The 119,622-nt window shown below is 48.7% G+C and overlaps 3 protein-coding genes across 3 annotated transcripts; 2 read left to right on the top strand and 1 right to left on the bottom strand.

Moving 5' to 3' along the window:
• The first annotated feature begins 3,068 nt into the window (after window positions 1–3,068).
• Window positions 3,069–68,199, top strand: LAMC1 (laminin subunit gamma 1). Its single transcript, XM_058030030.1, has 28 exons — window positions 3,069–3,459; window positions 46,531–46,835; window positions 48,795–48,925; window positions 50,317–50,483; window positions 51,386–51,574; window positions 53,506–53,623; window positions 53,715–53,813; window positions 53,919–54,055; window positions 54,900–55,022; window positions 55,110–55,299; window positions 55,494–55,606; window positions 56,930–57,151; window positions 57,240–57,428; window positions 58,749–58,994; window positions 59,263–59,416; window positions 59,850–59,992; window positions 60,690–60,868; window positions 61,023–61,179; window positions 63,442–63,647; window positions 64,037–64,116; window positions 64,455–64,592; window positions 64,781–64,925; window positions 65,266–65,415; window positions 65,805–65,919; window positions 66,251–66,450; window positions 66,660–66,818; window positions 67,305–67,404; window positions 67,759–68,199. Exons 1-28 carry the CDS (start codon window positions 3,069–3,071, stop codon window positions 68,013–68,015), a joined length of 4,803 nt encoding a protein of 1,600 aa, XP_057886013.1. The 3' UTR covers window positions 68,016–68,199.
• A 7,784-nt stretch (window positions 68,200–75,983) lies between these two features.
• Window positions 75,984–90,798, top strand: LAMC2 (laminin subunit gamma 2). Its single transcript, XM_058030389.1, has 23 exons — window positions 75,984–76,062; window positions 79,851–80,039; window positions 80,225–80,354; window positions 81,224–81,322; window positions 81,779–81,915; window positions 82,355–82,477; window positions 82,588–82,777; window positions 83,129–83,241; window positions 83,511–83,729; window positions 84,512–84,691; window positions 85,149–85,382; window positions 85,593–85,729; window positions 86,012–86,162; window positions 86,284–86,489; window positions 86,759–86,838; window positions 87,194–87,328; window positions 88,078–88,222; window positions 88,434–88,583; window positions 89,049–89,163; window positions 89,251–89,450; window positions 89,994–90,152; window positions 90,240–90,339; window positions 90,548–90,798. Exons 1-23 carry the CDS (start codon window positions 75,984–75,986, stop codon window positions 90,796–90,798), a joined length of 3,522 nt encoding a protein of 1,173 aa, XP_057886372.1.
• A 1,740-nt stretch (window positions 90,799–92,538) lies between these two features.
• Window positions 92,539–116,106, bottom strand: NMNAT2 (nicotinamide nucleotide adenylyltransferase 2). The gene is made up of 11 exons (XM_058030510.1): window positions 115,948–116,106; window positions 101,546–101,634; window positions 100,772–100,839; window positions 100,040–100,118; window positions 98,893–99,022; window positions 98,187–98,267; window positions 98,031–98,075; window positions 97,145–97,221; window positions 95,779–95,880; window positions 95,480–95,547; window positions 92,539–95,357 (listed from the first exon to the last, which is right to left on the bottom strand). Exons 1-11 carry the CDS (start codon window positions 116,030–116,032, stop codon window positions 95,255–95,257), a joined length of 927 nt encoding a protein of 308 aa, XP_057886493.1. The 5' UTR covers window positions 116,033–116,106; the 3' UTR covers window positions 92,539–95,254.
• Between the last annotated feature and the right edge of the window lie 3,516 nt (window positions 116,107–119,622).

Here is a 119,622-nt window from a genome sequence, read left to right as displayed (position 1 = left end):
GTCAAAAAAGAACTGAAGTAAGAACATACCCATTTAGACAGCTAACTTACAATTAACTTACAGTCAATATGTGTGTCTGATCTCAGCACAGGCATGAACCTTATCCACAAATACTCTTATTTTACAGCTGCTTAACTGTAGGTTCCATCCTATCAAATAGGATGTCACTTCCTTCCAGGCCACTTCTGCCACACAGAATGACTCATTCTGCATCAGGGGTGTTGCCAGCTGTAACAATTTATTTACCAATGTGTTTTTAATATTATTCACCCTGTAAGCATTGCAAAGTCGCAAAGTCACAGAAGTTCTCTAGGTTCTATGCTTTTAAGGCACAGTTATTTTACACAGGGATGCTTTTTTTCTGTGTTGGGAAGAAATGGGTTAAAGGGAATATGTTGCAATGCTTTGATAGATTATTTCAGGAGGTTAAAAATGAAAAGGAAAGCACAAATCATGTCTTCACAGGGATATGAGATTTAATTCTGGTTTCAGTTGAATGAATGTAGGTTTACTGAATGAAATATAACTGCATCACTTGATCGACTTAAGGTGAAATTACATTAAGAGTACAAACTGGATTTTGATGGCAAATAGTAAATATCAGCAAATACCTCTTTGTCAGGATTTGTTACAATCAGTACCATTAAAATGTCAAGGAGGACTTTAAATAAATTGTGGTGCATTGTCTTACACAGGTACTTTAAAATGTTGGAAAGTGAATAGTTAAAAAACCCAAGTTATTTGGTTTAGGTGCTAAGACTGACTATCTCTAAACCCAAGAATGTTGTGTGAAGCAGAATTTTTTCCATTACCCATGGGAACATTCTGCATATGGACAGATGATCTCATTGCATCGCTGATAGGGATTTGTGGCAACACCCTTTGATCCTGCTTATGGTCCCTGCCCCCCTCTAACCTCTATCCTAATCCTTCCCTTCTTCACATCGTGTTTCCATGTGCTTTCCTTGTTGCCCATCCTGCTGTGTCCACTCTCAGCTCCAGGCACCAGCCAGGCTGCTGCTGAACCTGAGGAGCTCCATCAGCATGTTGTTTTCAGAGCTTCTGCCCTCATGGCATCAGCTCAGCACTGCTTTCACAACAGAGGGCTTGTTTTCAGAAAAGGAGGAAAAGTGGGGGAAGCAGCGGAAATCCAACTTTCCACTGGAGATGTGTCATCCCAGCCTGAACAATAGCGAGGCAGCGGTGACTCTGTGCTGCTCTGTGTCCCTTCTGCTGCCCCTTGGGGTGCTGGGGGAACCCTCAGCACAGACATTGTCACCGTGGCTCTGTGGAGAGGCAGAAAGAGGAATCACCCCACTGATGTGCAAGAACAGCCACACATGTAAAAACAGCTCCCAGCAGCAGGACAATTTCCAGGCGTGCTGACCAGTATGTGCTGTGCAGACCTTGTGAACAGTCCAGCTCGGGCTCTTCATGCAAGAACTTCTGTAGGATACATGTGTTTACTTTAAAACAACAATGTGCATTTTTTCCCGGAACAGACTGTATTTTTTCAGTTCTTTCAGCCACAGGCTACATTCAGGCTTTCTCGGGATATAACCAAGTTTACAAGGCCTTTCCTTGACTCCCCTATCAATTTTTTCTCAAGGAGTAGTTTCCTGTTTACCGAGAAGGCTTCTGGAGGCACTTTCTCCTGTAAAAGCAGTTTTATAGATTCACAGAATGCCTTGGGTTGGAAAAGACCTTTTAAGGGTCATCAAGCCTAACTTCCTGCCGTGGGCAGAGACATTTTGGCTTTACAGGATTTCTGGATTTTACACAATCTTTACACAATTCATTAACCTGAAAAGTTGTGGGGAGATCTTAGGATAGCTAAAAACCATAATGCAGTGTATGGCCAGGTCTGGCAGAGCTGATGCATCTAAGCAGCAGAGAGATCTGGGTTATGGTAGGGAAATAACCAAAAGTTCATTAAAAATTACAGTAGCTGAGGTGTGTCCCCTGAGATCTGCTTAGAATCATGTCCTTGGATGGCACAAACCATCCAGGTTTGGCGTTGCTTAGTTGGCAACCCACAACCTCTTTTCTTGCATTTCTCAAGAGACTTTTTATTTTCCCTATGAAAAGCATTTAAATGAAAAAAGGACCTGATGGTGGTGTTTGACAGCTGGCTGAACATGAGACAGTGTGTGCCTGGGTGGACGCCTGGAATCAGAAACAGTGAGACCGGCAGAAGCAGGGAAGTGATTCCTCCCCTACACCAGGCACTGCTGAGGTACCCTGAGAGCTGTGTCCCTTTTAGCCCCCTCAATTCAGGAAGGCCATGGAGGGGCTGGAGCACGCCCAGGGAAGGGAACAGAGCTGGGGAAGGGTCTGGAGCACCAGGAGGGGCTGAGGGAGCTGGGAAGGGGCTCAGCCTGGAGCAAAGGAGGCTCAGGGGGACCTTGTGGCTCTGCACAGCTCCTGACAGGAGGGGACAGCCAGGGGGGTTGGCGTCTTATCCCAGTAAACAAGTGACAGGATAGAGGACATAGTCCTAAGCCAAGCAGGGGAGTTTGAGGTTGAACATTAGGAAGAATTTCTTCATAGAAGGGGTGTTAGACAGTGGAAGGGGCTGCTGAGTCCCCATCCCTGGAGGTGTCCAAGAAACGACTGGACGTGGCATTCAGGGCTCTGATCTGGTTGGCAAGGCAGGGATCGCGGAAAGGTTGCACTCGACGATCCTGGAGGTCTTTTCCAACCTGAGTGATTCGGTGATTGTGTAAAGGGCGCAGTTTTGGGGCTGTGCCGGTGCGGGTGCGCTGGCAGGCCCGGCGCTCTGCCGCGGTCACTCACTCGGCGCTGCAGTGAGGGCGAGGGCAAGAGCTGCCCATGCTGTGGGAGCGGGCCCACCGCCGCCATCGCCGCTTTAAGCCGGCGCATTCCGCGAGGCGGGGGCAGCTCCAGCCCGGCTACGCTGCGGGACTCCGCTCCCGGCCTGCTCCGCGCCCGCCCCGCCTCGCCTCGCCTCGCCCCGCCGGGCCTCGCCCGTCTCAGCCCGCGGCCGGCGCGGAGCGGTGGCACCCGGCGAGCGAGCGAGCCTCCTCCGTGCCCCCCGCAGCCCCGCCATGGGGGGCGGCGGCGAGCGCTGGGCGCTGTGCCTGTGGCTGCTGTGGCTGTGGGCGCCCGCGCGGTGCGGCGCTGCCATGGACGAGTGCGCGGAGGAGCGGAGCGGGCGGGCGCAGCGCTGCATGCCCGAGTTCGTGAACGCGGCGTTCAACGCCACGGTGCTGGCCACGCACACGTGCGGGACGCCGGCCGAGGAGTACTGCGTGCAGACCGGGGTCACCGGCGTCACCCAGTCCTGCCACCTCTGCGACGCCGCCCAGCCGCACCTGAGCCATGGCGCCGCCTTCCTCACCGACTACAACAGCCCGGCCGACGCGACCTGGTGGCAGAGCCGCACCATGCTGGCCGGCGTGCAGCACCCCACCGCCGTCAACCTCACCCTGCACCTCGGTAAGGGCGGCAGCGGGCACGGGGCGAGGCACCGGGGCAGAGTTAGCCTGGGCTCCGGCTCAGGCTGGGCTGAGCTGCTGGAGGGTAGCGCTGCGAAGGAGAGCCGGGACTCCTGGAGGACAAGGAGGTGTCCACGAGCGTGCCCGGTGCGCGGTGGTGTCCCCGGGTGTGTTAGGACCAGCACAGTCAGCTCTTCCAGGGCTAATCCTGCCCCTGTCCTCAGGCCTAGGGAGGCACATCGGGAATGCTGTGTCCAGGTCTGGGCTCCTTAGGACCTGGAGCAGGTCTAGCAGAGGTTGTGGAGATGATGGAGAGATTCGAGCATCTCCCTCACGAGATGGGAGTGTTCAGCTTAGAGAGGAGATGGCTGAGAGGAGCCCTGTCTGTCCCTGTCTGCAGGGAGGGCTGAGGCTGGATGCAGCATACTGCTCCCTGGGTCCCAGCAATGGGACAAGAGACCATGGGCAGGAATGGATGCCCAAGAAGTTCCACCATGATGGAGAGGTTCTTTCCTGTGCAGTGACCAAGCACTGGAACAGAGACCAGAGAGGCTGTGGAGTCTCTCACTGAGGATATTCCAGACCTGTCAGGACACAATCCTGTGCCATGTGCTCTGGAATGTCCCACCTTGAGCAGAAAGGCAGGACCCAGTGACCCACTCTGGTCCCTTCTAACCTGCCCCATTCTGTTATTCTGTGCTGAAAGGTCACCTGTACAATGGGCATTGCTGGGGCCATGCCTGGGTGAGTGCCAATAACCAGGCCCTGGGTGGTCCAGTGTGCAGGGGCTGTCATTGAGTCCCTGCTCTGGAGGTCCTCAGCCATGCTCACCAGGTCTAAATCAATGTTGCCTGCACCCCATGGCTGTGGTGGGATCCCCAGCCAGGGGTCTGGCCCTGTGCTGGTTCTTCATTCCCTCAGCTGATAGATTACTCACATCTGCTCAACAGTGCTTGGTAAACTTGATTTTTGTCATTCTCCAGTGAATATTGCAGGGGTTGCTCCACTGCAGTCTGCATTGGAGGTGCTGTTGGTTTGTGAGAGGAGAGGCCTCCCTGCCAGAGGCAGCTGGTGGAGCAGGTTGCAGTGATCGTGTCCCACCCCATGCACCAGGGATCATTGAGCCATTTAGGTTGGAAAAAGAGTAGAAAGAAATTGTTCCCTGTGAGGGAGGTGAGGTGCTGTGGATGCCCCATCCCTGGTAGTATCCTAGGCCAGGTTGGACGGGCCTTGGAGCAACATGGTCTAGTGCAAGGTGTTCCTGCCCATGGCAGGGAGTGGAATGGGATGAGCCTGAAGTCCCTTCCAACTCAAGCCATTCTATGGTTCTGTGCAAAGACCTTTAAGATCGAGTCCAGCTGGTAACCCAATACAGCTGAGCTCAGGACTGGATTATGGAGTTTTCCAGGCAACAAGCTTTGGATGCAGGTGGGAGATGTTGGTTTGGAAAGTGGCAGGCACTGTGGGGAATCACGTGTGCCGGGGCACATCTGCCGTGTATCCTCTTTCCCCCTGGGGCAGCATTGTCCTGTAATTGCTGGGTGGGTTAGGCGTGTCTGCAGCCAGCATTGCTGCTGAACTGTAACAGCCAGTCAAAAAAGGAACGTGAATTTCCTGATTGGTTGTCACTTCCAGAGGTTTCTTTGGGATAAAGTGTTTTAGCCTTCACTTTGGTTTGTGGACAAGCTTTTCTTTTCTGTTCATTCAGTTATTCAAGCTGTCATGACATGGAGGAAGGGTAATCATTTAAGAACTGGAAGACAAGACAGCTGAGAGAAGGGTGAAACCACAACTTATATCCTCCTGTCATTAAATCAAATAAATATTAAAGAAAGCCCCACTGCAGCCATTCACAGCTTCCAATCAAGAGCAGATGTTGAGCATTAAGTTTAGTATTAATAACAGTCTAATTCAGGGGAAAAATGGTGTTAGGGCTTGGAGAGATGGATCTTGTGAGAGCTCTCACCTGCATTGGTGAGATGGAGTTGATGGCACGGAGTCCTGTGCTGGGGTCACCTGATGAGCACATCCATGTGCCCCAGAAGTGTTTCCTTCTGTTTGGAGCTTCAACATAAATATAACACATAAGCATATCTAATAGTCCCTCTGTTTTCTTTTCTTTGCACATTAGGATTTTTTTTTTCAAAAGTCCTGGAAAGCAAAGATTTGATCTCAACTTCTTTTTTTAATAACAGTCATTGTAATTCTCATTATCAAGGCAAGACTCACACACCCATCTGTATTACTGCTGTGCTTGGTTTTGTGTACCCATGTGTATATGGGTGTTCTTTGAGAAACAGTACTGGGAGCATTGTGCTGTGTCCTGAGCTTTGAAGAAATGCACACATTTTGCTGAAAACATCTGCATCTTCAAAATACTGTAGCACTGCAGCACTTTCACTTGTGTTCCAGGTTTGTTTGCAGGCTCTTGGAGCTTTGGGAATTTGCTTTGCCATGTTTTTTGAGTAGAGTACAACTTTAAAGCAGAAGTGCCTGACCGACTTTGATGTATTTGAGTGGTTTTTTTGGCCTGATTTTTCCTAGTTAGGTTTTTGAGAGGGATATTTTTAGTATAAAGCCTTTTAAGAATCAGAAGCTTGTTGTGGCCATGGTGGTGGTGAAGTTGGTTTTAAGATGACAACAGCAAAGCATTTATCTCTCTACACATGTGCTGTGTGACTCTCTGCATTGCTGAGTTCGTGGCAGGTTGAAGAGCTGCTGAGTACTAACAGCTCCTTTTTAGCCTGAAATGCCCCAAACTTCTCTGCAGCATTGCTCTTCCCTACTTTTCTGAGGTATTAAAACCACCTTTGTTTGAGTGAGCTGCTGGGTGCTGCTTTTGGGTCCTGTGTGCCCGCAGGCACTGTGGTCTGTGGGACACTTAATTATTGACATCACTAAGAGGCAAGGAGCTTGACGAGTATTTATGCACTGGGTAGGACATAAAGGCATTCTGAGGCACAAAGCCCTTTCATGCATTTAGTTCTGCCTGGTCTTTGAGGATTAAGCTCTGTGCTCAGACCCATATCCTTATTTGATGCTGCAATTGCCTTCATTTCTGAAAGTGTTGGTGTCCTGAATGGTTAATGCTGTTTTGCACCAGGTCAGGACCAGCTGCCTTGACTCTGGGTTTTATGTACATGCTGCCCTGTGCTGAGTTTTTTGGCAGTTTGAGATGTCTTGATTAACATCCAGCAATGTTCAGTCCATGTAGAGCAGCATTAACATTTCACAGGGGCCTGCAAGAGGTCAGTAAGAACTGCCGGTCTGTTGCCAACATGTGAATGTGGATTTCTTTGAATCTCCTTACAATGTGCAGTTCAAAGCAAGTTTAAAAACCTTTAGTTTTGGGACTAGGTGCCAGCACAAACCCTGCTACAGGAAAACACAGCACAGATCACTACTACTGAGTTAAAGGCTCAGATCCTGGCAGTGTTTGGAGATGACATCTGTGCCCAGAAGTTAGGGTGCTCCCTGGGGAGAGAAGAATCGGGGTAATTACCACTCCTGCACCAGGAACATTAGAGTTACACAGGCTATTTCTCTTTGTATGAGAGGGTATTAAGACTCCCTAAGTAAGGGTGGGTAAAAGGCCTGGAGACACAAATTTGCAGCTGTAAGTCAGGAGAAGGGGGAGCTGAACCTGTTCATAGGGTGGTGTCTGGATAATCAGGTTAGTGAGTGAGAGGAGGGGAGAGCATTGCTGTGTCCTTTCTTCCACATTTCTTAAAAGTATCCCTTGGCTTTCCCATTTTCCATTTCCTCAGAATTTATTACTTATTTAGACGTGACCCAGCCAGTCTTTTTTTTTTTTTTTTTTTCTTACTGCTCTCCTACTATGTTTCCATATACTCCCAAAAAAAGGCACTTTGAGGCAGTGGTGCCAGCTTTGAAGTAGAAGATGGAAGCCAAGGCCTTACAGTGCGTTGTCTGCTTTGTTTTTGGAGCCAGGGTGTCACGTTATTTTTACTGTCTGTGCTGTTTGCTTGTCCTGGGAGCCTGGGATAGCTCTGGCATCTCCCCAGTGCTTTGTGTGCATACACTTGAGCACAGCATTGCTGTAGACCCCTGGCACACAGAAGCAATGCTGTGCTGTTGGAGATGCTCCCTTGAACACTGGAAGAAGGGGAAAAGAGACAAGCATGGAGGTACATGGAGTATTTTTGGTTCTAGGTGCTCTTGCTGGGGCAAAGGTTTGTGTTTTTTCAGAGCAGATTCTCACTCTTTCCTTCTGCAGCTCTAATTTCTGTGTGCTTTCTGTTGTTTCTACACTTTTTAAAATCCACTTCTACATGTACCTTTGTGTTCCCAACCAGCTCTGCTAGAGCCACCTCTCATTTTTCCCCACCACTTTTACTTTCTGGACACTCTCACACCTTGGTTTCAGCTGTTGTGATTTGTGACTATCCCAGGGTTTTGTTCCTCGGATAAAGAGGAAGCCTCCTCAGCATGCTGGTGGCTGTTCCATGGTGGGGTGGCTCCATCTCCACTGAGAGCAGCCATGCTTTTATCAGCTGTGAGCTCAGAGCAGTCCCGTTCCTGGGGCAGGTGCCTGTGCTCTGCATCTCAGCAGGGATGGCGTCCAGATGTGCCTGACTGATGATGCTGGTGGCCTAACTATGGATTCAGGGCTATCTGGAAGGCAGACAAGATCAATTCCTTCCTCTTCTGTCATTGCCTCAGAAGACAAGACAGTGTTTGGTGCTGGAAGCAGCCCTCTGGTAGGCTGCCTGTCAGGAAGAAAGATGAATTTTCTGGTTGCCTTGGTTATAAACATGTCAGCTCCTGAAATCCTTACTATAGACTAGCCTGGAAACTCATGTCACCGAGTTGGATGGTGTCTTGTATACATAAAGAAAAACTTGTGAAAGCTGTTGGTTGCTGAAGAAAGGAATTACCCACGTCCTTCCCCTCCCCCTTTCCCACACGCTCAGTCCTTTATTTGGCTCTGAGGGAGCTTGGTTATATATACACTTTGCCGGCAAAGCTTGGTTTGAGGCATGACTGCCATTTGAAGGCATTTACAAGGAAACCCAGGCGAGTTGCCAGTTCTTGTGCTCAGCCCTGGCTTCATTTGCCCGTTGTTTTTAGCAGACCAGAGGTTTTTCTGAGTACAGAAAACCAGTGTGTTTTATTTTTTTCCAGAAGAGAGAGCTATAAAATGTGACTTAAATCAAGTAGATAGTTTATAGCATTGGGATGCAGTTGCTGTGTTTTACTCAGTGCAGTGATGCCCTCAGTTTGCCAGTTATCCCATTAAAGCTTTATGAGGCTGCGGTTTGCTGCTTTCCTTAGGGAACCACGGTGGTAAAACCAAGCGCAAGCACGCAGGGTGTAGGTATGCAGGTGAAGCTGTGCCTAGTGTAGCTGCAGTTTAAAGACTCGCTGGTAATTGAGGCGCTGGGAGGGCATTTCCAGCTCCAGGGCCGGTGTTCAGGGCGTGTCAGGAGCCCGGGCTTTGCCGTGGTATTTGTGGAGCCCTCGGGGAGACGCTATTTTAGTTGGTCTGGCAAAGGCTTGATTTACATTTTGCAGGTTTCAACACGAGTGCCGAAGAGATCGGGGCTTTTAGTGGCCAGCAGTTATTCAGTGCAGTTATATAAAGGTATCACTTCCTGCATTCACCTCAAATTCCCAAGTTTTTCTCCTGCTCTGTCTCGGGATGCTGATGCTGCTGCCTGATGGAACCTTTGGGTTCCATCCTGTGGGAATGCTGTACCTGGCAGAACGCTTACTTTGGGGGATGGAGAGAGCTGGAGCTGTGTGGTATTTTGCTGCAAAACCAGCTGCTATATGTGGTGCTTGCCCTGAGTTGGTAGAAGAAATAGTCACAGGTTTTCACACACTCAGACAGACCCTTTTGTAGGTTTAAACCTTTGAAACAGTTTGCTACTCAGAATTGTTAGCGTGCTGAAAAGCTTCTGGCTTATTAGGTACCATTTCTCTTGTAGCCTGAGGCCTTGGGAGGCTCTTGTGGCCTCTCTGAGTCTGCAAGTGAAAATCCCAGGCTGCCTCTTCCCATGGAAATGAAAACCAGGATTGCTCTGCGAACAACACTTGGAGAAAAGTATTGGAATATGAATCCCAATATTACCAGTTAGATTGTGCCTGGGCCAGTCTGACCCTCGCTGCTGGGCCAAAGGCAGCAACTGTGGTGTAATCACCCCAGAGATACCTTGGCTTGCTGGTGGTTGCAGCTGGGCACTGAACAAGTCCAGGCTTGTTAGGAACCCCGTTTACCTCAGGAGGAGAGCTTCAGGCGATGGTGAAGAGAAAAAGAGATGGATTCTGCTGGAGGGTTTAAATCCAGAGGTTTATTCCATGGTTACAGAGGTCTGAATGTAGGCAACTGCTCCAACAGAATCCCGGCCGCATGGCTCGATTCACCTTTTAAGCTCAGGGACAGGGGAAGGGACAGGTGAGCACCAACCAGGGGGAAGGGACAGGGTCTCAAGGGACAAGGGACACCCAGACAGGCCAATGACCCCCAGGCCTGAGGGGCATCCTTTGAACTTGACCAACCACACGAGGCCTTGCTGGAATGTTAAGCCTGATGGACAGAACTCACTCAGCAAGGGGCGAGGGGGAAGGGAGAGGGGGGTATTGGCACACCTGGGGAAGGGACCCGGAAGCTTAAGACACACCACAACAGAAAAGAATTTCCAGTGTGGATGGATGGGATGGGAAACTTGGATCTTGGGTTCACCGTGAGAGGGAAGGCTGTGAGCATTATGCTTACCACCTTTGTCTGGCTAAGACCTCCTGCTTGTGTCCTGGGGCCCTAATTCAGTGCTCACCCCCACTGGTGGGGCCATGCTGAGTGAATTTACCCTCTGGCTGCATGCTCTTCCCTGGGCTAACTGGGGTATGGGATCTGGCATGTTAAACATCATAAAAGTCACCATCTCTGGTCCGTAACAACCTTTGGAAGCTCACCCTGGCTGCTGCCCCCCATATGAGCTCTGGCATGCAAAGAACCATTCTAGCCTGCTATTACATGTCTCCTAACCATGAGATCTTGCTTATTGGTGGCTACCACGGTGTGTTTTGAGCAGAAAATAACATGAGTTTCATAGTTTTCCAATAATTTGCACAAATCTTGCTGGGTCTGCTGTCCCACCACACAGAAAGGATTATGTTTTCCCCCTCCCAGCTAGCCCTGTGTGTCTCAAATCAAGCTTTACAGCCCTTAAGTCAGGGATCAGTGTGGCTGCTTGTGTTGAGGACACCACTAGCTGTGTTTGAAACTCTTTGTGCGATTAGGGTAATCTCTTAGCCATTTCCAGAGGGTGTACTGGGGATTGCTCTCACTGTCCACAGCATTCATGAGTAACTTTGGGTTTTTAGCAGCGTGCTGGTGATGTTGGTTGTCACATCAGCATTGATGAGAGCTTCCCAACAGCTGCTAACAAACCATGAGATCAGGGAGCTGCTGCTAGCAGGCATGTGCAGGTGCCAAACAGGACCAGGAATACTGAGAGGAGAAGCTGCCTTTTGTAGCTTGCCAGACCAAAGGTGCAAGCTGCTGGTAGCCTTGGTGGGCTTTTAGGTACTTTTGAGGTAAAACATAATTTCTAGGAATTGTTCTCATGTAGAAGCTTGGAAAATGGTGAAAACTCATCAGCTGTAACAGGATCTGAAATAGCAAGGTAATTTTATTTAAATTTAAAGAAAGCCTCAGTCTTTTTTTCTACAAACACAACCCTATCCGAGAGCTCTTCCACCAAAAAACCCAAATTCCCACCAACTATCTCATATATTATTCAGTGGTCTTCAGCATTCTGTTTGAAACTGGGTGGCAAAGCACTTTTTGTTTCCATGCTTCTACTTGTTTTAGATATTCCAGTGTGATAGTCATCAAAGAGCTGTTTCCAGTGGTAATCATGCCTGCAGTTCTGACACAACACAGCTGTGTTCAGCAATGGAGAATCTCAAAATTTCCTCATTTAGAAATATTATCCAAAAACTATTATTGGACTTTTTTCTTCTTCTTTGGCGGGTAAACTAGTACCATCTTGTACATGGGAGGAACATTTCCAGGGAGCTTGAGGCCTTATTTGAACAGTTGTTTGGGGGTTTGGTGTTTTTGTGGGGGAAGGGGAAGACTTTTAAGATGTTTGTAGAGATGATATATTGAGAACTTGAAAAGAGCCAGGGTTTGTGGGTTCTTGGCTCAGCTTTCTGCAGTGTTCTCATTTCTGGTACAGACTTTGGTGTGCTTGGGGAACTGTTTGTCTGGCTTGGCTTTGCAGTGGGTCCTGTGTTTTACAGGAGAACAGGGTAAATGGCCATTTCATCCTTGGGGGCTTGGGGTGCTCCTGTGGGAAGGCCAGGGTGCAGAACCAGGGTTAAATGGCTTCAGGAGTGGCACCTGGCCTGACCTCACCTTCCATTGCTCTTAACTCTCTGTAATGGGAAGATCACCTCTTAAAAGAACATCCCTAACCCCCTTAAACCTATCAAATATTAGAACCTTCTTGGTGACAGAGATTGTTCAGCACATCTGTGCTCGAGTGGGCAGTGGCTGGCTGGACATGGTAGCCCTTGATTTCCCAGTGAGTTGCCTGAAATGCTCATTCCTTTTGGTGCTCCAAGGCTGAGGGAGTGCTGAGGAGTTTGGGCTTGGCACCAGCCCAATTCTAAGCACTCTGCTTTCTTCTTACAAGTTTGTTTTTTTTTTTTTTCAAAGTCTGCTTTATAGCTCAACCTACTTGGCATCAAAAAAGACCTTGTTCCTAGCACAGTGAGCAGCTGCTGGCCCAGCATGCTGTACTTGGTCCAGTTTGGTTTATTGTAGTGGGGGGAAAATATCAGAGGTTTTCCACAGGTTGTTTTTTAATTTTTAAAAATGTTTCCTTTCCCTGTATACTTTGTTTAAGGAAGGGGAATCTTTCTTATCTTTGAATTAAAAGATAATGTGTCTTGGAGACCTTTTAAGGAAATGGTTGCATTGAACCTCCTCAAGAGGGATAAAGGCACTGTTGGTGCCTCCACAACCTTGTAAATACAGTATAAGTCATGTACTTTGAAAGTACATGTATCTCCTATTGAGATTAGTGGAATGAAAAATCAGTCCCTTCTGGAAAAAGTCCCATTAAAATGCTTCTTGATGTCAGTTTTGTGTGGGACTGTTTGACTGGGAGAAAAGAAAATGTTCTTGTCCTGGGTCAGCTCTGATTGCAGTGATTATTTATAGTCCTTTCATCTGCAGTGCTTTGCATGCTCCCATCTGCTGGGATATTGCAATGGGATTTTCTTCCCAGCAGCTTGCAGGGCTGGTCCCTGGGGAGCAGCCCTGGTCAGGCTGCCCTTGCTTCTCAGCTTCTGCAAAAACGTGGGTTATTTATGAGGATGCAGCGTGTCTCCCTCTGTCCTGCTCCCGCCTGTGGCTGTCAGGGTGCTGGGCTTGGCCCACAGCCTCCTTTTACTGGGTGGCAGCAGCTGATGCTCCCCTTCAGCTGCTGCTTCCTCTGCCTTTGCTGGCTGCCTGCTGTGGCCCCATGGCTCGTGCTATCCTCCCTGGAGATACACAGGACAAGGGATTTATCAACACTGAATCTACTTGATGAACTTGTTAAGAAGCTGTTGATGTGGTTGCTCAAAGCTTGCAGATCTCTTTACTGTCCCCTTTCTCCCTTTTTTCTCCTTCTTGAAGCTCCTTGTGGTCTTCCTGGGTTTCCCCTGCTCCCCACTCCTGTTTTCCTGGTGCTGGCATGTCCCTGGGCTGTGCAGATTAGAAAGGTAACCCCCTTCCTGGGATGAGGTTTTTTAGCTGAGATCTCCCACAGTTGTAGTCCTGGCAGTAGCCTTGGCCTGCCTGGAGCATTGGTGCAGCCCTTGTATGCTCACTGCTTTATGCATGTGCACAGACAAGGTGCTGGTGGTTTCATTTTGGTCCAATGGCCTGAGAAATACAGTGCAAGTTCAAAATTTATAAATGCTCAGTACTCCGAAGTTTCTCATCTTGCACGTGTTAGGGACTGGGCAGGGATGGGAGCCCCTCATCAAAGGGCAGTTACAAATTTTCCTCAATTGAAGCCATTTTTTTTTTGTCATAAAACCAAATGTTTGTGTCTGGTGCTTCCCAGCAGGGTTGTGAAGAAGTTACTGAAAGTAACTTTGGAGTAAAGAGAGTTGGGGCTGCAGGGGTGGGGCAGCTGCTGCAGAGCCAGTGCCACTGCCACAGCAAAATGTGAGCTCTGAATAAAGCCACAACCCACTATCATTGTGCAATGTCTGCTTAATGAAATCTAGTTTTTAGCCCACTTGCCCTCCCTGCCTTGTTCTTCTGGGGAGGGTTGCTGGGCACTGGGATGGCTCTTGGTGCCCTCCATCCGTGCTCAGCAGGCACGAGTTTACTGCTCAAATCAGGGGCATTGCACGAGTCACTGCCCTTCTGCTTTCTAAGCAGAGTGACTCTGCACACATCCCTGTGTGCTGCCCCTTTCTCACACCCTCCCTCCCCAGGGCCAGCCCACGTTGCAGGGGGTGAGCAGGGATGGTCCTGGGACACCTAAACCCTTGTGGAACAAAGTACAGATTATTTTGGAAGTAATGATACAGAGATGAGCTTCTCCAAAAGCTTTGTAGCACTTTCAGGAAGTAAGGGCCTTTTATACTGTTAGCAACTTCAGATGTATTTTCTCTGCGACATATTTCCTTGTAGCCCTATTTTCCTATACTTCTGTTCCTTCTAGGATGTAGGAGCTGTGTCAGGAGAAGCCACAGCTTTTTTGGGAGATGCTGGAAAGGCTGTGAATCATGAACTTGGGGCACTCCTTTGCACCCCACATTGGTTCTCCCAGTTCTCTGGCAGACTGCCACCAGTTTATGAGCACAGAGCACACAATTTCATAAAAAGATAATCCAAGAGGCACTCTTAGAAGATCTTTAATTTGATATCCAGTTATACATTTAGAGCTCTCTAGGAAAATGCATTTTTCTGTGGCTCTGAAAGTACAAGGGTAGCCCTGGGAAAGAATATCACAAGATTGCCAAAGATTGTTTGTTGCCTTTCTGTTCTTTGATTTTCTTCAAATTAAAGCAAAAACATGGCAGTAACATGGTTTTTTGATGGTAAGTCATGTTTTGCTCATGATTCATAGCCCCATGGTGTTGAAAATTGCTTGGAGCAGCTATGGTGCAGCTGTGGCATTGACAGCTCATGAACACCACGGTCACCAGCTGGGTACAGGCCTTGTAAAAACTCTTGTGTCAGGGAAGGCACTGGGCTAGTTATGTGCTGCATTTGAAGCAGTTGGCTCTGGTTTTGTTGTAGTTACTCAGCAAATTAATGGTTAATTTATCAAGGATTTGGATTTGCAGTTAGAGCAGCGCTGTGGTCTGGCTCTGATCTCTGCCTGGACAGTGACACTAACGATTGTGTGGAAAAGGTTGAAAATGTTCGTAGGAATCTCAGTTCTTCCTGTTGTGAAACCTTGTACTGAATATGTCTCCTCATTAATTTGTCTGTGAATCTATCACTTTCTTCACATCAGCCATTCAGTCTGTTTTGTAACTTCAGGGCTGTGCTGTGTTCTTTTGTGAGCTGCGTGTTAGAACATTAACATGCTGCTCTGCTGGGTGGGAGGGACCCTGTCTTGCAGCCTTTCTGTCCTACAAATCCTGACTTTCTTTATTGCTATTACCCAGAAAATGTCAAAGTTGACTTGAAAGCAGTGGGAGGGAATGAAGTGTTTTGAAAAAGGTTGATGCCATGGATGAGAGCAGTATTGAATGCTGGGGTACAGAGATGGGCTGTGGGAAGAGAGGTGGTTCAGCCAAAGGGACAGAATTTGGAATTGTTAATCTGCTTCATTAGAGCTGTGTACCGGAAAGTTTGAGCTGTGCTTTGAAATTCACAGCAGTGCTGGCAGCCCCTGGCTGTTTGTCCTTCCTGCAAACAAACACACAGCTGCTGGGACCTGGCATCCCCGGGGCTCAGCACCCCACTGTGGCCTTGGGCCCTGCAGAAAGCTGCCCTTGGCTTCTGGGAAACCACAGGAGACATCCAGGAAAGGAGGTGGTGTTGCCATTGGAGCCATGAGGACATGAAAGCAGGAAGGGTTTGATTCACATCTCTGCTCTGCGTGTGTGATTGCGTCACACGGTGAAATGTTCTCTGCTGAACCCCTCTGAGGGGTGACATGGGTGCTGGCTTGCTTAAATAATTTGCTGGTGAGAGTCTGAGCTGTTGTTGTGGTTTGACACTGGCCAAAAGCCAGACACTCACGAAAATCATTCACTTCTTTCCCTCTGCTTTAGCTGAGCAGGGGAGAGGGGAAAAAAACCTGAAAGGCTAAGTGGTAAGGATTAGGAGAAAAACACTTCCACGACAAAACAGGTTCAAACTTAAACAGTGTAAAGAAAATCTGTTATTAACAGAATTAAAAATGGGTAATGAAAGCTAAAATAAACTTTTAGAACACCTTTTTCCCCTTCCAGCCCCTCCTTCCTTCCCACCGACTGCACAGGGGAAGAAAACATGGGGTCTTTGATCAGTTTGTCACTTTTAAAAATCTTTCTTCAGTTCACTTAGGGAGAGGAGTGTCTTTTGCTATGCTATGGGGCCCTTTCCATGGGAGAGGAGTTTCCTGTGGACTTCTCCAACATGGTTCTAATTTTCATGAGTAGCAGTCCTGCCTGACCTGGTGTAATGGGAGTCCCTTCCATGGACAAAAGGTCTTCCCAAACTATGTGGCATGGGTCCTTCTAGTTCATGGTGTAGTCTGTTAAGGATGAGCTGTTCTAGTTTGGAAGCCAGGGTCCTCTATCTCTGGAAGCAAAGGCCTTTCTCTCTCTGTTTGGGTTTCTAGAGCTTTATAGCATCCACTTGCTCTAGCCATGAGCACCTTTTCTCATGGGCTCCAGGTTTATCTCTGCATCCCCCCATACACTTCACCAAGTACATGGAGACAGTTGTATTCTAGTCCTCACCATGGCTTGCAGAAAAGTCTCAGCTCTGATGTTCGGAGCACCTCCTCCCCTTCTTTCCTTTCACTGATCTGAGTGTTGCCATGTTGTTCTCATGTGTCTTCACCTTTTCCTTGTCTCTGTTTCAGGAAAATATTGTTGTTCGTAGGTTTGTGTGTTCTCAGACTCAATCAGTTGAAAAGTTCTTACAGGGTTCTGTGGTGCTGAAAGGTTGTCTGGTCTCCTTATCGGGGAATTGCTCACTGTGGTCCCCACCGCGGTGCTGGCACCATTCAGCTCCTCTCTTCATGCCACCTCTGCCCTTCTGCTCTCAGCATGGATGGCTAAAAGCAGCTAAACAGGCCAAGTTCTCTGTGAGCTGTGCTGAGATGGCAGCAGCTGTGTGGCCCTGGCTCTGTGGCCCCGGCTGTGTGGCTGCTCCTGGTGCTGGGAGGGCCTGGACCCCACCACCCTCAGAAAAAGAAGAAAAAAACTGCATGTGTTATTTTTCCTTCTTAAATACATCATCACAGAGGCATTGCCACCTTCTCTAACTGGGCCAGCAACGTGTCCATCGTCAGAGCCTTCAGAGATTGACTCTGCTGGACACAGTAGAAGCTTCAAGCAGCTTCTCTCTCAGAAGCCACCTCTGTAGCTTCTCTCACCCACCAAAAAAACCCCCCAGACATACAGATAGAAATTCACATTTCTAACTAACAGAAATGTGAATGGAGAAATTGAGTGTGTGCTCCTGTAACAGTCTCTGGTCTTGCTTTGTTCAGGTACCTGTGCTCAAGGGAAGCTTATTTTAAAGCATACAGCTGAAATCTATCAACCTCTGGTTTTCTCCTGCTGATGTCTTAAAGCTGACTTTCAGCAGAGGTAGCCCTCCAGAAATGGCAATGGATTGCAAAAGGTTTTGGCTGGATAGTAGGCATGGAGCCTGTTAAGGGTGTTGTGTGTTCCTCATCCAGTTAGCTGATGTTTGGCTACCCTTGGGAAAGAAGTGGCAGTTGCTTCAGTGGTACTACAGGGTGTCTTGTCAGGTGTAAAATAAGAATAGCCTCAATAACAAATAATAAAAAAGCAGTGGTGGCTTTCCACTTGTCCTGCTTCCTGAGGTAGATGCTGAAGTCACTTTATTCTTGCATCTGCTTGCAGAGAAGAAAGAGCCTTTAGGCCAAGTGACCATGACTTGCAGAGTGGAACATCATGTGCTTTTTATCATAGAGGTAATGGTTAATTAATTAAGTTCTAGTAGCCGAGGTTTGCTTTGAAGTGTAAACAAGCATTAGTAGTTGAAAGTGTGTGTAACTCCTTGGTCTGTGTGCTTTTTTTGCATCCTTTAGAAAGGCATGTTTAAAGATTCTGAAGGGGAAGATTCATATCTGCATTGGAAAAGATTACCAGTCATTCTGAATCAGTAATTAAAAAAGGATTAATAAATAATTGGTAAGGAATTCCTGAAACATCTTCATTTACTGTGCCTAAAGAACACATGCCACACTGTTTTTTGAGGTATCTTATCAAGGTAAAACAATCAAATCATCATTAAACTTCCTTTCAGTACTTAATGGGAACTAATAAGAAAGGTGGGGACAGACCTTTTAAGAGTGATAGGAAAAAGGGTGGTGTTTTTAAACTAAGGCAGGGTTGATTCATTTAGATACAAGGAAGAAATGAGGGGGGTAAAACAGTGGAACTGGTTACCCAGAGAGGAGGTGGATGGAAACATTCAAGGCTGGGTTGGGTGGGGATCTGAGCCACCTGCTCTAGTTGCAGATGTCTCTTCTTTTTCCGGGGGATTGGACTGGGTGGCCTTTAAAGATTTCTTTCAACCCGAACCATTCTGTAATTCTCCAGAGTGAAGTATAAGCCATGAGGATGAGCTGGGTTTTCTGTCAGGAGCTGCTCCAAGGCTTGCTGTGTAACTCTGTACTGTATTGTCAGGCCATTTTTGTCCTGCGCATCTGCTGCTTCCCCTCTCTCTTCTTCCACCAGCACCCAAGGCTTTCATGCTGACAGTCATGCTTTGTGTTCAGTTGCTGTGACAACAGAGTGCAAGGCAGCAGCATTTTGTGTGTGAATTGTGCAGTGTCCTTGCAGAATAGCTGTCCTGGGGCTCAATGGAGTGCTGGAAGTCTGGGCAGCAAGGAATGAAGGTGTGACTTCACAGCCTCTCAGGGTACACTGCTGTCTCTCAGCCCTGCCCACTTAGTGCAGCTGGGGGCAAGGAACCACTCAGCCCTTGGCTGGTAGGATCAGCTTGCTTGGTTAAGTGCCAGCAGTTAATTTGATGGAAAGATAACCTTTTGGTGGCCTTGAGGTGTGCCTGTGGCCAGGTAAGTGCTGGCTGGTGGGAAAGAGGCACCAGGGTGCACAGCCCAGGGACGGGGGACGTACTTAGACGGGTCACAGACAACTTTGAAAACATCCTAAAACTTTTTTTAGAACTTGTGTGATAAGAATTGAGGAAGAAATTCCTCCCTGTGAGGGTGGGGAGGCCCTGGCACAGGGTGCCCTGAGCAGCTGTGGCTGCCCCTGGATCCCTGGCAGTGCCCAAGGCCAGGTTGGATGAGTCTTGGAGGAGCACAGTCTAGTGGAAATTGTCCTTGCCATGGCAGGGGGTGGAATGAGCCTTAAGGCCCCTTCCAGCTCAAACGGTTCTGGGATCCTCTGATGCTAAGAAAAACTCAAAAGTGTGGACTTTGGATTATGAGAAGCTACTGTGAGCTTTCAAAACTCAGACTTCTATAAAAGGAATTTGAGATTTTGACTTTTATGTCTTGCACATGGGAGCAGCTCATTAGGTAAAGCAAGAAATGAGAAAAGGTTGAAAGACATCACAAAACATTTCTGGGGGAGGGCTTTCTTAGAAAAGACATTCATGTCTGTATTTAAGTTAAAAAGCTGAATTCTTGTTGTTTTACTTCATGCAAAACCTCTTTATTTGGAGATTGAGCTATCCTAGCTTGTTTTAGCTGACTTTGCATAAGGAATAATAATGAATTATTTTTTTAAAAATAATAGCCACTAAGTGGGCCAGGTGATATTTATGCATGTGCTTGACTAGCCTAGAAGCAGATTCAAGGGCAGCAGATGGATCTACACTAAAAAAATAACTTGATAGATGGTCCACTTGTTTGTCTTCTTAAAACTTTTCATCACTGTTAAAAAAATAATGTTAAAGTAAAAATTTCCCATAAATGATGTTGAAGATGGGTCTAGTGGATTCCAGTGCAATTAGAATTATAGGCTTATTCATTTTAGAATTAATAGCACTACAATAACTTGCTTTTCAGTTGGTGAGTTCACAGTTTTCATGGTGATGGATAAGATGAAGTTCATGAAGGAGTTTTGCACCTCTGATATTCATTGCATATCTAAGAGTTAAACATAAGGAGAGAGGGAGGCTGAAATGATTTGGTTAATTACTAAAACAGCTCTTGCTCTTGCATCAGCATTTCTTTCTTTTCATCTCTCAGGAAGCTTTTCAACAAAAGTTGGCATATGTGCCTCCCAGGAGGAGGTTTTCTTGCAAGTCACCTGCCACCTGTACAGAGCTGCTCTTCAGAGACAGCCAATGAATGGTGATAAATCTTTGCAGTTTATAGTAATAAAAATGGTCATGCCTTCTGGTTTTGGGGACAAAAACAAAAGGTGTTCTTTGATCCTGCAAATGAATTGTATTTATTGGTCCTAGAGAGAGGATTGAGGGTTTTTTTGCAACTTTCACCTACTTGCTTAATCTTCTGGGTGCCTGGAGGAATGGAAAACAAGTTTAGCATACCTGAGGGCTTTTCTTTCTGAGGTCTCCCTTTAGTTCTGTCCTGCCCACACAGAGCTGAAGATGAGCAAGAAAACCCCCAGAGCAATGCATTTTTGCATGGGTATGCAGCAGTTCCTGCCCAGTCAGCTCTTGCTGGAAAGATCCAACCCATCTGCTGACCTGGAGCTGCCTCTGATGTGCTGGGAAGAGGTGCTGAGATCCCAGTGGGGTGTTCAGGTTCTGGGGTGCTTGTGTAGGGTGTGCACCAATGACATTTTTGGTTTAATTCTGGTTGGAAGCAGAGCATGAGGACAGATGCTGTTCCATCAGATCAGGGGAAGCTCCTTTGCAAGGCCAGGCACAGCACTGTAATGCAACTTCATCTTTCCCTCTCACTTACATTTGGGGGAAAGGTGGTGAAGAGTCAGCTCCCTCCTCCCCAGACAATGCTTGAGAGCTGTCCCCGGTGGGCTTGGTTTCAAAAGCAGTGTCAAGTCCTTGGAAGATGTAAGCTGCAGAGTCTTGTTGGGGCTTTTGGAGTGCTGAGCCTTTTCTTCCTGCTGGGAGAGACTGAAAAACCTTTGTATCTTCTTATTTTTGATACTAAATGCATCCTCACCTCCAAAGGCAATGAGTGTGTGACTGCTCTGGAGCAGGGTGCCTCCAGCTCCAGCACAAGCTGAATCTTGCCAGCAAGGCAAGCAAGGGCTTGTTAGCTAAAGATAGCGTGCACACATGTGCACAGGCCGGGGGGAGAGAGCTCTGCAAGCACTCTGATTTACAGGCATCCTAGACATCCTCAGCAAAATTAAAGGAACCAGATGCATCCAATAAATAATGAGCCATTTAAGGTTGGCTTTATCCCTTACAGCAGCTATTTTCAATGGCAGCCATACCAGGTGACCCTGCATCACATGAGCATACAGGGCACTGACCTTTGCATCAGACTCATCTCCCATGCGCCCCCAGGAGACCAGGCACAGGTTTTTGGCATCTCTCCTGTCTTTGAGGTCACTATATGTTTGTAATTCAGTAATCCCTGCAAATCATTTGGGCTGCCTTCAGTTGTGGCTTGTGCTGATGTGATTTGGGCTGGCCCTGAAGAAAGTTCTGTTCAACTCTCATTTAGTTATACTTCCTTTAGATTTATTAAATAGCTGTCTTTTGTGTGGATGGAAAATGTTAAAAATAGAGCACTCCAGCCAGGCGGGGCTATTGTGTTGGTGCTGACAGGTTCACTGAAAACTGAAGCATGTCTTGTATTTTAAGAAGCACCAGGTTTTGGAAGGAGTTCTACTAGCTGATGTCCTCTTGACCCCATACTAAGGAGCTGCTTTTCTGAGCTAAGAAGAGACTGTCTCTTGGATAAATTGGGATTTAGTGTGTTACTATTCACTAGGTCGTGTGATTGTTTTAAGCAATTGACTGAGCTTGGGATTTCTGAAGAATTGGGGTTTTTCTTGTCGATTGCTGTGCAGGCATATATTAGGGAACAAGGCACAAGTGATGGTACCGAGGAAAAAATGACAGTGTAGTGATCTGTACCATACAGAAAAATAAGTTTTTGCAATTTTCCTTTCCCAAGTAGTTAACTGCTGTAAAAACCAAATTCTTTGTTTTCAGGACCCCTAACTTTGCTGAGCTTGCCCCAGACTAAAGCCATGGCTTTCAAATGAGAAGGTAAAGGCAGGCAAGACCTTTATTTTGTGGGATTCTTTTACTATGAAAGTATGTGTGTCCCCAAACATAAACCTGAGCCACAAGTATCTCTGGCCATCGTGGTTGCAGAGACAAGATTCCAGATGTAAATAGTGCAGGGAATGATGGGGAGCGATTTCCTGATTCTCCCAGCTCAAGCTGTTTGCTTTACAACAGCTGTCAGCTGCTAATATCTGCATTTTGTCATTGTGGAGATCTCAGCAGTGACCACACAGCTTTTATTGCTCTGTGTCTGGTGGTATGAGCAGACACACAGGCTGATGTCAGGCCTGTGTGGGCACTTGGCAGGTATTGTCCTGTATCCGTCTGTCTGTCTCTTGTGAAAGTCACCTGTAACTTGTGTGGAATTGCAGTTCTGTGGGAAACTGGGATATGGAATAAACAAAAGGGAAAGGTAACAAGCTGTGGGGTTGTGCTTTTTTTGTTTTTCTTTTTTGTTAGCCTTCCTAAAATGGCAGGAATAAGGGGAGGTTTTCTGAAGTTCAGGTTTTGGCAACTTAGTCATGACTCCCTTCTGCCTTCCACTGCACTGCACAGATGTCCTTTTTGCCTTCTTGTCCAATGAGAATTCCCTCCGATTTAGTAGGATCATCTAACCTTGATAAAAAGAACTGGATTACTTCCTATTGCTTACTGGTTGTGCCTTTGTTCCAAAAGTGCTGAAGTTTATTGCTTTGTTGGCTGTGGCTGGTGTGTGGCAGTGCTGAGGCTGGAGCTGGTGGGCAGCACTGCTCCCTGACTCCACATGGAGCACAGCTAAATGTGTTCAGAGTGAGTGCATACATGTACTTTCCATCTGCAGAAGTTAATTGTAAAATGATTTTAATGTATCTGGAGATTTTTAGTTGAAGAGCATTCAACTTTCTTTAAAAAAACAGTGGGGACTACAGGTTTTTTATGAGAAAATGCGGTTAATGCTGAGGCTTTTTTGGGAGTTCAAGTGAGTAGCATGCTTCTGTAAGCCTTTTTTTAAAGCTTCTATTTATCCTTGTGGTCATAAGTTATGAAATAGTCACTGCCATAGGTCATAGTATTTCTGTGCTAAATTTGGGTGTATAACTGGCAGCTTGCATTTTCCCTGGGAACTTTGCTGTCAGGTTGGTACAGCAAGCTTTAGCTCCTTTGCTGTTGAGGGGAAAGAGATTCTTCATTCCATTCCTTTTTAATATTTTTCTTTTTTGCATCCAGTGCATTTCTATTCACTCTCTTTTCCATAGCTGTGGAAGACACTGCGACTCAGAGTGGTGGAGCTGTTGCAGCCACTTGGTTTTAGTGTTTGTCTTGCCTCTTGTGTCCAAGATTACCTTTCTTCTTTGTGGTTCCTCACTTTGTTTTGCCAAACCCCTGTATTTCAGAGCTGCTTCTTGCTTGTGGCTTTGTACCAGCTTGGGAATCTCCACATAATTGTTCTTTGCTTTTAGTGTGTGATAGAAGCAGAACTGTGCCAGGAGGTGAAAGTGTAGAAAGCAATGAAAATCTGTGAAAGAGATCCAGGGGTTTTCCGTGATTCTTTCCAGCTTTTTGCATATGATTATTTTTCATTTAAAAACCAGCAAATAGCACTATTTTATTTTTTCCCCTCTGATATTATAACTAGTCAAATTTTTATTAAAAGAAATAAAACTAAGAAATGCAGACCCAGAGATCAGTGGTCTTCACCTGGCTCTAAGTGCCTGGACTTGAACAGCCATGGCAAATGATGTGGTTTCCCTTGCAAAAGTGCAGTAAAAAGCCAAGCTGCTCTTCATGCCTTCCTCTTTTGTTTACTGGTGATTTTCCCAAAATTAAATGCTGCTGACGAAAGGGATTGCTCAACACATGGGAGTAGTTGTCCCTCTGGGTCTGTGGATGATCTGCCCTTCTGTCAGAGGCAGTGCAGGACACTCCATGGCCAGGGCTTGGCTGGGTTACAGTTTCCAGCTGGGGCATGTTGGAGGTGACATGTGGTCCAAGTAAAAGGGACTGGGGATGCTCAAGCAAGAAATCTTTCCAAGGTACTGCTCTGGTGAAAAGAGTAGAAATGGTACTGGGCCAGCTTGAAACCTCAAGGCCAGGTCCATGCTGCAGGTAGGTGGTGGGTGGAAAGCCACCATGTCTGGCTTGGTGCCCAGAGTGCGTGGTGTTGGAAATTCAGGTGTGCTGCAAAAAGTCCTTTATGTGTTCTACTTATTGCTGGGCTTTCCAGAGGTGTCATCATTTGGGCTGCTGCCAGCACCAGGTGGACACGTGAACAAAAGAACATTCAATCCCCCCAGACTAGGTTCACTTTATCCATAGTAGCCTAAGTGCTGTCACTTTTTGCTGGAATACTGGAATACCCCTTGCCAGGCTCACCATGGCCCTCAGAGGCTTGCAGGGTATGTTCCAAGGGTCTGTTGTCCAGCCCAGCTGCCCTCTGGTACTCCAGCACACTGCTGGAAGCTAAGAGGCTTTCCCTGAGGATTTCTTAAGCACATAGGCATTAAAATTCTCTCCAAAAACACAGGGAAATAATTAGGGGTAAAACCCTAGGAAAGGAACCTGGCTGATCCTATTGTTTCTGGGATCTGCAGCTTTCCTGTTTACTCAGCCGGGCTTTGAAATTTTTGTCCTGCTGCTTAGAAGTAAAGTGCAACCCAAACCAGTGTTTAGTTCCTTCTATTTTTCTTTGTATTCTAGGGACAGCACAGCCCCTGAAAGGAGGCTTTGCAGAGCTAGAAATTTCCAGGTACTGGTTGTTACTGTGCTTTTCTGCTGGAGACTTGCTGCCTTTGAGGTGAATTAAAATGTTTAAAAATTTCAATTATATAAAGTCTTCTATGTGTATGTATTGGGAATTGACATACATCTTCATTGCCTGACCCTGCTCTAAAAAAGTTCAGTGGGTGATGGAGAAGTAGAAGATCCATTGGACAAGACTGAACGTTCTTTAGTGCTGTGTGGTAACTGACCATCCAAATGGCCTTTGCCCCTCCCATCCACTTGGTCTGTGTGGGTGAGGAGAAGGTTCTGATTTTTGGGGATCTGGGAGTGGCAGGCAGCTCTGAAGTTGAGGGTTTTGTCAGCAAGCCGAGATTGCTGGGGGCTCTCAGCTAGATGCTTCCTTCCTAACCTCTTCAGCAGAGCACTCTCAACTAAATGAAGTTTTGCCAAAATAAGCATTCCTGCTTAATAGCAGTATAGCACCAGGAATGGCTCTGACTTTAAAGCCTTAGGAAGAGGAGTTGTCTGGACATTGTAACAGGATAACATTTTTATGTACTTATTTTTTAAAGCAGAAGCCTGGATTGCAGAGACAGATTTCAAGTTCTTGATCTGAAATGAACTGGTAGGGAAAATGCCAAATTATTTTTCTGGAGTAAGAAATGCTTTGTACCTCTACCCAGCCTACTCATGGGATGATGCCCCTGGAAGGAGCAAGGTGCTGATCTACAACTGTGATAACTGATTACAGCTTTGTTCCTGAAAAATGTCAGGGACATTCTGTTTCTGTCCCAGAAAAAGAACAGAAACAAACTTCAAAACCGTGGAGGTTGCTATGAAACAAAGTGTCTTCCCCTTGGCTCTATTAATAAAGCCTTTAAATATACTCAAAGCTGAATTCCCTTGCCATTGCTGGTGAGGTGCAGTGTCATGTATGACTGGGTAGGTATGCATCTTCTCTTATCACCAAACATGTCTTGGTTGTGGATTCACTGAACTACTTCAGGCAGAATTAGGGTCCTGTGTGCTGCCTGTCCTGTGCTACTGGGTACAGAGGAGGGTGGCTTTCTGTTCCTATTTTGTGCAGGTGGAGAAAAATAATTTTGATATTTTAATACTTGAAAATTTTTTGAAAATATACTTATTTTAGAAAATATAGCTGTCCAGCAGATAACACTTCTGGTTATGTTTTTTTCTCTCTGGCTTTCACAGTTTCCTTAAAAGGGTTTGTGATTTCTTAGTGACTTACCTTTGGAAAGCTTGATGCAGTTTGTAGGAGGGACCATGTTACCCCAGACACTGCCCTGTGTGTTCCTGCAAGACCCAAGGATGCAGCCCTGCCTTTGAGTCTGCTGCTTGCAGACTTCCAGCAGGGGCAGGTTTGGGTTTGTAGGGCAGAGATGAGCTGAGGGTCCTGGAGCCAGCTCAGAGGATGCAGCATCTGTTTCCATCTGCAGTGCTCAGCAGCAGTCCTGTTCATTTTGGATAATTCTGTGTAAAAATCAGACCTGAACAATCTATTCTATGCAGGACAATAGCCCTAATGAGGAAACCTGTCTGTGTGCTGCCAGGGTGCTGTGGAGCCCTGTGTACCCAGGTGTTTGTCCCCAGCATGGAGGGCTGTGGCAGTGGAGCACGTTGCCCTGCAGCTGCAACGTGCTCTGGCTGTGTTTCTGGGCTGGATGCCCTCCCAGGACGGGTGTCCACGTGGAGCCTAGGATTAGATTTTGGTCAGTGAATCCTGAGGCCCCTTCAGCTGACTTAGTGTGGTTGCTCTCCAGTCTCCTGGCTGCCTTAGCTTGGGTGCTACTGATTGTCCCTGGAGATCAGCCATGTATATTCTCAGTCTGTCTGTCTGTCTGTCTGTCTGCAGCCTGGACCTTAATCCCTTTCTGCTTCTGTTCATAGTAGAGGTGAGTCTAGAAGGGACCACAGACCCTTCTGGACTTCTAATCCAGACTTCTGCTTGGAGCAGGATCAATGTTGAATTCAGGCCAGGTTACCAGATTTGTCCAGTCTCACTTTGGAAACTTCCAAGTTCTCCTCCTGTCATTTGTTCATGAAGTGATACAGTAACTCACATTGGTGTTGATGCCAAGGACATCTCCCCGTGTAGTTGTGCCTCTTTGGATTTGCACAATTTCTTGGTCATGACAATCGTGATTTTCCAGGTAGCAGTCACAAAGCAGACTGCTGAGCCCTTGCTTGTTAAGCATCAATTACCAGATGACTTTTCAGATGCGGTTGGTTTGGGGGCTTACATCTGTGTAACATGGAGATACTGCCTTAAGAAAAAACACTAAAGTGACTGGAAAGAAGGAAAAGGAGAAATTGAATTGGTGACCTCCCTGCTGGGTCACTTATTTCTGTAGCTGACTGCTTGGGAACATGTCATTCAGTGCATGTGCTGGGCCAGGGTTGAGGGATGTCTTGTTGCCCCTCCTGGTCCCCTTGGTGGGATGTGCTTGCTCTGAAGATCTCTGGACTTGATGCTTTCCTACTTGGAGACTTTCTTGCCAATTTATATTTTCTGCAGAGCTTCATGCATTCTTTCAAGGAACAAACACCTAACTGGTAAGTTTACAAGAAATGAGAAATGTTCTTCTCTTTAGGTGTTCCCTGAACCTCAGTTGCAGTAACTGTAGCAGTAAATGAAAGGTGTGAGTTGTCCTGGTCTCTCCAAAGGGGTATTAAACATCGGAAGACAGCAGTGGTGTTTGGGCCCTGGAGCTAGGGAGTGCTGCTGACAATCCAGAGACTAACATGCAAGGTGAGTGTTGCACAACTGGGTGTTAGGAAAGAGTAGATGGAGCTGACCCTTCTCATAGGTGAGTGTGGTGGAGCAGCTGTTGAATCCTGTTACTGGAGCTTGGAGAGGACCTGAGCTGTTCTGAGGTACCTGAAAAGCCTTAATTCTGAAACTTTCTTTAAAGCTTTGAAGTTTTAAAATGTTTGAAAGTAAAAAGATGTGGCTAGAAAAACCTGGAATGAGATTTCCCCTTCAGGCAGTTTAGAACCCCTCTCCACATCACATCTTCTGGGACTGATTTCTGCTACTGTCATTAGCATGCTGATCTCTGAATTGGAGTTTTTCTACTGTTCTGGAAAGCAGAAACTGAAGTAGAAGTAACAGCTCAAGAAAAGTAGGAGGTGTGTATGGAGTGTTGGCTGAACAAGCCTGTACTTTGTGTGTGTTTGAAGGTGAGGGTGATGCAGAAGGCACCTCTCCTCTCCTCATTGCTGGAGCCTGCTTCAAAGAGCTCCCCCAAGCTGGAAGAGGAACAGATGGTGCTCATTTCTGAATTTACAGTGTTTCCTCCTCTGTCCCCACCCCATGCAGACATATGAAATTACTCACCTTATTAATTCCAGAGACTTTAGTAAACAGAATGTGTAAATGCATACAAACATCTACTTGATCTGCTCTGGTTTGCATGTCTAGGAGCAGTGCTTTACAAAACTTTGCTCCCAACCTTGGGCAGAGGAGGAGGAGTGGGAGAAGGAGCTCAGGCATGCTTCTCTTGTCTTTGCTCAAGTCCACCTCTAAAGCAGCCCCCTGAGCTGGTCTGGTATGGCAGCCCTTTACCCAGGGCAGGGTCACCCCAGCTGTTTCAGCTGGGCTGGGGGGCTTAAAGCCCATCTGCCCTTTTGAACCTTGGAATAAAAATGGTCTGTTGTGATGGAGTGGAAATGAACCTTGGTCATAGTTTCATCTGCCTTCTTAGCATCCTCAGGATGGATCACTGTGTGCTAGTCTCCCTTTCCAGGTCACCATCCTTGTTTTTGCTGATATTGTGGTTGCAGCTGGTGAAGTTGAGCTCCTGAAGAGTGGATGGCATCAGTTAGATGTGTTTGTCACCACAAGTCAGGCTTGACTTGGTGTAGAGCAAGTGATGCAAAAGCTGTTTTCTGCCCTTTGTTCCTGAGCCTCAGGTGGTAAATTCTGCCAGATGCTACCAAGGGAGGGCAGTCACTTTCCTAATGAGCTTAACAGGGTTTGGGCACACTTATCCATCCTGGGACAGCCGTAGTGGCACCTCAAATTGTTGTTCCAGTGTTCTTAAGGATTTTTAAAATGAAAGGGTAAAAAAGGCCAGTTCCTTCCTAATCCTTCTCTGCAGGTAGGAGGGTATTTGGGTGAGGAGCAGGTTCTCTAGGAGAGAGAAGGAACAGACTCATGGCCAAGTTGTGCTGGGAGTATGGTAAGGGCAGATCAGTGCAGTGATGCTTCGAAACCTTAACTTGCGCCCTTTCAGTGAAATTGAAAAAACAGTAAATTGTCTAAGGTGTGTTCTGGGATTAAAAAAAATCATGAGATTAATTGCTAGAGCATGGGGTAGGCTTGGAAAGCTTTTACACTCCAGGTTTTGCTTGTGGTGAGGAGGGAAAAACTGGTGCAGTCACTCATTAGAGGTTAGAAATAGGTTTCTCAAGAACCTCTGTTGGCATCTGTGGTTTTTAATCTCTTTAGAAGGTGAAGAGGTAATATTTTCAGATAATAGAGCTACTGAAGTTACTGCTAATGAAGTTGGTTACTTGGTTTTTGAGAAGCATAAAAGGCTAGAGCAAAATCAGATTGTTCAGTAGCACCTCAGCAGATAAAAGTACCCCATGGATGTGTTTTGTATGCTGTACTGGAAAGGAAACATTGGAGTTCTTCACTTCTATTGATGAGATCTGAATATACTCTGGGAGAAACACATGCATTATTTGGTGTAACTCCAAGGGTAAGTGGGCTTAATGGTGTCTCATCTCTAATTTTTGTAATTTCCAAGTGATAGTGGGATTGTCCATACACAGTACCACTGTGGCTGCTCCACAAGCTTTGTGTGGCATCTGTAACTCTAAAGAGCTCTCTGCTGGTTGGATTTGGTGATTGACTTTAAGAAGGTTTTTGGGGAAGCAAGGGGGTTGACAGTATGGATTAAACTTAAAGAAGTTGAAGAAAGGGGGGGAAACCTAGAGCGATGGGAAGACCTGAGATGGAAAAGTTGATATAGGAAAGTGGCATCTTGGATGTTTTTGGGAATACCACAGTGATGTGGTATTGCTATCTGTGAGTGGAGTCTCACTTCTGGGGTTATGGGGCTCTGGTAGCATTTGGCAGAGTACCTGGTGCAGAATACCTTATTGCCCATGGACCACTGCTGTAGGTCATTTAAACTCTGCTGACTTCACTTGGAATATCAGTTAAAGCTCTCTGGACTGATTATTTCTGAGACTCTATGTGCCTATATAGTCTCAAAACTCCTTCCTACCTTTTTCTGGAATTGGGATGGAGTGGATGGTGACTTGCTGAAAGGAGCAAAACATCTTAAAACACGGAAGTGCTCCAACTGTGAAGCCAGCAGCATGATGCTGTGATTTGCTGGATAATGCCCTGATGTTAAACATAAAATGCTTGAATGAATATGAAGTCTTCTGCTGGTGTTTTTTGGGAGTAAAAAAGTGACCACCACTACCCCCTATAAACACTTCTCAAAGGAGATGGTCGTGTGGTCAAAGAGAGAAATTTCTCTTGGCTGCCACTCCTTGTGGGGAATGTGCAAGTCTGGAGCACACTCTGACTGCAGCCCTGGCTGTTTTTCTGTCCCTGATCCGTAGCTGGAATTGGCTTCAGCTCCCTGCATGTTTGGTAAGGGCCTGCAAGCTGCAGCAAGAGGAAAAGGGAAGAAGCAAATGCTTCTCTTGTGCAGAAGAGGGATGGGGCATGTCCTTTAGGGTGGCACTCTTTCATTATTCTCCAGATTTGAAGGACAAGTGATTTCTCTGTTGCTCATGGCCCTTGGCAGTTGCCCTGTGAAATGTGGTCCTGCTGTCAGGATGGGCTCTGGACCCTTGGCTGGGAGTTCTGGACCTTGTGCTCAGGGGGGTGGGGTGAGCTGAGCCTTTGGAGCTGACACGTGGGAGCGGAGATGCTGGAGTTGCTCTACGTGCTGTTCTGCAGCTTGTGGCCCGTGGGGCTGCTGGGAGGAGGAGAGACTTCCCACTGCAGCTGCAAGTTTAAGGGGTAAACAGGAGGAAAACCAAGAATGTTAGTACAGTTTGTGCTGGATTGGGCTGTCCAGACTGTGAGTGATCAAAAGGGAGCAGATGTGGTGTGTCTGAGTGGATTTGGAAGCCCTGGTTGTGGAGCACGGCCCTTCTTGGGCTTGCAGACTCAGCTGGATGCAGGACATTAGGCTTCTGCCTCTGAATCACACTGCAAACCCGAATTGTGGTCATTTCTTCTTAATTTTTTAGTAGTTTCCCTTGGGGAGAATGGTGACTGTCTTGAAGAGTGGTGGTGATTTGTCTGAGCAGACCAAAGATTAAACCAGCTCTTGCCTGCAAGTTCTGTATAAAGCTTTTGCTGGTTTATAATTTCCTTTTACATAGGTTTGAAGGTACTTTTTCCCCCTCCTGAATGATGTTTCATTTGAGTACACTTGTAAGATCTGTGGCTAGTGGCGGATATTAGGCTTGAGGGATTATCCAAAGAGCTGTTGGAGCACTTCATTGTTAGACTCAGAAGTGGGAACTGGGAGAATTAGTGGCTTATAAAAGGATTTAATAGCAGTGTGAGAAAAGGGGGAATTGTGAGTTTCCTTTCTGTGCTGGCACTCAGCATCCACCCAGTCCTGGAGAACAAGCTCAGAGATCTCAGAACCAGGACTTAATGATATTTTTTTTAGTTTAATGCTACTTTAAATACTATGTAGAAACTATCCTGTGCAAATAGAATTGGCACAGCTCCATGTTTGTTTGCTATAGAGATAGAAATATTTAGGAAAACTTTGCCTAGCAAATCCACCTTTTTCAGTTGTAAAAGTGTCTGTGTCAGAGGGACCTTGGAAGCTCAGTGTGTTTTGGAGAGAAGGAGTTGAATCTTGAGAAGAACTGATTAAAAAACCCAACAATTACAATTATTTTCTGAATTGCACTGTGATATATGACTGCAGCTAGACAGCACAGCGATTTTCCTCTGCATCCTCATGCTCACAGATTTATCTGTTGAAGTTCATCTTACTTCCAGAGCTTATTGGTGTTTCCATGAAAAGGCTGGGAACAGCCTGGCTGTGTTTTCTCAGGAGCTGTGGGAGACTGAGCTGGGGGAGCATAGATTACTCTTCAACCAGCAAGTCTGGAGGAGGATATGCTCATGTTGGGCAATGTGGTTTAAATTTGCAAGCTGTTACTATCTAGTCACTTGGTTAATGAAGCAGTGAATAATTTGTGTACTTAATGTTCCTGAGAGACTGAAATGTACTTAAGAAGCTAATCTGTCCAGCTGCTTTGTCTTTTTGCCACAGAACTTAGCATAAAAAGTAAACAGACCTGGTTAGGTGACCAGCTCAGTAATACCTGAGGAAATGAAGCAGTGTGTGATTAGCATAGTGATTTATTTCCTTATCAGTGACCTTGACACGGATGAAAAATATTTTGTGTACAAATTTTTAGCTGCACTCTCTCAGACTTGCATATGTTTTGGTTTTTTATGCTTTTTTCCCCCACTCATATTTACTTACCTTCAGTACTTAGGGTTCTAGATCATTTCCACTCTTGGAGCTGAAGTGAGAGGTAGGAGGTTAAGCATGAATGCATCCTAAAACTCCCTGAAGGTCTCTTCCCATGTTTTCCAGAGTCAGCTCTGCTTAATCTAGCAGTATTTTACCAGAGTGATACTGCTCTGTGAAGTATATGGAAGGCTCTTCCCATATCCTCAGCAAAATCAACTATTCCGTGAAAATCCCCCCTGCTAAATGGCCAACACTGTCAACTTCTTGTCCCTCATTTCCACTGTCATCACTGTCCTTCAGAAATCAGCAGTGCAGATCTGGATCTCTTTATACACTTGTTAAAAGAAATGTTAATTGCTTGGTTTTCATGGACTGAAAATTTACTTTTTACTGCTATCCTTAGATTGCCAAAAAGTAATTGCGTTAAAAGTTCAAATAGTTTCTTGTAAAAGTAAAACAATGTGATCTGGAAGTGATTAAATCGTTGCTGGTATTGATATAAGGCTTTCTTCTTGTAATTTGTGTTAAATCTAGTATATCTAATCACGGGTTCAGAGCTTCCTTTATCTTTTAACAGCAGTGCTTTTCTTTGCATTGGCTTGTATAGGGAGACCTGAAATTAAACTAGACTGTACTTGAGTCTTTTTGTTTGTATTAGGAAAATTCAGCAAGTATTGGGTAGAACTATGTGCTGGTAGTAAAAATGTTGAATGAGCTTAAAAATTACTTCTTTTTCCTGACTTGTAAAAGAAAATAGAATATTTATTTCATACAAAGGCTTTTTGAGGTAAAATACTATGGTTTTGTTTTGGGGTTTTTTTTGTAGTAGTAGTACAAATAATCTACAGATCTACAGCAAATATAGGGTCATCACACCTTGGTGGAGGGAAATCTGAGCATGCAACTTGTCCACACATTTGAATACTTGAAGCTTCTTTTTTGGAAACTGCTAACAAGTCCATTCAGTAAAACTTCTCTCCAAGCCTTTGGAGGAGTTAGACATCCAAGAAGGTTATCAGTGTCCATTTAGTCATGCAGAGGGAGGCAGCTCTATCTGATATTGCTGCATAACTTTGTGTGCTGAAGCTTTTTTCCTGACAGTGCCTCTGAGAGGTTTATGGAGTTATTTGCAGTGACTCAGGCAGGCATGGCTGTTAGCTGACTCTTTGCAAGCAGCTGTGTTCCTCCTCCTGGAATGCACTGCCCTATGGAAGTAACACTCACCTAAGAATTTGGTCTGTGCCCTGTCATGTCTTGCATAGTTTCTGAACCCTTTGCTCTTCTGCTTCAATGGGTAGAAGGAAGAAGCTCTCCACAATCACGACAGTTATTTTTTAGTGTTAGGGAAAAATTCAGCCAAAGAGGGAGCTGGCATTCAAGCATCATCTCTCACAACTTCTGGCTTCTGCAGTCAGATGTGACTTTGAAGATATCCTTGTTGTGGAGTTGAGAAGATGCAAGACTTGACTCCTAAAACTCAACAAGGAAGCTGACACATAGAAAGGCCTGTGTTCCTTTGCTCTGCTCCCAGGACTCCTTCTCACCCCACTTCTCCTGTTTTACCAAAACTGGGAATTCAGTGTTATTTTGGGTGAGTGGCTGCAAATGTCTCACTTTACCCACTTGGATCTTGGCAGTCATTAGTATTTCTTCTGCTTGTTTTGTGTCCATCTGCTGCCTTGCGTTTAAGGAATCCTTCATAAGATTTTAATCTCTAGCAAGTCTTCTCTTCAAACTGAAGTAGAGCAAGGTTTTTCATGTTTAATTTAGTGTGGAGTTCTATAAGGAGGAGTTGGAGGGTAGAAGGAAGAGTCAGTGTTGCATGTGTTTATAGTGAACCTTTCACCACTGCTCCACTGCATCTGCAGCATTGCCTTTACATGGACAGACCCTGGGTTTGACTCATTTTCTCTGTTCAGAGGCTCTTACATCTGATGAATCTTCTGTTTTGGCTCTAAATTGTATGTCATTGAAGTAGAGACCCAACATGAAATGCATTGTGCCAAAAGAAGAAAGCTGTCTACCATGGCTGATGTATGCTGCTCTTAAGGGTTTAAAATTAGCTTTTAGGGTTTTTTGCCTATGAGTGAAAATTTTGCCTTATTAATTGCTTTAAGGATAAGGACTGATATTCAGTTGAAATCAGAAGTCTACTGGGAAGTGGTAAACTTTAAGAATAACTACCTGATCAGACCACCAAGGAAGCAAACTGCTAGAATTTGTAGTGTTTGATGCATTTTGGATTTTCCTCCATTTCTATTGCACTGTTGTACAGATCTTTTTTTGAAGCGATGCTGTGAAGATTAACATTTGGGGTTGTGTGGTGGTAGCTTTCTGTGAGTCCTGAGTGAAGTACCTGTCTAGGCAGCTGTAGAGAAGCAGAGACATGGAATACTGTGCAGCCTTGGAAGTCTGAGCTTTTGGAGAAGCCAAACCCTCACTGCTGAGCCTCAGCAGTAGATTGAGGAGTGTGATGCTCATCATCTTTCTTGGGGTATCTGTAGATTGAAGGACCACAAGTAGGCTGGTTTGTTTTAGTTTTATCACTAAATTTAAGAATTAAGTGAAAACAAAGCCTTGAGAGCACTCTATTTTTGAGACTTCACAAAGGCAGGGGCTTTACAGATGGGCCTATGTGGCTGTTTCTTTTCCCAAAAAATACTATCAAAAGTGTCAGCATGTAAACTAAGGACCCTGAAAGGAGAGGGAAGAAGAATTCTTTTGACCCCAATTTTGTGGGCTTCTACTGATGGGCAACAAATTACTTGAAGTTTTAATGCATGGTATTTTACATTACTAACTGAGTTATGAGAGCTGTCATCTAACTTCATAAAAAGCTTTTTAATTACCTAGGGATTCAGCATTTTTAAAATGAATGTACTTAGCAGTACTAATAAGAAAATTAATTTTAAAGTTCCTCTCCGGAGAAAAATATCTTTTTCTCTGCTAGAGTTCCTTTAGGCTTCACAGCAGTGTAATGTGCCTGAAGAAAATCTCATCACTCAGCATTCAGTGCAGATGGTTAAACTCACTTTCTGAGCAATGACCCTGTTTTGGGCAGTGCTGTTACCTCAGGAAATCCCTGCTTGCTGTTCTGCTTGAAGAACCTGTGCAGGGCTGGGATGAGTGTGGTGTGGTCCAACAGGCTGTGGCACGTGAATCTAACATAGGGCTCAGGGATGTGGAGTTTGTCATCTCGTGTGCACAATGGTCCTTGGTGTTTGTTGGGAGAACAATCTGGGCATGGAATGCATTTCTCTGCACAGCTCCCACCAGGCTGCTCAGCCTCTTGAGAGCACAGCTGCCTCACTGCTCTGCTGCTAACAAGGTGAATTAATTGCACATCTGGAATTCCCAGGGTTGCATTGCATTCCTGCCACTGGGAGCCAGGCACTATCATTTAGCTTCCTACCACTGTATGGCCCAAGTTTCAGCACCGCCACGTAAGCTCAGAAAATTAGAAGGTCCTGCAGAAGCTCTTTTAAATGCATTAAAATACATTTTCTTGTATCTGTCAGGAAGCTCATTTGATGTTATACTGTTATACTGTCTCAGCAGTATCCCAGTGGGTGTTTGGTCCCACTTCAGCAACTCTGTTGGTATCTTCTCAATCCTTCCTTTACAAAGCAGCAAAAGTCTGTAAATCTCCCTCATACAAAACAGTAAGGAAAGACTGTTCATGTACCCATTATTTTCCTTTTTCAGTTTTCTCTGTTCCTGGATGGTCAGTCTTTAGCTTGTGGAAGGAATTTTGATCTATAGGTGGCTTTCCAAATCAAGGTCTGGTGTGGATACATTGAGGTGTTTTGGAGCCTGATGTGAAGCAGATCTTCTAATCTGTCAATTAAATCAAGAGCTGCAGATTTTGCAACTGAACCTATCAAGAAGTCTGGACTTAGCATTACCAGCAGGGAATCATCCAATTTTATTCTCTTTGTTCATGGTACATGTTCAAAATACTCTTACAGAATGGCTTCTGTCCCTTCATGTTAAGCCATGCTACCTTCTCAAGCACTTGTGTTTTTTGGCTAAAATCTTTTCTCAGAAATAGCCACTGCATTAAGTAGTACTTTGTCCTTCATGTGTCTCCAGATGGGATGTGTGGGTGAACATGAACTCACACACTTGTGTGCTTAACAGTGACTTCCACAAGCACTGGCAGTGTGTACAGATTATTCTCCAGAGGCAAAGTTGAAGGCATGTTCTGGCTGTTACATGGGAATCAGGATCTGGAGTGCAGCTCCTTCTCTGCTTCAGTAAAAATTTGGAAGAGCTTTGCTTCCAAATTCCCCAAACAAATTTGAAACATAACTCAGTGGCAAGCTTTGTTTTGACCTCTCTCCAGCAATGGTTTTGTCAAGTCTGTTTATCCCAATTTCTTCCCCAGCTTAATAGGCTGAGAAAGTAAAGCCATTGTGTGGGTGGTTGAAAATGGGCTCTATGGATATTGCTGCAATTTGTGTTTCATAAATAATGGTAGCTTGTGCATAAGCCTGTAATTGACTGGAAATGCATTAGAAGTTAGCATCAAGGCAGGTCAACTGCTGCTTAAAATCCATTGCTGGATTCTCTTGGGAGGAGGGGAAGATGGAGAGGCAGGAGATACACAAACTGTGCAGTGTTAAACAGCACATTTCAAATGTGATCAAAGTTAGTTTTCATAAATGTTTACTGAAGAGGGCAAAACTTAAATACTTGAAAAAAGAAAGCTGTTGATTCTGCATCAGGCCAGGCGATGGATGCTCACAGCAACAGTCTTATTCCCAAATAACAGTGCTGTTAATTATGGCCTGTGTCTGAAAAAAATCTGGGGCTGGTGAGTGGGAGTTGGAAAGGCTGAAGGGAGAGTAAAACATCAAAATTCCAAAGAATTCAGCGTTCTGTGTGAAGAACATTTCTGGCCTCTCCATGGCTGTACAGCCAGCAGTGCATGAGTCAGTCTGCAGGGTCATGTTACTCCCAGAGCTGCTCAACTTGCTGCTGCTTAGAGCACTCATTGTATGTAGACATATCACTTAATTTGTTCTTAATTAAGCTCAACAATACGAGCTGTGTGTTTTTGATATCTAATTCAGATAGGAGCAAAGCCAGGTGTTAGAGCTGTTGCAGGCTGTGAGCACTTGTGGGTCAGGGGTGAGTGGGTAAAGTGCTGCCTTTTGACAGGGGAAAAGGCTTCAAAATGTTATTTAGTAGAAATTAGTGGCTGATTGTCATAAGTGATGGAGCCATTGAACTGGGTGGAGCAGCTGTGCTCCAGTGGAGCTGGTGTGCCCACCTTCAGGAGTGCTGGGCCTGGAGCAGGGGGCATCTCGCCTATATGGGCACCATACAGAATGATTTTCATGCTGCCTTTGGTCAGGACACCTTTGGCTCTCATCATCTGGGTTTGTTGGACTTTTGGAACTGAAGCATCACATGCTTTGACTTTAGATGTGCTGGTTGAAAGAGTGGGGGAGGACATTGAGCTGCAGAAGGGTGAGGCTCCTGGGAGGGCATGCAGAAGGGAAACAGGCCTCAGGAAAACCTGCCATTCCTGCACTAACAACATTCACAACATGCTTTTTATTTCTTTTTTTTTTCCCTCAGAGGTCAGTAAACTCCAGTTGTCCTTTAAAGAAATGGTTTCACAATTCCCACCAGACTATCTGATGCTACATTTCTTGCAAGGTACTGCACTGCAGTCCAGTAGACTCTTTACAGGAAATCATGTTTTTGCCAGTTGGCCAAGTACCATATTTAAAGAAGCTATGAACTCAGTTTTCTTTAGCTGTTTAAACTTTTGGAGTTTGAAAGTAGTTTTTAGTCTCTTTCTTCTCAGCCATTCTTCCACCCCCACGTCTCTACCTGTGGAAAAGTACAGTTGGAGCTGAGCATCAGGAATACTCCCTCCAACACCTCCTACTGTCATATTAAAATTTCTGAGGGGAAATTATCAAAATGGGATTTGCTTTTTAAGTTGAAGACTATGAGAATGACTTGAAAGTGGGTAAGACTTGTTGCTTTCTTGTGATTCCTGTGGAGATGTGGTCTTGCACAAGAAACATTCATGAGAGATGCCTTTCTGTGTTGCTGAGGATCAAGGATGGAAAGTGTCCAATTCGATGGAAAGGTTTTGGTGCATCTTCTCTGGCCTGCTGCCACCAGCTGTGATCTTCCTGTGGCTGTGGTGCTGGTGGTTGTTTGCTTCAGATTTTACTGGATGGTACTTGTATCTCCACCATGAGACAAACTCTAGAAAATGTAACCTTGCTTGGTCACCAGGGTCCCACAGTGACTTGGAATGGGTGGGAATTGTCAGTTTTCAAGGGTTGTTATTACTGCAGGCACTGTTGGTGTTGTCATTGGACTGTCAGTAATGAAAGGAAGGTAATAACTGCATTCTTCTGCCAGGAATAAAAGCAGAAGACAAGTTTTGCATACATAAATTTTTCTGAATTTTTTTTTTTTTTGCCTCTTGGGTAAAACTCCAAGTTTTGTGAGTGTAAACTCCCACTTTCCTGTGTTCCTTCAGTTGTGGGAGTGACCTGTTTTCACCTATACCAGTTGTGTATGGGTTGTGGAGGAGCTTCTGGACATTTGATACAAGAAATGAGCTTTCCAAGGATCCCAACCCACAGTAACACCAATCCAGCTTATTTGGGTGCTGATACTGATGGCAGGAGGTAGCTTTGCAGTCCTGATATGTGAATGAGATGGAGCCCTCCCCAAAATGGCCCATGATATCCTTGATCATCTGTGATCTGCTGTGCTTGCCAAGCATAAAGGGCCTTTTAAAATGAGCTTTTATCACTTGTGCTGAAAAAGGACTTTGAGGCTTCCTGTGCAGCCAGAATTTTTGTGTTGGACATGGGATCTTCCCAGTCCCCTGTGAATAAACACAGCTGGCTGTTTTGGGAAATGGACTTAACATCTTTGCATCAAAGCTGTACAAATAAGGCATCAAGCTGTACTGAATTAATGGATAAGGTTTTCTGAGTTTTTCACTGACTTAAAAGTGATCAAGGAAAAAAATGCCTTTTTAGCAAGGCTACCTTCAGCCCAGAGCCGGGGGAAATGAGCCTCCCCCCTTTGGATACATGACTAAAACAAGCAGCCTCGATGGCCTATCAATGTTGGATTATCATGCAATAATTTACTGGGCAGCCTTTTGCTGTCCAGAGCCGCCCACGCACGGGAGTCAATGGTGCCTTTGTTTGGGAGTGCTGGAAGAATGCATGATCTAATGGGGTGGTGGGAGTTCGCCTTCGTTCCAGCATGCTCCAGCCTGTGCTCATTCCCCCAGTGTCCCAAACACATTTCCTTCCTCTGTCCCCTTCTTAGAATGGGCTCCCAGAAAAAACAATCCATGTTTGTGTCTCTGTCAGGCTTTTTTAAAACCCCAGCACCCGTCTGTGGTGGAGCTCCACATGCCAGAATCTCTGGTTTGGTGGGGCATGGTTTAAGAAAAGACTTTAAATCCTTCAGGCCTTTCTTGTTCGTGATATAGGCACATAAATCTTGAGGCTCTTCAGGTGAGGACAAGAAAATAAACCTCAGATTTATTCTTACTAGTTTGTGTTCTGTAAAGGCCACAGCTTGGAATGTGAGACCTGTTGTCTGTGCTTCTGCGTGGAGTTATTTTCTCTAGTGGAATTCCTCAGAAAGTGGAAATTCTTTACTTTCCTTTTTCAGATGCTGGATATTCCATTTGCTTGGGCAATACCAGTGCTCTTATCTTCCTCTACAAACTTTCTCAGAAAGCTGGGATGTAGTTGTAAAGGACATTTGCTCTAGAACTTAAAAAAAGTCTTGATTTTGGTCATAAAAGCAGTTTTTTCATGTACATGTGATGCAAGTGATATAATTTAACACTCATGTGTCTTGCAGATGTTGTTTAATGAAAGTACTTTATTCTGAAGGAACAAGTGTCTCCAGGTGTTTCTCACTCTCCTCCCCTCCTTATAAACTCTGTCCTGCTCTTGTTATCCATCTGCATGCTGAAAACTCCTATCCCATTCCCATTAGATGGGATAACTCATTCTCCTTAAATGTTGCCCCCGTGATCCAGGAGGGAAGGCTCTGGCAGGGTTTCCAGCATGAGAGGCTGAACAAAATACTGCAGTAGCTGAGAACTTGGAGTGGCCAGTTGGCTCAGGATGCAGTGACTGGTCTTGAAGAAGACCTTGTAAACTTGCTGGCCCCTGTCTGCTGACATCCAGGTTTCTGTCCCTTGCTAGGAACACACTGGTTGTGTGAGGTTCTGGGAGCTGTGTGTCTGGAAGAATCTGAGCCAGTCTGTTTTGCTCATGGCTGGTCCAGCATTGTGCTGGGTGCTGGGAGAGCTGATGGTTCCAGAAGGGCAGAGTTGAGGCAGGAATAAGGGTGAATGGCATGGAGCACATTTTGGTCTAGTAGCAGGGAAATTTGGCATGTCTTCCTGGGAATGATGGGGAAACAGGTCAGAAGAAAAAAGCAAAGTGAAATGCCAGTTATATTTGATTACTCTCTGTCCTTCACTGCAAAATAGAAATGAAATCCAGTCAAAAAACACTTAAGTAGGCTTTATTTGTTACTGGATTTGTTTTCAATTCTTTAACCTTTACTGAGCCATAGGTTGTCAGCAAGTACTTGTGTGAGAAAAGCTGCCTTGAAAGAGGAGCCAACCAAAAGGGAAACAGTGAAGTTTAACCATTTCATTACTGCCCAGTGGATTTTGTGGAAAAGAAATCTTCAAAGGTTTGGTTCTTTGCCCCATGCAGTCTTCTCAGGTGGATTATTTTTTCCCTCAGCAAAACTCAGTAGCTGTATGCAGGAGAGGTAGCATCGATTCTTTCCATGTGCCAGTCCCATGTGCAGGGCATTCAAGTGAACAGGCAGAGTGTCCTCTGGGCTTATCTCACCCAGGCATCTGCTCACAATTCAACACTTGTAGTCACCGTGCCAGCTGGCAGGGCAGTTTTCCTGATGTAAATTATCCATCCGTTCTGAGGGGCCTGAATACAAGGAGGTCTTTTGTGTGTGGAATGAATTCCTAACTTCAGGGAAAAGGGAGGAGTTTCTGAAGATCTAAATGGCATGGGCTTATATGGTTTTAGCATGGCACATTTCCTGGTGGACCTTGGGATACTGAATTTGGCAGTGACCCAGTGGAGGGAGGGCTGTAATTGCTGATGACAGCTGGGCAAGCCCAGTAGTGTGAGCAAGTTCTTTGGGGCAGTATCCCCTGAATGAAACAATGCTGAACATTTTCTGCTCCCTCTCCAGGCACAGGAGTTGCTCATTCCTTTGAATCTGTAATTGAAATATTGTCTTGAAGATTTGTATGTGTGTCTGCTTACAGTAGAGAAAAAGATAAAAGGTTTTCTTCATCATCCAGAATTGTCAGAGGGAGCTGGTTATCGTGTCATCTTGTCATTTGCTGGTGAACAGCTCCATGCCTCAGAAAAGATGCAGTTTTTAAATGTGTGGCTCATGATTTTGAGCTGTGTATGCTTTAAAACACACAGCAGGTTGCACTTGGGAAGTGCTAAGCTCATGGTCACTGATTCCAGCATCTGGAGTTCGTCCTGCAAAACGGATCTGTCACTTCTCAATACACACAGCAAAATACTACCTGACAGTTGGCACTGTCAGACAGTTCTAAGCCAAACTGAGCTCCAAGTCAGTACTGGCTTCTAGGAAGAGGAGAACAATGTCTTTTTGTCTTCTAAATGTAATGTTTAAAACTGCCTTTCACCTGGTTATTTCTGTCACCATTTCTTAGTGTAATAGCTGTATACGTTTATTCAGCCCAGCAAGACATGAAAGCAACCTGGGCTGCTTATCTGTGCTAGAAAAAGTCTCTGCTGCCTCAAAGAACTGCCAGGCTGTTAAACACAGTATTTATGTTCAGTGTGAACAGTGGGGAAGCACATTTCCACACTGTGTCAGCTGGGCTTGGGTAAACTCCTTTGTTCCAGCAGTATTTACCCAGCAAGGCACTGCACAGCCTCTCTCTGTGCATTAACTGCATTCCTCTGTAATGCCATTAACTGCACTGCTCAAGGAGTTAGGCTGCCAGCTGCCATAAATGTCTTTCTCACATGGGTTGCTCACTTGGGAGGGGTTTGAATGCATTTTCTTGGCCTGCCATGTAAAACTGGAGATGAAAAAGGGAGGGTCATTGCCATTTAGCAGAAGGGGTTCCCAGGGATAATGTTTTCATGCTGCCCAGAGCACAGTTGGCATGTGCTGTGCCTTTAGCTGAGCTGGGGCTTTCACAAGGAGCAGTAGGAGACCTTGTCAGGAAACAGGGATCAGAATTCAGTTATAGTGGAGAGTGAAAAAAGTAGTTATTTTCTGGGGCAAGCAGCCTGTGACCCTGCCTTTCATCTAGAGCAGAAAGTTGTGTGTGTGAGTGAAAGCACATGCTCAGCCCCCTCATCATTCCCAGGATTCTTTTGAAGCATTTCCTCCCCATCTTGATGAAGCCTGAGCACAGGGGTTTTGCTTCACACCAGAGGAATGCAGTACTAGTAGAAGACTAACTACCCCAATTCAAAAAAGCTGGGTATTCCTGACAATTCAGCTGACACTATTTAATGAAGTTGTTGTCTCTGGCTTATTTTTTATCCCCTCTTGACTTAAGGGAATGGCTGCTCTAGCTTGATGTTTTCCTGTTTTCACTTGTCATTAAAGTTGCCCAAAAAAATCGCACCAGGGCTGACGTTCAGCATTAGATTTTGCTTTATCTTACCATGTGAGCTCTCTCATTGAGCTGATGACACTTTTACTAGTTTAAAACTATGATAGTAGTTGTGTTTTTTAGTTGCTCTCCATCCAAGATGCAGGTGAAGTTGTGGGATAGGCTGCCAAGTTGCAGGTCAGCATACTGGGGTATGCCTGCAGGAGGAGTATTTGCTTCCTGGGCCCCTTGCCTTTTACCTGGAAAAGGTGTGAAGTGTATCCTTGGTTTGTGTGCCATGGACCTGAAAAAGATGTTTGTGTTTTCCAGCCTATTGTCTTGTGTCTGTCTCAAGTTCCTGCATGTGCACTTTGTTCCTACCTCAAGCATATTTTGCCTTCAGTGAGGAACTCCCTTTGAGAAGAGCCCATGTAGTAAGGGAAACAGGAAGGCTGGGAGGGTCTGCTCTGTACACAGGATGCCTGCTTCTTACCTTTATTGCAATCATGAGAAAAACACTCCAAATACACAGGAACAGGATTCATCTCTTGTGTTGGGCAGGAAGGCGAGGGAATGCCTAAGCTAAGTTAGTGCTGATCCTTTGGAAGAAAGCAGTTTGGCATCAATGGTGGTGCTTGCTTCTCACTTGTCTTCTGTATGTAAGAAGATCTCATTAAATAATCAACCCCAAACCAACAGTGAGCTGCTACTGTGCAGGGGACACGACTGTGAATGTCTGGCTCCAGTCTTGTGCTTAGGTCATCCATAATACATGATCCGTGCACACGTGATATAAATAGGAAAGGGATTTTGTAGGAAGTATCAGGGGGCTTGTATCTGTATAATGTCCCAGCTGTCCTGCATGTCACACACAGACAATACTATTGGGTAGTTTAAACACCAGCTTGGTCTTCTTCTATTCTTGGGTGTCATGGTTTGACACTGGCCAAATGCCAGATATCCACAAAGTTCCCTTTTGTTAGAGCTGAGCAGAGGAGAGGGGAAAAAAATTTAACAAAGGGCTCATGAGTTGAGATCAGGACTGGGAGAAAATCACTTTAAAGGCAATAGTTACAAAAAAGTTATAAAGTAAATTTATTGTTAACAGAGTGAGAGGAGGATGACCTGAAAGCAAAGAAGCCTTTAAAGCACCTGTTTTCCCCCAGCTCCTCCCTCTTTCCCACTGACAGTGCAGGAAGACAGGGCATGGGTGTTTTAGTCAGTTCATTATTTGAGATATTTTTCTGCTCTCAGGGAGAGGAGTCTTTTCTTTGCTATGCCATGGGGTCCCTCCCATGGGCAAATAGTTGTCCCAAAACTGTTATGGCATGGGTCGTTTGTCCACAGGGTACAGCCTTTTAAGGGTAGGCTGCTCTAGTTTGGAATCAAGGGCTTTTTCTCTCTATTTCTGGAAGCAAGGGCCCTCTCTTTCTCTAGTCTGGTCTCCCACTGGACTACAGCTTTCCCTGCTATCCACCTGCTCCTCTTTACCCATGGGCTGCAAGTGGATCTCTGCATCCCCTGTGGACTTCATACATTCCAAGGGGACAGTTTGTTTCACCATGGTCCTCACCACAGCCTGCAGAGGAATCTCAGCTCTGATGCTTGAAGCACCTTCTCTTTCTTTTCCACCGACCTTGGTGCCTCCATGTTGTTTTCCCTCACATGTCCTCACTTCTTCCTCTTCTCTGACTAGAAGAAAAACTTTTGCTTGTAGGTATTGTTGCCAACAAGTTCCACTGATTCAAAGGTTTTTGTGAGATCCTGCAGTGCTGAGAGGTTGATCTTGCCTAGATTCCATGCCAGGGAGTCGCTTGCCGTGTTTTCGCTGCTGACCATGCGGCCCCATTGCCATTGCAGGCAGCGATGGCCGCTGTGGCACTGGTGCTGTTTGGTGCCTCTCTTCATGAGGGGCACCAGGAGGAGAAGCTGCCAGCCCTGCCCCTGTGCCTGCAGCACACTGGCCGGGGTGGCCGGGCAGGCAGGGCTCGTGTGGCTGCCCTGAGATGGCGTTGGCCGTGGTGCATTGCCACACGCCGTGACAGGGCTGGCCCTGCAAAAACAAACTGTGCACGTGCTGTTTGATTTTCTTCTTAAATATGTCATCACAGAGGCTTTACCAACCTCTCTGTTTGGGCCAGCAGCATGTCCATCTCCAGAGCCATCAGAGATTAGCTCTTTGTTGGAAATAGTGGAAGCTTCTAGCAGCTTCTCACCCCTGTGGGCCCCCTGCTATGAAAAACCAGGCTGTCCCAAACTAACACATTGGGGGACGTAATTTTTCAAGTGCTGTATATCTTGATTTTTACTTTATTTTTTTCAGGTGTGTTGGTTTCTGGATCCTTTGCTGTGCTTCTCCTGCTACTTTGGCTCCTCCCTGGTGCCATGCAGGCTTTGGGTGTGACATGCCTAATGCAGGCTGGCCCCTGGCCTAATCACTGGGGGCTGCTCCGTGGTTCGTGACCTAATTCATGGCTGCTGGGTTGTGCGTGTGTTCTTTGAGGACACTCTGTTCTTGGTCCATGGTGCCTCTGGTCTGCTCTCACGTGTGAAGGAGGTGAACACTTGAGCAAGTGCCAAGCCTCATGTTAAAATTTAACATGGTACAGTTCATTCATTTTACAAGTTGAGGTTAAATATGTGTGACTTTTGCAGGTTGAAAAAACCAGTTTCTCAATCAGCTGAAACTCTTCTAGTAGCTTTTTTTTATGATCAGCGAAAGAACTGGTGATGGCTGCAAGTTCTGCTTAGAGCACTGTTTTTCTTGGAAGTGGTGGGAGCATAAAAGAGCATGGCAGGGACTAAACACCCAAGGTTTTATTCCAAACAAACTCAACGTTGTTTTAGCAAGCCCCCTACATGCTCCAGGATGTCCTGATTGTACACAGTCTGCTTGCTGAAGTGGAGCAAGAACAGCTGGTACACAGCTGTGTGCCTCCTCCTGGGAACCCCTGGCCAGCCCCTTGGCCAGTGTGGATAGCAGATGAAGGTGGCTGAAGAGTGTTGTGGTCCTTTTCTCCTCATGGGTTCTCTCAGAGATGTGACTCCCCTGGGCACTTGGTTTATGTGCATGGGGGTAGGTGCTCAAGTCACTGGAGAAGAGTAATGAGGGAGGATGATGTGCTGATGCCACAGACCAGTTAGGAGGGGAACAGAGGGCAAGGAGGTGGCTTTTCTTTCATTCTTCTAGGAGATGGAGAACATAGGTAGCTTAGAAATCATTGCACTCTGATCTTAAAAATACCTTGGTGATTTCAGTCAAACGATGTGGGAAACTTAAACCTCATTTTGTTTTTCCCAGGGAATGAATAGAAGAGGGCTGTAGTCGGTAGGTTCAATGCTGGAGGAAAAGCTTTGTGAGCTGTAAAAAGATACTGAAATATTGTCTATTTAGGGAGGAAGCAGAGGTACAAACCAGGCTCTACAGTGTGACTTACCCCTCTCTGGTTGATACTGTTTCTCCCATGCATTTATTTGGGAGAAATATAATCAAATGTCATTATTAGCTTGGGCCTGGCCTTAAATACACACAAACTCCTCATGGGTCTGATGTAGTCTGTCATCTGTTAGGGAAGTATGTGGAAGAGAATTGCAGCTTCTGAAATGTGTTTGGCTGCACAGAAGCTTGTAGGTCTCTTTATTTATCTGTTCAGCCTGCCCTCAACTTCTGCTTTCAGTTCCTTCACCTTGTCTTTGCTTGGAGATACCATACCGGACTGGAGGAGATACTTGTGGTGTTGCTGGACACGTTCATCCTTCTGCATCATGCTGGGAGAGAAATGCAGTGCAGCTCTTTGCATTCTCTCCCAGTTCTGAGTCTTTCTCACAGGTGTCTCCTGTCCCCCCCAGGAAAAGCCTTTGACATCACGTACGTGCGCCTCAAGTTCCACACCAGCCGTCCCGAGAGCTTTGCCATCTACAAGCGCACGAGGGAGGACGGCCCCTGGGTGCCCTACCAGTACTACAGCGGCTCCTGCGAGAGCACCTACCGCAAAGTCAACCGCGGCTTCATCCGCACCGGCGAGGACGAGCAGCAGGCGCTCTGCACCGACGAGTTCAGCGACATCTCCCCCCTCACCGGGGGCAACGTGGCCTTCTCCACGCTGGAGGGGCGCCCCAGTGCCTACAACTTTGACAACAGCCCTGTGCTGCAGGTAGGTCAGCGGGACTGCCTCAGGCAGGTGGGCTGAGTTGAGCATTCCTGTTGAGTCGCTGTTCATGGTGGGTTTGTGCTGCTGGGCTGCACTGCCCCCCTCACTCATAGTGAAAGGGCCTTGCACAGCTGAGTTGGGGTGGATAATCCACAGAGATGCTTTTGAAGGAAAAGTTGAGTTCTTGAGTTTATTGATAGGAAGATTATGGAACATAAAAGCAAACCTGGTGGCATTAAGGGTTTGCATTAAGGATTTGTCGTAGGGATGATGGATGTCTTCAGATCTCTGCCAAGTTAGAAAGCAGCTGTGGACATTCTGCTGTTATTTCACATGCAAGGACACAGGCAAGGTAAAGTCTCAGTCCAGTTAATATTTGAAGCAACTGCATGTGTATTTCAAGCAGAAAACAGTAAGAACTATAAGATTCTTCTAAATACATAAAGCATTACAGGAATCCCTACCCTGTTCTCTTACATGCGTGTTAAAGCAGAGAAGTTTGATTTTATCCTTGGTATTTTTCTCTTACAGGTGGCTTGGCAAGGGGTTTTTGGCAGGGGTTTTTTGTTGTTGAGCATTCTTGAATGTTTTGGATTTTTTTACATTCACAGGAATGCTTGGGCAGTGGTCAGGAGCATACAGTTTATCTGATTTACTTGCCAGTTTCTGTGTTCTCCTTGATGACTTCTCCAGTTTTTATTGCAACAAGGAGCTAAAGCTGTGGGGTTTGCCTCACTGGGGCTCATTGTCTTCCTTTCAGAGCTGTAATTACCATCACTTCCCTTTGCTCTTAGAGTTGCAGGAGTAGTCTGAGACAGGCACCCAGCAGGCTCAGGGCTTGCCTGTTTCCAGTTCCCAGGCAGGAGAGCAGAACCTGGTGGGGTTGATTCTGCAGACTAAAGTGAAATGAAAAAATAAGATTAATGGGAAAGGACAAAGAGCTTCTGAAGTGGAAAAGAACCAGTTTGGCCACCTCATTGATGTAGCCAGCCCTTGCAGAAAACCATGTCTTATCGTTAAGGTGAACAAGGAGATTGCAAGTTAGCAATTGTATAATTTTCTGATAAGCTTCTCTATGTAAGGAATAGAGATCTGACCACCAGTTTCCTAAAATACATACCAGCTCCTGGTGTTGCTTTTTAGAACTGAAATAAATGTGTATATTGTGATTGGTATTTCCATGTGTTTACATCAGTGTTTGTAATTCAGTAAATAAACACGGTGTTACTGGCTGAGCAGTGACTCAGATGCTGCACAGTTGTACATACAGGGATGTTTCTTTGTGTTCTTTTTTATTGTGTTTGAAGGAAAACAGCTTTGTAAAGGGTATAATAAAAACGAGGAGGTGCCAATGTCAGTGACTGGTAGAATGTGATATGAAATTTGGCAACAGGCTGTGTGTGCTGGCTGCTGCTGCACGAGGGCAGGGCAGTGTGTTACAGACACCATATAAATATTATGAAAAACTCTTGTGTTGCAAGTTAGATCTGTCTGTTTTTCTTCCTCAGCCTCCCCCAGCCTCACTCATTTGTCTGTCTGTATCTTTTAGTCTGGTTCAATATGCCTGCAGACAAATATACCCTAAAGCTTTTCCCATTTGTGCTGCATAGCTTTGCAGGAAAACTACAGCCAGACAGATACATGCAATTAGCAAGCTGGCATAATTGCCTGCCCTGCACTTTGTGCTGGAGAGGTTACTCAGTGCTTCCAGCTGAAAGCACTCAGGAAGAGGCATTGAAAGGGTCTCCAGAGAGGAGAAAGGGTCAGGAAAACCCATTTGAACCAAGAGGATGTGGCAAAAGGCTTCTGGGACAGGAACATGTGTGCTCCCAAGGTGCAGAGGGGAAAACAATGAGGAAGGACCCAGCTGCTGAGGAGGGACTTCGTTAACAGAACTGCTAATGACTGGTACTCTCTCAAGGGAAAGGGTGTTTCATCTGATGGGATTTCTCTCTGCTCTAGGAATGGGTGACAGCTACAGATATTAGAGTGACCCTCAACCGTCTGAACACATTTGGAGATGAAGTTTTCAATGACCCAAAAGTTCTCAAGTCTTACTACTATGCAATTTCTGATTTTGCTGTGGGTGGTAGGTGAGTAGACAATAAAACTCTAAAGTTTACTAAAGTTTTTGGTTAGTTTTACTAGATTGCTTTGAAGATACTGATTGTATTCACATCATACCAATAGGCTCTGGTCTTTACTCACTATCCTAAATCAAAATGCATTAGAATGAATTTTACATAATTTGCAAATATTATATATAAGCTTTTGTGGCATAACTTCAGGGCTGGCAGAGATATTTTTTTCCCTAAGTAGATTAAATATTAAGTGATTTGAGAGGGTAAATGGTAAAAAGAGTTAACTGAAATGAAAAACAAAAGAGGAAAATCTTTTCTGCTCTGTGGTTTGTGTGGTTTTTAATGTGTTTTTCAATTATTCTCTCCTGTGTCTGTACTCTTGAATAACAGTAAGTAGAAAATCTCAGTGTCTCTACTTCACATACATTGAAAGAAGCTATCTCCTTTGGAGGTCTGGAACACAGTAAAACATGGTTGTGGTTTTCCTTTCCTTTTGCTAATGTCTGTTATAGAATGTTTTAACCTTAAGTAGTTGATGATAAAATGTTTTACTAAACAGAGATGAGACCACTGCAGGGTTTTGACCTGCTTGCATATGGCAGTCCTGAGAGTGGGATTTGGCCACATGGAGATTTGTATTGGCTGCACCACCAGTCTGCAGGTCCTTGGGCTTCTGTATTAGTTCCCTTTGTGCTATTTAATTTCCTTCTGATACGCAATAGCCCACACTCTGTGAACATACCATGTTCTGGGCTCTCACAAAAGAGAAGTTGTGGAAAATTTACTAACATTAAGCCAGCTAAACCTTTGCTTCTCCTACTCAGGTTAGTCTGAAGACTGCAAAGGAGTTAGTTAACTTTCTTGCCTTTCTAAATGCCTACCTCGAGCAGGCTGCACCTCTTTGTTTATAGAATGGTTTGGAAGGGACCTTCAGAGATCATCTAACCCCCATTGTGGGCAGGGACACTTTCCACTAGCCCAGGTTGCTCCAAGCCCGTCCAACCTGCCCTTGGGCACTTCCAGGAACAAAGCAGCTGCAGCTTCTCTGGGCAACCTGTGCCAGGGCCTCCCCACCCTCATTGATTCCTTATGTCCAATCAAAATTAAAATTTTGAGATGTTTACAATTACTGCCCGTTGTCCCAGCTCTACATGCCCTGATAAAAAGTTTCTTTGTTTTGTAAACCCCTTTTAGATATTAGAAGGCCTCCCTAAGATATCCATGAAGCTCCCTCTTCTCCAGGCAGAATGACAGCAATTTTGTTCTCGATTTTGTTGTCATAATTTACCTTCAAATTTCTCTCATCTCAGATTTTGAGATCTGGGCCCTGTTTTTTGCTGTTGCTTTGCGAGTGACCTGGAGCCCTGGAGTTTTAATACCTGTTTTTACCTCACCTCAACCAGGTGCAAGTGCAACGGGCATGCCAGTGAGTGTGTAAAGAATGAGCTTGGCAAGCTGGTCTGCAACTGCAAGCACAACACCTTTGGGGTGGACTGTGAGAAGTGCCTTCCTTTCTTCAACGACCGCCCGTGGAGGAGAGCGACGGCCGAGAGCGCCAACGAGTGCCTGCGTACGTGAGCTGTCAGGGACAGCCTGGCTGGGGCAGGGCCCTGCCTCTGCTGCCAGCCACAAGCTGGCCCTGCCTGCTTCCAGCTTCAGTCACAGCCAGCATTAAGCACAGTTCATGGGGCTCTTGGTCATTCTACTCCTGTCCTGTGAGAGCTTTCTGGTAGATCCCTAGGAATGGGCATCTCCTTTCTGCAGAAGGATGGGAAACACCCGTCTGTCCTAAAGAAATGTACAGGCTTGTACTTCATGAGGCCCATGGGAAAAAAATCTGTTTACTATGCTGGAGCATAATTGCCCTTTCAAAAGCTCCTCATTTAGCATCAGCTGATTTTTGTGTTTGGGTTATTGGCTTTTACAGTTACTTGTTGATTATTTAACCTAATTTCCAGACCGCAGATGCAGGTCTCTGTCACAGAACACCAATTTGCTTGCTGTTTTGTTCCAGACTACAGCTCCTGGTAGTTTACTTTATGGGGAAGCTTTTTCAGACAGAAAAGTTTTCTTCCTGTCTGACCTCTGTGTGTCTAGATAGGTCCCAGCTGTCAGTGGCTTCCCTCAATGGGCTGGTGAAGTTGGGATATTCCGCTGTCTAGGGATTTGCAATACGGGGGAGAAGCTCTCATTACAGCGTGGAGCAGCCTCATGTTACCTTTTCATGCTTGTTTGCATGACAGAGATCGGTGCTGCTGTGTGGGAGGACAACATTTTGGCTGCACACCGCAGCCTGATGTTGAAAGAAGTGGGGTAGCAATTGCTGGTTTTGTTTTGGGCATTGATGAGCATGGTGCCATCTTGGTCTCGGAGTGGTAAAAAGCTCCTTCCCCAGCTCGCCCAGAGCTGAGCTGAGGGTGGGATGTGTGCTGTGGGGACAGGCTGGTCACTGACAGTGCCGTGTCTTTGCAGCGTGCGAGTGCAGCGGGCGCTCCCAGGAGTGCTACTTCGACCCCGAGCTGTACCGCGCCACGGGCCACGGCGGGCACTGCACCAACTGCGCCGGCAACACCGACGGGCCCCGCTGCGAGCGCTGCCGCCACGGCTTCTACCGCCTGGCCAGTGAGCAGGGCTGCCTGCCCTGCAGCTGCAACCCCGTCGGTGAGTGACTGCTGCTGGCACACTGACGGCACAGAACCCACCTCTGCTCTCCCTCATGCTGCTCATTGGGGGCTTGTTTGGATTGCTTGTCTTTTTTCCCATGTAGGAAATGTTTATTGGGTTGTATTTTGGTTTAAGTTGTCCTTGGATCTAAATGGAGTTAGGGTGGCAAGGGCAGATGGGTCACCTCTGCAGCACTTACTCCTTTGAATGTATTCTGAAATAGATTTTTTTTTTTCCCCACTGTGTATGTGTTACCCTGGATGCTCCCAGTACTAAAGAACTCATTTAAATTCTTAATAACCAAGATGATGTGAGTGGGTATTTCTGGAAGTTGTTCATGCTGAGAAATTGTAGTGAACTTTAGCTGCTGCATCAGTTTCTCCTACCAAGTATCCAAGCACTATAAATACAAACCAGTGAAACATTAAACACAAAAGAGGGTGGGGTGAGATAAAACAAATTAAACTCAAAATGTGTAGTTAAACTCCTTTAAAATAAATGGGGATGGGGGTAACTGTGGCAGGAGACTATATCTTTTGTTGTGTAGGGAGCCACTTAAACTGTAAGGAGTGATCCCATAACTACACCAAACCCACAGCAAGTAAGGTGGAAGGAGGGAAAAGGGTAGCAAATAGTAAGATATGATGTGAGGTTTCAAAAGAGAAGCTGACATAAGTCATTGCTTGCAGCATGCCCTAAAAGCAGCCAGGGAGAGATCTGCCAGGGTACATCTCCCATCTAATTTTGTCAAGGAGTCATTCACTTGTGAAATTTTTGACCAATAAAGGCCTTTTCTTCTTCTGACAGCTTTCCTGGGTCCTTGTGTTAGACCTTATTTTAAGAGGAGTGTGGGTTGGTGTGAGCAGAGATGGTTGAAAAGATGGAGGGAGGTGACTTCTCAGGTCTTTAAGGACAACTTTCAAAGGCCTTTATAACTTAGCCATTAGCTTGTATGCCATGACTCACTGACACCCAGAGTCTATTTCAATCTCCTGGATATGTTTGGATTGGTATTTTTTATCAAGTACTGTTTCTTCCTAAATAATCCTAAGTGGGACTGCAAAGGGGATTTGAACTTTGGCTGTATATGGTAAAGGTTTTGTGAGTTCGTCTGTCCCGTCCAGCCTAATCATCTTATAACTCTTCACTTTGCTGTAATCTTCTGGTGTGGATTGAAGTGGAAACAAGCAACTATTTCTGTATATTAAAATATTTTTCTCCTGCTAGTTAACTCTTACAGTGCTGACAGCTCCGAGGCTGGCAGCTACATGGATGCTTGGGAGAAAGCATTTTGTCCACTGTGGATTAAGGAAACCTGCTGCTGCTTTTTGTGCAAGACCACTTGAATAGAGCAGTACTGAGGAAGGCATACTTGCAAAAATTAGGGTTTTGCTCATGAGTTTACTAGGATTCATAGTGGCACATGCAGCCTTGTTCCAAAGAGGTAGTTTAGTCTTTAAATACAGCTTAAGAATCAAGGAAGGAAATTGGAGTGTGAAAGGGGGAGGTCAGGGTAAGGGGAGATGCTGATTACAGGGAGCACAAGGGATTCAGGGAATAAAATCTTGGAAATTACATATTGCAGAGTAAAACAGATGTGGAATTGGAGGCATGCAAATGTAGCACTGAGAATGAAGCAGGAGAGGGCAATTTGGAGTTAAAATTATATTTTATATATAAAGAGGTTAGTTGTTAGGAAAAAAAGGCTGAATATCATTTGGGAAGACTAGATACCAGCTCAACTGTCTAGAGCTGCCAGAGGAAAATCCCTGGGAGCTAGAGGCAGTCTTTAGGTAAGCTGTCACTCATCAGCTTGAGGCTGTGCTTCGCTCTTTCTTCTTCCTTGTTTCTTGGCCATTGTCTGAAGTGTGAGTAGCTGATGGAGCTGGGTATGTGTGCTGAGGTGGCTGTCCCTGCTGTCCCCACAGGCTCCCTCAGCACACAGTGTGACAGCTATGGCCAGTGCAGCTGCAAGCCCGGAGTGATGGGGGACAAGTGTGACCGGTGCCAGCCAGGGTTCCACTCTCTCTCCGAAGCTGGCTGCAGGTAAGGAGGATTGCAGCTCTCTAGAGGAAAACATGGCTTTTTTTAAAGCTTTCTCTATGTGCCTCTTACTGAGCTCTCCTGACACCCCCAGGCCCTGTTCTTGCAATGCTGCTGGCAGCACAGGGGAGTGCAATGTTGAGACAGGGCGGTGTGCGTGCAAGGACAATGTGGAAGGGTTCCACTGTGAGAGGTGAGTTTTTCTTCCCATGGCTTTGTTTCAAGAATGAAAAACATTTGAGCAAGGACCTGGGGTTAAGCATCAGGGAAATTAATTCTCTTTCCTTCACATCTTCAGATGCAAACCTGGATTTTTCCATCTGGAGTCCTCCAATCCAAGAGGCTGTACCCCCTGCTTCTGTTTTGGACACTCTTCAGTCTGCACCAGTGCTGTGGGCTACAGTATCTATAGCATCACCTCCAACTTCGAGTTTGGTAAAACTGAGCTTTCCTTTGTATCTCAGGTTGGGCTGTAGACTCAAGTCAGAAGCTATTAAAAAGCCCCTACTCCTTCCTTTCTGTGCAAGACCACAAACCTTGGGCAGGCAGGGCTAGGATCCCTCTTTTGGAAGTGCTGAGGTTTCCATGTCTGCAGCTTGTTTGTTCAGATGGGGAGGCATGAATTCACAGCTCTGGCCTCGGGCACACAGTTATTGTACACCATGCAGGTGCGAGTGGGAATTGCAAATAGAAACCTTTTCTGTCCTGAGAGGTGTGCTGAGAAAGCAGAGTTTCCTCAGTTCTAGAACCAAGTCAGGACTTTCTGATTGAGAGGATCAAAATCACTTCAGATTTGGGGTTTACATGGCTCTGAATAAAATGCAGTTGTGTTTCCTATGAGTGTAAGCCCAGGAAAAATCTGTTTCTTTCATGCAGTCAGTTTCATGTGAACGCGTGTTTTTATTCTGCATAGTCTGAAAATAACATCTTTTTAATTAAAATTCCACTGGAGAACAGTTCATACAAAGGCTGTAGCTCTCAACAAATTGTAGTGGCCTGCAGGTTTTTCTATCTCTGCTTATGCTCTTTAGAAAAGAAGGTTTTGGACTAGTAGTCATCAGAGAGTTCAGAGTTCAGAGGTTTCAAGTCAGCACTTGAGTCAGGGGCTTAAATTGGAGAAGTGGTGTTTACTATCTGGGTTCTTCTGCACAGCTGCTTTCTGCAGCCTGTCAGTGCCCACACACATTAGATTAGCTAAGACACGAACAGTGTGATGCAAGAAGTGTGTGCAAATCTCCATCTTCCAAGGGTATTAATTCTTGCCTGTCTGATTGTTCAGGAGAGGATGAGTGGCGTGCTGAGCAGCGAGATGGCTCAGAGGTCCTGCTGCAGTGGAGTGCTGAGACGCAGGATATCTCCGTTATCTCTGACACCTACTTCCCCATGTACTTCGTTGCACCACGTAGGTCATTCCAAAAGCGTGGCTTTCTGTGCTGCTTGTGCCCTTTGTGTTCTGTCCCCTAACTGTAAGGATTTCTTCTCCTTTCAGGCAAGTTCTTGGGCAACCAGGTTTTGAGTTATGGGCAAAACCTGACCTTCTCCTTCCGTGTGGACAGGCGGGACACGCGCCTCTCTGCAGAGGACCTGGTGCTGGAAGGGGCTGGGCTGAGAGTGTCTGTGCCTCTCATTGCCCAGGGCAACTCCTACCCCAGTGAGAATGTGCAGACCTACACCTTCAGGTACAGTGGGAGCAGCTGTCACCTAGCCTGGGCTGTCTTTGGCCTCTGAGCTCTTGAGGAAGCGGAGATCATTGGATTTGAACTTATGTGGGTGATGTTGCAATAGCACAGCCCTGTTGCAAAGGGAGCTTTTGAGAGGGTGCAGCTGTTAGCAGCTGCAAACTGTGCTGATCATGCTTGGCTCTTCTCCCCAGGCTCCATGAGGCTGCAGATTACCCATGGAGGCCTGCTCTTACAGCATTTGAATTCCAAAAGCTTCTCCACAACTTGACTTCCATCAAGATCCGTGGGACGTACAGTGAGAGAAGTAAGTCACTGAACAGAACATCACATAAGAGGGGGTAAACTGGTTTGTTTGGGTTGCTTCATTGTAGGGCCCAGCCATAAGCAGCTGTGGCAGCTTATTTGGCAAAGCTTGTGCCAATGGCTTTTCACCTGGCTTTCCTGTGTAGCATCTTCTCCCAGGCCTCCTGAAGAGGATATGGGAAAGAAAAGTGTTGTCTTTGAATGTTTGTTGTCTTTGAAGTGTTCGTCTTTGAATGAAAGCTGAACACTTAGCAACTGCTGATTCCTTGCTCTGGACATGGGAATTTTTCTTTGTTGAGTAGCCACTATCCTCCATTTGGTAAAAATACATAGTACAGAGTACTGAAGGAGGATGTAGGAAGTTTACAGCACTTGGCTTTAAGTTTGGCTACACTGAAAATGGTTACATCTCTTTCTGAGTCTTGCCTTTACATGACAAATAGGAAGGACAAGGTCTAAAGTGCTGCCTGTGCAGAACCTGAGTGAAAGTTTCTCATAATGAAGATTTATAAAAATTGGCATGAATTAGAAGCAAAATAGGTCCTTAGTTAATGCTGTGTGATGAAGAATTTTTGCAGAAAGATGCAAAGGATGAATTTGCATTTGGGAAAGGTGGGAAAACTGCAAGTGTTTCCGAGGGGTGGCCCAGAATGAGGAATGTGGGGCTGTGAAATGGAGGGGTAGAAAGGTGTGGAGCAAACCATCTGTGAGTGCTGTAGCCACTGCTAGTATGTAGGAACTGGGGCTCTGCTCAGTGCACTGGAACTGCTGCAGTGGTACAGACACAGTGATACAAGTTTAAAGTCAGCTTTAAACTTGTATCACAAAACAGTGAACTCTGTTTTGCTCCAGAGAAGGGGCTGGGAGTAGAGGAGGGAAGTGCTGAGATGCCAGAGGAAGGAATGGCTTGAGAGAAATAGTTGGCGAGTTTGTCCCGAGGCGTGGTTTGCAGACAGTGTATTACAATTGTTAGAGACATGGTCTGTTCTGGCTTGAAAGCCAGGAATGGTTTTGGTATTTGATTTGGAAATGGAAACCATACACATGTAAAATATAACTTAATTTTAATTGACTGTACTTGCTGTTCTCAGATTCTCCTCTGTATTGTCATTCTCAGCTTTCCTACCCTGCATGTTCCCTTGGTGAGCTCCAGTGCATCTTTGCTCATCTCTCTAAACCTTCCTGGAGGGTTTTGCATAGGATTCATTTTTCCAACTGCAAACACCCTGCTGTCTGCCCCTCATACCCCTCGTTCAGCTGTGTTTGGAGAAGAGGTGATGATAGCCTTTGTGGTTACAGAGGGTTTTCCCTTGGTGCTTTCTAGGTGCCGGTCACCTGGATGATGTCACCATCACAAGTGCTCGCCCTGGACCCGGTGTGCCTGTGGCCTGGGTGGAGAGCTGCTCGTGCCCAGTGGGATATGAGGGGCAGTTCTGTGAGCGCTGCACCTCCGGGTACCGCCGAGAGAGCCCCGGCCTGGGGCCCTACAGCCCCTGCGTGCCCTGCACGTGCAACGGGCACAGCGAGACCTGCGACCCCGAGACGGGTGAGAGACAAACGGGGAGCAGCAGGAGCGTGCTGCTTCTTCTCTGGGTTGGACAGTGAAGCAAAACTCACGTCCCTCTCTGTTGCAGGTATGTGCAATTGCAGGGATAACACGGCAGGAACTCACTGTGAGAAGTGCAGTGATGGGTACTACGGCGATGCCACGGCTGGCACAGCCTCGGACTGCCAGCCCTGCCCGTGCCCTGGCACCTCGAGCTGTGCCATCGTGCCCCGCACCAAGGAGGTGGTGTGCACCAGCTGCCAGGCTGGCACTACAGGTGTGTTCCTACACAAAACATCTTTCTCTACATCCATATGCTTGTGGAAATGTCTCCTGCTAGTTCTTGTTCTCTGATCCACAGTGAAAGCTGCTGCATCTTCTGGTTCAAATCCTTCTCCCTTCCTCAGCCCTATTTTCTATCCTGTGTGAGGCTTGGGGTTTCACAAGTTTTTCATGCCTGTTTCTTGAGAACAAAAGGTTTGATCTGCAAAGTCTGAGCATTTCTGTGCTGTATTTGAGAGACATGCAGCCTTCCAGTAGAGCTCTGATGATGGCATGGTGTTGGGCAGAAAATAGATTTAAAAGAGCCAGGAAGGCAGGTCAGACTGAAATAAAATTAGAAGGTGCAGTTTGCCAGCAAATGAGGCTCTACAGGATGCTTCCTAGGAAGAGCAGAAAGGCTACAGTGACTCACGAATTGCTGTCCAAAAAAATAGAAGATCAAATTAGTGCTCAGCAATTTTAAGGAGAAATATGTGAACAGATACTGATCTTTTTTTCTTAGCAATAAGCTGTGAAGTCCAAGCATGTAACTGAGTTGTTAAGCAGAATTTTTTGTTCTGCCTGGAAGCAGCAAGGAAGCCATAGGATGATTGGCAGCCTTCATGCTTCTCTGCTGATTTCATGCTTGGCATGGCAGAGTCCAAAGTACAGAATACCTGTACATTCCTGAGTGCTTAGGAAAGCCTCTGACCAAGCACATAAGCAGCTCATGGGGGTTCCTGTGGGTGCTACTGAATTGTGAACCAAAGCAGGGCCCTTCAGCTCAGGTGTCTGTAGCAGCTGATCTTTCTTGTAGCTATGTGATTGCAGAGGAGTTTCTCCTGTCTCATGCCACCTTTTTAGGATGTGCGGGAAAAGGGGGTTTGTTTGTGCAAGAGCTGCCTAAGAAGGGGAACTCATAACTGGCTGGGGAGGTCAGATCTGCAGTAAGTGTAGGCAGCTGCTGAATTGGATGCTTCAGTGGCTGCCTGTGGAGGTTTGGCAGGTCTCATTGGCAGAGGAGCTTCCTGGAGCAGTGATGCCCCATGGAACTCTACCTCTTGGGATTCTTAAATTAACAACAAATTGCAGCAAATTGGTTTGGCTTAAAGGGATAAGAGGGGAAGGAAGAATGGAAATAATTCATAATGCAAAGTTCCACCAAAAAATCAGCTTAAAGTTAGAGATGGGGAGGGATTTGTGTCTGGCGCCAGCAGAGGGATGAAAGGGAAGAAGCTGAAGAGTTTACTTTTCAGAAGGGAGGGCAGAGGGGATCCATGTGAGATGGCAGCACAGGGCTTTCTGCTGCAGCACCCGTGTCTGTGTTGTGTCCCAGGCAAGAGGTGTGAGCTGTGTGATGACGCCTATTTCGGAGACCCGCTGGGCAGGAATGGTGCGGTGAGGCCGTGCCGCCTGTGCCAGTGCAACAACAACATCGACCCCAACGCCGTGGGCAACTGCGACCGCCAGACCGGAGAGTGCCTCAAGTGCATCTACAACACCGCTGGCTTCTACTGCGACCGCTGCAAGGACGGCTTCTTTGGGAACCCCCTGGCCTCTGACCCCTCGGACAAGTGCAGAGGTGAGACTTGCTTCTGGTTGCATTTAAAAATGGTTCTGTCCCCAGGAGCTGCTGTCCGGCTGTCACTTGTGCCCGTCAGCAGCAATGTGTGGCTTTACCCTGATTCGGTGGTTTGAGCTTGCTAAAAGCCTTATCTTTGTGGGCACTTAGTGTGATGCAGGGGCTGGGTGGCCATGTGGTTTGGATTGAGGCCCATTACGGTAAGTACCAACACCACAAGGGATTTCTAACTTGGTGCATGTTTCTCCATACCTTTTTATTTTTGCAGCTTGTCACTGCAATCCCTACGGCACAGTGAATCAGCAGACGATCTGCAATCAAGTGACTGGGCAGTGTGAGTGCTTGTCTCACGTCACTGGGAGAGACTGCAGTGCCTGTGAGCCTGGATTCTTCAACCTCCAGAGTGGACGTGGCTGTGAGAGGTGAGGTTTGGCTTGGCTTGTGTCACAGACCCTGGTTTTGGAGGATCTGTGCTTACATTGTGCAGGAATGTGATGTTTGTCACAAGTAACAGGTGTTCCTCTGCTGCTGTGGATGGGGAAGAGCAGCGGTCAAGGAGCAGCTACTAAGGCTGTACAAAAAGCCTGACTTATAAATAGCCTTATAAAGAGCTCTAAATCAGGGTTTTAAATAGAAAACTGCCACATGACTTCGTGATTGTAGTAGGGGCTCTTGGGCTCTTTTTTTAGTGCAGGCAGCAATGACCTTGCATGGTTCAAAAACTCAGTGCCTTGCCTGCTGCATCTTCACAGCAAGAAAAGTGGCTTTTGGCAAATGCAACTGTTGAGCTGTGCTCTTCAGAGAGGCCCCACTTGTCCCTTCTGTGTCACATCTGACGTGTTCTGCCTCCCCCAGGTGCAACTGCCACGCGCTGGGCTCCACCAGCGGGCAGTGTGACATCCGGACGGGGCAGTGCGAGTGCCAGCCAGGCGTCACCGGCCAGCACTGTGACACGTGTGAGCCCAACCACTTCGGCTTTGGCTCTGAAGGCTGCAAACGTAAGTCTGAGGGGCTACAGTAAGGCAGGTGGGAAGGATGTTGCACACCCAGCCCTGCCTTTGCTTTCCTTCTGCCTCTGGGAAGGTATTTTGTCACCTTGCTCCTCATCACAGCAGAAGCTGGCACTTTTATGTCCACGTTGTGTGTGACGTAATTTGATTTCTGTACTACAGCTTATCCCCTTCTTCTTTTGTTACCTTTTTCTTGTCCAACTTTCTAGATATCCAAATTAGTAGCTATCTACTTCTCCTTAGTGTAAATATATTCTCTGCATCTTGGCCTCCAACAGCCCTGTTTCCTGATGTGTCCCTGCACAGTTACACTGCAGGTGGCCTCAGTATCCAGGTTCTGTCTGGAGGAGCAGCTGATCATGTAAAAATGATTGCAAAGCAGGTTGATCCAAACTTTCCTTATTAATATCCCTGCCTGTGAAGAGCAGGAAAGCTAACTGCAGTTGGTTACAATGCAATATGGTAGAATGATGCTTTGTGGGAGAGATAATGGCAGCACTGAACACACACAGTGAATGATGGATTGTGAATAGAAGCACTGTGATCAGGAGGGAGGTCCAACTGTGAGTTTGTGCCCCAAAGCTCTTGCAGATGTTTTAGGATATTAAGCATATCCTCTTGTCCTGTGAGTTTTAGGGTATTTGTGCCTGTTCTGCAGTCTGACTGGGGTTTTCCTCCCCTGCAGCCTGTGACTGTGATCCCGAGGGCTCGCGGTCGCTGCAGTGCCGGGAGAACGGACACTGTGAGTGCAAGGAGGGCTTCGTGGGGAGCCGCTGCAACCAGTGCGAGGAGAACTACTTCTACAACCGCTCCTGGCCTGGCTGCCAGGAGTGCCCAGCCTGCTACAGACTAGTGAAAGACAAGGTGAGGCCACAGACACTGCTCTTGGTACCACTGGAGATGGTGGCACGTGTCCACTTGTGCAGCATTGCAGCCCGTGACTGTTGGTGGTTGCTGACAGCAGAGAGGCTCAAGGTGCTTTGCTGTGTCAGAGCTGTGCTCTGTCCCTCTCATGCAGGTGGCAGAGCAACGTCAAAGGCTGCAGGAGTTGGAAAATCTTATAGCAAATCTGGGTAGCAGAGAAGAAGCTGTAACTGATGAAGCCTTCGAAGAGCGGTTGAAGCAGGCAGAAAGAGAGGTTACAGAGCTGCTCCATGAAGCACAAAAGAGCAAAGGTGAGTTGACCTGATCAGACATGGACCAACTAAATGAGTTCTTTGCCTCATGTTTCTGTTCCCTTTGGAGACAGCATGTTATATTTCAAGCCAGTTCTCTGCTCCAGGATTGACAGCAATTTCAGGCAGCACTGAATGTTATCCTAACAACAGTGGCTGTGCTTTTATCCATGCTGTTCTACCAGTGGTCTTTGTTGTACATGGAAGTAAAGATCTGCCTCTAGGTCTGCATGGATGGAAGTCTTCTCTCGATGCAAAGGAGGGTTTTATTTGTTACACGAGCAGAAAACTTTCCAGTACACTTATTATGTTTTAAATTTGCTCAGACATCTTGGGATCAAGTAGTTCTTGTTGATCTGATCATCAGTGATCAGAATGAAGGCTTCAAAATCCTGATGGCAAACTTAATTATCCCACCATCAAGTGTAGAATATTCTGAAGAATGTTGTTTTTCCTGTTAAACTCTGTTTCAAATTGATTCTTGTGTTGTCACCACTACCACAGGATGTTTGTCATGTCTGTGACAGTGGTTTGTCCTTAGGGTCTCTTTAATGTATAAGATGATGTGTGTTTTGGAAAAGAGAAGCCTGAAGAAGACTATTGACTTTGCAGTAAAAGATGTTCCCCTGGGAGCTGGTTCAGTGATTTCAGACCATTTTGGGAAAATTTGTCCCCTTTGTGTGAAGCTGGGAAAAAGCTAACACACATCTAATGCTGGCATTTGCTTGGGAAGATTCCTGCCAGTGAGAATGGTTGCTTAAGATTTTGTTAGCTTTAGCTGAGGTAGATTTTTACTGCCTAGATAATAGTCCTACATATGGGGGTAGCAGGGTGGGGATTGCAGAAAGATGAGGGAATGGATTTGGTTTTGTGGTGGAATTTTGATCTCTGTCTTAGAATCATAGAATCATTTATTTGGAAATACCCTCAAGATCAAGTCCAACTGTTCCCTGCCCCCCAGCACTGCCAAGGTCACCATTAACCCATGTTCCCAAGTGCCACATCCACCCAGCTTTAGGATCCCTCCAGGGACAGTGATTCAGCATTTCCCTAGACAGCCCTTTAAGTGAAGAAAATTTTCCCACTATCCAACCAAAACCTCCCCAGGCACAGCTTGAAGCTGTTTCCTCTCATCCTGTCTCTGTTCCTTGGGAGCAGAGCCCAACACCCTGGGTGCACCCTCCTGTCAGGGAGTTGTGGATAGACAGAAGGTTCCCCCTGAGCCTCCTTTTCTCCAGGCTCAACCCCTCCCAGCTCCTTCAGCTGCTCTTCATGAGACTGGTGCTCTAAACTCTTCCCCAGCTCCAGGCTCTTCTCTTACTAAGAGGGCAAGGTAAATGCAACAAAAACTACCCTGGCAAAAATCTGTGCACACCTGAAGAAGTTTTTTCTGTTTTTCTGTGGTAGTATGTTTTTGAAGTGTGTGAAATGTTCATGTTCAATACTTAAGATGTGCTGCAAGGTCAAGGTATTTGATCAATCTTAATTTTGGAGTTCTGTGGGCTTTGGCTTGCAGTTTAATCATTGGTAACACTCTCAACTTTTCAAAAGTTACTGCCATGATTGTAAGGCACATACCTGTGCTGTGATGCCTCCATTATTAAGATGCTGTTGTGGGGAGTTACATGATGGTCCAAAAATTTGGTGAAGTGTGGGTGCCTTATAAATCCTACATATGTGAAAACCAAGGCTCACAGCTTTTGCCAGCCCTTTGGTTTAGGAGAGTTTGGAGTGGGTTTGCTATTTTACACAGCTCCTGGCTGCTCCATATGGAGCTCCTTAGGTCTTTCCTTGGAGTAGCCATTATTGCCCTGAGTGTGGAAAAATGTATGTCTGCACTATTCATCCACCTCTGCTCAATTTCTAGGAGATAAGCTAAAGGGAATTTGCCAAACAGACATTTCATACCTATTGAGGAGCAGCTCTGTTGTAATTTTAAGTCAATGAGAGAGGTAAAACATGAGAGGTAAACATGAGAGGTAAAACGTGATTCTGAACACAAAATCTCCCATCAGAGTCAGTTCCAACAACCAGCAGGATTGTCTTATTAACAGTTAATGGCTTTTCATTTCTCCTGTTTGGTGCACATTCTGATCATGACTTTGATCTCAAGCTAAGTGACTTGTGAAATGGCTTTGCCTGGTTCCCTTCCAGTAGGGGATTAACCTACCAATGTGGTGCCTGCTGAGGTAAGCTGCTGCTCCAGCTTCTCTTCCTGCTCTAATTAATTTTGCTTCCTCTCTTTTTTGTCCTGTGTTGCAGACGTAGACCAGGGCCTCATGGATCGTCTCAAAGACATCAACAGCACCTTAGTGAGTCAGCTGAACAGGCTGAGGAACATCCAGGGCACAGTGCAGGACACGGAGAGCCTGGCGGAGCAGGCGCGGGTGCGGGTGGAGGACACTGAGGACCTGATCAGCATGGCTTCTGATATGCTGGAGAGGGCCAAGATGGCAGCTGACAACGTGGTGAGTGTGTGCTGGGATCCCACACGGCTGGGGAGGCTGAGGGCCTTTCCTTCTGGGCCTCCAGTGTGTTTCTCCACTTGCTCTCTCCCTCAAACAGCAAATTTGCATCAAGATCATGGGAAATCAGTGAAGGGAGTTCACCACTGTCAGTCACAGATAGTATCTTAGCCCAAACCAACATAAAAGTCTTAAGTAAATATTAGCAGTATTGTTTTTCAAGTGGTAACCAGTGATGGAAACTGCATGGAGTTGAGAAAAACATATAGAGAAGTAGGTTAGATACATCTCTAAGCATTTAGATCATGACAATAAATATTTAAAGCAAATACAAATAAAATATGAAAAAAGAGCTTTAAGGGTTTTTTTTTTCCTTTCTTTTTCTCTTCCAGTCCATTACACCTCCAGAGCAAAGTGGGGACCCCAACAACATGACTCACTTGGCAGAAGAGGCCCGAAAGCTGGCAGAAAGGTAGGCTGTGGCAAGACACACTCATCGTGGTCTGTGTCAGGGTTCTGCTCTTCTCTGCAAGGGGGAAGCAGAATTTCATTTGCTGGCTGGGAAACACACACCCTTTGCTGCTTAAGGGACTGGTGCTGTGGGATGGTGGCTGTGTAGCTCTGAGGGCAAACATTACTCATGTGGATGACAGACATGGCAACCATCTTCCATTACTAATGTTTCAGCATCTCTCATATGTAGATCTGGGAGAAGGAAAGAACGAAAAGTAAGAGAGAATATAATCAAGAACTGAGGATAAAAACTATTGGCTGACAAATCTAATGGCATTATTTTTCTTTTGTCATCAGGCACAAAAAGGAAGCTGATGAGATTGTTCGCACAGCCAAGGCTGCAAATGACACTTCCACGGAAGCGTATCAAGTGCTGCTGAAAACCCTGGCTGGAGAAAACCAAACTGCAATTGATATTGATGAGCTCAACCAGAAGTGAGTCAGTAACAGAAAATTGTTTTTATTTCCTGACTTTAGAGCAGTGCTTAAAACTTAAGGCAACCCTCTGTATGCTTTGGATTTTGTGGGAGGTGATTTTTGATTTCTTAGCCTCTCCACTCTCTTCCTAAGTTCAGTTCTACAGAATGTACTGTTTCATAACTGGATCCTTTGGCATTTTTTAGGTACAATCAAGCAAGGAATATTTCTCGAGACCTAGAGAAACAGGCCACCAAGGTGCTTGCAGAGGCAGAGGAAGCTGGAAACAGAGCCCTGCAGATATATGCTAACCTCACCAGCCTGCCTACTGTGGATTCCACAGGGCTAGAGGTATGTGTGGGCACCATCATGTGCACTATTTTTGAGGATTGCTAGGTTGCTGGCATGCCTTACATGTGCTCTGCTAATGTTCTCTGCACAAGAATGCTCTGTGGACAACGCTTCTTGTCCATCTAAGCATAATCGAGCTTTTATGCAATTGCAACATTTATGCAGGAGATGTAAATGCAGAAAACCACCTACATAAACCTCACCTCCCCCAGTTTCTGAAAGACAGAAATCTGAGATGTTTGCCAGACGTCTTGGCTTGAATGTAGAAGTGGAAAAATTTACCACCTGTTCAGGAATTCTTTAACATTCAGGAATCTCTGTGTGTGATTTCCACCTGCAGAATAGAGCAAATAAGATCAAGAAGGAAGCAGAGGAACTGGATCAACTAATTGCCAGGAAGCTAAAGGATTATGAGGACTTGAGAGAAGATATGAAAGGAAAGGAACTTGAAGTAAAGAACCTCTTGGAGAAAGGGAAGACAGAGCAGCAGGTCAGTTCCACTTTGTGCAGGCTTTTGTTCCTGGAAAAAAAAAAAAACAACAAGGAAGACAAGTAACTGGCCAGATGCAAATTACTTCATCTTAGTGTTATTTACTGATTATAAGAATGCTGAAAAATGGCTCCAAAAAGGAGATGCAGAAAGAGGTTAAAAGCAATGGCTTTGAGGCTGTGTGGGAAAATTGGAGATATTTGCCAGATGTGGTGTCAGCTTTGTATTCAGAGCAGTATTCCCAAAGTACATCCACTCATCTGATCTCAGAGGAAGCACTGCTGTTCTGGATGGTGTTGTTGTTTGGGGCTTAACAGTGCTTTTTGATACACTTGCACAATTATCCTTCAGAAAGTGGGAATGCATTGGTACATGTCCTGTCTCCTCAGACTGCAGACCAGCTCCTGGCTCGAGCAGATGCAGCGAAAGCCCTGGCTGAGGAAGCTGCTCGGAAGAGCAGTGGCACACTACAGGAGGCCAATACCATTCTCAGGAATCTGAAAGGTAAAGAGGAAACACTTGGAATGAATCCTTCAATTCCAGTGTGACAAGTCACTTGGCAGTAGGATATTCTGGTTAAAGAGGCCCTGCTATTGCCCTTATCTGAGTGTAGGGTGTGTTCTTTTGGCTTGTTTTTCTTTAAAGAAAAAGTATAAGCCTTTTCAGCCTTTTAACTTCCTTATTTAGCATCAGAAGATGTGCAGTAGGGAGAGCTGACCCCAGTTTGCTCTTCATCCCTCCAGTGTGAGGGCAGCAAAGCCTTGGGTAGCTTGGTCAGAGGAGCATCCCAAGGCTCTCCTGGAGCACGTGCTAAGGATCTGCTTTGCCCCCTTAGACTTTGACAAGCGGGTGAACGATAACAAGACGGCGGCCGAGGAGGCGCTGAAGAAGATCCCTGCCATCAGCCAGACCATTGCAGAGGCCAACAACAAGACTCAGCAGGCAGAGCTGGCACTGGGCAACGCTGCTGCTGATGCCCGTGAGGCCAAGGCCAGAGCAGATGATGCTGAGAAGATTGCCAGCTCTGTTCAGAAGGTGGGTGTGCTGAGATCCTGCTGGGGGATTGCAGGAGCTCCTGTTACAGTGTTTCCTGGTGAGCCCCGTGTGCTCCCTGCTCTATTCCCCACTGCCCATGCAAAATAAGGCAAGATAGGAAGTCAGTGCATTTTGATGAGAAGGATTGAAGGAAGTTCTGCCCCTGAATTCACCTCTTTTTTCCATCCTCTCCCACCTGTTGGCTGTAGAGTGCTGCTACTACCAGAGCCGAAGCCGACAAGACCTTTGCTGATGTGACAGGACTGGCCAGGGAGGTGGATGACATGATGAAGCAGCTGCAGGATGCAGAGAAGGAGCTGAAGAGGAAGCAGGCTGATGCTGAGCAGGATATGAGGATGGCAAATGAGGTGAGTACTGCTGGCAGGTGACAGCAGGGGCCAGGAGCTGCCTTCTCCCTGCTGTCCTGGCAATGGCGCCTTTCCTCCTGCTCTCCTCGTGCAAAGACAGAGCTGGGTCTAGGCAGTATTCTGGCTCTTCCAAGTTTTAAGTGGGACTGAAAAGGAGACAAGTTCTGGTGCATTAGCATAGGTTCCCTGCTGGAATTTGAGAGCTGCTTTTCCTTTTATTATAGCTAAAACCTGACTGTATAGCCCTGTTGATTCCATCCTGCCCTTTACTGCAAAATCCTCCTCAGGGATCCCCATCCTGAAATACTCAGAAAACTGATTACTTGAAGGTTGTCAGTCTTCTCCCCAGCCCTGTGATAAAGATCTTTGTGCAGGATTGTTATCCTGGAGTGAGAAGGCAGTGATGTGCTAACTGCAGAGGAGAGGCAACAATTTTGTAATCCCTAAACCTTATTTGTGCTTTCATTTTTTTTTAATATCCTACAGGCCTCACAGGCTGCCCAGGAGGCAGAAGACAATGCAAGAAAAGCAAAGAACTCTGTGAACAGCCTGCTCACTGTCATTAATGACCTGTTGGATCAGCTAGGTACGACTATGTTCAGTGTTCTCTATGCTTTTCCTGATGTGTGCTGGGTTTCCTGCCAGTTTTGTTTGAGGAACCAGATGGATCTTTTGATCTCTTGAAATGGGGTTTGTGTGTATTTGGCAAGGACTTTGGGATTTTTCTTTCCCAAGTAGCCTCAGAGCTTGTTTGGCAATGCTCTGTGTTGGTTTTCAGCAAACTGAAGGCTTCTTGAGGCAGTGGAGATGTCACCCATGTGGTTGGTCCAGTTTCAGAGGCTGGAGATGCCCTGCTGGAGATCTGTGGGCTCAGCTGTGTGAGCCCCCAGGGTGCCATAGAGGTTTTAATGCACTTCACTGTTTGCTTCTGGCTTTTCAGGGCAACTGGAGACAGTGGACTTGAACAAACTGAATGAAATTGAAGGTACCTTGAACAGTGCCAAAGACCAGATGAAAGACAGTGACCTGGACCAGAAAGTGTCTTTCCTTGAGAGAGAAGCCAAGAAGCAAGATGATGCCATACAGGCCTACAACAGGGACATTGAAGAGATCCTGAAGGACATTAACAACCTGGAAGACATCAGGAAGACTTTGCCATCTGGTTGTTTCAACACCCCGTCCATTGAGAAGCCCTAAGGGTGTGCTGGGGGTGGGGGGAATCGCCCTGGTGAGTGGTGGTTCAGCCATGGAGTGCCTTAACACACATTGCCTTCTCCAAATCCCCAACTCTGCTGCTCGCAGCCACTGTTTCCTTTCAAATCAGGATAAGTTTAAAGTTTTGGGGTTTTTTTGTTGGGTTTTTTTTTTAATGTTTTGTTTTGTTTGGTGGGTTTTTTTTTTTTTTTTTGTGGATTTTTTTTGTTTGTTTGTTTCTTTGGGTTTTTTTTTTTTTTTTTTTTGAGAAGCAAATTAAATATCCGTCTTTGGGCATCAAAGGGGTTTTTTTATATAGATTGTTTTCCTGAGCACTCCACCTTTGCCCCTTCCTCAGACACAGTTTCCTTTTGATTAGTGCAAGGATGAGAGATGCTCTGGACTCTTTATACTGTGGTTCAGAAATAACCATGTGAGCTGTATACAGCAAGGCAAAACTAACACAACTTTCTCTCCTGTCTTCTCCCTTTGTAAAATCCTCAGTCCTGGAGCTCTTTATCCCTATGAAGGAAGGGGATGGCTACCAAAGTATTACTGTAATGGCCAGTATAGCTGCACTCAATTCAGATCCTTCTTCCCAACTTCTAACCCTGTGAATTTATTTTTTTCATCATTAGGTAGTGGCCAATCCAACAGTGTTGGTAGCCTTTGGCAAAATAGCTGAAGCCTCTTTCTGAAATGCTTTCTGTGAGGATGCATTGCTACGAGAGAAAGGCAGCCTCTGATTAGGGCTCTTTGGGAAGATGGGATACTGGTGGAGTGGTGGATCTTGCCAGCCCCACTTCTGTTCTGTGGAGCAGTTTTGGGTCTGGTCTGAAAGCTGCTACCTGCTGGCTAGTCCAGACTGCCAGAGTGTGGAAGCCGTGAGCTGCATTCCCATCTGTTGCTACTGAATTTCCAGAGGATCTGTTTTTCTGGGCTGGGAATGTCAGACTGACAGATGAGTTTGTTGAAGCAGGGCAAGTCTTGCTGAAGAGGAGAGCTGCCTTCCAGAGAGTTCTGGCAGCTGCACTGGCCTCCATGCTGAATGTCTTTGGGTGGGGAAGGAAGGAGGCACATGAATGGAAATGGAAAGGTCCTGTTTTCTCCCCATCTTTTTCCTGAAGGAGGACAGTGGGATTTTTCTCTCTCCTGCCATTGCTCTGGCCTTTTGCCTGTTTCAAAGCTGGGAGGAAGAGCTGGAATTTCCTGGTGCCCTCCTTTCTTTTTGCCTCCCAGTCTTGCAGTCACCATAAAGCTGCCACAGCACAGGGACCTCAGGCCAGGCTCAGGTGGCAGTTCTGCCTTTTCCACCACTCCAGGGCTTCCCTGCAGGCTCCCAGCCCAGGCAGTGCTGCTGCTGGCTGGGAGCAGCAGGGAGCCCCCTGCTCCCTGACAAGAGCATCCTCTGCAGCTTCCTCCTTGCCTCCAGCCTGGCATCCCTCCCCCTTTCCCTGAGATCCAGTATATATCTATCCTTAAACACTATGCAACTTTGTACGTTTGCGTAGCGGGGAAGAAATTATTATCTGACACACACTGGTGCTATTAATTATTTCAAATTTATGTTTTTTGTGTGAATGTGATTTTTTTTTTCCATTTTTTTTATCATGATTATGGTGTGAGGAAGTCTCTCGTGTGTGTGTATGTGTGTGTAAATATACTCAGCCAGATTTCCAGAGTGGCACAGCCTGGCCTCCTCTACGTGCTTTCCCCTGTAGCCATTGGGGCAGGTGCACCATGTATTGCTTCTCTCTGTATCATTCCCTTAAAACTTGGGCTTTCTCCTGGCTGGGCTCCTGCTTGCTTCCCTCTGTTGTATCCCCAGCACCCATCCATAACCACTTTGCTTGTTGGGTGGATGCTTCCAGCCCAGTCTCCAAGGCCAGCCCTGCTCCCCACGGTGCCTGCAGCACCCAGTTTGTGTCCCCTGTGCCCTGGGATGCTGTGCCAGCAGTGGAGCAGGGGCTGTGGCTTTGCAGCTGGGCTGGGAGCAGCTGTAGCTCTGTTGGGAGACCAGAACAGCGCTGAGGTGGTCAGAGAGCTGCATTTGGGGACATCTTGGTGCCACTGTGCAAGGCAGGAGGCTCGGTGCAGACAGTGCTGCTGTTCCCAGCAAGCTCTGCATGGCTCTTGTATCCCTACCCTTCATGACTGTGGGATTTCCCTCCTGCCTGGAAACACCTCTGGAGGAGAGCTCCCTGTGCCTGCACACACAGGGACCTTGGGTCACTCTGGGAAGATAGCTGTGACCACATCACCTCTGCCAAGGCTGTGAGAAGAGCAGATGTGTGCATGCCCTGGCTGACGTCAGGCCTAAGGTTTCCTGCTCTCTTGTGTTGTTGTTTTTTTTTTTTTTTCTTAAACTGTTTTTAACAGAATTTTATTTTTAAATAAAAAAAATCTTTATAAGCAATCTGTTAATCAGTACTGCATTACAGCCATTATTCATTGTATAAGTCCAGTTATTTCTTTACGTAATGTGATGATGTGACAGCTGCTGGTGGAGTGCTGGGTGTCATGGGTGACATGTGACATCCCTTCATCACCTTATTCCTGACTGTGGCCCCCTCAGTATGTGCCTTCACTCCAGCTTTTTTTTGCCTTAATCTGTGGTCTTGCTGTCTGGGGCGGTGAACAAAATGCAACACTTGCAGTTTTTATGTATAAAACAGTATTTCTTATTTATAATAAAGTCTGAATATTTGTAACCCCTTACACCTGGGAATTCTGTTGAGTATTACTTTATTTTTCGTGGTAGGATATTGAAGGTGATGTGTCTTGGTTGCAAGATTCACCTCTTGCTCCTTAGCCTGGTTTGGTGTGGGAAAAAGGGAAAAGAAACTTGGAAATGCATGTGGTGGGACACAGATGACAAGCATGATGGTTTTTCCTTGTATCCACTGCTCCACTGCCATGGCTGTGATGGATGTTAAGCTGCTGGTTTTCCAGGGCTTAAAAACAAACTGTGTTGTTGGTGCTGATGCTGTTGGAGTGGCACTGTCTTCCTGGAAAGCCCTGAGGAACTGGGGGAGTTTATTTATCCTGTAAGGAAAAATCTTTTACTAAACAGGTAGAAAAGGATAAGGCTCCTGGGAAAAGAAAAAACAAAACAAAACTGAATGAAGAAGCTGAAATTACTGGGAACTGCCACAAATCTGGGTGCTCTGTGTTGTTCCTGGGTCCTTTCTCCCAGAGCCTGGCCTGAATGAAGTAAATTTTTAAGGACAGATTGCAGTGATAAGAGATAGGCTGTTTTCTGCATTCACACTTGTCTTTCAGCTCCAGCTGGATTTCTGTTGTTTTTCAGCAGAAGAAAACACACAGGGTCTCATTAACTTGCATCAGACCTAATCCCATCTCAGCTGGTAAATTCTTTTCTTTTTTTTTTTGCATGTAAGTTGTGTACTTTCAACCTTTCATTCTTCAGTTGTCACTAATGAATTTGTTTTCTAAAATATGTAATTTTTTTTTTCTTGCCAATGTTTTTGTGAAGCAAATCCCAGCTGGTGAAATCTGGCTGAGGTTTCAGCTGGATTGTGGGGAGCAGACAATGGGTGGTGGGACAGTTGTGACCTTGCATGGGCTATAGCTTGACATGGAGCCTCTTACCATTTTCAGGTGAAAATGCTTAGATTAGGAAGCAAGTCTGTGTCCTTTATTTTATCTTTAGGATTTTTATTTCCAGAAGATAAAGATTTATTTTTTTTAAGATATTTTTTGTGGGCATTGTGCAAATGTGTCTCAGGGGTGATGTTGAGCATGAGCCTCACATTCATGTGGTTTTCAGAGGTACTGCTGGAGGACAGTGGAGGATGACAAGGTAAGAGTACCCTGAGTAGCTGCTCAGAAATCTCTTACAGGGAGGAGCAGACCCAGCTCCAAGGCACCACGATAATGGCTTACAGGTTGCCAAACTGTTCTACCAATATTTTGAAGCCCAAGTAGAGATGCCCTCCTTGGATACTCTGCTCAGTGTAGCCAGTGCCTGACCAAGGCGGGTGAGGCGGCACCTTGCTGAGCAGTGACCAAGCCATGCCCTGGTAGCCTTTATTCTCCTTCAGTTCCCTGGGTTTCTTCTCACTGCCCAGGTTCAAGCTCCATCCTCTCTCACATGCTCTCTGGAGAAGCAGGAGGGCCTGGTGAGAAGATGGCAGTGGGGAGGGCTTGGACAGACCTCATCTGGGTTCCCTCTCATTTTGGGGAGGACAAGATATTGTTACAGGTTATAAAGTGCTGGGAATAACTGCCTTGAGGGAGATGTCTCTGGTGTGTTTGCATGGATCTGAGGAAGTGGAGGAGGTCATGCAGCTGTCACACTGAGCTGGCAATGTCCTGTGGACCCCATCTACAGCTGTGACATGCTGAACCACATTCTGGTTAGTTATTTTTTGTAGTTGGCTGCTGGCTTGATACCTTCAGTGTCCCCATCCCAGAAACATCAGCAATGCCATGTAAAAGTTATCCCACAGAGGCTGGGCATGGGGACAGAGGGGAATGGCAATTCCCCTCATTGCAGTTGGATGGCAGTGCCTCCTCCCTCCATCCCAGTTTGTCTCAGCCCTCTCTGGGCCGGGCAGGGCACAGCGAGGCAAGGCCAGACATGACAGCCCTTCCGTGCTGTGCCCGTGCTCTGCCCTGCCCCGCCTGCTCCTGCCTCTGCCCATCCCCTACAGCTGCTGCCTGAACGATCCCTGCTCCAGCTGCCTCTGGCTGGCAGCACGACTTGTCCCAGGGCACCCCAGTGTCAGGGGAGAGGCTGAAGTCCAGGCTCCATCACTGCACTGGTGTTTGGTGGTACCAGCACGTCATGGTCTCTGATTTTGCACACTGTGAGGAAATCCCAGAGGGTTTCCTCCTGGATGATGTGGCAGATCAGATGGGCCCTTGCAGGAGGAGGCTTGGGGATGCAAGGGCTCACAGCATCATGGTGTTCATCTAGCATAAGTCACCAAAATGGGTTTTCTCCTTTGCTTACATTAGTAAAACCATCAGTCCAGAGTTTTTACACACCCATCACTTTTCACCAGCAACCATCAGCAAAATTTAGATTATTATGTTGTTTCAGACTGGTTTTGGAGCAGTTAATTCTGCCACAGCCACATCCTCAAGGACTGATGAACTTGTGAGCCACAGTGGTCTGCCTGCAGGAGCAGCTCTTTTGCCTCTGTGGGAATGAACATGAACCATCTTCAAGAAGGACTTTTCTTGTGTTGCAGATTGAAAGACGTTTTCCAGTGAAACAAAACTGCTTCATTGCAGTGTCTGGTGAGCAGAGCTGTTCTTTATGCCTCCCTTTGCTTACACTTTTGCTTACTCTAAAAGGTGAGACATCTCTGGTGATCCTGTTGGTGTGAGACCTTTTCTAAGGGGTGCTGGCATAGGTTGCAGTGGGACATTTGCTCTGTGGAGGGTGGTGGGCAACTGTTCGTTCCAGATCAGATGTGTTTAGAAATTCAGGGCCCCAGGAAATACATTCTTGGTAGTCTCATGGCATGTGGTTTGTAGAGGTCCTGTTGAAGCATAGGCAGGTGGCAGGGTGAGAGTAGTCTGAGTCAGCAAGCAGAGATGACTGAGGAGCGAGCTGTCACGGCCTTGTTTGCACAAGTGGGGTGGCAAGGGTGACATAGATGGGGAAACACAGAGGAGACGGATAGGGGAAAGGCTTCCTGCTGGGAGGGCTGGTTTTCCAGGAGAGAAGTCAGCCAGGGATGTGGTCTGGGTGAGGTCTAAGGGAGCTGCTGTTGTGGACCACACTGCTGGAGATGCCTTCCCAAGGAGAGGGGTGTCAGCAGGGAGGAAGGACCAGCAGAGGTGGTGTGGGCAAGTGATGTACTTAAGAAGTTTACTCAGAGGTATGAGTGGGATCCTAAGAACTGCTGAATTAGTGGGAACACCATAAATAATTTTATCTCGCCTAAAAACTAGTAATGAAAACCAGATAAAAGATAAAAGAACCTCAGATGCCAAAGCCCACCACACCACTATTACTTTTGGGGAGCTGTGTTCCTTGTTGTGAGCTATATTAGGATGCAGCAAGTGAAATGAAAAGGAAACCTCCTGTTTATAAAAGTTGACTCAAGCAGCAGAGGCAGGTACAGTTGGCAAAGGGAGGTGCAGAGATGGGGTGTGTTTGGGCTGGCTGTGCCCATGAGATCACCAGGAGCCAGAGGAAAGCCCTGTGAGTCAGCTCCAGGTGTCTGCAGTGTCTGGAGGCTGTTGGGCAGTGCAGGAGGCTCAGACAAGGAGCTCACTGTTAATCACCCTGCTCTGTCAGGCCTCAAGTGAGCAGCATGTCACACCTGGGATTGAGTTTGAGTCCCTAGTGCAGAAGGGGACCTAAAAGGCAACGTGTGTCTCTGGGGATGCACTTGTTGGGTGTTTTCATTCTGTTTAAAGGACCGCTCACAGTCACTTGTGACACAAGGAGTCTCATGGCATTGGGCAAGGGAGCTGCTGTGATGCAGCACGAGGGCCCATCCCTCACTGTGCCCCTCTGATGTGCTGCTTTCACTGGGCAGGAGGATGTGCTGGAGTCCTGCTTGTCCTGATGTGTGCGGGATGTGGAGAACCCCTGCCTCCACATTTCTCTGTTTCTCTGTAGAAATGGTCATGTCCTCCTGCAAGGCAAAGGCAAGGAGTGAGCTGGAACTGGCCTTCATGCCCTGTGTGGCTTGTCAGCTGTCCTTGAGAGCAAAGTGCTAATGGACCTGGGACTGTGGAGCCTGGCATCTTCCTGGCCCTGTCAGCAGCCTCAGACAAGCATTTCTCCCCACTCTGTCTCCTCTCCTCATCCTTCTTCTAGCGTAAAAATAATGCAGTGGGTGAGGCCAAGGACCCATCTAAGCTCACTTTCCATCTCGGGAGCAAAAGTGGACAAATATGTCTGATGACTTTCACCTCCAGCTCATTTCTAGGTCTGGGGATTTCCTGAACTTGATGATTATCTGGTAAAGCCCAATCAGGATTTGCTTTCTGGGCATTTATTCAAGCTGTTCTTGGGTCTCTTTGCATCCCCAGTCCTGCTAGTCACCTGTAAACGAGCAGGCTGGCTGGACCTGGCTTGGAGCAGGCAGCCCCCATCCACCCTCCCCAGGTTCCGTGAGCTCATCCTGCTCCACTTTGTTCCCTGCAAGCCTCTGGCGTGCCCGGACAGCCCGGCCGTCCCCAGCCAGCCCCGCGGCGGGGCGGGACGGGCAGCAGGGTGGGCAGGAGGTGCAGGGTGTGTGATCCCCGCGGGAGGGTGGGCAGGAGCTGCAGGGCTGTTGGATCTCCGCAGCAGGGTGGGCAGGAGCTGCAGGGTGTGTGATCCCCCCAGGAGGGTGGGGAGGAGGTGCAGGGGTGTGTGATCCCCGCAGGAGGGTGGGCAGAAGCTGCAGGGGTGTTGGATCTCCGCAGCAGGGTGGGCAGGAGCTGCAGGGTGTGTGATCTCCCCAGGAGGGTGGGCAGGAGCTGCAGGGGTGTTGGATCTCCGCAGCAGGGTGGGCAGGAGCTGCAGGGTGTGTGATCTCCCCAGGAGGGTGGGCAGGAGCTGCAGGGGTGTTGGATCTCCCCAGCAGGGTGGGCAGGAGGTGCAGGGTGTGTGATCTCTCCAGGAGGATGGGCAGGAGGTGCAGGGTGTGTGATCTCTCCAGCAGGGTGGGCAGGAGGTGCAGGGGTGTGTGATCCCCGCAGGAGGGTGGGCAGGAGCTGCAGAGGGCTTTGGTCCCCCCAGGAGGGTGAGGGGCTCTCCGGGGGTGCTCGCAGAGGGTGCTGTGCCCGTCAGTGCCCCTGTCCCGCTGGGGCCGGGCTCCCTGCGCTGCCTGGGCTGGGCTCTGCCGTGAGTCACGGCCGCTCTTCCTGTTGGGAGTGACTCAGGTGGGTCAGCGATAAAAAACGCCCCAAAAAAAGGCACGGAGCTGGCAGCGGGTGCGGAGCCCGCCGGGACGGGCCCTGCTGCTGCTGCTGCTGCTGCTGCTGTGGGCCCCGGCCATGGCCCAGCGCTGCTGGCTGCTGCCCCTGGCCTGCCTGGCCCTGCTGCCCGCGGCCCGCGGCGCGCACGGGGGACAAGGTGAGCCCGGGGCCGGGGATGGGGATGGGGCTCTGGAGCGGCTTTGCCTGCCCTGCTCCCGCCGCTGATCGGCTCGGAGCTCTCCATGCTGGAGAGGGCCGGGAGCTGGAATCTGGCTGGGGTGCGCGACACCCTGATGGGGCACTCTTCCCCTCCTGCCTTCGGGATTGGTCCTGGATCTGAAGGTGCTTCTTAGCTTTCCTCCGAGGTTAGTTTTCCTCCACCATAAATAATTTTGTCAGTTTCTGTCAGTTTTGGCACTGGCATCCCTTTTCAATAACTCATTTGTGTGCAGTTACCTTCCTGCTGTCGGGGCAGGGCTTTGCTCCCAGGTGGGATGTGGGTGTGAGCACAAGCATCCCCCAGGCAGTGGCTGATCTGCCCATCACTGCTGGAACCAAATCCTTCCCCCAGCCTGGGGAAGAGCATCCAGAATCCAGTTTGCTGTAATAATGTGGCGGTGTTTGGGTGTTTTGTGAGTCTGTGGAACTCACAAAGTCCCACAGTCCGGCTGCATCCTAAGAGAGACAGGAGTCTCCTGCAGTCCACAGCTTTAAAAATGCAGATCCTCTGGGACATGCAAAGCTCATGGAGTCAGAGTGTCACAGAGGGAGATTTAAACCTGTTCAGCCCAGTGGTAATTCAGCTATTTGAATTTCAGTTTCATTGGCCTGTAGTCTGGAGATGGGTATGTTTGGCCAAAATCAGGTTTTTGCATGTATTTTGTAAATACTGTGTGATTTTGTAAATACTAAGTGATTTAATTTTTTTTCACCCCAGTACTGATGTTCTGAAATAAGCTTTCTGGGCTTGAAGTTAAATTTTATTAGTTTTGAGTTTGGTGCAATGGGAAATAAGTGCTGAATAAGTGTTTTGGTTTGGGATTTTTTCAAAAGAAAAAAAAAATGTTTTGCTGTACACGCTACTTGGGTTAATTATTACATCACCCTAATTACATCTACGTTTTAAAATACTGATATCAATTCTTCCTCTGCTCCTTCCTGGCAGTGTGTGGGAAAGTGCTGCTTTCCCAGGGACTCTTGAACCCGTTTCTGTGTGTATGTAAAGCCAGTGGTTGGTAACAGCTGTGGTCTTATGGTGCAGCATAGAAATTCGAGTGGGTTCAGTGGTGTAACTGAGTGTGCTGATAGAGCCCCAGGTAGGTGTTCCTGCAGTGAGAAGCTGTGAAGGTGGGCACTGGGGACAGCCAGCCCTGGAGCAGCAGATGGCACAGCCTTGGGGTCACTGTCCCAGGAGCAGGCAATGGCTCTGTTGACATGGAGCCTTCACTGCACGCAGAGCTCTGTCCTTCTCCTGATGGAGGGAGGGATCTTTGCAGGCTGGCTCATCTCTACAGGGCTGTCAGATCCTCACAGACCCAGGGCTGCCCTCATTGCCTGGTTTTGTGAATTTAAGGAGACAGTTTAGGAAGCCTGAAGCTGCCTGTCTTCTTCTCCAAGGCTTTCTGATGTCAGAATTCATCTGAGCACAGCCATCAAGCACTTTTCATGCTTTCTTCTTGGGTGGGAGCTGGGGGAATGACATCCTGCTGGGTGTGTGCCATGGGTCTCCTGCATCCTGACATAGCACTGAAGAAATCCAGCTGCAAAGCTTTTCCTCCAAGGGAACCTGATCTTTTCCATGGGTGATCTCAGAGCAGAGCCTCGGGGCACCTGGATAGAGAAGTGATCAGTTGGTCCTCATGCTCCAGCAGCTCCTTCCTGCTCCATCTCGTTATCAATTCCAGTGCCTTGCTCTTGGTAAGGATTAGCCTGCCTGAGTTGCTGGGTTTCTGGGAGAACACCAGGAGCAGGCACTCCAGTGCAGTGGTGGCACTAACCTGCCACAGTGCCATAAATGGCTTTGAATCAGCGAGACAGGAATTTATTCCAGGGCTGGAGAGCTGGTTCCTGACATGCTGCAGCAGCAGAGAAACACTCCAAGAAAGGTTTTCCTTCCCTGGGGGAATGGTGCTCATGCCTGTAATTTAGCAAGCCAGTAAATCCTCTGGATTGCGTAGGGTGATGCATGGGTGGAGTTCAACTCAGAGATCCTTATTTGTCCTTCCAACTTGAGATCTAGCTGGAGTGTAGAGGGATGGGGAGTGGGATCAACCCAAGTGGGATCTTTCTGCTGCGAAGGTGAGCACAAAGACTGAAAGAAAGTCTCACGCTGCTGCTCTCCAGTGGTCCTTTGTGTTGTCCATGCCCTTTGGTCACTGGTGGTGCGCTCTGAGGCTGGAGTTGCTTTCCCAAGCCCTGGAGGCAGGAATTGTGTGCCCACAGGTCCCCTCCCCGCAGGCTAGGCTGGCAGAAGATCTCCTGAGCTCGGTCTCAGACTCCTGCAGCCAGACTGGGAGGGAAGAGCTGTGCTTGCCGGAGCTGGAGAAGCCTCTCTCGCTGTTTGCTGGCGCATGAGGTCAGCTCTCCCTTGGCAGAGGCTCCCGAGTGCCTCCCTCGGAATGCGGCGCCGATGGGTGTGTGGGAGGGCGGCGCCCAGGTGTGAGCGGGGAGCAGGAGGCAGTGCCTGGCCCCAGGAATCACAGTGCAGAGCACAGGGACCTTGTGCCCTGGGGCTGAGCTGTGCCAGGACAGAGCTGGGAAGGAGGAGGAGGCTCAGTGTGTACGGGCACAGGACACTGTCTGTATCTGTGCAGCAGGATTCTGCCCGGTTTTGGGCTGTCTCCCCCTCCTGTGCTCTCAGAGGTGACCTGGGCAGGGGTTGGGTAGCTGGGAATGGCCTTTCCTCTCCCAAGCAGTGAGTAGAGCTCCTCAGAGGGAGGTTGAGACACCCATGGCAGCATCAGGTTGGTCTGGAGCAGTTCCTCAGCAGGCTCTGTGCCCCTGAGTACCTGGCTTTTCCCTTGGGATGTTCTTTCTCCTGCCTGTCTTTGCCAGCCATTCTCTCGGCTGTGCCTGGTCCCCGCAGTGATCCTGAGGAGCGTGTCTGGAGTAAGGTCCTCAGCATTAAATGTTCCAGTTCTGGCCACTGGGGGACTGCCAAGGAGGTGCAAGGTGGCTACAAGGGAGCAGCTGGACAAGGCAGTGGGGTGCTGGAGCAGGCACATCTGGTGAGATGCCTGAGTCTGATGTCCAGAGGGATGATGATCTGTCTTGGCTGCAGAGGAATGCAGAATCTCACGCCTGTTCCTCCTGCCATCCCTCATGCAGCAGGGTGGGAGCTGCAGCTTTTCTTCACAATGAGGGAGGGTGGGGTCCAATCCCATCCAAACCTTTTTTGTTAATCTCCCTTGTGGCTGGCACACTTCCACCAAGCTCCTTGGACCACAGACCACTCCCCATCACCCTGCACTGCAGACCTGGCTGTGGGGGGACCTGGTGGAAGTTGGTTGAGCTTTTCCTACTCAACTCACTCCTGGCCAGGTGAAACAAAGGATAACTTCAGGAAACTTTCCCTTTTCTTATAAGTAAGGTTACCTGTGCTTTTCTCAGGACAAGACTGGGTTTTTTAAACCACCTCTGCTTATTCAGTGTCCTGGTTGTTGCAAGACCTGTGGAAGGATGGAGAACGGCCCTGGTAGTGCTGTTGTGTGAATTGCAGCTGCTTGGCTTGGGTCTGTCCATCCTCAGCAGTGAAATGGGGCATTCCTCCCCCGTGTGGGGATGTGGACATGGGTGGCACTGGGGTGGCTGATGGACACAGACATGGGGACAAACACAGCAGCTGGCTGTGGTAGGGCAGGTTTGCAGCACCTGCGCCCTGCTCCCTGCCCCTCGGGGTGGGACTGCTGCACCACCTGAGACGCGTCTCTGCTCTCCTCTCCGCAGTGTGTGACTGCAACGGGATGTCCAGGCAGTGCATCTTTGACTGGCAGCTCCTGCGGGACACGGGGAACGGCTTCCGCTGCCTGGGCTGCCAGGGCCACACGGAGGGCGCGCGCTGTGAGCGCTGCCAGCAGGGCTTCTACCGACAGCACGGGGGGCTCTGCTGCCTGCCCTGCCTCTGCCACCCCTGGGGTACGTGCACAGCCCTGCCTGGGCTCTGGGGCTCAGGGCACCCCCCGGGCAGGGCAGGCTCTGAGCCCCTGCCTACCAGAGCACAGGTTTCAAGACCCACCTGCCCTCTGAAGTAATCACAAACTCTCAGAGTGGTGTGGGTTGGAAGGCGCCCGTCCCAGCCTCTCCCTCCTGTCTCCCTGCAGGTTCCCTTGGCCCACAGTGTGACAGCGATGGCCGGTGCAGCTGCAAGCCTGGAGTGATGGGGGACAAGTGTGACCAGTGCCAGCCGGGCTTCGAGTCCCTGTCCGAGGCAGGCTGCAGGAGGAGCGGGCAGTGAGTGCTGCCACCATCGGTGCCATGGGGCCAGAGGGAGGGCCAGCCTCCAGAGCTCTCCTGGGGCCTGTGCTGGCTGAGAACAGCCCCTGCAGGGGGAGCAGGGCTGGTTTCATAGCAGCTCATGTTTAAACTTAAGCCAACCGTGCTAGGAGAGAGTGGCTTGAGTGAGGTTGGGCCTCCCTGTCAACCTGTAGGGCTTGGTGTCCTGCCACACCATCGGAATCTGAACTTGGCCACTCTCTGAGGCGATGGCTTCATTACCCAGATAATGCTCAACAAGCTGCAGCCCTGTAAAACAAAACCTGCCCATAGTGGGGCTGCCTCATGTTGGTGCCACTCACAAGGAGATGTGTATGCAAAAACCAACCCCTTCCTTTTCATGAAGCCCTGTTTAAACACCTTTAGAAATGTTTCTGATCTGGCTTCCTCAGCTGTGTCCTCTTCTTCCTCGCCTCAGCCTGCCATTGCTCCTTTGGGGCTGCTGGCAGGCAAAGAGTGTCGGGCTGCCTGCAGTCCTGGCCAGGCCTCCTGCCCAAGCCTCCCCGGGGTGCTGCTGCTTGCTGGAGCTCAGCCAAGCTCTATTAAACTCAGCCAGGGTTTATTAAGCTCTGTGGAGCTTCACTTTGAGCTTGTGGGTGGGTCTGATGCTCTGGGATGCCCTGGAGCAGTAGCAATGGGCACTGGCTCAACCTGGCACCCACAGAGCGGCAGATTCTGGAAAGAGGTGGCTGTGCAGCGTATTTCCCCACTTCTTGCATGGGAATGGTATCTGGGAGGGTTCTCTGCTGTCTCGTGTGGCAGCAGGAAGCACTGGCTCCCAGGCCAAGCTGGAATGCCAGGTAGAAGTTGGTGCTGTGCCTTTGCAGGAGCCTGCAGTGTGAGTGTGACCCCGCGGGCAGCGTGGGCGGCTGTCACTCCGGCCACTGTGTCTGCAAGGAGAGCGTCACTGGGGAGCTCTGCCAGAGGTGAGGGGCTGGAGCACGTGCTGGACACTGCCTGGCACTGCCTCCTTCTCTCTGCAGTCACTTCCCAAGTCCACCAAGCCTTAGAATGGTTGGGGTTGGAAAGGATGTTAGAGCTCATCCCATGCCACCCCCTGCCATGGGCTGGGACACCTCCCACTATCCCGGGTTGCTCCCAGCCCTGTCCAGCCTGGCCTTGGACACTGCCTGGGATGGGGCAGCCACAGCTTCTCTGGGCAGCCTGGGCCAGTCCCTCAGCACCCTCACAGGACAAATTCTTCCCAGTATCCAATCTAGCCCTGTCCTCTCTCTGGTCAAAGCCATTTCATGTGCCCATCTCACCAGCCCAGTGATGACCTTAAACCCTGCTGATGGCTGTATTGTATCACAGAGATGGTTGTGTGGGCCAGTAAAAGGAGAAAATCACTTGAACATTGTCACCTTCTTGCATTTTCCCAGGTGCAAGCGACACTTCTACAACCTGGATGCCAGAAACCCTGCAGGATGCTCCCCCTGCTTCTGCTACGGGCACTCGGACACGTGTGTCAGTGCGGACACCCACAGTGTCCACAACATCACCTCCACCTTCCAGCAAGGTGAAGCCCAAGCAGGACATCCCCATGGCTCCTGGCCATGTGTGCTTGCCATCCCTGCTCTTTAGTGGGCTGGAGGAACCACATGGATCCCAACCCTGCTGGAAGTTGGCCTTGGGCTGTGCTTGCTCCTTGGGTGCTCATCCATCCTGCCTGTGGCTGCAGCAACCTTGCTGTGATGGGATGGCTTGGTCACAGGCAGAAGTATAGTCCAAGGGTTGAGGGGAGCATAGAATTTCTTCATTATGTCTTTCCTGCCACTTGGAAAGAGGCCTCTGTGCCCAGCCAGGCTGATTTACAGATGTGTGGGCACAGGGATAACTGTGCCCAGAGGTCAGGGTGGGAAGCTGGAGAGCTTTGATAAGACACAGCTCAAGAAAGTTGCTGGAATCCTGGAAACACCTTCCCTGTCCACACTGACTGCTCCTTGTTTGTGCTCCAGGTGCTGAGGGCTGGCGAGGGGTCCATGAGAGCGGCTCCCCAGCCCAGCTCCAGTGGTCCCCACACCACCAGGATGCCTTCATAGCAGCAAGGACATCAGAGCCAATATACTTCATGGCACCTGGTAGGTGTGGGGTCAGTGGTGGCCAGAGTGAACCCTTGCTAGCGCTGGTCCCATGAACTGAGCCTTTAGGAGGAAGGAAATATTTTAAGCCTTTGATTTTCCCTCTGCAGCGAAATTCCTTGGGAACCAGCAGCTGAGCTATGGGCAGACGCTCTCCTTTGGTTACCGCCTGGACCGGGGGGGCCGGCAGCCATCCCCACACGATGTGATCCTGGAGGGACACGGCCTGAGAGTCACTGCCCCCTTCCTGCCCCAGGGAGAGGCCCTGCCCTGCGGTGTCAGCCACGTGTACACGTTCAGGTAAAGGGGGAAGCTGGGGTGCTTGGGGCAGGGCGAGCAAGAATGGCTGAAGCTTCAAGGAGGTCCTGGATTCAGCTGTGGTCCCTTGGTGGTGGCAAATGGCTGCCTGGTTTGGGCTGGGTGCATCTCAGGTGCTTCTGTCCTGGATAAAGAGGTTACTTTGTGAGAGGGGCAGGAAAAAATATGGCTTGAGCTTGGGTTGAGTTCTCAGCTCTGGATCAGTTGCATGCATGGACATCGTTGCCCAAAGCCTTGAGCTCCCAGGCGGCAGATGATTGAGGAATATTGTGTTTTTCGGAAGAGACATCTCAGTTTTTTGAACCAGTTCCACTTCCCCCCTCTCCCTGGCAGGCTGGATGAGCACCCCAGCAGCAAGTGGAACCCGAGGCTGAATCACTTTGAATTTCGCAGGCTGCTGGGAAACCTGACAGCCCTCTGGATCCGAGCCACCTTTGGGGAGTACAGTAAGTGCAGAGGGAGCTGAGAAGGCTGGCTTCTCATAGTTAGTGGAGATGGATACACCTTTGCTAGAATTTATTAAAAGATAAAAACAGTAAGTGCTCCAGGGGGGCAGATTTAAATAGCAAAGAGATTGAGCAGGATAGCAACAGATGTGATTGCACCACTTGCTGTGGGCACTGCAGTGGAATGTGCCCCCTGTGCCGGTGCTGGCTGTGGGGCTGGGCGGGTGGAGCCGCTGTCCCCACGGGTCACTGTCCCTACTCCCCTGCAGGCACCGGCTACCTCGACAATGTCACCCTGGTGTCAGCACAGCCCGTGCCCGGTGTCCCGGCGCCATGGGTGGAGCACTGCCAGTGCCCGGCGGGGCACCACGGGCAGTTCTGCCAGAGCTGTGCCCCTGGATACCGCAGAGACACCCCCAGCCAGGGGCCCTTCAGCTCCTGCGTGCCCTGCAACTGCCAGGGGGGAGGAACCTGTGATCCTGACACCGGTAAGAAACGCCAGCTGTGCTTGTGGGCTGGATGGGAATGCAGAGAGGCTGCCTGTGTCCTGAGAATAGGGCTGTGGGGAGCTGAGATCACTGGGTTCACAGAAATTTCTTCATGGAAGTGTCATTAGATATTGTAAGGGGCTGCCCAGGGAGGTGGTGGAGCCATTATCCCTGGAGGTGTCCAGGGAGGGACTGGACGTGTCACTCAGTGCTCTGGGCTGGTTGACAAGGTGGGAATCTGCCACAGGTTGAACTCAATGGTGTTGGAGGGCTTTTCCAGTCTTAATGAGTCTGTGATTCTGAGATTCTGTCTGTGATCATAAATCCGTGACTTGGGTCTGAAATGTGGGGAGCATCCAAGACAAAACTCCCCCGTGTCTGGAAGCACTGTGTCAGATGCATTTGGAACAAATTGGATGCATTTGGGAGAGAGAAAAACTATCTCCTGCTGCCCAGATAGCAGTATTTTTTCACTGGTGACTTCTTATTTCAAAGTTAAGCATGGCAGTGCCTCAGGCTGGATAGAGCTTGAGCAATCTGGTTTAGTTGAAGAAGTCCTTGTCTGTTGCAGGGAAGTTGGACTAGATGACCTTTAAGGTCCCTTCCAACGCTAACCATTTCATGATTTTATGATATGCACGATGTGGGCATGCTGGGGATGTGAAGAGATCTCATGGAGTTTGCTGGACCGTGGGTGCTGTTGTTGCTGTGGCTGCAGAGGTGGAGGATGTCCCACCGGGAGTGTAAGCAAACTGCCCTGAGCCCTCTCCTTGCTCCTCCAGGTGAATGTTACTCAGGAGATGAACACGTGGGCAATGGTGCCAGCTGCCCCTTCGGCTCCTACCGGGACCCCCGGCAGCCCCACAGCTGCAGGCCCTGCCCCTGTGGGCCCGGCCAGGGCTGCTCCGTGGGGCCCGGTGGTGAGGAGATCATCTGTGACCGCTGCCCTCCTGGAGCTGCTGGTAATTCCCTTTTGCTTCTGCTCTGCCTTTTCATACAGGTGTGCTTGGAGTGGGCAGATTCACACCATCCTCTCAGCCCAGCTTGTCTGTGACACTGCCCCTCCTGGGGCAGTGGGGTGTCTGAGCCCCAAGGATTGGCTAAACACACCGAGATCTCTGGGAAAAGTTCTCCTCTAAATGTAACATGCATGGGGAAAGGATGGGTAGGAGAGGGAGTGGAGCAAAAAATAAGGAAAAAAAAAAAAAAGAATGACTTGTAGAAGGTAATTTGTGGCACCCAGTTTTCAAGAGCACGTGTGGGGCATTGTGTGTTGGCCGTGCTGGTGCTGGCAGCAGAGCAGCTGTGGTGCCAGCCCTGATGGGGCTGAACACCCCCATTTCTGTGGGGCACAAGCAGCGAGTCAGCTTCTGCCTCCCGGGCACAAGCATTACCTTCTGCCCACGTCTCCTTTGCCAGGTGCCAATTGTGAGTACTGTGCTGATGGCTACTTTGGAGAGCCAGCAGCTTCCCAGCCCTGCCAGCCGTGCCGCTGCAATGGCAACGTGGAGCCCAACGCCGTGGGCAACTGCGACCGCCAGACCGGAGAGTGCCTCAAGTGCCTCCACAACACCGCTGGCTTCTACTGCGACCGCTGCAAGGACGGCTTCTTTGGGAACCCCCTGGCCTCTGACCCCTCAGACAAGTGCAGAGGTGAGACCCAGGTGCTGTCTGAGCTGGGGATGAGGAAGAAAAGCCATGAGTGACTTTGGAGTGGTTTGATGGGAAGGAGGATGCTGGGAAGTGGGAATGGTGAGCAGGAACCAAAGCACAGGGCTGAATGGTGGGGGAAAAGCAGGGAGAGATGTGCTGTGGCTTGAGGTGGGGCCGGGTCCCCTGAACATGTGTGACTCTGACCTGCAGCCTGTGACTGTGACTCGGTTGGTGCCGAGCCCCTGAAGTGCAGGAGTGACGGGAGCTGCATCTGCAAACCTGGCTTTGAGGGTCCCCGCTGTGAAGAGAGTGAGTGCCCAGCTTGCTATGGCCAGGTGAAAGAGCAGGTGAGCATCTGTGCCAGCCCCAGGGCCACTGAGCAGCAAGGAGTGCATTGATTTGCTCACCCTCAGGGTCTCCTGTCCTCCTCAAGCATCTGCTCCTGGTGCCGGTGAAATGTGAATTCAAGCTTTGGTTTTGTACCTAATTTAACTGATGCTTTGTGTCCCATCCTAAAATGAGCCTTCATTTTGGTCTCTGTCCTCAGGCCTGACTGTGGCCCTGGATTCCCCCTGGCCTTTCCCCATGGGGTTAGTGTGCTGCTGGCTGATGCCTGTCTGTGGTTGCAGGTGGAGCTCTACCTGCAGCAGCTGGCACAGCTGGAGCTGCTCCTGTCAGAGGTGCGAGCTGGCGGTGGGACCAGTCAGGAGCTGGAGGGGAGGATGCTGGAGGCTGAGGAGATGCTGAGGACCATCCTCAGGGAAACCCTGAGCCTTCAAGGTACCACCTGCCCACCGCCCTGGGATGGGGCCATCTGGGCTGTATCAGGGAGGGTTTGCTGCCTGGGCCTTTTTGCACAACAACGAGTTTTTCTTCAGCCTTTCTCTTTCCTTCTCTCCAGCCTCCGACAGGTCTCTGGAAGGCCGTGTGGCCAGGATGAAGGGACAAGGGTCCAGCTCCCAGAGTCGCCTGGATGAGGTCAAGGCAACAGTGGAGAGCCTGAGGTCTCTGGGCAGGCAGTATGAGAGGCAGGTGCAGGAGACACGGCAGCTGCTGGAGAGAGCCAGGCTGGACCTGGATCGCAGCGGCGCTGCTCTCCTTCGGGTGGTAAGAGCATCCCGTGTGACACGCTCTTGGTTCAGCTCAGGGATGGAAAACATCTACAGAGAAAGCAAGGATTTAAAGGATTACAGATGTTGTTTCATGAATGTGGGTGTTCTGGTGGTCCTTTCTTTGGGGCCAGGACTTTAGGAGGAGCTGGCAGGAGTCTTTGGGGGCGGTGGAGGTTTAACTTGCTGTAGTTGCCTCTTTCACTGCCAAATTGGATGGAGAGCAGGGAAGAGCACTCACACCTCTCTTCCTTCCTCCCTCCTCAGACCATTCCTGCTTCAAGCTTTCCCGGGGGTTCCAATCAATTCTTGCTGCTGGCCCAGGAGGCTCTGAGACTGGCCAACAGGTGAGTTGCTCCCACTGTTACCAGCCCTGGAGCAGGGGAAGATAAAACTGCTGGACTGTCTTTGCTGCCCTATAGGCTTATCCTCAGCTGCCTTTGGGGATGTAACTGGATGTGATTTAGAAGCATCTTTGGGATCAGAGTTTCCCCTTGGATATGCAGTTGGAACAGAGAGCTTGTGCCCTCCCCAGTGCTCTTCTCTCCTGGGGAGATGCAGGAGGAGCAAGCCAAATACAGGTCACCTTCACAGATGTTCTGTTTCTCAGGGGGGTGAATCAGTGAAGGCAGCAGTACAGGAAGCTGGTGGAGGAAACCTGGGTGTGAATCCTTTGTGACAAGCCCCCTGTGTGCTCTGCAGGCACACTCAGGTAGCCAATGCCATTGACCAGGCTGCCAGGGCTGCACGGGAGGATGCACGGCAGGCGCTGGAGCTGCTGCGCGCGGCCGCTGGCGGAGAGGGCACCGAGGGCTCCCTGCCAGGGCTGCCCAGGAGGTGAGCACTGCCTGCCTTGGCCTCTGTGTCTCTGTGTGCACCTGGGGGGGAGCAGGACATGGCCAAGAATCCAGGCCACCTTCCCTGCCTCCCCATCTGAGCTGCAGAATGGGCAGCTGGAGGCAGGGAATTCACTGGCGTGTCTGAGGGGTGCAGATGGAGGGTCAGCAGCTCTGTGGAGGGTTTGCTTCCCACCTCACAGCCCTCAATGCTCCTAAGGTCCTGCCTGCAGCTGGGCAAAGCATCACCACACGTGTGAACAGACTTCTGGGGATGATTTCCACATGTGGTTGAAAATCTGGGTTTAGCCCAAGGGAGAATTTAAGCCCATGGTGTCTCCTTTGGTCAGACTTGGCTTTCCAGAGGCCACCACGATGGTGCTGGGACTTTGCACACCATGGGTGGGATGTGAGCAGCAGCCTTGAAGGAAGTTAAGAGATTAAACAGGGATGTGCAGGAGAAACATGCAGTGGTAGGGCAGGGATCAGCAGAGCCACCATGGAGCCTGTGAGGGTTCAGCTGTATGAAACAAGCTGTGATTTTGGAGCAGGAGTAAGGAGCCAGCAGATGCTCTGTTCATTGGAGGGGCTGGGATGCAGGGAATGTTCGTAATTGACTTTTTACGTGTGATAAATCTGTGTGGAGCTTTAGGGAACGTGAACAAGTCAATGCAGATGGTAGTATTAGTGCTGGGGTGGGAGGCTGGCAGCTTGGCTGGCACCAGGCTCTCCAACCTCACATCTGTACAGGTATGAGGAGCTCAAGTCACTGGTTGGAGGCCTGAAGGCTGATGCTGATGGAATGGCCTCCAAGGCAGACACGGCTTATCAGGGCAGCCTGGTGCTCCTCAGCTCCCTGTCCCGCCTGGCAGAGATGGACATCACCTCCTTTCAGGTGAGGGCTTCATGTCTGTCAGGCCTGGAGATCCCCTTTGGCTCTTCCTGATGCCCTCCCTGCTTATCCTGCCAGCAGTTCAGCCCTTCCCAGGGCTCCATCCCTGTTGGAGAGCCCTAGATAGGCCTCTTACCACCCTTTCCCCCCTTTGCCTCTGGTTCCTGGTGGGCCCTGGGGAGATGCTGGGGGCCTCACTGTGTCTGTGTTTCAGGAGGAAGCCTCGAGGCTGAAGCAGGACTCGGGTGCCCTGCTGGCCCTGGTGGACACGTCCCTGTCGCAGTACCGGGGCCTGCGGGGCCGCGTGGGGCAGTGGGAGCAGGAGGCCAAGGAGCTGCTGCAGGGGCAGGAGGGCCACAGAGCGGTAAGAGGCTGCCCAGTGAGGGCTCATCCCATCCCCAGCAGGAGCTGCAGCCTTGGGGGTGCCTGTGGCCCCACCATGTCCTTGTCTGGCTGTCAAAGGCAGCTCTGCCTGCCTGGTGCAGGATTGGGCCCTTCCTTGGGGCTGCAGAGCTCAGTGTGGGCAGGGAGCTGCTGGTGCAGGGTCTCACCTGCATTCTCCTCAATGAAAGGAAGGATGAAGACCTGCTCCTGCAAAGATTAGAGCTAAAATGACACAGGGTAGAGCTGGAGCTGGTTGAGGAGCATGGGCACAAGCTTCTGATGGCAGATCAGCCTGTGGTGGCCTTGATTAAGGGGCAAGAGCAAGCATTTGGGAACAGACTCTTGGGTGTCTTCCAGCCCAGCTCCTCTCATACTGCTCTGGGACTGTGTGATGCTCCCATACCACGTCCTTCACCTGTCCTTTGTGTCCCTTGGTGCATTGCAGAAGCTGACACAGCTGCTGTCCCGAGCTACCCTTGCCAGGAGCACAGCCCTGCAAGCCGTGAGCACCGGCAATGCCACCTTCTACGAGGTGGAACAGATCCTCAAGAGCCTCAAGGGTAGAATCCCAGAAACCCTTCATTTTCCTTTCCATGTGGGATCTCACAAAGGTACTATAGCTTCATTTCCACATGTGTTTCTTCCAGAGTTCAACCTGCAAGCAGATGACAAGAGGAGGCAAGCCAAAGATGCCATGAGGAGGCTGCCCATTATCAGCAGCATGGTCACCACTGCCAGGGAGAAGACAGACCAAGCCAAAGGGATCATGGGCAGAGCTGCTTCTGAGTCCAAGGCAGGCAGCAGTGTGGCAGAGGAGGTGATGGAAATCACCACAGGGATCCAAGAGGTGAGGATGGACTCTGGTGCTATTGCTGGCAGAAAAGGATTGGGAAGGGGAAAAATGTGGAATAAGAGCAGATGGTTGGCAACCTCTTGGTGGACCCCTTGGGTTGATTTTTGAGCTGAAGTTTCTCTACAGTGGGTCCTGCAGATACAGTTTGGCTGTAGGTGATCTCTGCAGACACATTTCTTCCATCAGGATCTCTGTGGCATCTCACTGTAGCCACCTTTCAGTGACCAAGGGGATTTTTTTACTCCTGCAGCCAGAGTCACTCTCAGGCTTGTGATGTCCCAAAATGGTGTTTGTGGATTCACCTCCCAGATGTGTGCTGTAATTCCCCAGGGATTTGCTGATGTGTGAGGGAGGGATTGAGCCATGAGCATAGAAACATCTCTGGAGATGTTGGTGGGAGAACATGAGGACAGCTTGTGATCTTTTGAGTCTCTTGTAGAAGGACCAGTTTCTACCAGTTCCCTATTAACGTGCACCCAGAATGATTTTGGTTGTGTTCTGCCCTCTAAAAGTGCTTTTTCCTCAACACAACCCCAGGACATTGCCCGGCTGAGGGAGGAAGCCAACAAGACAGCTGATGGTGTCCTGGCCCTGGAGAAGGCAGTGGCCACCTTGCAGCTGGAGGCCAAGGAAGTGGATGAAGCATTTGAGAGGAAGCTCACTGAGGCTGAGGCAGATGCTGCTGCCATAGAGAAGGTGGGTTCCCATCTCCCTTGCCTTGTCTCCTCCCCTGTTGATTGTGGGCCTGATTGCACCTTACAGCTCCTGCCTTTCCTCCTGCAGACAGCTCAGGAAGCTCAGAGGGTCCACGACAAGGCTGGCCAGGCAGGGGCAGCTGTGCAGCAGGTGTTGAGTGCCCTGGAGGAGCTGCTGCGGCTCATGAGTAGGTTTTGTGACGTCTCTGTGGGGTGTGGATGGAGACAGGTCCCCTCTGGGATCTAGGCAGGGCTTCTGGGAGTTTAGTGGGAAGCTAGATTATGTGATGCCTGTGAACAGGCTGGGCAGCAGGGTGGGGATGAAGTATCTGGGAAGATCTAGTCCTCAGCCTCCATGCGTGCTTTCCCATTCCTTGTTTTCCTTCTGTGCCAAAGACCAGCCTGGTGCTGTGGATGAGGATGGCCTGAGGCAGCTTGAGGAGAACTTCAGCAAAGCCCAGAGCAGAAGCAAGCAGCTGAAGGAGGAGATGTCAGAGCTGGAGCAGACAGCTGCCCTGCAGAAGGCCCAGGTGCGTACGCTGGAGAGCAGCATCGATGGCATCCTGGCTGATATTAAGAACCTGGAGGATATCCAGAAGAGTCTTCCTCCAGGCTGCTACAACACAAAAGCCATTGAATTGCCCTGAGCCAGCTCTGGAAGGGCTGCAGCACCTGCCAGGCTGAAGGCAAGAGGGCCATCCCAAATCTGGCAGAACTGGCTGTGTTTGTTGTGTTAAACTGATTCTTACCCTCAAGATCAGTGTGGCACATGAAGTTCACAATGTTCCGCTGGCCCTGGAAAATCCCTAAGTTTTCAAAGTGCTCCGTCCTTTGCTCATGGGAGGAAGGAGACTCCTGGTTTGTAAAGGTGCTACTGTCTGAAGAACAGCCCATCCCTACAATATATCTCTGAGTGCAGGGTTAGGTGTCAGCCTGGTGAGTTGGCACAGTTTGGACCCTGAAGCTCATAGCTGACCGGTTCCCATCACCTGTGGCTGCCCTGTCCTGGTCCAGCACACACAAAGTATGGGGTCTCTGTCCATACTTTTGACGCTGCCACCACCAGCTCCTCCTCCTGTTCTCCATGGGGTTTCCTCACCTTTGGCAGTGACAGGGAGTGAGCAGTATGAGAGGCTGCTGGGAGAGATGAGTTCCGAGTTGTGGCACTGGTGATGCTTCATGCAGTGTCTCCTCCCAGGCTGGAGTCCTCCCCTTGCTGGGGGTGGTGCTGGCATTCTGTGGCTTTTGTACCTGAGAGCCCCATCCCATTCTGCTGCAGTGCCTGTAACCTGATTCATTAGTTTAAAAATACTGAAGATGTCTTGAATGTATCTCCACCTCTGATTTGGTGCTGCCTGTCCTCCCCCACTCCCTCAAGGTTCTGCATGTTTATCAGAGGCCACCATCACCACTAAGGTAGCTCTCCACAGGGGTTTCCCACTGTTCACCTTAACCGAGCTTGGATGAGGCAAAGACCACAGTGCTCCCTTCACTGCAGCTCTCACGTGGGTCCAGCTGCATTCTGGGGCACTGCACACTGCTCCCACCTTCCTTCAGATGCCATGCAGGGGGAAAAAGTTTCAGGGGAAATAGGTGCCACCAGATGCTGGAAGCTGAAGCTCTGCTGGACCCCTGCCCTGTGTGCTGGTGAGAGAGGAGGTCCCAGATGGAGAAGGACACTGGGGACTCACTCACCCCTCCTTATCTCTCAAGTCTCTGATAAAGTGGTGTCTGATAAAGCACCATCCATGCTTTTGCTTCATGATATACTGAGTATTATGTCTGCTTTACACTTTTATTTAAGTGAGATGTATTTTAGGCCCTGGCATGTGTCCCTTCTCCTGTTGTACAGCACAGGGACAGCTATTAGGGAACCTGTTTTTCCATGAACTGGCTTTCTTGACAGGCAGGTGTAGGCGCACAGTGTGTGGTGATTGTAAGTGGGGCTGGCCCAGCCCCATCCCCAGTGGGTGCAGCTGTGGCAGCAGGTGAGCAGCACTGACAGCAATGAGCCATGGAGTGCCCAGGGGCACTGAGCAGCCACCAAAGGGAGCAGAGGGCACACAGGGGCAGGGCATCAACAGGAGGGGATAAAAGGCTGGGCTGGAGAACAAGAAGGGTGGCTGCTTGCAGCCTGGTGTTGTTCTGTATGGGTTGAAGCTTTCTGAAATTGCATGGTGATACACTGTGTACCATGGCTTTCTCAGCTGTGACAGGTAAGAGGTCAATAAATGATCAATACTCTTGGCTAGATCTTGCTTATCACTTACTTTTTTCAGGCTTCCTCATTTGGGGAGATTTGGCCATGGGTTATCCCAGCAGGGCAGGCATTTGCTCTCTTGTTCTGACTCAGTCTTGGGGCTTTTTAAAATCACACCAGTAATATCTCTGTTTTGTTTTGTTTATTACATAATTTAAACATTTTGCTGATAAAGTATTTTTTGTCAATGACTGTTTTTTCATATAGCAACAGAAAAAAAGAAAAAAAAGGCTCCAAAACTTTTGACAAAGGTGAAATTGGTGGCATGGCAATTTCAACCCCTTCCCTCCCCCCTTTATTAATTTTCTTTTCCCAAAAGACGTTTGAAGTTCATTTCACTTTCAGCAAATTGACTGTTAAAAAGTGGCGGTTCAAAGACCAAAACCCATGAGCTTCTTCCCACACCTCTCCTGCACCCTGGACACCCCCATCCTCACCTCCCCAGCGGTCACATGGATCATCACAGATGATTATTTTCTTCCCATTCCCACCCAAAGACATTTTTCCAAACCAGTCCCAGAGCTGAAGGCCCCATTACAAACCCCCATCCCTCCCCCCATCCTGTGAGTTTTACTGAGCAGGTATGTGAAGGTAAGAGCAGAACAAACTCCTCATCCTCACCACAGCTAAGCTTCACCATCCCAACCACGTGGATCAGGAGGCCATGGCATTCCCAGGTCTCCTTCTGTGTACTGGAGGGAGGATCAGAGATGACTTTTGGACATTACTCTTTCTTCCTCCCTCTCCATTTTTAATTTTCTGTCTTTCCTCCGGGAAAACCCGCTGTCCTTGCTCCCACCTCAGAGGTGTTGCTCCCCAGGAGGTTCAGTCCCTCTGTGTGTGGTGGAGGTTGATTGCCATCACTGGGCTTGGAGCTAAGGAACACAGGGGACATCTGGAAGGAGGAGAGACTGCTGTCTGGGATAACTTGTGTGTTGGGGTGGGGAGGGAAGGGAGGCTGACAAACAGAATGTGGAGAGCAGCCCAGCGAGTAGCTGACACACCCTGGGTGTCTCAGGGCACTCACAGGTGTCACTGCCAGGGGACATCAGTGGGGTGGTGATGGTGGTGACCTTGCTGAAGGCCTCCCTGGAGCGGAGTCCCCCACACACTCACCACCTTCTCTGCTTTGGCATCTCCATATCTCCTCATCCTATGGGATATGTACTCAACTGCCTGGAGATACCAGAGCTGGCACTGGGGGACTCAGCTGCCACATTTAGAACAGTTCCCAAAGAAATCTCTCCATGCAGAGGGAAATCCCTGACAAGGAAACACCTCTTCTGGCCTTTGGGTGAGTCACATCACTTCTATCTTTCTGGGAAGGGCTGTGCCTTCCTGAGAAGTTGTGAACTACTGCTCCTAATATCCTGTCTGCTGCAAGGACCCTGTGGGTTTCCTTGTTTGTCCAAAGTGGCTTGCTGTTCCAAGGATGCCAGCAGCACCCAGCAGGTCACCAAATTTAGCACAAAGTCCCACCTTGGGAATTTGCTTGAGAGCTCCTTGTGACCATTTATGGACTTTTAAGGGACAAAATAGAAGAATTTTCACATTTTTCCTTGAAAGACTCTGGAGGACTCTCAGCCACAGCAGAAGGACTGTACCCAAAGTGATCCAAGGTTACAGGGAGCAAAGGGAGAGGAGAAGGTGAGGGCCAGACCTTTCTGATGGCTGTGACCCTTCCCAGGAGCTGTTCAGAGTCCTTGTGCCCTAGGGATGATCTGCAGGACACGGCCCTGCTCGAGCAATCCTCCCTTCCACAAGACTCCAGTAACTGCTCAGCATTACCTGTCCTGCTTTCACTGTGAGCATCTCCTCTAGGATCCATCCCTGGCATCAGGGGGAGTACCACAGGAGCCTGGCTTGTCCCAAGGAATGTGCAAAGCAGCCATGGCTGGCTTGGGAGGGGGAGGTTAACGTGCATTTAATGAGCTCTTCAAGGAGAGGCAGAGAGTAGGAATGGCAGGAGAAGATGGATGGAGCAGAAATGGAGATCTGGAGGGTAGAGGATGGGGATGGACACAGCCAGGTTTGGGGTAAATTCTCACCAGAGGCTTTGGCTCACCACCTGCTTCTTTCTACTCTGTAATTTCTTGGCCCCATGAAAGGCAGATCCCTTTCTAGGTTCTGTGGGATAGAACATCACCCCAACTTCACTATCTTAGGGAGTGGCTTCAGTTCTTGCAGCTAGGGGAAGGTGAGATGTGACATTCTCTCCATAATGCTTCAGCAGCAGTGCTCACCAAGGCCTCTGCTGCCTTTTAGAAATGCCCTCTCCATGATTTTCAGGGGCAGGAGGAGGGTTTTTTTAGCTGGGTTGTCTCATGGCTGGCCTGAGGAGGTTTCCCCTGCCGTGGGGCACTGAGCTGGTTGTGTTACAACTGTCTGCTGCCAGCCAGGGTTTGGTTGGTCACTGGGCTGAGAGGCCCAAAGGGCTCACAGTAAAGTTACTTAATAAAAAAAAAAATCCACCCAGATTTATTGAGCTTAAGTTGTGTAAGATGATGCAGAATAGGCAGCCCCTGCCCTGAGCATGCTGGGAAGATGGACTGAGGGGACTGTTTCCCAGGGACATGCTGGGAGCACACGGAGCACGTCGCTCCCTGAGCAGCCCCCCTCCCTCCCCATGCACACAGGGCAGGGCAGTGCCCCAGAGCAAGAGACCAAACCATTCCCTGGACAGGGCTGCACAACAGAGTGTTGGTGCTGGGGGTGAGAGGCAGACACGGGCAGGAGGCCATGGGATGGGGGACAGATGGAGACACTGAGAGAGAGAGAGAGGGGTGATGCAGAGCTGCAGGCAGGCGGGACACGGGGCTGTCTCGCTGCGAGGGCTCGGGCTCTTAGCCAGAGGCGTTGATGTACAGCTGGCTCTTGAGGATGTAGTCAATGACAGGCTGGCAGAGGTAATCCACAACGTGTCCATCCCCGTGCTGCAGGGCCAGTCTGGGCGTGTGGGGAGAGAGAAAGGTGTCAGAGCCCACTTGGGTGGGTCAGGTGTCCCTGCAAATGGAGGGGCTGGCTGGGGACACCCTGCTCTGTAGTGGGAGTAGCCCAGCTTCACTCACCTGCTTTTGGTGGAGCTGACAACTGACATGGGGTGGTTTGAGTCATCCTTCACCACCAGGATGTTGTTCTGCAGGGGAAACAGGAAAAGAGGAGTGAAGGGATGGCTTGAAAGCAGATATCTGCTGCTCCAGCCTCCCCACCCTGCTGTGTGGTGACCCATTGCTCATCCCATCCACCAGCCGAGAGCACCTGACCCTGAGATGCTTTGTGTCCCATGACAAAACTGTCTCCCTGGGTGAAGAGAGACTGAGAGTCCTCTCTCAGCCCTCCCTGGGCACACGTGCACCCTCTGACTCACTTTGTACTTGCGGAGGATGGAGGAGTGGTTCATGATCCGCTCGGGGTCGGCTCCGTCCCGCGGCACCACCACGATCCCAAACTCCCCAACAATCACCTCCATCTGCCAGCAACACAAAGTGTGGAGAGCTTCAGAGCCACCCCACGCAAAACCTCCCACTGCCTGCCAACCCCACCCTGCCCTGAGAAAGCTGGACCATGGTCTGAAAGGACATGGGGAGTGAATTTGAGGCTATGTCACCGGCCTTGGCAGAAACATGGAGTTGTGCAGGCAAGTGGTCGGCAGTAGATCAAATAAAAGGCACAGGGTTAAATCCTACTAGTAGACATTGAGGTGAGGCTTTGAGGAGAACTTGTGGCAGAAGGAGGTGGCAGCAGAAGAGGTTGCCCAAGGTGAATGTGATCTCTGCCTGGCTGGAAGGGTTCGTGAGCAGGATGGAGGTATTGGTCCTGACAGAGGTCTGGGAGGATTGCTTTTCCAAACTCGTTTGGCCAAATTTGCTGCTGCATGAGGAGCACTCATAGTGCTCAAACCTCTCTCAGATGAGACGAATCAGGGTCATCCAAGAGAACTTTGGGTCAGCAAATTCAGGCAGCAGGAGTCTATGAGGAGGTGCTGCTGCAGAAAACATCTTCTGCCTGTGCTTTGATGTCATTTCTGCATCCTTTGTGCTGGGCTCAGGGCTTGGCTCAGCTCATTTCAGTTTTTTCAGCCCTTCAAAAGAGATGCCTGCTGCCCAAATGCTTTAAAAAATTAAGGACTGAAGATGTGCTAACTGATTTTTGAAGGCTGAGAAGTTCAAGGAGGGAGGTTTGTGTTGAGTGCCTGATTTCAGGGAGGAGCTGGGGAGCCCTCACAACCAGCATGGCTCCAACCAGGAGCAGCAGGTGGGGCAGCAGCCCAGGGCTGGTGTTCTCCCGTGAAAATACAGCTTCTTCCAGCAAGGAACAACAGTGAAACATGTTGATTTGCCTCTAAATATGTTGAATTCTTAACATCTGAACCACTCCTGTAAATACCTTATTTCCTACCTGCACACCTCACTCTGCTGGGATTGGCAGATACTGGCTTGATACTGGCCCCTTCCAAGGGACAAGGAGTGGGAGCACAGCCTTTGAAGTGCCTTGGGATGGGCTTACCCTCCACCCCAGGTGACATCCTCTGCATTAACAGGGTGCAGGGCTTGGGGCCATGGAAGCCCTGTGGAAATGTGTAGGGGAGATGACAGTCAGGGTAGGGATGGAGGAGGCAGTGGAGATGGTGGGCACAGCTCCTGTCATCCCAAGGGACCTGGTGGCTCCCAGGAGCCCTGGCTGTGGGAGGCAGAGTAGGAGGAGCATGGAGGGGCCTGGCAGTGGTGACTCACGTCTGCCTCGTTCCAGAGGCCAGGGATGCAGAAGGACTCCAGCAGGTCGCTGCCACAGAGCAGCAAGATGCGCAGCTCTGGAAAAGAGAGGAGAGAAGCCCAGAGGTGGGAGCACAGGGGGCTGAAGGAACTCCCTCCTCCCCCACCCAGCTTTGAGGGTTGGCTTTGCAGCTCAGTGAGAAAATTGTGCTGTGGGAACTTTTCTGCTCTGACAGGCCCATAGAGATTAATTTCTTTGTGCAACTGCCAGACAAAAGCCATAACCCCCCAACCGCCCCACCCAAGAGGGATGAGAAAAGGTGACTGCATGGGAAAATGCCTCCCTATTTGGCATTCCCAGGTGGCCAAAGCCTTTAGGCTCTACATGGTGCCAGTGCTAGGATGGCTGTAGTCCCAGGCTGTGCCTGAAAAGGGTCACAAAACCACTGGTAAAGTCCCCACGCAGAGCTCTGGGTGATGTCTGGTGGGACTAAAACCCTAAAAGCCTTCAGAGCAAGGGGCACCGTGGCTGGTCAGGCAGCCAAAATCTCTCCTGCTGCTGCTGTGTGAAGCTCTGCAGGGCTGCAGGCAGTGTGGGCATGGGGTGACACCACCATGGGAGGCCGAGTTTGATGGCACTTGAGGGGACTGTCAGGACAGGGTGCCATGGCAGCTCTGTGCCAGTGCTGGGAGCTGTGTCCCCAGCACTCCCTTATCTCAGGCTGCTGTCTGTCATGGGACTAGGCTCAGCCCAGTTGGAGCGGTTTCTGTGGCATCCCTGAGCCCCAGTAGCTGGCACCAAGGTGGGATGATGCTGTGTCTGCCAGAGCTGCCATGCAGATGCCCCCAAGCCATGCAGCACTCACCCAGAGGAGTGGGAGCAAGGTGGAGAGATGTGTGCACTTACCAATTTCCTCATATCTCATCACTGTCCCCAGGTTGGCATTCTCATCTGAGAAAGGGCAGCAAAAGAGAGGTGCTGGTGCCCAGCCTGGAAGAGGGCTTGGAAGGAAGGGAGGGGAGGGGCTCTCTAGAGGAGATGCTGGACCTTCCCTCTACGTACCCACAAAGGTGAAGCGCTCCATGGGCGGGCGGACGCAGCAAATCCGGCTCAGGCTTTCTCCCACCTTCCCCAAGATCTTTGCTAAAGGGCAAGAAGGAAAATTAATGGGAAGGAGGCTGTGTCATTAACCCTTCCACGTGCTTCAGCCACCCTGGTTCTGCAAAATGCTCCTGTGCCTGGGTGTGCAACTACTCCCAGCATCTCCCAGCACCTCCTCTCATGGTCTTAACTCCCAGGAGTGCTCCACTGTGCCTTGAAGGGACCAGCTAGGCAGCTAAAATCATGAATAAAATCATAGGATGTAAATTTTAATGGGATTTAAGTAGTGTTCCCTCTTCTCAGCTAATACCTTTATGGTGCACATCCCTCTGACTTGTAGGGATTCCCACTGCATCATCTCTCCTGCCAGTTCATCCCTTGGTACCAGGTAGCCTTTCCTTTTGTAGGTTTCACTGCCTAGACATCATCCAGCTGAAGTCCAAGGAGATTTCACAGCCATTTTAAGCTGTTCTTGGCTTCTGCCATTGCTGTGCTGGATGCTGACTCCTGCATCACAGCCCTGCCCCACCCTGGACTTCCTGCACCAAGACTGACGAGACACCTGTCCAAAATTAAGGTGATGGAGCACTGTTCTAATATTTGGCAACCCAGGCTGGGAGGTGGGGGTAAGCAGCCACCCCTGTGTGCCCTGTGCCACCCCACCCACCTGCAGTGGGCTTGCTGGAGACGCTGTTGTTGTTCTGGTAGATGTTCTGCGAGGACTCGTTCTGGGGCTGCCCAATCACAGGGGTGATGGAGGGCGTGTTGACATTGGACAGGATGCAGCCAGTCACTCTCTGCAATCAGGGAAGGATGTAATTGGAACAGTGTCTTCACCCCAGCAACCTCACAAAACCTTTCTGGCCCTCTCACCCCTGGTTCAAGTTTACCTTTGGTGACAGGCACATCCCAGCTCACTTTAGGGTGCCCAGTCCCATCTAACCTCATCAAATGGGCCTGGGGCTATCAGGACCCTGTGGATAGCCTGTGACTTGTGTTTAAGGTGGTATCAAGCTTTTTGTGTGGGCTAGCAAGGAGCATGCATGTTCTCTTCTGCTCCACCCATCCCCACAGGGAAAGGAAGGTATCACCAGCAACTCCCTGGCTTCAGCACCACAGTGCCAGGGTGCACTGGACATCCTGCTGGGCTGGCTAGTGCCACTCCTGTGCCTCCTGTCTGGGCTGTCTGTGAGCTTGTACAATGCTCTTTCATCCATTTCCTGTCTTTGCTTTTCTTCCTATATCTGAGTGTACCAGCAGCTCTGCTACCCCTGTCACCCAAGGGCAGACACTTTCCTCCTTGGCTTTCAGCACTGCCTGAACTTTTCCTCCTGGGGCTGTGCTCCCTGGGGACTTCCCAGATGCTGAATTTTCCTGTCAGGTCTCTTTTTCAGGTTCATACAGCAGTTCTGGCTCAGCTGGTGAGCGGGGAGGCCCCTCCACCCCTCCCTCCCTCAGGGAGGAGGAAGCAGGGTGTCACTAATAATGTGCCCACCCCTGCTTTGAGTCTGCCTTAAGCCCTGCTGCCCTCCTGGTGCTGCTGGGTCCAGGATGGCTGCTGGTTCCAGCTGGAGGGCTCCATTTCCTTCTGCATCAGGGCCCAGCCCTCAGAGCAGCTGTGACAGTCTCACCCCTTCCAGGTCAGGATCTCTCTGTGCTCCTGCAAGACTTCTCTCTGTCAGTCTCTGATGTGTTTCTTCTCTCTGTCAGTCTCTGAAGTGTTTTGGCTGTTGATGGCCCTGAGCTGGGGAAGGGCACCCCCACCCCTGCACTGTCCCCTTGCCCTCACCCTGGTGCCCCCATGGCTGCCTCACCTTCATCAGGTCACGGTGGTGCTCCAGCACGCTGCAGGTGGTCTGCCAGGTGTCCTGGTAGCACTCCCAGGGGTCCACCCTGCCAGAAGCACAGCAAGGCAACAGTGCAGCTCATGGCCACTGCCTGGACCTCCTGCCCATGCCCCCTCCTCTCCACATGGCTGGCCAGTGCAGTGCCATGAGCAGCCATCATCAATCCCTCAGCCCCGGCATGGACCATGTCCTTCCTCCAGCCCCTCTCCACAGTGATCCCTAACAGCTCTGGAGAGCTGAATGTGTGCCTGGTCATCTTTCCATGCTTGGTACGCAACTAACCAGCATTTTTGGGTTTTGATGTGAGTATGTGTGTCATAACCCTCTTTCTGAGGGCAGCCCAAGATGCTTCTGGTGTCCCTTCAACCACCAGATGCCCCATGGCAGTGCTGGGAAGGTGAAAGTCTGCAGGCTGGTGCTACGAGTGAGCTGAGTGACATTGGGTATCACCCAGACACCTCAGGCTCAGTTAGGGCTTGAATGACTCCCCAGATCCTGAAGGGTGGTGTAACCCTCCTTGTCTGTTCTCTGCTGGACTGGGAGAGGAAGGTCTCTGATGTTTGGGCTGGGAGGAAATTCATCCTGGAGCTGTGCCAGCTGGTGGCATCTCCACTGTGCATGCAGGACTTTGTGCCCAGGGTGCAGGGAAGGGGCAGGGGCTGTGGTGGGTGCCATGGCAGTGCCAGCTGTGCCACCCACCTGATCCAGTCGGAGGACTGCACGGCCAGCTGGCACATGGTCAGGCGGTGCCGGCTGGAGACCAGCCCCTGCGCGAGAAGGGAAGGAAGAACACTCATGAAGCCTTGTGCTCTGGCCAGCCTGGGCTTGCAAACCCTTCTGGGGCACAACATCAGGCTCAGTCGTGTGGGACAGGCCAGAAGGATTTCTTCCTGCCCACAGAAGTTTATTTAAGCTCCTGTTTGCTGGAGGGGAGGAGTCTCTGTTGGGCTCAGCCCTGGCTACGTGCTGAGGTGGGGAGATTTGCTCAGCAGCACCACTCCCAGACCTGTGCTCCAAAGGGGCCAGCCTGAGGGGGTGATTTCTTGATGAAATTCCTCCAGCTTTCAGGAGACAAGTGAGCTCACCACTCCTAATTTGACAAATGCTCCTAAAGGCCACTCATAATTGCATAATTTTGATATCCCCTCCAAAAAAACCCCTAACCCTAACAATTTACTTTGAAATAATTAAAACTAAAAAACCCCCACCAACCCCCACCTAAGGCATCACCATCACTACTGTTTTGGATGGACTGTTTCTCTTTGCTGCCTAGTACTTTGGCTCATTTTAGGGTCTCACTGCAGTTTCTATCTAAACAACGAGAGGTTTCATCCTCTCCCTTTTCTCCGAGACTTTCCCAAGGTCAGGAGCTGCCCCAGGCAGAAGAGGGCCATGAAGGGACCACGGGTCAGGCAGTGCTGCCCAGTGCTCAGCCCTAATTTTGGAGGCAAAGAGGACATGGGGACAGCTCACCGTTTTCCCATAGGAGTCGTGCACGGGTGACACGATGCCGCCGATGACGATGAAGCGTCCGGTCTTGTGCAGGTAATCCCGGGCTCGCTCTGGAGGGGGGACAAGGAGAAGGATGGAGGGGGTTTAGCAGGACCCACTGAGCCCTGCAACACCAGCCATGGCCCAGCCAGTCCCTCACAGCCACACAGCTGCTCCATCCCTCCCTGGCCTGTGTCAGCCTCACGTGCTGCCCATGTCCCAGCTGTCCTAAGAGATGTTCAGTTTCAGGCTGGTATTTACCTAAAGGTGACATTTGAGGATAAAAGTGCTGGTGACAAATTGCCAAACCCACCTGGTCTGCTACATATCTACCCCAGCTATTGAGACAGTACCAAGGAAAAAGAAGATAAGGAAGGTAAGAGCAAAAGGGCAGATAAGATTGATGAGCCATTAGACAGATAATTTTTTTCTTCAAGATCTATAAAATATTTTGGATTTGCAAATAAAAGGAGCATTTCTGGAATGGAGGTGGTGATTTCAGGATCCATCAGCAATCCCAAGATGTCACTGTGCATCACATCCTTCAGACACTGAATTCAGTGTCTGGCACTGCCCTAGGGGATGATGAGGGGTCCTTCCTGAAGGGTGGGTGTTCCCAGGGGGGCAGTGGTTGCTACATCCCTGGTAGCATCCAAGGCCAGCTTGGATGGGGCTTGAAGCAACCTGGGTTAGTGGAGCACATCCCTGCCCATGGCAGGGGTTGGAATGGGATGAGTTTAAGGTCCCTTTCAACCCAAACCATTCCAGGATTCTAAGTCACTTGGGCAATTTTTTTTTCCAAATTTTGAAATTTCTGCTAGGGAATTTTATTCAGTTGCTGTCAGTTAAAAGTAAATTAAGGAAATATAATTGCCATGGACCTTTTTTTCCCCCTCGAGGGCATTGAGCAGCCTCAGGCCTCTGTGACAGCCTGTGGGAAATTTGCCAGCCTTAATATAACCTTTTCCTCAGACTCACCTGAAATCCTCACTCTGGCTGCCTTCCCAGCTCTTGTGCTTTGGACACACCAGCCTCCAGAGAGGGAAAAATGGGCTTAAATCATTTGATTGGTGCAGGGAGTAAAATCTGATTGCCTGAATTGGATGCACCAAAATTATCCTTTGTGCCCTCAAAATCCCATGAGAGCACATGCAGCAAAACACAGTATGCTTGGGTTTGGTTTTTTTGCACAGGTAGAGAGAAGTGAAGATTGATGGCTCAGCACTTACCTTTTTATCATAATGCAAATTAAAATGCAAATTAAAAGAAAAAGGAAATTCCCTAACAAAAAAGATGCCGTTGAGTTTTAAATTAACACATCCTTTCATTATTTCCTGATTTGCCCTGACTTGATTTTCCTTGACAAAGGAAGATTAAAAACACTGATCTGTCCCTCTTATGTCCCATTTATGAAGTTCATCTTTCAGAGGAGCTGAACTCTTTGCATGTAAACTCTGTTTCAAGCTCTCTAGAGTGGCTGATGGTATTAATCTGGTCTGAGTTCTTGGTGGCAAAAGCCAAAGGTTTTCCCTGGTTTACCAATATCTCAAGGTCTGTATTTAAACAGCCTGGCACCCTCTCCACATCTTCAGGCAATGTGGCCCTTGCTGCTGGCAGGTCCTCTCAGCTCCAGCTTCCAGCTTACACCACACATGTACCACCACCTTCTGCCTCAACAGAGCATTTCTTCTGCTGAAAACAGGCCCTGCAACAGGATGCCCAGAGAAGCTTTGGATTCCTCATCCTTAGAAGTGTGCAAGGCCAGGTAAGCAGGGGTTTGGAGCAATTGGCTCTAGGGAAAGGTGTCCCTGAGGGGCTGCTGATGGCCTTGCAGCGCTCAGGGAGGCTCTGCTGCTGGCAGGAGAGGGATGCTACTGCTCTGTACTGCCATCAAAACTGCTCATTTGGGTTTTAACCTGCACAATCTGTAAAAATGAGACTGCTTTCTAAGTTGGCATCTGCATTTCCAAGAGCTTGTTGTCTACCTCAGAAACACCACATATAATTTCAGTATACAGGGGAAGTATTTGGGCAAATGAGGGCTAAGAAGAAGCAGTGCAGTGTAGGGAATGGGAACGCCTGCCTTCTGGTTCTCTCTTGCCCATAACTTTCCATTCCTCCTGTCCTCTGTCACAGCTCCCCATCCCTTCCCCAGCCCACTTCTTGCCTGTTGAATACCTGTGATGTCCAGAGATTACACCAGACCACAGAAACCCCCTCCAGTATTTTCATTTTCTACGAGCACTTTATATCCTGCCCCATCAATGCAAGGATGTCAGCCTGCAAATACAGAGCCCATTCCTTGTCTGCAGTAAATTGCCTGCAATGCTCCAGGCAGCCTCCCTGGCTTTCAGACATTGGTGACATAAATAAACCCGGGGTGGTGGCTCTGCCAAGACATGCATTAGCCCCCTGGCAGGCTCCTTGTGGCATGGGAGGCTTTCAGCCATGGCCCTGTGCCTGGCAGCTGCTGGATGGCCACAGCCTGGCTGTGCTGGGCAGGGAGGGGACAGGGGTGACACTTGCACCCATCCCAGCACTGGTGACACTTTCCTGCTTTCCCAGCCCAGCTTGGCTTGCCTGTCCTGCAAATGCACTTCAGGTATTTTCATCTCTGCTGCTTTCCTGAGGGACAAAGATAGGGAAAGACCAGTCAGAGGATATGCTCCAGGGCTACAAAACTGAAAAGTGATGGCTCTTTGGTTTGAATGAAAAAATAGCATTCCACTTGCCCAGTAGGAAATCAGTCCTTATTTAGAAGATGTGACTTTTTGGAGGTTCTCACTGAGTATATTTAATCACAATGTTTGAGCTCCTCTGGCAGTGCTCCATCACCTAAACTGACATTACTGAAATCAAATATTCCTCATGTTCAATTTTTCAAGGTGTAATTTCGGATTGTATTTGCTTTGCCTTTGTACCTGGTTCATCTGCACCCCTAAGCCTTCCTTTTTTCTATTTTTTTTTCTCCTTATAGAGTAAAGCCACAGGCCAGCTCTGATTTATGCCCTTCCCCCAGAGGGGATTGAAGCTGCAGCTTGCTCACACTGTGCCAGCTCTCTGAAAACACACACAAGGTAGCAGGGAGGCAAGAAAGCTCTGCACAGCCTTCATTGCATGGCCCTGAGAGTTGGGACTCAGAAGTTGCACAGCCACAGGTGATGGAAAAGGCAAAACCATCTCCCAAGTGTCTCATTTTTATTTTCAGCAATTTGGCCTCTGACAACCTTGGGCAGGAGGTGGGACATGGCCATTAAAATCCCTTCTTCTGCAGGAGAGAGTGACCCAGATATGCCAGCACACTTTGTTTTATTCTCAGCTAGCAGCACTTGCAGGACCTAAATGGTGCTTCCAGAGCTCAGTGTGGGCAAGGAGCCAGCAGTTACTCTCAGTCTAATTGAATGATGTGTATGTATATAGATATATATAGAGATATTTTTTAAAAAAGCCCTCTCTGAATGCCAAATTAGGAATGTATTCATCAGAGGTGTCCTCCTCCCAGAGCCCAGCTCTCCTGCCTAGCCCAGAGCCTTGTTCTGGGTCCCAAGCAGTGTCCTCACACACTGTCAGGTCTTGGCTAGTGCTGGGAACACTGTTGGCATCTCCCTTCCCTGGGCTCCCAGAAGAAACATTCCTACCAGAGCAAGCCCTGGCTGCTCTTCAGGAGAGGTCTCTCCTTTGGGAAGAAGCTGGAGACTGATTCTCCACCGTGGGGTTGGCCCTTCCCAAGGCAAGCCTGGGGAGATCCTCTTGTCCCACTGACCCAAATAACCTGTCCTGCCTCGTGCTCAGTGCCTCCTAGACAATTTCAGTCAGATCCTCAGGAGAATTCTAGCTGGCAGAAAAATCCCATTAAGCCCCCTAATGATTTTTTAAAAGATATTAATCTCTCAGCTAATTGCTCTGTTGCACTTTCCCCCAGCCCATTAGTCCATAGCTGTACCCAGGCACTGTGGAAATAACAAATATGGGAAAGGCTTTGTAGGCATACAGTGTGTGGTGATTGTGAGTGGGGCTGGCCCAGCCCCATCCCCAGTGGGTGCAGCTGTGGCAGCAGGTGAGCAGCACTGACAGCAATGAGCCATGGAGTGCCCAGGGGCACTGAGCAGCCACCAAAGGGAACAGAGGGCACACAGGGGCAGGGCACCAACAGGAGGGGATAAAAGGCTGGGCTACAGAACAAGAAGCTTGAAGACTTCTCAAGTGGTAAGATTTTACTCTACATGGGTTGAAGCTTTCTGATATTGTATGGTGATATTCTGTGTACCATGGCTGTCTCCACTGTGGCATGTGCTGTGACAGGGCTTCAGGTGCTGCTGTACATCAGCTTTATCAGCTTTCCATAAGCACAAAAAAAGCACTGGCCACCAAATGCCTCAAGATTTGTGGTGGAAGAGGAGGCTGTGAAAGGCCCTGAGAGGTGATGCTGCAGGACCTGACCCTGCCAGCCCACCCAGGTCCCCACCAGTGTCCAGCTCAGAGCCACACAAGTGATGACTAATGAGACTCATGCTATCACCATCTGTTGATCACTCCTGGCTTCAAGCAGAAAGGTACAACTAGGTGTTTAAAACTAACTAACTAAAAATAATAAAAGTAGGAGACTGAGTCACAGTAAGCTGATCTAGAAATAGCAGAACATTTCCTGGAGCCCCAGCTAGATGGGGCCTGGGCAGCGGACCTGGCTGGTCCCAGAGGATCTGGGTTTCCTCTCTGAAGCTCTAGAGGGACAACCTCTTTGATATAATTGAAATTGAAAGTGAAGACATCCTAATTTTCCCTCTTTTATTAGAAGTGGAGTATTGCAAGTGTCAATGTGCCTGAGAAGTTACACAGGAGTCCAGGAAGGAGAGCTCTCAGGCCCTAGAGCTTGAGAAGGAGCATCTGAGGAAAAGCATGGCAGAACAACCCAGGCCAAGGTGCTTTTCCCTCCTGTAGCTGCTACTCCTGCTGCTGTGGAGTGGGAGGGAGCAGACAATGCCCATCAGGTGAGCAACATAAGGAGGAGTACAAGGAGCTGCTTCTTGAGTTGAAGTGCCACCAGCTCCTCCAAGCAGGGACTGATCCTGCTTTTCTGTGATCGGTACAGTGCTGCCACTGTCTCCACTTGCACAGAGAAGCAATGTAACTTATTGCTTGGAGATCTCCACTCTGGTATCACAGGGAGAGCAGGAACGTTCTCACACCCTGCTGGATCTCACCTGAGGTGTGGGCAGCCGAGTGGGTGGATGTTAAACACCTCCGTGAGGTGTTCAGCACCTGGGTATCTCAGAGGTCTTGGGGCTAAAGAGGTAAGGCAAAGCATCTAATGGGGTAAAAGTAACTCTTACCAGATAGTGGGATGGGGCTTGGAGCAGCCTGCTCTAGGGAATGGTGTTGTAACAAAATGATCTTTAAGGTCTCTTCCAAGCCATTCAGTGATTCTAAAATTGGATGAAGAAGAGGCCTTCACCTAAAGAAGGTTTTTTCAGCTGTCTTCTGCAGGACAGCACTGAAACAACTTGCTTAGAAGCCCTTGGAGAAGGATTAAGCATCTCTAGGTAAGATGATTTTTTTTGTATATGTTGAATTGAAGTGGAAAGTGAAAGGTCATGTACATTTCCCTGTCTGGTGCATCACCTGTCACCCCACCCAGCAAAAGGGTAGCAGCAAAAGGCAAGATTTTCACTATTCTGCCATGGTTTTATATGTCAGTTTAGTCAAAATGTGGATAGAACATCCAAAATAGGACAGGCACCTTAATGTACATCCCTGGAGAGGTCCTAGTCCCCATCTCACTCAGGGAAAATTGGTGTCACATAGTGCCTTTAAAAAAATGAAAGGGAACTAAAACCCCAACAGATTTTCACACTTGTTTTCCAGTGCCCTAATTTCCCTGAGGAAGCACTGTGTTTGTTTTCATTTCCAAGCTGTTGTAGCACATCAAAGGCAGAGCTTTTTACGTCCTGGCATGTGTGGTGCTGCTCCTTTGGGCGGACACGTGGCAGGATCACAATCCCACCAGGAGCAGAAGATTATTTATGGTTCCCAATTCCCCATGTAGCAGGGATGAGGAGCCTTTGTCCAGCAGCTCTTGGGCTGCCTCCACATGGAGCTGACCCCTGTTTGTCTGACCCAGGGCTTGCCTTTGCTGGCAGGGTGTCTGAGGATGCTGACCTTGTGTGGGATCTGTGTGGGCTGAACCAGGACTGTGCAGGCAGGAAACATCCCAGCTACAGAGGGGCAGAAAGGCTGGGGGATGCTGGTCAGGGTGTGGGGTGACAGAGCCATGGTAGGATTTCAGGCTCAAGGTGACACCAGACGGATGTCACATCCCTGTTACTGCAGTTGTGTAGCAGTGAAACCCTGTCTCTTTGCAGACTCATTCCCAAGACCCCATTTTCCCCAAAAAGAAACATCAGCCATGTCTGTGCACAAAGCAAAGGTGCCAGAAGCGTAGTTACGTGTTTAAGCATCCCCAACCCAGCTTGTCCTGGTAAAAGTGGATTTTCTGCTTTCCCTTGCCAATGAACCACAGAGAAACGTCATCTCCTCAGGGAAGGCTTAAGCTCAATTAGGGGCTGTTGGATTTTCAGTGAAAATAGAAACCTTTGTGTAGCAGGGGCTGTGCAAGTTCTTCCTTGCCTGGCTGGGAGATGGGTTCTCCACCCATCCCATGGGGGCTGCCTGTGCCTCCTATTCCAGCCCTGAAACAGACTGATCTCAGTTAATCTGCTCCTGGGGCAAGCCCTACAGTGGCTTTTGAACGTGCATATTTCTGAAGAAGCTAGGCTTTTCTGTTCCCAAATATTGATTTAGCAAATTTCTGCTGTTATGATCAAGATACATCCAGTGGCTCAGGCTTACTGAAGAAAACTAGTTGATGCTGAAAAGAGGGAGGGGGTAAAAGTGTTTTTGAGCCAGGTTGCCTTTTCTAGCAACAATAGTGTTTCAGTGGAATGAGAGCTTGTGCCTTGAGTACTATTGACTGTCTCCACACATGGCATCTGAAAATCTCTCCCTGCTTGGCTGGGCACTGGTGGCATCATGGAAGTGCTTGGACTGAGGGGTTATAAATACCAGAGAGGGCATGCTCATGCCAAAATCCAGAGGTGCCCTGGCTTTGTCTCTATCTTATGCTGATTTCTCAGTCCTCAGAGGTTGTTGGGTCTTCCCAGAGCTGCTCTGGGCTCCCTGGTCCCCGATGGAGGTTGATGTTAGGGTTAGGATTAAGGGTGGAGGTACTTGTGCTACACTTCAACACAGGTGAACTTCCTTGGCTCAGAGGGCCTCTTGCAGCCCCCCAGCCTTGCTGCCAGAAGGGATTTGGGGAGCCAAAGCATTCAGAGGTGAGGATACCCATTTTGGGCCAGTCACCACTCAGATGCAGGCAGATCAGCACAGTCATGACCCACTCCTACCCTGGCCCCCATCCCTGGGGTGCTTGCCCCACAGCAGCAGAAGGATGTGATCCCCCCACTGCACCACTCAAGCAGTTAAATGAGCTGCCCAAGGTTACATGAGAGATGTGGGCTGCTGGTGTTCAGCATGCAGCTAATTGATACCTTGGCACTGCACAGGCTGATGTTAAAAAGCATCAGAGAAGGCAGTGCAGGGGGTGAGAGCATCACAGTGAGTGCAAATGGTTTTTAAATAGAAGCAGAGCCCCTGTTTCCTTCTTGAATGAGGTTGTAGAACTGAATTTCTCACTGCCAGGTTTGTTTATAGTCGGTGGAATAAAAGAAGGTATGTGGCACATTTTGGGAGGTGGCATTATCATGGAGCCAATGTGATGTCTCAGAGACTGTAATAAATACTGCTAAATATTTAATAGCTTATAAATGTTTAAAAGAATCCCTGAATAGTTATTGATGGAGTTTAGTCTCACGCTCAGGAAAACTCACTCTGGGTTATGAAGAGGAGATGCAGGAAGCTGATGACAAAGGCTGTGAAAAATGAGTCTGTATGGGGTGCAGTGATGGGAATGTGACATCAGCTGATATAAACCGTTCCCCAGAAGAGCCATGGGTGCTGCTCCGCCCTCCCAGCAGAGCAGTTTCAGTGTGTTTGGGGCGAGTGGTGGGTGTGGAGGTGTGCTGTGACCCAGCCCCTGGCACAAGGGCAGGGCTGGCAGTGTCGCTGTCCCGCTGATCCAGGGACACTTGGGCTGGGCACAGCTCACCTTCCCAGCCCCCCGTACCGAGGGGAGGGTTGGGCTGCTCGCTGAGATTGCAGCGGCTCGGGTGTCAGTGGGAGCTCCTCGGCTCTCTTACAGAGGGATGAGCGGGGATGCAGCAGCTCCCCGTGTCTGACACATCATCCGGCTGCTCTAAGTGAGATCTGCCCTGGCTCTGCCCTGCTCAAGCCATCCCCACTGCGCTCCGCCGCTGCTGCTGAGCTCCAAAGCTGCTCATCCAGCCTCTCCCTGTCCGTCTGTCCGTCCTCCCGGAGCCGCACGGCACCTCCCCTCCATCCATCGATCCCTCCTGCTCATTACTCGTTCCCATTTCAGCACAGGAGGAAATGGAGCCACGAGGCAGCCTCACAGGGCCCCACTTCTTACTCGTGCTGCAGACGGCAAAGTCTCTCCCAAGCTCCTGAGAAGCTTTTGTTAGATGGAGAGGGAAGGAATTTTGCTCCTGGACATTTGCAGATGCATTGTTATTGAAGCAAAGGGGAAAGGGTGAAGCTGTCACACTGCTCAGGCATTTCTCCCAGCTCTGTCCCAGGCAGTGACGCTCTCATTAAACTGCTCTGCAGTCCAGTCATTTCAATCAAGTAAGAAAAAATGATGCTTGAAATTCAGGACATTAAGACAATACATCATTAACAAAAGCCTCAGCTCCTGCCTCTTCATCCCTCTTTACTTAGGGAACTCCATCCTTTCATCTCAAATCCCTTGCTTTGGGATGCAGCAGCCCTCAGCGGTGCTCTTCTACAAGGATTGCAGTGCACAATCAAAGAGCAGCCTGCTGAGATTTTTAATTGCTCAAGTTTTCTTAAGAACCAAGCAAGAGGGTTTTATGTTTGATAGCAGAGTCCTCTTTCATTGTTTTCCACCAGAAATGTTTTTTACCCAGCTGTTGGTTGGGATATTAACTCTCTTCAACAACAGATGCATGTAGGACCTAAGGAAAATTTAGTCAGACAAAAAGGAAAGAGCAGTGGGGATTTGCTGACTTTCAGGATCCAGGCTATTTACTGGCAGTGTTCTTCTGTGCAAGTCCAGGTCCTGGGCACTGCTTGAAATGAGGCAGGTGGGGAAACTCCATGGTCAAACACATTTAAAATATCTGAGGTACCAAAACTCCCTGTCATGAATGACATCTCACAAATCTCTTCCTCCCAAAGAAGCTGATCTGGAGCAACCCATCACCCCACAAATCCACATGCAGGAGATGAGGCAGTATGGATACAGGCAGATGATACAGATTTGATTAGAATCCTCTATTTGCCATCAAGCGCTTCATAGTACCCAAAAACTAGCTGTTAAAAAGCCAAGTACCTGTGACTAAGTCAGATAATGTCCCATTTTTTGGTAGGGTTACCCAACCTGCTGCCTCTGAGACCAGCTCTGAACATCCCCATGGACCCTGAACTCCACCTTGCTGGACTTTGTGGGCACTGTGCATCCAGAAGGGAGGGAGGAAGGCTGAAATCTCCCTCTGCAAGAGCAGGGAGGCCCCAGTGAAGCCCTGCTGCTTGCAGGCTGATAAGCAGAGGTGGAAAGGGGAATTGAGGGGTCATCCAATCCCTGAAGATGAAGCTGTTCTTAGAGGTGGGTAGAAATAAAACTGTGGTTGATGAGCAAGACTTTGTGAATGAAGCCAGAAGTTTGTACATGAAAAGAATGGATTGCGAAGAATTTCAGAACTTTTAAAAGGCAAGGAAAAAAAAAGTCTAAAATGCCAAAATAGAGGGTGTGGGCAATTCCAGAGGGACCTTTTCTTCTACAATTGAAGAAAAATCAGTTAAAGAAAATAGAGAGGAAAAAAGTCAGTATCAAAACACAGCATGGTGTTTGACCAGATACCATTTCACTCCACCAAAATCCTCATTTCAGTTTGAAGAAATCATCAGAACAATCCTCCAATTCTCACATATCCATCGGATGGTACAAGCCCTTCCCACTGCAGAACCTACAAAGAAACTACTCTCAGCACCTTCCTTCCAAATCCAGTTAATTTTTGACTCTATCTCCAACTCTGAAACACTATGACAGAGAACCTGGAGCCTCTGACCTTGTCTGGTGATGCCTTTAATCCCAGCTTTTTACCCAAGGCCATCTTCAAAATGAACTATATTTTTTTGAATTGAAAAATTTTCTTTCTACTTTGCTCTGCAGAGCTGCCTTTTGGTTTTGAAGCTCTGGACACAGTTGTGTTAGGGCTCCTTGAGCTTGGGACCACATGGGGAAGTGATTTAATTGTCAAAGCAAGCACGAGCTTGCTGTCTGGCAGAGTGCCAGCATGGGCTGTGCTGTGTGAGGAGAGCTGCATGGATTAGGTTTTGCTTTTGACGTTGGTGCCTTGGCTTTTGTACTTTGGGTGGCATTGCTTGCACGGGAAGGGAGGAGGAGGCAAACTGAGAGGAGGCCAAGATGGAGAAGATGCACTTCAGCCAGCAGACGCCACTGCTGGGTGTCTGTGCCACTGAGTGTGCCCCAGTGCTTTGTGCTGAGACCCAAAATCAGCGTGGGGATGTCTCAGGGGTTCCCCTCCTGAGCTGGCTGCAGGGCAGGGGGGATAAGCAGCAGCCCATGCTCAGTGCTCCTCTGAGTGGCAGCAAGAAAGGAAAGTGAGCATCCTGGGGTTGGTGTGTACTGGCTGAGGTGAGCAGGTGGGCTCCTTGCATCCAACAGTGGTGGGGTTTTATGTGGCTTTAATGCAGGACTTTGTTCAGAATCTTTTTTCTTCTTTGATTTGGCTCTGCATTTTCTTCTCCATACCTCCTTAGGTTATAAATGAAGTTTCATTTTGTGTTAAAGGCCACCAATGTTTGTGTCAAGCTTTGGAAACAACCTTTGCCCTCCCTGTCCTTCCATCTTTCCTGCCTACCACAGAAACAACCCAAACTTTTTCTCATAGCCACAGAAAGCTGGAAAATACAACTGACATTCGTGATTCAGAACCCTCTCAAAGCACAGCTGACACCACAAATAGCTCGGAGTGTTTTCAGGACTATGTGGGTGTTTGTCTCGACCCCTTGGTAGGGATGGCTGTACATGACTGTGTCTCACCTACTTTTTTGTTATATGTCATATATCTTAGGCAAAGTATTAATTTATATGTATGATATTCATTTTGTGTACACAGATACGATTCAGCCTCATTTGGGGAGCCCCAGTGACCCAGAATTTTAACTGGCAGATGAAGCAGGGAGCTCTGTTGCAGTAAGTTCAGCTGCTCACGAGGTTCAGCAGTGGGATGCAGTTGCAGATTTGGGGTTGTAAGAAGAATCCCAGCTTTCTGAAATCCCAAGGATGAGTCTTAAATTCATATGACTGATGGAATGAATAACTCAATGGGAATCTTTCCCCCACTAGAAGAGACTTCCACATAATTAACTAATCCCCTATTCAGGCAAAAATCCTATGGGAAAAGGTTGGGTTTTGGTCTGAATAAAACATGGTAAAATCCACACTGAGAAAAACAATGGCTGACATAAAATGGTGTGCTTACAGTGACATACCTGAGCAAATATTGTACTTCCTTTTGGCTTAATTAGTGCCCTGTGTTAAAAAGATAAATTATCTTTCTCTATGTTAAGCAAAAAAATCCTCCTATTAGGTCCTCAAAGCCCAAATATTTGTCTGAATGACAAAGACAATATTTTTGCCCAAATTCAGCTGTTTGAAATGCATCATTTACAGGATAGAGCACTGTTTTGGTTGGACTCTATAGTGCAGAGCTAGAAGAGTAACACAGATTTTGGTTGAGATTCCCATGGCTTCAGAGGATTACTCTTTTTTGGGGGAGAAGTGTTCCTCAAACAAAAATGATGATGGATTTAGAAACTGAATTCTGTGTCCTTTCCTCATGGAAGTCTCCTTTGTCCCTATCAGGTATCTCAAGTATTGTATTCCAGGAGCTCTACAGGACACATGCATAGAAAAATTCAACATCAAACCACCCTTTTGTAGCTAAAACCTGTCTTCCTGAAAGATGTCTGAGTATTTATTTACAGCCTTCATGTGACAGACGATCCACCAGGTGCCCAGGTACTTTCTCATACTACTTGATTACCCTCACTCAAACCCACACAACAGATTTGTAGTTTGAACTGTTGTGGGGTCCAATCTTGGCATCTCACCCGTACTTATTCTGCTGAGCAAAGTTGCTCACTTTCATCACATATCACATATCCCTCCCCTAAGCATAGGGCAGGGATATGTGATACCCCTCAACATATTTAAGGATGGATCTAGGCTGAGCCTCCCTAGGCTCCTGCCATGAAGCCTGGCTTCCAAAACTAATGTAATTCCTCTCACTGTTCCTCAGAGAGGGGTTTTGCTAATGCTGTACATGAAAATAATGCAACCTTTCTTCTTCTGCCTGATATTCCCCTGCTCGTATCTACAAGGGTCACATTTGCTGCTTTATTTACAGCACCGCACAGAGTTTGCATTCAGTGGGTTGTGCACAATCCCCTCTCAGTCCTTGACACCACTGCTGTTTGCAGAAGACATTTGCCTTTTGTTTATCTTTGAAGTGTGTTCTTCCCCGCTGGACATATGACTTTGCCTTTGACTCTGCTGTTGAACAAGCCCTTTTCATCAAACAACCAGAGTTAGGCAGCACAACTGACTCATTTCCAGCAGGAATTGCTATTATGCCCACTTTGGGGCCATGGCCACTTTTTGCCATCAGGGATTATATATTTTCTTTCACATCTTTGATAAAGATTCTGAAGAGTACCGAGTAAAAAGAAAATCTTTCTGCGAGTCTATAAGAACATGCACTGCATACTAATATCTCACTGATCCTTATTTTCTAAAATACATTTTGTTACTTGTTGTTAGTCCACTGAATAAGGGCCACATGGATATCTTTAGTGTTGCTTAATCAAAATAAGACTAAAGAAATTTTTTCATCAGTGGTTGCTTCCATCAACCAAGTTCTTGTAATTTAATTTAATAATTGTTTTTATTTTTAAATAGTTCCTCTTGATCCTTTTTGGCAAATTCTTTTTGCTTAGAGAATAGGATATATATATTTTTAAAATTTCAACCATATTGGTGCCCAGGCCTACATTTTGCTGGCACTTATGAAATGGAATAACAATGTGATCCTTTGCATCTAGAAAACCATCATTTTCAAACCTGATGTGCAACTGATTATGTTCTAAAAAACCAAGGTTTTATGCAGAAATACCCCAAGCTGATTTCAAGTATTTTTATATAGTTTATATATTTAGAAACTTATATACAGCTTTTAGAAACCCCAGGGGTGCTTCTCCACTGGTAGCACACGACCTTCAGTATCTGCTTCCCAGGCTCAAATCTCCAATCAGACATAAAGGATGAATCCTGTCTCTGCACTCTGGGGTGGTCTGCAGTGGACACTTCCCAGGACTTCTCCCTGGCCAAGGGAGCCTCTGTTTGCATTGGGATTTCCGGGCATTTTGAGCTTTACCCAAACAGTATCTATGGCATGTCAGACCGCCTTTGATGGAGACTGCCCTTCCTCTCTCCCTCCTTCCCTCCCTCTTGTCTTGCCAGGCTGTAGCAGTGATTCCAGCATCCCTATCCTCTGTATCATCACAGGGACGCTCGATAATATCCATCATCTCACACAAACATTTCCCATTCCTTCGACCTAGTATCAATCTGATGGTTGACTACTCCAGTATCTCCATTAAGTGCCAGTATTTTTTGTTGACTTTTGTACCTGGCTGTGGCTGCTTGGTTCCATCTCCTCCCTGGTCAGAGGAAATGGAAGTGCTGCAGCGGCTGCAGTCTCGCAGACCCGAGGACGGAGCAGCAGCGGGCAAACAGCGCCAGGACCGACCCCGGGGGCTGCGGCCCGGGAGCGGGAGACTGTGAGTGCAGAGGGGGGACCCCGCCATGCCAGGGGACAGCCCCACAGGGCTGGGGACAGCTGCCAGGGATGGCCAGCGGGTTCGGGAGGCCCCGGCGCTCCCCGCCCGCGGCGCCTTCAGCACCACCCGCCGCGGACAGCGCCCGGGAGCGGAGCCGCGCTGGGAACGCGCCCCGAGCCCCGCGGCGGCCGCATCCGCACATCCCCGCATCCGCACATCCCCGCATCCCACATCCCCGCATCCCACATCCCCGCATCCCACATCCCCGCATCCAGACATCCGCACATCCACACCCGGGGGCAGCCCCCGGCGCTCCCCAGGCCTCCCCGCCCTCTCCAGCCCGCCCCGCCGCCGCGGCCACTGACCGAACATCTGGATGTGGCCCTTGGTGATGGGGTTGAAGCTGCCGCAGGCCAGCAGGATAACGTGGGTCTTGGTGGTCTCGGTCATGGTGCGGCCCTGCCCGGCCCCGCCGCGGTCTGAGGCTCGGTGCGGCTGCGGGAGGGAGGAGGGCGGGGGATGGAGCGGGGCCGGGCGGGAGCGGGGGCGGCGCCGCGGCTGCGGGAGGGGGCCGGGGCCGCCCCTCGGCAGCGCGGCCCCGCGGGGTCCCAGACACGCGCGTGTGTGTGCGTGTGTGTGCGTGTGTGCGTGTGTGTGTGTGTGTGGTGTCGCGCCACAGCCCGCGGGGACAGCGGCACTCGGCCCGGCACAGCTGCGCCCGGGCACACACACAGGGATGGGCACGCATCGCTCACACCCACAGAGGCGCAGCAGGGACACGCCGGCATCCCCAGGACTGAGGAGATGGAACGGGAGGTTCAGCCTGCAGATGAGGAGGCTGAAAGGTGACCTTATCACGCCCTGCAACGCCCTAAAAAAAGAGTGTAACCAGGTGGGGGGGTCAGTGTTTTCTCCAGGGAGCCAGCAGCAGGACAGGGAGACATAGTCCTAGGCCAACAGACATCAGGAGGAATTTCTTCACAGAAAGGATAATTAGACATTGGAATGGGCTGCCCAGAGAGGTGGTAGAGTCACTGTTCCTGGAGGTGTTTTAGGAAAGGCTGGACATGGCACTTAATGCCATGATGTAGTTGACAAGGTGGCAATTAGTCATAGATTGGACTTGATGACCTCAGAGGTCTTTTCCAGCCCGATTCTGTGATCTGCACAACTCAGTGCTCATGAGCAGCTACCTGTGTTCCCCCTGCTGCTCAGGTGGTACCTGCATAAAGTCTCCCAGCTGCTCCAGTCCCAGCACAACATTGCTGCAGCACCCTTTTCTAGAGTTCTACAGGGAAAATAACTCGTGGGCTTCAGCTTCACCCAACGCATCAATTTCATTGCCTGAAAGAGACCAGCATTAAATAGATGCTATGCATTCACCAAAAACCAGACTTTACTGCAAGGCAAACTGGTACCAGACTACCCAGCTGTCTAATTCTCTAAATGTCTCATTTTTAGGACTGCAGCATTGTTGTTCTTCACTAAAGAAGATCCTTGCCCTGAGCAAGGGCCAGCAGAGCCCTCTCTGCCTACAGACACTAAGAAGAGCTGCATGCAGCTGCCTTCAGCCCCTTCCTGAAGGCTCTCCTGGCCTTATCTCTGGCTCCTACACATAGATTTTCCACTCAGCAGGGAGTTTTTTGCCACCAACAGGTCTCCCTTGCTACCTTCATCTGTCTTCCTCCTCTGTCCTTAAGAGGACACTCCCCAGGTATTAATTTCTGCCTTCTCATGGCAGAGGCTTTTAGCCCTACCCACAGCACTGTGTGTTTCTCAATGTCCTGCTAAGATTAATTATTAACAGTGTTGTGCTCAAAAACTTTTTCCCTCCCAGCTCATCCAGGTGCTGGGATACTCATCAATCTGAGTGATATGAAGGAGCAAGACCACTGGGGAATGAACCTAGGAACTGGGTGTTCCTCTCCTGCACATTCCCACTCAGGATGGTGTCCTACCTCCTTCCCTTTGGAAGGTGGTACAACTGCCCTGATATGAAATATGGGGGTGTGCCCTTTATGAGAAGATTCTTCATTGATTCCTTTTATGTAGAAGAGGCTGAAGTTGAGGTGAGAAAGCTGAACTTTTTTCTTAATGTTGACCCCATTCCCTGCCAATTTTGCATAGGGAATTTTGCAGGGGAGCATGTTTTCCCTTCTGCAGCTTATACAACCTGCAGCTGTAGGAGCATTAAGCGCTGCTGTTGCAGAAGGCACAAGTGGACAGAACTGCTGGTGGCCAAGTTCTCCCACTGCCTGGTGATGGCAAACACATCCCACTAGTCCTGACAGCTCCTGCCATGCAGCTGAATTCTCTGCCTGCTTTGTTTCACACTGAGAGTTTGACCTTAAACACCAGTGAAAGATCAAGATCACCTGTCCCCATGTAGGTTACACACTGCCTGGCCATGGTGGGGACAAGGTGGAACCCAGCACTGCCAGGCCATGTGAGGATGAGCTCTGGGCAGCCTGTGGCAGAGTCTGTAGCTCTTCCCTGGCTTTCCTGCTGGATGGTGAGTGATGTGGTAAATCAGCTGTCACTTAGCAACGCTGCCGGCTGGGGACCGGCAGGTTTTGGTGCGGGAGCGACGCCTGCAAGGCTGTGCAGTGCTTATTTCACCTTTTCCCCTCAGTTTTTCCCACCCCAGCGTGTATTTCCTTTCACTTGCTGCTTTCCCCGAACATGTGGGTGCAGGTTTCCCATGGCTGAAGACAGCAGCCCCAGCTGCAGGAGCCAGATGTCCCCTGCCAGCCTCCCTGGGGTTGTTGTACAGCGCTGGAGCACCCTGAGACCCCCGGTGGAGTTGAGCTCCAGCCCAGCCCGTGGTGGCGAGCAGCCATCTGCCACCTGCAGAGCTGGCACAGCAGGACACAGAGGGGGCAGAAGGGTGATTAGCTGGGGTTTATTCCCTGCGGAAGAAAACAGCATGGACAAACACAGGGACCTGCCTACACGGGAAACTCATATCAGCACTGCAAAATCGTTGCCAATGGGACTTGAGACCTGTTAAGCACACCTGAAACATGGCCTGTGGCTCACACCAAGGGCATTTCTGCGCATGGATTTGTCCAACTCTTCACCATCTGCACAGCCAGGCCTCCAGAGCAGGGGGCCATGCACCAGAAGGAAGGAAGATCATGGCTGTGTTCATGGGGTGAGGGATGGGAATTCCTCAGTTGTCCCAGCACTGCCTCTCACCTTGTCCCTCCTCTTGGGAGCAGGAACAGAAACCTTCCAGCTTAAGGCTGACAGTGTGCAAACTCTTCAAAAGAACTCAAATCTATCAGAGAAAAGGACAATTAGAGGGGCTTAAACCATTTGTGAAACCATCCTGGCACAGTTTAAAGCCTTTTCTGATAAGGGTTGAGAAGCAGATTCAGTTCTGCTTCCCACATGCCAGCCCTATGACTCTAAGAAATTTTTGTAATGCAACAATGCACTTTAAAAGATAAAAAAAGAGAGGCCTTTCCTTGAGAAGAAGCAAAAAGTCTTGAATAAGGGAGTGCTCACCTGATGGCCCAGTTGGAATAAAACCTCTGGTTCCCACAAAGGCAGATATTTAGTTTATACCCATTTTTGAGATATAATCTGAACATATCTAGCCAAAACTCAGGCTTGCAAACCCAGCCCATGGGAGGGAAGGGATTTGCAAATATAAAGAAGCCAGACTGAGCTGGCAGATTGGGCCAGGCCAGACAGGCCAAGCTGACCCAGTTGCTAATGGAACAACAGCATAAATAAATGGAATAACAATAAATGAAATCACTCAGAGGTAGCTGCTTTGGTGGGAGCCTTGTTGAGATGGAGGGAGCTGCCAAACCCACGGTGACCAGGTCTGAGGCCACATGGGGTGGGACAGCCCGGCCCAAAGGGAGAAATCTTCCACTTTGGATGACCCATTGTAGGATCAGACACTCAAACAAGGAAGGAGTAAGCAAGACTGAAAAGCAGCCAGTGAAAGACATGACTTATAACTGAGGTTTGAAAACTTATGAGTAGACTGGGGAGCTCTGCTCAGGGCTTGGCTCCTCATGCACTGG

This window comes from Melospiza georgiana, chromosome 9 (assembly GCF_028018845.1).
Source record: "Melospiza georgiana isolate bMelGeo1 chromosome 9, bMelGeo1.pri, whole genome shotgun sequence".
Lineage (NCBI taxonomy): Eukaryota > Metazoa > Chordata > Aves > Passeriformes > Passerellidae > Melospiza > Melospiza georgiana.
This window is presented reverse-complemented; position numbering and strand designations above follow the sequence as displayed.

Bases quoted from the DNA above. Each gene is read 5' to 3' on its own strand.
- LAMC1 (XM_058030030.1), top strand. From the start codon at position 3,069: ATGGGGGGCGGCGGCGAGCGCTGGGCGCTGTGCCTGTGGCTGCTGTGG. The intron at 57,152-57,239 runs GTGAGAGACAAA...TCTCTGTTGCAG, and splicing joins GACCTGCGACCCCGAGACGG to GTATGTGCAATTGCAGGGAT. The intron at 63,648-64,036 runs GTGAGTGTGTGC...TTTCTCTTCCAG, and splicing joins AGATGGCAGCTGACAACGTG to TCCATTACACCTCCAGAGCA.
- LAMC2 (XM_058030389.1), top strand. From the start codon at position 75,984: ATGGCCCAGCGCTGCTGGCTGCTGCCCCTGGCCTGCCTGGCCCTGCTG. The intron at 82,778-83,128 runs GTAAAGGGGGAA...TCTCCCTGGCAG, and splicing joins AGCCACGTGTACACGTTCAG to GCTGGATGAGCACCCCAGCA. The intron at 86,839-87,193 runs GTGAGTTGCTCC...TGTGCTCTGCAG, and splicing joins GCTCTGAGACTGGCCAACAG to GCACACTCAGGTAGCCAATG.
- NMNAT2 (XM_058030510.1), bottom strand. From the start codon at position 116,032: ATGACCGAGACCACCAAGACCCACGTTATCCTGCTGGCCTGCGGCAGC. The intron at 97,222-98,030 runs GTAAGTGCACAC...TCTCTTTTCCAG, and splicing joins GATGAGATATGAGGAAATTG to AGCTGCGCATCTTGCTGCTC. The intron at 95,548-95,778 runs GTGAGTCAGAGG...TTTCCCCTGCAG, and splicing joins CCATCCTCCGCAAGTACAAA to AACAACATCCTGGTGGTGAA.